Source organism: Aptenodytes patagonicus, chromosome 14 (assembly GCF_965638725.1).
Source record: "Aptenodytes patagonicus chromosome 14, bAptPat1.pri.cur, whole genome shotgun sequence".
In the NCBI taxonomy this organism is placed as follows: Eukaryota; Metazoa; Chordata; class Aves; order Sphenisciformes; family Spheniscidae; genus Aptenodytes; species Aptenodytes patagonicus.
This window is the reverse complement of record NC_134962.1, coordinates 11,900,557-12,038,487: the sequence shown is the minus strand read 5'-3', so window position 1 is coordinate 12,038,487 and position 137,931 is coordinate 11,900,557. Positions and strand designations below refer to the sequence as shown.

General features: G+C 58.8%; 4 protein-coding genes across 4 annotated transcripts; all 4 read left to right on the top strand.

Moving 5' to 3' along the window:
* The first annotated feature begins 7,365 nt into the window (after window positions 1-7,365).
* On the top strand, window positions 7,366-12,585 carry LOC143166810 (neuritin-like). Its single transcript, XM_076351586.1, has 3 exons — window positions 7,366-7,408; window positions 7,932-8,079; window positions 12,265-12,585. The coding sequence occupies exons 1-3, from the start codon at window positions 7,366-7,368 to the stop codon at window positions 12,488-12,490; spliced, it is 417 nt and encodes a 138-aa protein (XP_076207701.1). The 3' UTR covers window positions 12,491-12,585.
* Window positions 12,586-31,993: 19,408 nt separating this feature from the next.
* On the top strand, window positions 31,994-37,199 carry LOC143166853 (neuritin-like). The gene is made up of 3 exons (XM_076351651.1): window positions 31,994-32,029; window positions 32,535-32,689; window positions 36,873-37,199. Exons 1-3 carry the CDS (start codon window positions 31,994-31,996, stop codon window positions 37,096-37,098), a joined length of 417 nt encoding a protein of 138 aa, XP_076207766.1. The 3' UTR covers window positions 37,099-37,199.
* Window positions 37,200-75,270: 38,071 nt separating this feature from the next.
* Window positions 75,271-80,407, top strand: LOC143166848 (neuritin-like). The gene is made up of 3 exons (XM_076351646.1): window positions 75,271-75,313; window positions 75,838-75,985; window positions 80,180-80,407. Exons 1-3 carry the CDS (start codon window positions 75,271-75,273, stop codon window positions 80,403-80,405), a joined length of 417 nt encoding a protein of 138 aa, XP_076207761.1. The 3' UTR covers window positions 80,406-80,407.
* A 20,114-nt stretch (window positions 80,408-100,521) lies between these two features.
* LOC143166849 (neuritin-like) lies at window positions 100,522-105,647 on the top strand. Its single transcript, XM_076351647.1, has 3 exons — window positions 100,522-100,564; window positions 101,089-101,236; window positions 105,420-105,647. Exons 1-3 carry the CDS (start codon window positions 100,522-100,524, stop codon window positions 105,643-105,645), a joined length of 417 nt encoding a protein of 138 aa, XP_076207762.1. The 3' UTR covers window positions 105,646-105,647.
* The last annotated feature ends 32,284 nt before the right edge of the window (window positions 105,648-137,931 follow it).

Sequence of the window (137,931 nt, the reverse complement as noted above, 5' to 3'; positions counted from 1 at the left end):
GGAGAAGATCACCCCGCGGGGCGGCATGGGAAGCTGCTCGCACACGCGCTGCCGCTCTCCCCGCCGCCTTTCGAAGCAGCCGCAGGAGAGGAGGGGGGGAGCCCGCCCAGGTACGCGCTGCAGCCCCACGCCCTGGGAAACCAAGCCCGTGGTGTGGGAAGAGGGTCTGGGGCCAGAGGTGGCTGGGGGGGACACAGGGACCGGTGGGCTGCACACGGCGCTGCCATGCGGGGATCCGGTGAGACAGAGGGTGGCCCTGGGAAATTGCCCACGGAGCTGGTGCTGCACAAGCACGGGGCATCCCGGCGTGGCCTCAGCCCCGCGGCTGTGCTGGCAGCCCGGGGTGCCGAGACCCCCCTGGGTCCTGATCACCCACAGGGGAGGTGGGAGGAGGAGCAGAGCCAAAACCACCTCCTCCAGCCCCTGACATTTAAGGCACACGCTCTGCCTCTGTTTTGTGGTGAAGCCCTGCTGGGTGAAAACGACTTCCCTGGCTTGGCAAAGTGCTGCTCACAGTCGTCTCGGTACGGCGAGCAGGGGACGGCGGCGGGGAAGCACACCGAGAGAGCGACGTGGGACAGGCTGCTAGAGCGGGGGGAAGCGTGGCTGGCAGCGAGCACCCTGGTGAGGTCCTACAGCCTCAGCTCGAAGGGGCCGAGAGATATGCAGCACAGTGCTGAGGACAAGACAGGGCTGTGAGAGATGCCCAGGGCCAGAATCACAGAATCATTAAGGTTGGAAGAGACCTCTAAGATCATCGAGTCCAACCATCGACCGAACACCACCATGCCAACTAAACCATGTCCCTAAGCGCCTCATCTACATGTCATTTAAATATTCCCAGGGATAGGGACGCAACCACTTCCCTGGGCAGCCTGTTCCAATGTTTAATCACTCTTTCAGTAAAGAAATTTTTCCTCACGTCCAATCTAAACCTCCCCTGGCGCAACTCGAGGCCGTTTCCGCTCGTCCTATCACTTGTTACTTGGGAGAAGAGACCGACCCCCACCTTGCTACAACCTCCTTTCAGGTGGTTGTAGAGAGCGATGAGGTCTCCCCTCAGCCTCCTTTTCTCCAGGCTAAACAACCCCAGTTCCCTCAGCCGCTCCTCATAAGGCTTGTGCTCTAGACCCTTCACCAGCCTCGTTGCCCTTCTCTGGACACGCTCCAGCACCTCGACGTCCTTCTTGTAGTGAGGGGCCCAAAACTGAACACAGTATTCGAGGTGCGGCCTCACCAGGGCCGAGTACAGGGGCACGATCACTTCCCTACTCCTGCTGGCCACACTGTTTCTGATACAGGCCAGGATGCCCTTGGCCTTCTTGGCCGCCTGGGCACACTGCCGGCTCATGTTCAGCCGGCTGTCGACCAGCACCCCCAGGTCCTTTTCCGCCAGGCAGCTTTCCAGCCACTCTTCCCCAAGCCTGTAGTGCTGCATGGGGTTGTTGTGGCCGAAGTGTAGGACCCAGCACTTGGCCTTGTTGAATCTCTTACAGTTGGCTTTGGCCCATCGATCCAGCCTGTCCAGGTCCCTCTGCAGAGCCTTCCTACCCTCAAGCAGATCAACACTCCCGCCCAACTTGGTGTCGTCTGCAAACTTACTGAGGGTGCACTCGATCCCCTCATCCAGATCTTCGATAAAGATATTAAACAAGACCGGCCCCAAAACTGAGCCCTGGGGAACACCGCTCGTGACCAGCTGCCAACTGGATTGAACTCCATTCACCACAACTCTCTGGGCCCGGCCGTCCAGCCAGTTTTTTACCCAGCGCAGAGTAGACCTGTCTAAGCCGTGAGCCGCCAGCTTCTCTAGGAGAATGCTGTGGGAGACGGTGTCAAAGGCCTTGCTGAAGTCCAGGTAGACCACATCCACAGCCTTTCCCTCATCCACTACGCGGGTCACCCGGTCATAGAAGGAGATCAGGTTGGTCAAGCAGGACCTGCCTCTCATGAACCTGTGCTGGCTAGGCCGGATCCCCTGGTTGTCCCGCTCATGCCTTGTGAGCGCCCTCAAGATGAACCGCTCCATCATCTTCCCTGGCACCGAGGTCAGGCTGACAGGCCTGTAGTTCCCCGGATCCTCCTTCCGGCCCTTCTTGTAGATGGGCGTCACATTGGCGTAAACAGCAGGTCGAGCGAGGCACCTCCCCTGGTAGGCTCACTTACCAGCTGTGTCAGGAAGGTGTCTTCCACACACTCCAGGAACCTCCTAGACTGCTTCCTCTCTGCCGTGTTGTGTTTCCAGCAGACGTCCGGGAAGTTGAAGTCCCCCACGAGAACAAGGGCTAGCGATTGAGAGACTTCTGCCAGCCGCTTGTAGAACGCTTCATCCGCCCCTTCATCCTGGTTGGGTGGTCTATAACAGACTCCCAGCAGGATATCTGCCTCGTTGGCCTTCCCCCTCACCCTTACTCATAAACACTCAACCGTATCATCATCACAATCGTTGAGCTCTAGACAATCGAAACACTCCCTAACATACAGGGCCACCCCACCGCCTCTCCTTCCTCACCTGTCCCTTCTGAAGAGTCTAGAGCCATCCATTGCAGCACTCCAATCCTGAGAATCACCCCACCGTGTTTCTGTGATGGCAACTAAGTCCTATCTCTCCCGCTGCACAATGGCTTCCAGCTCCCTGCGTGCATTGGTGTAGATGCACTTGAGCTGGGCTATCGATTTCGCCCCCAGCATCGGCATGCCACCCCTAGGCTCAACTCTAGTGAGCCTGGTTTTATCCCCTTCCCCCTTCGGACCTAGTTTAAAGCCCTCTCAATGAGCCCTGCCACTTCATGAGCAACGATCCTTTTCCCCCTGTGAGACAGCTGGACTCCATCTGTCGCGAGCAGGCCCGGTGCCGTGTAAACCTCTCCATGATCAAAAAAGCCAACATTCCTCCGATGGCACCAGCCCCTGAGCCATGGCAACCGGGAAGGTGAGGGAGGCCGGGCGGGGGTTCGCCTGGCACCCCAAGCAGGGACCTGTTTCCATTCACCCCCATCACTTAGGTCCCCTCTTTCTACCTGGTGGCAAGAAGGCAGGGGATCCTCTGCTTCTCGTGGAGCCTCCATCTGCTGCCTTTGCCTCAGGGATGGTAGGGTGTGGCTCCACCAATCTATCCACCTCAAAGCACCACGGAGGAGGAGAGGAGGTGCTGACCCACCACGCAATGTAGGGACAACCGCTCACTTCTGCCACGCTGCTTCTTGCCAGCCTGTTAGCCCTGCAGCAGGGCCAGCTTGGTTTTCCTCCTCTCCGAGAGAAGCAGGAAGGTGCTGCCATTGGGAACATCCTCCACCCCCATTCCCCGGGGATCCCGCTGGTGGGAGCGGGGTGGCTGGCTCCCAGGGACGGTTCCCCAGGGACGCAGCTGGCAGCGCTCCCCCCACCCCCGCCTCTGCGGCAAATGCACTCGCTGGCCTTTCCTCCCACCGCCCCGAGAGCCATCGGCCGCTGGCGTGAGTCACCGGGGCCACATCCCAGTGCGAGAGGTGGCAGGGGGAGCCGGGGCAGGTGGAGAGGGAGAGGGACCTTTCAGTAGGCAAACGCCGGCAGGGACAGAGGCACGCATGCACACACACACACAGGGGGGTGCCTGGTTTCAAGCATCCTGAGCTTTTTTAGCTCATGCTTAGCCCGGGGAGTCCTCAGCACATGCTGACGGCAGCACATCTTGTCCTTTCCTCGGCAGCCTTCAGTGCGCATTGGGTGCAGGTCCTCGCACGGGATCACCCCATGACGTGCCCAGCTGGAGCAGGTGGCAGCGCAGCCGTGTCCTACCGCCACCTGCATCCAGAGGTGGGACAGGGATGAATTCCACCCCTCGTGGCCGTATCCGAACTGGAGGACGTGAGCAGTGCTCGGGTCGACTCGCTGGCTGTTCCTGGGACAAGGAAAGAGCAAAGGAGATGGTCCTCGCCCCACGGAGCTGGCCCTACGCCCTGGCCCTTCTGCAGCTTGGGCCTCCTCCGTGCACCTGCGCTGCCGCCGAGACGAGGTGGTGGGGAGTGGCTGGCGGGCTGGCAGGTCCCCTCTGCCCACGCCAGTGTCCTCGGCTGCCCCCTTCCCTGGGCCCGGCCAGGCGCAGGGGGGTGCCGGGAGCTCAGGAGAAGGGGAAGCCCGGAGCTGCCCCCTCAGGGCTGCAGGGCAGGGTGCTGGGCTCAGGAGGGGGAACCCCACTCACAGTGAGCCTCCAGCTGTGTCACCCTCCCGGGCTGATCCCGGAAGGGGAAATTCAGATTGTAACTGTTCAGCAGTGGGAATTTGTGACCGGGGAATGAGCTGGCATGGAGGGCAAGACGGCCCAGCTGCAGAAGGGGTTGAGCTGTCTGGCAGCAGGGATGCCAGAGCCAGCAGGGCTCCCTGCAAGGGAGCGGAGTTTGCCTTGAGGACGAGAGCAGAAACAGCCACAGCATTGCACTGCAGCCATCCTGGGCTGGGAGCTCTCAGGGGGCACCTTTGGGCAGCAGAGCTGGGCTGGGGGCTGGACCCGCGGCTGGGCTGAGGTGCCCCATGCAACCGCTCAGGGATCGGTGCTGGGCTGAGTGGATATAAGGGATCTGCTCGTGATGCATCTCTGCAGACTCCTTGAAGAACCGCTGATGGCGGCAGGACGCTGCCCAACGCAGCGTTCGTTCATTTTACTTTCTATTGAAGCAAAAAAGTGTGTTTAATTCACCTCGAGGGAGAACACAGAAATTCCCCAGCGTTCCCCATGAAGCTGCCCCCCCACTCCAGGGTCGTCCCCATCCCCCACAGAGGTGTGAACACGGGTCCTGGCCCGTGTTCCAGCTGCAACTGCCAGTGCCCGGCAACGAGCACAACACAGCCCTTCTCCCCTGCTCCCGACGCAGCCCTTCTCCCCTGCTCCCGGTGCCTCGGACGCCTGACCCAGCCCTTCTCGCTTGCTCCCAGCACCTTGGTCCCCGTCTCAGTGCTGCCACCTCTGGCGTCATGAAGGCCCAGAGGAAGAGGACGCTTGTGCGGCCAGAGGTACGGCCCTGCTCCACGGAGGTGGGCACCCTCCCACTGCCCGGGCAGGCTGGAGCAGGCACCACCAGGAGGGCTCGGGGTGGGGACCCCGCTCTGGGGAGCTGGGGGGGCCGGGAGCTTGGCTCGCGCTCTCCACCCACCCACCCACCCTGCAAGGCCACGGGCTGGGAGAAGCCCTTCTGGGCTGCTCATCCCCTGCTGAAATGGAGCATCCCTGCCCGGGGGGAACACGTCCCCGGGGGAGCCCGGAGCGCCCTGTGCTCGTGCCGGAGGGATGCTTGCCGGGAGCAGCTGGGTCCTGCCCGGAGCCTGAGCCGGTGCCTCCTCTGCCCCTTTCCAGGCTGGAGCCATGGGAGCTCAGCCCTGCCTGGGGAGCCGCCTGGAGCCGCAAAGCCGCCTGCGCAGAGTAAGAAGCTTCTGGGTGCCGAGGCAGGCAGGGGGCCGGTGTCTCCGCACGGCGGTGCCGGGCTCTGTCCCCGGGGCCCCGCGGGGCAGGGAGCAGGGCCGCTCACCCCTGCCCTCTCTGCTCCTTCAGGTCCACAAGACCTTGCCGTCGCCCAAGCTGCTGAAGCACGCGAAGCGCAGGATCCTCCGGCTGCAGGCGCTGGCCCGTCAGTGGTGGTGGGTGCTGGTGGCGAAGGAGCCCCCCGGCCTCCAGCCAACTCCTGCTGGGGATGTGCCCAGGGGCCCCATCGCCCCACGGCTCTCCCCAGGCAGCGAGAGGGGGCAGGGGTGCCGAGACCCCCGGCCCACAGGTGCGCTCGGCTGGCCAGGGAAGGACCAATGCCCTTTTCTGCTTGGCTTTCGGCTTAGGATATGCCTGCTCATGCTGGGGGCTGGGGAGGCTGCTGCCAGCTGCGTGGATGTGGAGATGAAGGTGGATGGTGAGGTGGCGATGGAGGTGGAGCTGGAAGTGGAGTTGGAGGTGGCGATGGAGGTAGAGATGGAGGTAGAGATGGAGATGGAGATGGAGATAGACCCACCAGCAGCAGGACAGGTACGTGCTCCCCATCCACTGCCTGCAGTCCCGGTGGGTTGCCTGCTGTCGGGCTGGGGCTGGGGCTGGGGCTGGTGGGCCCCGCTGCAGGGCTACGGCGCCCGGTCGGTCCCCTCATCCTGGCGGCACAACCACCACCACCGCACTGCCCTGAGCACCCGTCCGCTCTGGGAAGGGAGCGATTTCCTAGGGCCGGGCAAGCCAAGCCTAACCCTAAGCCCAGCCGGGGCTTAGCGCTGGTGGCAGAGTCCTGCTCTCCGCAGCGTGTCCCAGGGCTGTGGCAAATGTAATGCCCATCAGGACGAACCCCAACCCGAAGCAGCTGCTGCCGCTGAGCCGGCTCGGGAACCCCCAGCTCTGCTCGGCGAGGCACTGCTCGTTAGCCAAAGGGCCATGCCGCTTGCTTTTTTTCTTCCAGGGCTGACGGAGGTGCGGGGCTTGGCGGCTTGGCAGCGGGGTTTCCAAGGAGAGGATTTGTAGGACGTTCTATTGAGTTGTTTTTCTGTATATAAAGATATTTATTTATGTTTGTTCAGACCCAAGCTCTCTTTGCATTTGCTTTGGGCACACGCAGCGTTTGCAGCGTTGCGGTTTCCACTTGCTCTGGGTTCCCGGGGCTGGAGGCGGCTGGGGGTGCTGGCACGGCCGCCCCGGGGGCAGGGGGTACCTGTGCACAGAGGGGGTCCTGTGTTTTGTAGCTGTAGTTGCTGATGTCCAAGGCTCTGAACCTGCCCAGGCTGAGGGCTTTGCTTCACGTCCTGCGTTGCTCTACCCTGTGACATGGCAAGAGACTAATCCCGAAGCGAAGCAATCCTTGCCCTGCCCGGATTCCTGCTGCTGGCAGCGGCCCCGGCCCCTGTTCCCCACGCGGGGTGACACGCCGAGTGGGCAGCGCAGGCTGCGGGGCTGAGGGTGCGGGGGGCTTTTGGGAGAGGGTGCTGGTGAAGATGTGCCACGGGGCCCGTGGGTGCAGGGTCCCTGGATGTGGTGTGCGGGGAGCCGTGGGTGCTGGCCGAGCGTCCCGAGGGGATGCGATGCTGCGAGGTCCAGGGGTGCAGGATCCAGGGAGGCGCGGGGCGCGCTGGGGCCGGGGCTGCGGGGGGCAGGGGCCGGGGCTGCGGGCTACGGGCACGGGGCTGCCCTCGGGCGCTCGTTAGCCGCGGCCCAGCCCCCTCCTTAATTAGCCGCGGCCAAAGCCGCTCATTAGCGGCGGCCGGGGCCGGGCGCCCTCCCCGCGGAGGCGGGCGGGAGCGGGCGGGGAGCGCTGCCGGCCATGGGGGTGCGGGCAGCGGTGCGGGCACCGGCAGCCGCCGCAGCCGTCGCCGGGCTGGAGCCGGAGCCCGAGCCCGAGGCCGAGCCCGGGCGGAGCCGGCGGCGGGATGGGGCAGCGGCGGGGCACGGCCGCGCTGCTCCTCGCCCTGGGTAAGGCTGCCCGGGCGGGGGTCGGGGTGGGGGTGCCCGGGCGGGGTTTGGGGTGCCCGGGCTGGGGAGCGGCCGCTTTCCAGGTGGCGCCTGGGGTGTGGAGGCGGGGGGCGACGTGGGGTCCCTTCCCTGCTCCGTGGGTCGGTGCCGTGCGTCTCTCCCCGGTGGGTCCTGGCTGCCGGTGCTGAGCTGGCCGTGCACCCCCGCCTGTGGCTGCCCTCCCCCCCGGGCCGGGGCTGCTGGTGCTGCTGGTGCTGGGCGCGGGTGAGCAGCCAGGGCAGGCTGGGAGCGGGGCGCCCCGACTGCCCCCGCATCGGCTCCCTGCCCTGGCAGAGCGGCTCTTTCAGGCTCTCTGCAAATGCAGGCAGGGCTGGGCATGGGCGAGGGACAGCGCGTGGTTCGTGTGCGTCCTGCGTGGAAGGGGAGCTCACCCTGCCTGGGTGGCACCGGCACTGTGGCGGCCCAGGGCTGGTCACCACGCAAAGGTCTGGGTGCTCACGCCGACCCCCTCGGCGGCTGGCAGGGCACCTGGCCGGGCTGCTGGCATCGGGCACCGCCTGTGCCAACGTTTACCAAGGCTTCTTGGACTGCGTCCTCAAGCTGGGGGAAAACATGGCCACGGACGAGGAGGTGGCCGGCATTGAGCTGCAGGGGTTGCACCGAGTCTGTGGGTGAGTACGGCCTCGCGCCAGGACCCCCTGCATGTCCCACCCTGTGGGGCCGGTCCCCAGATGAGGGGGGTGGGGTGGTGGTGGGGTATCTGTGGTGCACAGCCAGTGTGGCTTTTTGGCATTGCCCCTGTGCTGCTGTCTGAACTCTTCTCCTGCCCTCCTGGATCCCGCCGGTATGTGCCAACGCACACGTGCTCCCCACCTTGCTCCAATTTCAGACAGACCCAGTGAACTCCCTGCATCCATCCATCCGTCCGTCCATCTGCCACGCGGCTCCAGCCAGAGTTTGCATCCCCGGCCCTTAGCAATAGCTCCAGCCCCAGGACTCTTCCTGCGACCCCCTGCATGCCCGCTGGCAGGACCCGACCCCCTTTGTCCCCTGGGAAAGGCTCCCCTGGACACCTGGGTTTCAGACGGGGACTTCTATGTGTCCGGGCTGTCCCAAGGTCCAGCGCTGCAGGGGGCAACCTGCAACCGGCCTCGAGTTAGATCCTGCTGCCCAAACCGAGCCTTCTCCCTCCCTCCGTCCCTCCGTCCGTCCCTGCTGAGACTCTTCGTCCTTCTGGCTTGACTTTGCCCCACCCCTGGTTTTCGTGAGTGTGTAGCAAGTGGGCCGAGATCAGGGTTTTGGGAGGAGGTTAACTTTAGCAGGACTGAAATAATAGTAAAAGAGTTGGGGAGCGAGGGGTGGTGCTGGGAGGGTTTGGGGAAAGGTCTGCTTAAGAAGCAAACCAGCAGAAGCAGCGAGGGGGAGCAAGGGAAAGGTGGAAATAAAATGTTTGTGGAGATAAATGGAGGCAGCTCTGTGTCCCCAGCAGCGAGTTGTGGGGAGTGAAAAGGAGTTATGAGGAAGCGCAGGCAGCAATTAAGGGAAAACTCGCGTGCCTTGGGGGGGTGGAAACCTGCTAGGGCAAGGCGGAGGGCTGCGTGCCCTGCGGGTCAGGCTTTCCAAGCTGCTGAAAACCACCCCGCGGGCTGGGAGGGGAAGGCATCGCCCTCAGTGGTGGGGTGGAGGCTCTGGGACCTGCTCGGTGGTGCCAGCACAGCTGGCTGGCATCTGTGGGGGCTGCGGCAGGGCAGGGGGCAGTGCGGGACGGGGCAGTCGCCATTGGTGCAGGCAGGTTGGGCTCTGAGCAAGCTGGGACGAGATGCTGGTGCTGATGCCGAGGCAAGCGGAGGGTCCCTAGTCCTCCCGCCTGCCCCAGCCGAAATATCGAACTTTGGTTGTTGCCAGAAGTTGAAAACACTTCAACAAAACTCTCCTGCTCAGGGAGAACAGAAAACTGACTAGCCCCCATTTAAAAAAAAACAATTATCTCTTCGTTTTGTCCGTGCATTCCCCTGCCAGCAAACCTGGCGATGGGAGGTTGGCTGTGACTTGCCCTTTTTTCTGCCTTTTCCAGGGGACAGCCTAGCTCAGGATGAAAATCCTCCCTGGGATGTGGCTGAAGGCTGAGTTGAGACGGGAACGGCTCTGCCTTGGGCTGTAATATATACTTTTTTGAACATGGGGCTTCTTGGTATTAGAGAAAAAACCCGAGCACGCAGCCCAGCGCGTGCTGTGGTTGACTGCTGGAGGAGTGATTCCTCTGCTGAAACTCACATGAAATGTGTGAGATGAGGTTTCTTCACAGGCTCTGGGGCTCGGCACGTTCAGGGATATGCCAGCTTCTCCTGCCGGTCCCGGTGCACGGCTAGCCGGGCTTGCCATGGCTGGAGGAAGAAGGTGATGATGTCCCAGCTTCCTGCCAGGAAATATTTCTGAATTATTGGTCTTCAACCCTCAGCCTTCTCCGCTGCCATCTGCTTTCCTGGTGCCGCGGTCCCCTCTCCAGGAGCGCAGGTGAGGGATGGATGCGGAGCTGGGAGCCGGCATGGGGCTGGTGGCGTCTTGGCCCTGCGTGCGCAGTGCTGCCCCAGAGCCGGCCGGCCTGGCTGAGCAGATGGAGGCTGTGCAGGGTGAAGGATTGGGAATTTCCATCCCGGCTGAAAGCAGAACCAGGCAGGAGCTGTCATCCCCCTCAGCCTTCCCCCAGCTGTCCTTTGCCCGAAGACACAGGCCAGGTTTAACCCTCACCTGGCAGAGCTGCCTTCTGCTGCTGCAGCTCGGGAGTGAGCGCAGGAGGTTCCCTGGTTGGCACCAGCTTTTCTCGTTATCTGGGGACACTTATTCTGCCACAGTGACTCGGTTTAATGAACTCCCTCACAGCTGGCATTCTGACGTAAGCCTTGGTAGGGAAATCAAGTAAGTAGAGTGCTCAGGTCCACGTGTCTGTACAAGGTGTCGTCTCGAGCACAGGGCGCTTGGAGAAAGCCAAGCCCCCCCCTCCCCATGCGCAGGGTCCCTGCTTGGCCGGCTGGGCTGCTTCTCCTTCCCCAGGGGTGGCCCGTGTGCCTGGTGTCGCGGCGGGCACGGGGAAGGTGGCAAAGCAATTGCTCCTGTCCTCTAGGCAGTCCCCAGCTTGCAGCTCAATTACTGCCTGGAGGTGGTGCCCAGCCCCAGCTACCGTGGGACAGCAAACCTGAGGTGGAGGGGAGGGCAGGAGGGTGCCTTGGGGTGCGAGTCATTAGGTGCTGTGGGCTGGCAGAGGCCGGGGAGCCGGCTGGGACCCAGGGGGGTGCTGCCCCTGGGGGGCTGGTCCCTGCCTTGCCCCAGCGTCAGGTGCCAGGACACGCGTTGCTCCAAAGCAGCTGCCAGATGAAATGCTTTTGCAAAGCTCTTTTCAGGTAAAAGAAACTCTCTTTGAAAGAAGTCATGGGGGCGGGGGGGAAGGTTAGTGGCAAGCGTGGCATAGAGCCTTACCTGTCCCTTGGGGAAGTTTGTGTTTTGGAGAGGAACCGCTTCCAGAGGAGAGGATGGCCCGTGGCATTTGCTGAGCCTTTTGGGCTCCTGCTGTTTTATTTTGTGGGTTTGTACCTACAAAGCAGAGCCCTCGCCCGTGACTTCAGCTGTGTTGGGACTTACGGACACGCTAGTGTGCATGCAGCAACCTGCCAGGCCGTGGGTGCCCTCCCCGTCACAGAGCAGCACTTACAGCAGCCGTTGGGGAGTCCGGTAGGGAGTCCAATCCTCCTACACTCGGCAGCCAAAAAGCAAAAATCGGGCGGGGTGCCCGTTCTGGTCCTCCCCACACCATGCGGGGGGACATGGCCCAGCTTGGTACCTGCTGTCCTCACCCCTGGACAGCTGGAGCCCACCCCTCCCTGCTCAGCCTGACACCTGTGGGCAGGGGGCTGGTTGGAAACAGCTCAAAAGCAGCTTCTTCAGAGCCACCGTGCTGCTTCACCAGAGGTAAGGAAGGAGCTCAGGGAGGGGATAAAGCCTTGGCAGGCTGGATACCGCTCTGGATGAATGCAGCGCGGGGTCATCCCACGTGGCGCTGGCCCCAGCGTGCCGGACCGGTGGGCTGGTGCCCACTGTGCCCCTCTCCTGGGAGAGTCTTCTCGGGAGCTGTGGTTTTCAGCCCCGTTTCTGCCAGGGTTTTTCCCTGCCTGGTTCTAGCTCTGGATCTGAAGAAAAAAAAAACCCCAAACCCCAAGTTGCCGTGCTCAGGGGAGGCAGCCAAGGGGGTCTTCAGCGAGCAGCTCCCGGTTTAGTCCTGCAGGACCGCGGGTTACCTTTGCCTGTCTTGTTGTTTGTCCCTGGTGCTCCCCAAGAGCCTCTTTGCACTGACCGGCTTCTACTCGCGCAGGGTAATACCCAGCAGATAAATGGAGATGTGTCTAATGAGAACACAGTGAAGAACTCCTCCCGCCCCTGCCCGCACCTTGGCTCTAAAGCTGCGATGGTCTGTGGGAGACGTTGTCCTTCTCCTTGCTTTGTGCTCGCGTTTTGCCCTTGAGTCAGCTTGGAGGAAGCTGTGAATGAAACGCGCTGGGCCTTTGTTCGCAGCCCGGTTTAGATACTCGGGGTGCTCGGTGCCCAAGGGAAACATTTGTTGATGGAAAACAATGGATCTGATTGACTTGCAGAGGGTGTGTGGGGGGAACGTATTAAATAATTCCAGTGTGTTTTGAGGTTTGGAGTTTTAGCCAAGATGCTCTGGGAGGCGATGGAGGGAATGGCAAAATACCAAGGTTGTCGCTGCCCGGAGGGCGGGCTCGGGGCAGCAAGGCTCTGCCCGGCTCCTCGGGTGCTGTGCTACTGCAAAGGGACCGATGGTGCGGTGTCTCCCCTGGCTGCAGGTACTGGGATGAATTTCACAGGTGTGCCCTGGCAGTGCTCTGGGAGTGCCAGAAGGAAGCAGTGGCTGTCTGGGAGCTGCTGAGACGGGAGTCTCGAACAATCAAATTTCCAGGCAGCTTGTTGGACCTCTGCAGCCCCAGCACGGCCCAAAGCTTTGCCTGGATCCACGTTCCCAACGTTTCCGTCCTCGGCATCCCCCTCGTCGTCACTTGGCTGAGCTTATAAACTGCAGCTCTGTAAGTATTGCAACAAAGGTGGTGGCAGCGTGTGTCGTGGCATCCTTCTGATCATTTTTCCAAACCTTTGAGGAATACACTGTGCGGTGCTCAGCAAACACTTGGCTCCATCCTGCGCCTGTGAGACGTGGAAGAGCTCAGCACGGGGCTGAGCCAGGGAGTCCTCACCTCAGCTCACGCCGGGGAAACCCCGACGGCTCTTTTTGCTGCCACAGGGGCTACAAACGCAGCGAGGGTGAGTGCTGGAGCCCTGCCACGCGGGATGCTTTTTTCTGCCATAGTCATGCTTTTTTCCCTCCATCCGCTTTAAAACTCAGGTGGCTTTAAGGGAAAGGCAGGGTGAGCCAGCCCTGAGCAGGGCTGTGCCATGGCCCCGCTCTGCAGCTCCCTCCTGGCTGTGCAGAATCAGCCCTCGAATGGGGTCTGCTACCTCCCTGCTTGTCTCCAGGGGTCTCTGAAGAGAGAGATCCCTTCCCCGCGGAACGGGAGCTTTGCATCCCTGGCCCTGGCGAAGCCTGGAGCCGGGACAGCCACCCTGGGCACTCAAATTGGTGCAAAGCCACACGCCCAAGCCCGCTGCAGATGCGGTGGCATCGCCTCTCCCCCCAGCTCGCCCGTGGCACGGGCCTGCTGAGCTCCGGGTGTTCCCCAAACACAGGTTATTCCCTCCCGCAGGACAGACACGCCATCGCCTCCCAACTCGGTGAGCAAGGAGCTGAGCCGTGTGCTCCCTGCACCCTGCCCCACCCCTGGGGCCCCTCACCAGCATGGCCAGACCCTTCCCACCTGGGCAAGGGGACGGTGCAGCCCTTGCCTCCTCGCTGGGCTGAGCCGGAGGGTGCGGGAGCTCGCCCCGTCTCCTGCGCTGCGCTACGCCGCGCCGCAGGCACTGAGCACCAGTGGAGAAGGTCACCCCGCGGGGCGGCATGGGAAGCTGCTCGCACACGCGCTGCCGCTCTCCCCGCCGCCTTTCGAAGCAGCCGCAGGAGAGGAGGGGGGGAGCCCGCCCAGGTACGCGCTGCAGCCCCGCGCCCTGGGAAACCGAGCCCGTGGTGTGGGAAGAGGGTCTGGGGCCAGAGGTGGCTGGGGGGGACACAGGGACCGGTGGGCTGCAGCCCTCCCCAAGGTGACCCCACCGGCGCTGCCATGCGGGGATCCGGTGAGACAGAGGGTGGCCCTGGGAAATTGCCCACGGAGCTGGTGCTGCACAAGCACGGGGCATCCCGGCGTGGCCTCAGCCCCGCGGCTGTGCTGGCAGCCCGGGGTGCCGAGACCCCCCTGGGTCCTGCTCACCCACAGGGGAGGTGGGAGGAGGAGCAGAGCCAAAACCGCCTCCTCCAGCCCCTGACATTTAAGGCACACGCTCTGCCTCTGTTTTGTGGTGAAGCCCTGCTGGGTGAAAACGACTTCCCTGGCTTGGCAAAGTGCTGCTCACAGTCGTCTCGGTACGGCGAGCAGGGGACGGCGGCGGGGAAGCACACCGAGAGAGTGACGTGGGACAGGCTGCTGGAGCGGGGGGAAGCGTGGCTGGCAGCGAGCACCCTGGTGAGGTCCTACAGCCTCAGCTCGAAGGGGCCGAGAGATATGCAGCACAGTGCTGAGGACAAGACAGGGCTGTGAGAGATGCCCAGGGCCAGAAGCACCACGGAGGAGGAGAGGAGGTGCTGACCCACCACGCAATGTAGGGACAACCGCTCACTTCTGCCACGCTGCTTCTTGCCAGCCTGTTAGCCCTGCAGCAGGGCCAGCTTGGTTTTCCTCCTCTCCGAGAGCAGCAGGAAGGTGCTGCCATTGGGAACATCCTCCACCCCCCTTCCCCGGGGATCCCGCTGGTGGGAGCGGGGTGGCTGGCTCCCAGGGACGGTTCCCCAGGGACGCAGCTGGCAGCGCTCCCCCCACCCCTGCCTCTGCGGCAGATGCACTCGCTGGCCTTTCCTCCCACCGCCCCGAGAGCCATCGGCCGCTGGCGTGAGTCACCGGGGCCACATCCCAGTGCGAGAGGTGGCAGGGGGAGCCGGGGCAGGTGGAGAGGGAGAGGGACCTTTCAGTAGGCAAATGCCGGCAGGGACAGAGGGGGGGTGCTGCTGCGTGCAGCAAGTGCGTGCGCGCACACACTCACACGCGCACACACACACACAGAGGGGTGCCTGGGTTCAAGCATCGTGAGCTTTTTTAGCTCACACTTAACCCGGGGAGTCCTCAGCACATGCTGACGGCAGCACATCTTGTCCTTTCCTCGGCAGCCTTCAGTGCGCATTGGGTGCAGGTCCTCGCACGGGATCACCCCATGACATGCCCAGCTGGAGCAGGTGGCAGCGCAGCCGTGTCCTACCGCCACCTGCATCCAGAGGTGGGACAGGGATGAATTCCACCCCTCGTGGCCGTATCCGAACTGGAGGACGTGAGCAGTGCTCGGGTCGACTCGCTGGCTGTTCCTGGAACAAGGAAAGAGCAAAGGAGATGGTCCTCGCCCCACGGAGCTGGCCCTACGCCCTGGCCCTTCTGCAGCTTGGGCCTCCTCCGTGCACCTGCGCTGCCGCCGAGACGAGGTGGTGGGGAGTGGCTGGCGGGCTGGCAGGTCCCCTCTGCCCACGCCAGTGTCCTCGGCTGCCCCCTTCCCTGGGCCCGGCCAGGCGCAGGGGGGTGCCGGGAGCTCAGGAGAAGGGGAAGCCCGGAGCTGCCCCCTCAGGGCTGCAGGGCAGGGTGCTGGGCTCAGGAGGGGGAACCCCACTCACAGTGAGCCTCCAGCTGTGTCACCCTCCCAGGCTGATCCCGGAAGGGGAAATTCAGATTGTAACCGTTCGGCAGTGGGAATTTGTGACCGGGGAATGAGCTGGCATGGAGGGCAAGACGGCCCAGCTGCAGAAGGGGTTGAGCTGTCTGGCAGCAGGGATGCCAGAGCCAGCAGGGCTCCCTGCAAGGGAGCGGAGTTTGCCTTGAGGACGAGCGCAGAAGCAGCCACAGCATTGCACTGCAGCCGTCGTGGGCTGGGAGCTCTCAGGGGGCACCTTTGGGCAGCAGAGCTGGGCTGGGGGCTGGACCCGCGGCTGGGCTGAGGTGCCCCATGCAACCGCTCAGGGATCGGTGCTGGGCTGAGTGGATATAAGGGATCTGCTTGTGATGCATCTCTGCAGACTCCTTGAAGAACCGCTGATGGCGGCAGGACACTGCCCAACGCAGCGTTCGTTCATTTTACTTTCTATTGAAGCAAAAAAGTGTGTTTAATTCACCTCGAGGGAGAACACAGAAATTCCCCAGCGTTCCCCATGAAGCTGCCCCCCCACTCCAGGGTCGTCCCCATCCCCCACAGAGGTGTGAACACGGGTCCTGGCCCGTGTTCCAGCTGCAGCTGCCAGTGCCCGGCAACGAGCACAACACAGCCCTTCTCCCCTGCTCCCGACGCAGCCCTTCTCCCCTGCTCCCGGTGCCTCGGACGCCTGACCCAGCCCTTCTCGCTTGCTCCCAGCACCTTGGTCCCCGTCTCAGTGCTGCCACCTCTGGCGTCATGAAGGCCCAGAGGAAGAGGACGCTTGTGCTGCCAGAGGTACGGCCCTGCTCCACGGAGGTGGGCACCCTCCCACTGCCCGGGCAGGCTGGAGCAGGCACCACCAGGAGGGCTCGGGGTGGGGACCCCGCTCTGGGGAGCTGGGGGGGCCGGGAGCTTGGCTCGCGCTCTCCACCCACCCACCCACCCTGCAAGGCCACGGGCTGGGAGAAGCCCTTCTGGGCTGCTCATCCCCTGCTGAAATGGAGCATCCCTGCCCGGGGGGAACACGTCCCCGGGGGAGCCCGGAGCGCCCTGTGCTCGTGCCGGAGGGATGCTTGCCGGGAGCAGCTGGGTCCTGCCCGGAGCCTGAGCCGGTGCCTCCTCTGCCCCTTTCCAGGCTGGAGCCATGGGAGCTCAGCCCTGCCTGGGGAGCCGCCTGGAGCCGCAAAGCCGCCTGCGCAGAGTAAGAAGCTTCTGGGTGCCGAGGCAGGCAGGGGGCCGGTGTCTCCGCACGGCGGTGCCGGGCTCTGTCCCCGGGGCCCCGCGGGGCAGGGAGCAGGGCCGCTCACCCCTGCCCTCTCTGCTCCTTCAGGTCCACAAGACCTTGCCGTTGCCCAAGCTGCTGAAGCACGCGAAGCGCAGGATCCTCCGGCTGCAGGCGCTGGCCCGTCAGTGGTGGTGGGTGCTGGTGGCGAAGGAGCCCCCTGGCCTCCAGCCAACTCCTGCTGGGGATGTGCCCAGGGGCCCCATCGCCCCACGGCTCTCCCCAGGCAGCGAGAGGGGGCAGGGGTGCCGAGACCCCCGGCCCACAGGTGCGCTCGGCTGGCCAGGGAAGGACCAATGCCCTTTTCTGCTTGGCTTTCGGCTTAGGATATGCCTGCTCATGCTGGGGGCTGGGGAGGCTGCTGCCAGCTGCGTGGATGTGGAGATGAAGGTAGATCTGGATGGTGAGATGGAGATGGAGGTGGAGGTGGTGATGGAGGTGGCGATGGAGGTGGAAGTGGAGGTGGAGGTGGCGATGGAGGTGGAAGTGGAGGTGGAGGTTGAGATGGAGATGGAGATAGACCCACCAGCAGCAGGACAGGTACGTGCTCCCCATCCACTGCCTGCAGTCCCGGTGGGTTGCCTGCTGCCGGGCTGGGGCTGGGGCTGGTGGGCCCCGCTGCAGGGCTATGGCGCCCGGTCGGTCCCCTCATCCTGGCGGCACAACCACCACCACCGCACTGCCCTGAGCACCCGTCCGCTCTGGGAAGGGAGCGATTTCCTAGGGCCGGGCAAGCCAAGCCTAACCCTAAGCCCAGCCGGGGCTTAGCGCTGGTGGCAGAGTCCTGCTCTCCGCAGCGTGTCCCAGGGCTGTGGCAAATGTAATGCCCATCAGGACGAACCCCAACCCGAAGCAGCTGCTGCCGCTGAGCCGGCTCGGGAACCCCCAGCTCTGCTCGGCGAGGCACTGCTCGTTAGCCAAAGGGCCATGCCGCTTGCTTTTTTTCTTCCAGGGCTGACGGAGGTGCGGGGCTTGGCGGCTCGGCAGCGGGGTTTCCTCAGGAAGAAGATTTGTAGGATGTTCTGTGGAGTTTTTTTTATGTATATAAAGCGATTTATTTATGTTTGTTCAGACCCAAGCTCTCTTTGCATTTGCTTTGGGCACACGCAGCGTTTGCAGCGTTGCGGTTTCCACTTGCTCTGGGTTCCCAGGGCTGGAGGCGGCTGGGGGTGCTGGCACGGCCGCCCCGGGGGCAGGGGGTACCTGTGCACAGAGGGGGTCCCACTTATGGAGGTCACGGCACGGGGCACCAGCGGGGTTCATGGGCTGCTGGAGAGTGGTGTCCCCAACAGCAAAGCTGTCACCAGCAAAGAGTGAGCTCTGATGCGCCTGACCCCTGCAGTGATGCCATCAAAGCAGCCAGGAAACCTTCTGGGTTCCCTGCCTGCTGGAGGACAAGAAAAGGGACTCGTGGGGCAAGAGCCAGGATCAGGCCGTAAAGGTGCAATATGCCAACTAATCCCCTGAAGGCCATGACAGCCTGGGGAACGGCTGGTGCCGGGATCAGGGGACGGAGTTTTGTAGCTGTAGTTGCTGATGTCCAAGGCTCTGAACGTGCCCAGGCTGAGGGCTTTGCTTCACGTCCTGCGTTGCTCTACCCTGTGCCATGGCAAGAGACTAATCCCGAAGCGAAGCAACCCTTGCCCTGCCCGGATTCCTGCTGCTGGCAGCGGCCCCGGCCCCTGTTCCCCACGCGGGGTGACACGCCGAGTGGGCAGCGCAGGCTGCGGGGCTGAGGGTGCGGGGGGCTTTTGGGAGAGGGTGCTGGTGAAGATGTGCCACGGGGCCCGTGGGTGCAGGGTCCCTGTGTTGTAAATAGTTATAAGATAAAATGCTGGACTCATCAAGCGTGCGTCAAACATACACGGCCACAGCTAACGAGCACATCGTGAGAGACAGAGAAGTACTAGCAGAAACTGGACGAGGACAACCAAAACTGTGGGAAGTGGCAGTGCTGAGCCAATTTGTGACCACATAAGGAGAAGGGCCCAAAGGTTCAAGAAAAGCTCACCTCCTGCAAAGACCACAAGAGACCACAAGAGACCTCCAGAGACCACCTAAGACACCTGAAGATGCTCCTGAGGACTCATAACGCATGCGTGAAGGACTATGCAGACATTATAATTAGTTCCGAGAAATATAATGAATATGCATGACTTTTCCAAGAAATTATTATGAATATGTATATCGCAGAACCCTATAAGGGACAGTTGATGCAACAGACAGCGTGCATGCTAGGAGGAGAGATCCCCCGTGCACCCGGCCGAATAAAGTAATGCCTGCTCTTTAATACACCCAGTGCTAAGGAGTTTTATTCCCGATTTTCCGTGACAATGTGGCAACCCAGATGGGACACCACATCTGACGCTCAGCGGATTCTCGGGATCGAGAGGACTCCGGCGCCACCGAAGTTTTTTTTTGGGGGGAGATCCTCCGATCCCCTGATCCGGTGAGTTCAATGCAAAATCCCCTGGGATTATAAGGCATTACTTCTAAGGGAACCAGTCTGTGAGGGACTAAAAGGGAAACCTGTTAAAGGGAAGGCTTGTTTGCACGTAAGTGCCAGCCGTGGGAAAGTGTGAGTGTTGTGAGTATATCCGCGGATGTGTGTTGTTGTGAGTGTGTGAACGTGTCTGATATTGTTAATTGTTGTCTGTAATGGTTGTATCGTGGGTTCTGGGCAACGCTTAGAAGGGAGAATTTTGAAAAAGTCACCTCTGGGATGTTTATTAAAACACTGGAAGGATGTTGAGAGTGACACCCTCACAAGAAAGCAATGGATTGAATATTGTAATCATTGGTGGCCACTGTATATTTTGGAAGATCAAGAAAAATGGCCAAAGGATGGGACTTTGGAGTAGAATACGATATTACAGTTAATGTTATTTCCCTTCGTCGTGAAGGGAAGTGGAAGGAAGTGCCCTGCGTAGAGTTGTTCTTTCCATTGCGAAATGGACCGGAATGGCAGAAAGATTGTTGCTCAGAGCCAAAGGACCCTCTGGTTCTGACTTTAGAGAAGGATCAAGGAAAGAAAGCAAAGAGACGTTGTCCTGCCTGTAGTATTGGAAAGCGTTGTGTTCAGTATGGAAAATCGGAGGAGGAGGAGGATGTAGATTTGCTGGTGGCCCCAGGGCAAAGGAGGCGGGAGTCGCAAAGGCAGGAGAGATCAGGGATGAGGCGGGGAGCTGAGTCGAGGAGAGATGAAGGAGGGGATTTCAGCCCCGTAGCCGGGAGAACTAGGAGGGGACTGGAACATCGTGATGCGGAAAGGGGGGAGGCACTTCAAGCACCTCTCCGGCAAGCGGTTGGAACTAACGAACGGGCCGGTTACTGTTAAAGTTCCGTTTTCAGTAGTTGATTGAAGGTCGTTGAGAGGAATCGGGAAAGGAAGCCGATTGCTGCACTAGCAGAACAAGGATTGCGAGAAGTAAGGTATCGGGGAGGCGATGGAGGAAACAGACTTCAGAGCCGTCCTCTGGGTAGGGATCAATGTGCTATTTGCAGGGAAAAGGGACACTGGAAACGAAATTGTCCGCGAAGGAGGAGAGTTAATGGGATTACCCCTGATCAGGCTGTAAAGCTGTTGACTCTAGATGAGGCATGAGGAGGACCAGGGGAGTCATCCCCAGCTGAGCCCCTGGTCACCCTGACGCTGGGGAATGAGAGGACGGATTTTTTAGTAGACACTGGAGCAGCATACTCTGTTTTAAATACTTGTAAAGGGAGTTTTGGTCAAGCTACCGTAAATGTAGTTGGTGCCACAGGGAAAGGGGGAAACAGGCCGTTTTCCCAGCCATTAAAATTTAAAATAGGCAAGCGATGGTTGACGCATCAATTCTTATACATGCCTGAATGCCCAATGCCGTTATGAGGAAGGGCTGTCCTGAGTAAACTGAACGCACAAATAACTTTTGAAAATGGGCGAGTACAAGTCCATATTCCAGAAAGTAAAGCCCTGGAAGCCCAGGTTTTTATGTTACAGCAACCCGAGGCGGAAGGAGGGATTCCGGAAGCGGTAGAGAATGCCGTTACTCCGCTGGTTTGGGCCACTGAAATCCCAGGGAAATCACGAGCAGCGGAACCAGTAAGAATACCGCTAAAACCTAACGCCAGACCGGTAAGGCAAAACCAATATCCTTTAAAATTGGAAAGATTAGAAGTGAGAAGGGGATTGGAAAAATTGATTAATAACTTTAGACAATATGGATTGCTAGTAGAATGTCCATCAGCCTCTAATAGCCCTATTTTGCCAGTAAAGAAACCTCATTCAGACGAATACAGGCTGGTACAAGATCTTAGGGCTACGAATCAAATAGTGCAGGATATACACCCCGTTGTAGCCAACCCATGTACGTCATTGAATACGATCAAGGAGAATGGTGAGTGGTTCACAGCCTTAGATTTAAAGGCTGCTTTCTTCTGCGTGCCTCTAGAGGCAGGAAGTCAGGCGTTGTTCGCATTTGAATGGGAAAGTCCGAGTACGGGCCGAAAAACACAACTTCCAGGTAAGGGATGGCCGGCCTGTCTCAGAGCAGTAGCAGCAGCCACGGTATTACTAATCCAAGAAGCCCGAAAACTAACTCTGGGACAAAGAATGACTGTTTACGTACCCCACATGGTTATAGCTGTTCTAGAACAAAAAGGCAGTCACTGGCTGTCTCCAAGTAGGATGCTGAAATACCAGGTGGTGCTTTTGGAGCAAGAAGACGTTGAATTGAAAACGACGACTGCTCTCAACCCTGCTATGTTTCTTGAGCCATCAGCAGGAGGAGAAATATCACACGACTGTCTACAAACCATTGAGCAAGTTTATCCAAGCCGGGAAGATTTGAAAGACACCCCAATAGAGAATCCCGACTGGGAACTGCTCACAGGTGGAAGCAGTTTTATGTGCAAAGGGAAAAGAGTGGCTGGTGACGCAGTCGTAACTCGGGCTGAAGTTGTGGAAGCTCGTCCGCTACCTGGGAACACATCTGCTCAAAAGGCAGAGTTAGTGGCACTCCAAAGAGCCTTAGAACTATCTAAGGATAAAAGAGTCAACATACGGACTGATTCCAAAGATGCGTTTGGGGTAGTACACGCTCATGGAGCTATATGGAAAGAGAGAGGACTGCTGTCTGCACAGGGATCTCCTGTCACGTATGGGGATATAATTAAACAACCGTTAGGCAGTGTTCAGCTACCAATAGAAGTAGCCATAATGCATTGCAAAGCTCATCAGTCTGGACAAACATCAACCAATACAGGGAATCGATTAGCGGATTAAGTAGCAAAAGAGACAGCAGAGGAAAGCATCCTGATTGTTGCTCCGTCGAGGTATGTGAACCTTCCAAATGTAACCCCGGAATATCAGAACCAAGATAACCAATTGGCCGAACTATTAGAAGCCCACCTAAACCCTGAAGGGTGGTGGATAACACCAGATAGACAAGTAATAGTACCCCAGGCAGTAATGAGGCAGCTGGCAGAAGACAAACATAAAGCAACACACTGGGGTGCAGAAGCCCTTGTAAATGCCATGAAAGATCAGGTACTTAGTGTAAGGATGACAGGAATTGTTAAGAGCGTAGTGGGTAAGTGTGAAATCCGCTTACAAAATAATCCACATTCCTATAAAAGACCCCCTCCTAGGAGTTCTCAAAAAGGGAAACAGTCCTGGAGACTGCTGGCAGGTAGATTTTGCTGAGCTACCTCGACAAGAAGGATACCGGTATTTGCTGCTCCTAATTGATACGTTTTCTGGGTGGCCTGAAGCATTTCCCTGTCGCACTGACAAAGCTAGTTGGAAGTTGCTAAGGTATTGTTAAAAGAAAGAATACCCCGATTTGGGGTTCCCTTTGGGATGTCATCAGATAGAGGACCACGTTTTATAGCAGAAGTCGTACAGAACTTGTCTAAAATACTGGGAATCAGATGGGATTTCCATACTCCATGGAGGCCACAATCCAGTGGGAAAGTTGAGAGAATGAATCAGAGTCTAAAAAGACAAATGAGTAAAGTTTGTCAGGAAACATCACTTAAATGGCCGCAGGCTCTTCCCCTAGCCTTATTGAGAGTCAGAATTCAGCCAAATTCCAAGGAAAAGGTGAGCCCGTACCAGATCCGCTATGGGAGACCTTATCAAGTTACTATCATTCCAGGGGAAAGCCAAATCAAAGGAAATTGTGATTTAAAGGAGTATGTAATATCTCTGGGGAGAATACTTTCATCTTTACATCGATTTATTGTTTTTGCTTCTCCAATAACTTTGGACGTCCAGGCACATCCCTGTCATCCAGGAGATTGGGCATACGTCCGAACCTGGGGAGATGAACCACTCCAAGAGAAATGGAAAGGACCTTTGCAAGTTCTTCTGACTACCCACACAGCGGTAAAGGTGGACCAAATAAATTCATGGGTGCATTTCACTCGGATAAAACCGGCTCCAGAACCTAGTGAACCTCAGTGGAAAACAAAATCGACAGAAGGTTTGCGGGTAAAACTGGCAAAGAGACAATGATCCTTTTTCTGTTGTACGTTCTAGAGTTTGGTGTATTAAAAGGGGCCGCTATTATCGATGGGGTGGGACATGAAAATACCTACGAGAATTTAAAGCTAAGCTTTGCAAAAGCGGTGAATAGGACGGATTTGTTGGATTTGTTCACAAATCATGACAGGAGGGACAGGCTTTCCTTGGAAAGTTATCCCCTTTAGTTGGCCTGAGGTGTGTTCTTTTGGTTAACAAAACAGAACACGTATTACTGTGAACAGCAGTTGTGAGACTCCCAGGAAAAGAATCTTGGAAGTCTCAAAGGGGGGAATTGTTGTACAAGGCCACAGCTAACGAGCACATTGTGAGAGACAGAGAAGTACTAGCAGAAACTGGACGAGGACAACCAAAACTGTGGGAAGTGGCAGTGTTGAGCCAATTTGTGACCACATAAGGAGAAGGGCCCAGAGGTTCAAGAAAAGCTCACCTCCTGCAAGGACCACAAGAGACCACAAGAGACCTCCAGAGACCACCTAAGACACCTGAAGATGCTCCTGAGGACTCATAACGTATGCGTGAAGGACTATGCAGACATTATAATTAGTTCCGAGAAATATAATGAATATGCATGACTTTTCCAAGCAATTATTATGAATATGTATATCGCAGAACCCTATAAGGGACAGTTGATGCAACAGACAGCGTGCATGCTAGGAGGAGAGATCCCCCGTGCACCCGGCCGAATAAAGTAATGCCTGCTCTTTAATACACCCAGTCCTAAGGAGATTTATTCCCGATTTTTGGTGACACCTGGATGTGGTGTGCGGGGTGTGGGGAGCCGTGGGTGCTGGCAGAGAGTCCCGAGGGGATGCGATGCTGTGAGGTCCAGGGGTGCAGGATCCAGGGAGCCTGGAGATCCCTTCCCCGCGGAACGGGAGCTTTGCATCCCTGGCCCTGGCGAAGCCTGGAGCCGGGACAGCCACCCTGGGCACTCAAATCGGTGCAAAGCCACACGCCCAAGCCCGCTGCAGATGCGGTGGCATCGCCTCTCCCCCCAGCTCGCCCCTGGCACGGGCCTGCTGAGCTCCGGGCGTGCCCCAAACACACGTTATTCCCTCCCGCAGGACAGACACGCCATCGCCTCCCAACTCGGTGAGCAAGGAGCTGAGCCGTGTGCTCCCTGCACCCTGCCCCACCCCTGGGGCCCCTCACCAGCATGGCCAGACCCTTCCCACCTGGGCAAGGGGACGGTGCAGCCCTTGCCTCCTCGCTGGGCTGAGCCGGAGGGTGCGGGAGCTCGCCCCATCTCCTGCGCTGCGCCGCGCCGCAGGCACTGAGCACCCGTGGAGAAGATCACCCCGCGGGGCGGCATGGGAAGCTGCTCGCACACGCGCTGCCGCTCTCCCCGCCGCCTTTCGAAGCAGCCGCAGGAGAGGAGGGGGGGAGCCCGCCCAGGTACGCGCTGCAGCCCCACGCCCTGGGAAACCAAGCCCGTGGTGTGGGAAGAGGGTCTGGGGCCAGAGGTGGCTGGGGGGGACACAGGGACCGGTGGGCTGCACACGGCGCTGCCATGCGGGGATCCGGTGAGACAGAGGGTGGCCCTGGGAAATTGCCCATGGAGCTGGTGCTGCACAAGCACGGGGCATCCCGGCGTGGCCTCAGCCCCACGGCTGTGCCGGCAGCCCGGGGTGCCGAGACCCCCCTGGGTCCTGATCACCCACAGGGGAGGTGGGAGGAGGAGCAGAGCCAAAACCACCTCCTCCAGCCCCTGACATTTAAGGCACACGCTCTGCCTCTGTTTTGTGGTGAAGCCCTGCTGGGTGAAAACGACTTCCCTGGCTTGGCAAAGTGCTGCTCACAGTCGTCTCGGTACGGCGAGCAGGGGACGGCGGCGGGGAAGCACACCGAGAGAGCGACGTGGGACAGGCTGCTAGAGCGGGGGGAAGCGTGGCTGGCAGCGAGCACCCTGGTGAGGTCCTACAGCCTCAGCTCGAAGGGGCCGAGAGATATGCAGCACAGTGCTGAGGACAAGACAGGGCTGTGAGAGATGCCCAGGGCCAGAATCACAGAATCATTAAGGTTGGAAGAGACCTCTAAGATCATCGAGTCCAACCATCGACCGAACACCACCATGCCAACTAAACCATGTCCCTAAGCGCCTCATCTACATGTCATTTAAATATTCCCAGGGATAGGGACGCAACCACTTCCCTGGGCAGCCTGTTCCAATGTTTAATCACTCTTTCAGTAAAGAAATTTTTCCTCACGTCCAATCTAAACCTCCCCTGGCGCAACTCGAGGCCGTTTCCGCTCGTCCTATCACTTGTTACTTGGGAGAAGAGACCGACCCCCACCTTGCTACAACCTCCTTTCAGGTGGTTGTAGAGAGCGATGAGGTCTCCCCTCAGCCTCCTTTTCTCCAGGCTAAACAACCCCAGTTCCCTCAGCCGCTCCTCATAAGGCTTGTGCTCTAGACCCTTCACCAGCCTCGTTGCCCTTCTCTGGACACGCTCCAGCACCTCGACGTCCTTCTTGTAGTGAGGGGCCCAAAACTGAACACAGTATTCGAGGTGCGGCCTCACCAGGGCCGAGTACAGGGGCACGATCACTTCCCTACTCCTGCTGGCCACACTGTTTCTGATACAGGCCAGGATGCCCTTGGCCTTCTTGGCCGCCTGGGCACACTGCCGGCTCATGTTCAGCCGGCTGTCGACCAGCACCCCCAGGTCCTTTTCCGCCAGGCAGCTTTTCAGCCACTCTTCCCCAAGCCTGTAGTGCTGCATGGGGTTGTTGTGGCCGAAGTGTAGGACCCAGCACTTGGCCTTGTTGAATCTCTTACAGTTGGCTTTGGCCCATCGATCCAGCCTGTCCAGGTCCCTCTGCAGAGCCTTCCTACCCTCAAGCAGATCAACACTCCCGCCCAACTTGGTGTCGTCTGCAAACTTACTGAGGGTGCACTCGATCCCCTCATCCAGATCTTCGATAAAGATATTAAACAAGACCGGCCCCAAAACTGAGCCCTGGGGAACACCGCTCGTGACCAGCTGCCAACTGGATTGAACTCCATTCACCACAACTCTCTGGGCCCGGCCGTCCAGCCAGTTTTTTACCCAGCGCAGAGTAGACCTGTCTAAGCCGTGAGCCGCCAGCTTCTCTAGGAGAATGCTGTGGGAGACGGTGTCAAAGGCCTTGCTGAAGTCCAGGTAGACCACATCCACAGCCTTTCCCTCATCCACTACGCGGGTCACCCGGTCATAGAAGGAGATCAGGTTGGTCAAGCAGGACCTGCCTCTCATGAACCTGTGCTGGCTAGGCCGGATCCCCTGGTTGTCCCGCTCATGCCTTGTGAGCGCCCTCAAGATGAACCGCTCCATCATCTTCCCCGGCACCGAGGTCAGGCTGACAGGCCTGTAGTTCCCCGGATCCTCCTTCCGGCCCTTCTTGTAGATGGGCGTCACATTGGCGTAAACAGCAGGTCGAGCGAGGCACCTCCCCTGGTAGGCTCACTTACCAGCTGTGTCAGGAAGGTGTCTTCCACACACTCCAGGAACCTCCTAGACTGCTTCCTCTCTGCCGTGTTGTGTTTCCAGCAGACGTCCGGGAAGTTGAAGTCCCCCACGAGAACAAGGGCTAGCGATTGAGAGACTTCTGCCAGCCGCTTGTAGAACGCTTCATCCGCCCCTTCATCCTGGTTGGGTGGTCTATAACAGACTCCCAGCAGGATATCTGCCTCGTTGGCCTTCCCCCTCACCCTTACTCATAAACACTCAACCGTATCATCATCACAATCGTTGAGCTCTAGACAATCGAAACACTCCCTAACATACAGGGCCACCCCACCGCCTCTCCTTCCTCACCTGTCCCTTCTGAAGAGTCTAGAGCCATCCATTGCAGCACTCCAATCCTGAGAATCACCCCACCGTGTTTCTGTGATGGCAACTAAGTCCTATCTCTCCCGCTGCACAATGGCTTCCAGCTCCCTGCGTGCATTGGTGTAGATGCACTTGAGCTGGGCTATCGATTTCGCCCCCAGCATCGGCATGCCACCCCTAGGCTCAACTCTAGTGAGCCTGGTTTTATCCCCTTCCCCCTTCGGACCTAGTTTAAAGCCCTCTCAATGAGCCCTGCCACTTCATGAGCAACGATCCTTTTCCCCCTGTGAGACAGCTGGACTCCATCTGTCGCGAGCAGGCCCGGTGCCGTGTAAACCTCTCCATGATCAAAAAAGCCAACATTCCTCCGATGGCACCAGCCCCTGAGCCACGGCAACCGGGAAGGTGAGGGAGGCCGGGCGGGGGTTCGCCTGGCACCCCAAGCAGGGACCTGTTTCCATTCACCCCCATCACTTAGGTCCCCTCTTTCTACCTGGTGGCAAGAAGGCAGGGGATCCTCTGCTTCTCGTGGAGCCTCCATCTGCTGCCTTTGCCTCAGGGATGGTAGGGTGTGGCTCCACCAATCTATCCACCTCAAAGCACCACGGAGGAGGAGAGGAGGTGCTGACCCACCACGCAATGTAGGGACAACCGCTCACTTCTGCCACGCTGCTTCTTGCCAGCCTGTTAGCCCTGCAGCAGGGCCAGCTTGGTTTTCCTCCTCTCCGAGAGAAGCAGGAAGGTGCTGCCATTGGGAACATCCTCCACCCCCCTTCCCCGGGGGTCCCGCTGGTGGGAGCGGGGTGGCTGGCTCCCAGGGACGGTTCCCCAGGGACGCAGCTGGCAGCGCTCCCCCCACCCCCGCCTCTGCGGCAAATGCACTCGCTGGCCTTTCCTCCCACCGCCCCGAGAGCCATCGGCCGCTGGCGTGAGTCACCGGGGCCACATCCCAGTGCGAGAGGTGGCAGGGGGAGCCGGGGCAGGTGGAGAGGGAGAGGGACCTTTCAGTAGGCAAACGCCGGCAGGGACAGAGGCACGCATGCACACACACACACAGGGGGGTGCCTGGTTTCAAGCATCCTGAGCTTTTTTAGCTCATGCTTAGCCCGGGGAGTCCTCAGCACATGCTGACGGCAGCACATCTTGTCCTTTCCTCGGCAGCCTTCAGTGCGCATTGGGTGCAGGTCCTCGCACGGGATCACCCCATGACGTGCCCAGCTGGAGCAGGTGGCAGCGCAGCCGTGTCCTACCGCCACCTGCATCCAGAGGTGGGACAGGGATGAATTCCACCCCTCGTGGCCGTATCCGAACTGGAGGACGTGAGCAGTGCTCGGGTCGACTCGCTGGCTGTTCCTGGGACAAGGAAAGAGCAAAGGAGATGGTCCTCGCCCCACGGAGCTGGCCCTACGCCCTGGCCCTTCTGCAGCTTGGGCCTCCTCCGTGCACCTGCGCTGCCGCCGAGACGAGGTGGTGGGGAGTGGCTGGCGGGCTGGCAGGTCCCCTCTGCCCACGCCAGTGTCCTCGGCTGCCCCCTTCCCTGGGCCCGGCCAGGCGCAGGGGGGTGCCGGGAGCTCAGGAGAAGGGGAAGCCCGGAGCTGCCCCCTCAGGGCTGCAGGGCAGGGTGCTGGGCTCAGGAGGGGGAACCCCACTCACAGTGAGCCTCCAGCTGTGTCACCCTCCCGGGCTGATCCCGGAAGGGGAAATTCAGATTGTAACTGTTCAGCAGTGGGAATTTGTGACCGGGGAATGAGCTGGCATGGAGGGCAAGACGGCCCAGCTGCAGAAGGGGTTGAGCTGTCTGGCAGCAGGGATGCCAGAGCCAGCAGGGCTCCCTGCAAGGGAGCGGAGTTTGCCTTGAGGACGAGAGCAGAAACAGCCACAGCATTGCACTGCAGCCATCCTGGGCTGGGAGCTCTCAGGGGGCACCTTTGGGCAGCAGAGCTGGGCTGGGGGCTGGACCCGCGGCTGGGCTGAGGTGCCCCATGCAACCGCTCAGGGATCGGTGCTGGGCTGAGTGGATATAAGGGATCTGCTCGTGATGCATCTCTGCAGACTCCTTGAAGAACCGCTGATGGCGGCAGGACGCTGCCCAACACAGCGTTCGTTCATTTTACTTTCTATTGAAGCAAAAAAGTGTGTTTAATTCACCTCGAGGGAGAACACAGAAATTCCCCAGCGTTCCCCATGAAGCTGCCCCCCCACTCCAGGGTCGTCCCCATCCCCCACAGAGGTGTGAACACGGGTCCTGGCCCGTGTTCCAGCTGCAGCTGCCAGTGCCCGGCAACGAGCACAACACAGCCCTTCTCCCCTGCTCCCGACGCAGCCCTTCTCCCCTGCTCCCGGTGCCTCGGACGCCTGACCCAGCCCTTCTCGCTTGCTCCCAGCACCTTGGTCCCCGTCTCAGTGCTGCCACCTCTGGCGTCATGAAGGCCCAGAGGAAGAGGACGCTTGTGCGGCCAGAGGTACGGCCCTGCTCCACGGAGGTGGGCACCCTCCCACTGCCCGGGCAGGCTGGAGCAGGCACCACCAGGAGGGCTCGGGGTGGGGACCCCGCTCTGGGGAGCTGGGGGGGCCGGGAGCTTGGCTCGCGCTCTCCACCCACCCACCCACCCTGCAAGGCCACGGGCTGGGAGAAGCCCTTCTGGGCTGCTCATCCCCTGCTGAAATGGAGCATCCCTGCCCGGGGGGAACACGTCCCCGGGGGAGCCCGGAGCGCCCTGTGCTCGTGCCGGAGGGATGCTTGCCGGGAGCAGCTGGGTCCTGCCCGGAGCCTGAGCCGGTGCCTCCTCTGCCCCTTTCCAGGCTGGAGCCATGGGAGCTCAGCCCTGCCTGGGGAGCCGCCTGGAGCCGCAAAGCCGCCTGCACAGAGTAAGAAGCTTCTGGGTGCCGAGGCAGGCAGGGGGCCGGTGTCTCCGCACGGCGGTGCCGGGCTCTGTCCCCGGGGCCCCGCGGGGCAGGGAGCAGGGCTGCTCACCCCTGCCCTCTCTGCTCCTTCAGGTCCACAAGAGCTTGCCGTCGCCCAAGCTGCTGAAGCACGCGAAGCGCAGGATCCTCCGGCTGCAGGCGCTGGCCCGTCAGTGGTGGTGGGTGCTGGTGGCAAAGGAGCCCCCCGGCCTCCAGCCAACTCCTGCTGGGGATGTGCCCAGGGGCCCCATCGCCCCACGGCTCTCCCCAGGCAGCGAGAGGGGGCAGGGGTGCCGAGACCCCCGGCCCACAGGTGCGCTCGGCTGGCCAGGGAAGGACCAATGCCCTTTTCTGCTTGGCTTTCGGCTTAGGATATGCCTGCTCATGCTGGGGGCTGGGGAGGCTGCTGCCAGCTGTGTGGATGTGGAGATGAAGGTGGATGTGGATGGTGAGATGGAGATGGAGATGGAGGTGGAAGTGGAGGTTGAGGTGGAGGTGAAGATGGAGGTAGACATGGAGTTTGAGATGGAGATGGAGATAGACCCACCAGCAGCAGGACAGGTACGTGCTCCCCATCCACTGCCTGCAGTCCCGGTGGGTTGCCTGCTGCCGGCCTGGGGCTGGGGCTGGGGCTGGTGGGCCCCGCTGCAGGGCTACGGCGCCCGGTCGGTCCCCTCATCCTGGCGGCACAACCACCACCACCGCACTGCCCTGAGCACCCGTCCGCTCTGGGAAGGGAGCGATTTCCTAGGGCCGGGCAAGCCAAGCCTAACCCTAAGCCCAGCCGGGGCTTAGCGCTGGTGGCAGAGTCCTGCTCTCCGCAGTGTGTCCCAGGGCTGTGGCAAATGTAATGCCCATCAGGACGAACCCCAACCCGAAGCAGCTGCTGCCGCTGAGCCGGCTCGGGAACCCCCAGCTCTGCTCGGCGAGGCACTGCTCGTTAGCCAAAGGGCCATGCCGCTTGCTTTTTTTCTTCCAGGGCTGACGGAGGTGCGGGGCTTGGCGGGTCGGCAGCGGGGTTTCCTCAGGAAGAAGATTTGTAGGATGTTCTATGGAGTTGTTTTTATGTACATAAAGATATTTATTTATGTTTGTTCAGACCCAAGCTCTCTTTGCATTTGCTTTGGGCACATGCAGCGTTTGCAGCGTTGCGGTTTCCACTTGCTCTGGGTTCCCGGGGCTGGAGGCGGCTGGGGGTGCTGGCAGGGCCGCCCCGGGGGCAGGGGGTACCTGTGCACAGAGGGGGTCCCACTTATGGAGGTCACGGCACAGGGCACCAGCGGGGTTCATGGGCTGCTGGAGAGTGATGTCCCCAACAGCAAAGAGTGAGCTCTGACGCGACTGACCCCTGCAGTGATGCCATCAAAGCAGCCAGGAAACCTTCTGCTTCCCTGCCTGCTGGAGGACAAGAAAAGGGACTCGTGAGGCAAGAGCCAGGATCAGGCCGTAAAGGTGCAATATGCCAACTAATCCCCTGAAGGCCATGACAGCCTGGGGAACGGCTGGTGCCGGGATCAGGGGACGGAGTTTTGTAGCTGTAGTTGCTGATGTCCAAGGCTCTGAACCTGCCCAGGCTGAGGGCTTTGCTTCACGTCCTGCATTGCTCTACCCTGTGCCATGGCAAGAGACTAATCCCGAAGCGAAGCAACCCTTGCCCTGCCCAGATTCCTGCTGCTGGCAGCGGCCCCGGCCCCTGTTCCCCACGCGGGGTGACACGCCGAGTGGGCAGCGCAGGCTGCGGGGCTGAGGGTGCGGGGGGCTTTTGGGAGAGGGTGCTGGTGAAGATGTGCCACGGGGCCCGTGGGTGCAGGGTCCCTGGATGTGGTGTGCGGGGAGCCGTGGGTGCTGGCCGAGCGTCCCGAGGGGATGCGATGCTGCGAGGTCCAGGGGTGCAGGATCCAGGGAGGCGCGGGGCGCGCTGGGGCCGGGGCTGCGGGGGGCAGGGGCCGGGGCTGCGGGCTACAGGCACGGGGCTGCCCTCGGGCGCTCGTTAGCCGCGGCCCAGCCCCCTCCTTAATTAGCCGCGGCCAAAGCCGCTCATTAGCGGCGGCCGGGGCCGGGCGCCCTCCCCGCGGAGGCGGGCGGGAGCGGGCGGGGAGCGCTGCCGGCCATGGGGGTGCGGGCAGCGGTGCGGGCACCGGCAGCCGCCGCAGCCGTCGCCGGGCTGGAGCCGGAGCCCGAGCCCGAGGCCGAGCCCGGGCGGAGCCGGCGGCGGGATGGGGCAGCGGCGGGGCCCGGCCGCGCTGCTCCTCGCTCCTGGGTAAGGCTGCCCGGGCGGGGGTCGGGGTGGGGGTGCCCGGGCTGGGGAGCGGCCGGTTTCCAGGTGGCGCCTGGGGTGTGGAGGCGGGGGGCGACGCGGGGTCCCTTCCCTGCTCCGTGGGTCGGTGCCGTGCGTCTCTCCCCGGTGGGTCCTGGCTGCCGGTGCTGAGCTGGCCGTGCACCCCCGCCTGTCGCTGCCCTCCCCCCCGGGCCGGGGCTGCTGGTGCTGCTGGTGCTGGGCGCGGGTGAGCAGCCAGGGCAGGCTGGGAGCGGGGCGCCCCGACTGCCCCCGCATCGGCTCCCTGCCCTGGCAGAGCGGCTCTTTCAGGCTCTCTGCAAATGCAGGCAGGGCTGGGCATGGGCGAGGGACAGCGCGTGGTTCGTGTGCGTCCTGCGTGGAAGGGGGAGCTCGCCCTGCCTGGGTGGCACCGGCACTGTGGCGGCCCAGGGCTGGTCACCACGCAAAGGTCTGGGTGCTCACGCCGACCCCCTCGGCAGCTGGCAGGGCACCTGGCCGGGCTGCTGGCATCGGGCACCGCCTGTGCCAACGTTTACCAAGGCTTCTCGGACTGCGTCCTCAAGCTGGGGGAAAACATGGCCACAGACGAGGAGGTGGCCGGCATCGAGCTGCAGGGGTTGCACCGAGTCTGTGGGTGAGTACGGCCTTGCGCCAGGACCCCCTGCATGTCCCACCCTGTGGGGCCGGTCCCCAGATGAGGGGGGTGGGGTGGTGGTGGGGTATCTGTGGTGCACGGCCAGTGTGGCTTTTTGGCATTGCCCCTGTGCTGCTGTCTGAACTCTTCTCCTGCCCTCCTGGATCCCGCCGGTATGTGCCAATGCACACGTGCTCGCCACCTTGCTCCAATTTCAGACAGACCCAGTGAACTCCCTGCATCCATCCATCCGTCCGTCCATCTGCCACGCGGCTCCAGCCAGAGTTTGCATCCCTGGCCCTTAGCAATAGCTCCAGCCCCAGGACTCTTCCTGCGACCCCCTGCACGCCCGCTGGCAGGACCCGACCCCCTTTGTCCCCTGGGAAAGGCTCCCCTGGACACCTGGGTTTCAGACAGGGACTTCTATGTGTCCGGGCTGTCCCAAGGTCCAGCGCTGCAGGGGGCAACCTGCAACCGGCCTCGAGTTAGATCCTGCTGCCCAAACCGAGCCTTCTCCCTCCCTCCGTCCCTCCGTCCGTCCCTGCTGAGACTCTTCGTCCTTCTGGCTTGACTTTGCCCCGCCCCTGGTTTTCGTGAGTGTGTAGCAAGTGGGCCGAGATCAGGGTTTTGGGAGGAGGTTAACTTTAGCAGGACTGAAATAATAGTAAAAGAGTTGGGGAACGAGGGGTGGTGCTGGGCGGGTTTGGGGAAAGGTCTGCTTAAGAAGCAAACCAGCAGAAGCAGCGAGGGGGAGCAAGGGAAAGGTGGAAATAAAATGTTTGTGGAGATAAATGGAGGCAGCTCTGTGTCCCCAGCAGCGAGTTGTGGGGAGTGAAAAGGAGTTATGAGGAAGCGCAGGCAGCAATTAAGGGAAAACTCGCGTGCCTTGGGGGGGTGGAAACCTGCTAGGGCAAGGCGGAGGGCTGCGTGCCCTGCGGGTCAGGCTTTCCAAGCTGCTGAAAACCACCCCGCGGGCTGGGAGGGGAAGGCATCGCCCTCAGTGGTGGGGTGGAGGCTCTGGGACCTGCTCGGTGGTGCCAGCACAGCTGGCTGGCATCTGTGGGGGCTGCGGCAGGGCAGGGGGCAGCGCGGGACGGGGCAGTCGCCATTGGTGCAGGCAGGTTGGGCTCTGAGCAAGCTGGGACGAGATGCTGGTGCTGATGCCGAGGCAAGCGGAGGGTCCCTAGTCCTCGCGCCTGCCCCAGCCGAAATATCGAACTTTGGTTGTTGCCAGAAGTTGAAAACACTTCAACAAAACTCTCCTGCTCAGGGAGAACAGAAAACTGACTAGCCCCCATTTAAAAAAACCCAATTATCTCTTCGTTTTGTCTGTGCCATTCCCCTGCCAGCAAACCTGGCGATGGGAGGTTGGCTGTGACTTGCCCTTTTTTCTGCCTTTTCCAGGGGACAGCCTAGCTCAGGATGAAAATCCTCCCTGGGATGTGGCTGAAGGCTGAGTTGAGACGGGAACGGCTCTGCCTTGGGCTGTAATATATACTTTTTTGAACATGGGGCTTCTTGGTATTAGAGGAAAAAAACCGAGCACGCAGCCCAGCGCGTGCTGTGGTTGACTGCTGGAGGAGTGATTCCTCTGCTGAAACTCACATGAAATGTGTGAGATGAGGTTTCTTCACAGGCTCTGGGGCTCGGCACGTTCAGGGATATGCCAGCTTCTCCTGCCGGTCCCGGTGCACGGCTAGCCGGGCTTGCCATGGCTGGAGGAAGAAGGTGATGATGTCCCAGCTTCCTGCCAGGAAATATTTCTGAATTATTGGTCTTTAACCCTCAGCCTTCTCCGCTGCCATGTGCTTTCCTGGTGCCGCGGTCCCCTCTCCAGGAGCGCAGGTGAGGGATGGATGCGGAGCTGGGAGCCGGCATGGGGCTGGTGGCGTCTTGGCCCTGCGTGCGCAGTGCTGCCCCAGAGCCGGCCTGCCTGGCTGAGCAGATGGAGGCTGTGCAGGGTGAAGGATTGGGAATTTCCATCCCGGCTGAAAGCAGAACCAGGCAGGAGCTGTCATCCCCCTCAGCCTTCCCCCAGCTGTCCTTTGCCCGAAGACACGGGCCAGGTTTAACCCTCACCTGGCAGAGCTGCCTTCTGCTGCTGCAGCTCGGGAGTGAGCGCAGGAGGTTCCCTGGTTGGCACCAGCTTTTCTCGTTATCTGGGGACACTTATTCTGCCACAGTGACTCGGTTTAATGAACTCCCTCACAGCTGGCATTCTGACGTAAGCCTTGGTAGGGAAATCAAGTAAGTAGAGTGCTCAGGTCCACGTGTCTGTACAAGGTGTCGTCTCGAGCACAGGGCGCTTGGAGAAAGCCAAGCCCCCCCCTCCCCATGCGCAGGGTCCCTGCTTGGCCGGCTGGGCTGCTTCTCCTTCCCCAGGGGTGGCCCGTGTGCCTGGTGTCGCGGCGGGCACGGGGAAGGTGGCAAAGCAATTGCTCCTGTCCTCTAGGCAGTCCCCAGCTTGCAGCTCAATTACTGCCTGGAGGTGGTGCCCAGCCCCAGCTACCGTGGGACAGCAAACCTGAGGTGGAGGGGAGGGCAGGAGGGTGCCTTGGGGTGCGAGTCATTAGGTGCTGTGGGCTGGCAGAGGCCGGGGAGCCGGCTGGGACCCAGGGGGGTGCTGCCCCTGGGGGGCTGGTCCCTGCCTTGCCCCAGCGTCAGGTGCCAGGACACGCGTTGCTCCAAAGCAGCTGCCAGATGAAATGCTTTTGCAAAGCTCTTTTCAGGTAAAAGAAACTCTCTTTGAAAGAAGTCATGGGGGCGGGGGGGAAGGTTAGTGGCAAGCGTGGCATAGAGCCTTACCTGTCCCTTGGGGAAGTTTGTGTTTTGGAGAGGAACCGCTTCCAGAGGAGAGGATGGCCCGTGGCATTTGCTGAGCCTTTTAAGCTCCTGCTGTTTTATTTTGTGGGTTTGTACCTACAAAGCAGAGCCCTCGCCCGTGACTTCAGCTGTGTTGGGACTTACGGACACGCTAGTGTGCATGCAGCAACCTGCCAGGCCGTGGGTGCCCTCCCCGTCACAGAGCAGCACTTACAGCAGCCGTTGGGGAGTCCGGTAGGGAGTCCAATCCTCCTACACTCGGCAGCCAAAAAGCAAAAATCGGGCGGGGTGCCTGTTCTGGTCCTCCCCACACCATGCGGGGGGACATGGCCCAGCTTGGTACCTGCTGTCCTCACCCCTGGACAGCTGGAGCCCACCCCTCCCTGCTCAGCCTGACACCTGTGGGCAGGGGGCTGGTTGGAAACAGCTCAAAAGCAGCTTCTTCAGAGCCACCGTGCTGCTTCACCAGAGGTAAGGAAGGAGCTCAGGGAGGGGATAAAGCCTTGGCAGGCTGGATACCGCTCTGGATGAATGCAGCGCGGGGTCATCCCACGTGGCGCTGGCCCCAGCGTGCCGGACCGGTGGGCTGGTGCCCACTGTGCCCCTCTCCTGGGAGAGTCTTCTCGGGAGCTGTGGTTTTCAGCCCCGTTTCTGCCAGGGTTTTTCCCTGCCTGGTTCTAGCTCTGGATCTGAAAAAAAACCCCCAAACCCCAAGTTGCCGTGCTCAGGGGAGGCAGCCAAGGGGGTCTTCAGCGAGCAGCTCCCGGTTTAGTCCTGCAGGACCGCGGGTTACCTTTGCCTGTCTTGTTGTTTGTCCCTGGTGCTCCCCAAGAGCCTCTTTGCACTGACCGGCTTCTACTCGCGCAGGGTAATACCCAGCAGATAAATGGAGATGTGTCTAATGAGAACACAGTGAAGAACTCCTCCCGCCCCTGCCCGCACCTTGGCTATAAAGCTGCGATGGTCTGTGGGAGACGTTGTCCTTCTCCTTGCTTTGTGCTCGTGTTTTGCCCTTGAGTCAGCTTGGAGGAAGCTGTGAATGAAACGCGCTGGGCCTTTGTTCACAGCCCGGTTTAGATACTCGGGGTGCTCGGTGCCCAAGGGAAACATTTGTTGATGGAAAACAATGGATCTGATTGACTTGCAGAGGGTGTGGGGGGGGAACGTATTAAATAATTTCCGTGTGTTTTGAGGTTTGGAGTTTTAGCCAAGATGCTCTGGGAGGCGATGGAGGGAATGGCAAAATACCAAGGTTGTCGCTGCCCGGAGGGCGGGCTCGGGGCAGCAAGGCTCTGCCCGGCTCCTCGGGCGCTGTGCTACTGCAAAGGGACCGATGGTGCGGTGTCTCCCCTGGCTGCAGGTACTGGGATGAATTTCACAGGTGTGCCCTGGCAGCGCTCTGGGAGTGCCAGAAGGAAGCAGTGGCTGTCTGGGAGCTGCTGAGACGGGAGTCTCGAACAATTAAATTTCCAGGCAGCTTGTTGGACCTCTGCAGCCCCAGCATGGCCCAAAGCTTTGCCTGGATCCACGTTCCCAACGTTTCCGTCCTCGGCATCCCCCTCGTCGTCACTTGGCTGAGCTTATAAACTGCAGCTCTGTAAGTATTGCAACAAAGGTGGTGGCAGCGTGTGTCGTGGCATCCTTCTGATCATTTTTCCAAACCTTTGAGGAATACACTGTGCGGTGCTCAGCAAACACTTGGCTCCATCCTGCGCCTGTGAGACGTGGAAGAGCTCAGCACGGGGCTGAGCCAGGGAGTCCTCACCTCAGCTCACGCCGGGGAAACCCCGACGGCTCTTTTTACTGCCACAGGGGCTACAAACGCAGCGAGGGTGAGTGCTGGAGCCCTGCCACGCGGGATGCTTTTTTCTGCCATAGTCATGCTTTTTTCCCTCCATCCGCTTTAAAACTCAGGTGGCTTTAAGGGAAAGGCAGGGTGAGCCAGCCCTGAGCAGGGCTGTGCCATGGCCCCACTCTGCAGCACCCTCCTGGCTGTGCAGAATCAGCCCTCGAATGGGGTCTGCTACCTCCCTGCTTGTCTCCAGGGGTCTCTGAAGAGAGAGATCCCTTCCCCGCGGAACGGGAGCTTTGCATCCCTGGCCCTGGCGAAGCCTGGAGCCGGGACAGCCACCCTGGGCACTCAAATCGGTGCAAAGCCACACGCCCAAGCCCGCTGCAGATGCGGTGGCATCGCCTCTCCCCCCAGCTCGCCCCTGGCACGGGCCTGCTGAGCTCCGGGTGTTCCCCAAACACACATTATTCCCTCCCGCAGGACAGACACGCCATCGCCTCCCAACTCGGTGAGCAAGGAGCTGAGCCGTGTGCTCCCTGCACCCTGCCCCACCCCTGGGGCCCCTCACCAGCATGGCCAGACCCTTCCCACCTGGGCAAGGGGACGGTGCAGCCCTTGCCTCCTCGCTGGGCTGAGCCGGAGGGTGCGGGAGCTCACCCCGTCTCCTGTGCTGCGTCGCGCCGCAGGCACTGAGCACCAGTGGAGAAGGTCACCCCGCGGGGCGGCATGGGAAGCTGCTCGCACACGCGCTGCCGCTCTCCCCGTCGCTTTTCGAAGCAGCCGCAGGAGAGGAGGGGGGCAGCCCGCCCAGGTACGCGCTGCAGCCCCACGCCCTGGGAAACGGAGCCCGTGGTGTGGGAAGAGGGTCTGGGGCCAGAGGTGGCTGGGGGGGACACAGGGACCGGTGGGCTGCAGCCCTCCCCAAGGTGACCCCACCGGCGCTGCCATGCGGGGATCCGGTGAGACAGAGGGTGGCCCTGGGAAATTGCCCATGGAGCTGGTGCCGCACAAGCACGGGGCATCCCGGCGTGGCCTCAGCCCCGCGGCTGTGCCGGCAGGCCGGGGTGCCGAGACCCCGCCCTGGGTCCTGCTCACCCACAGGGGAGGTGGGAGAAGGAGCAGAGCCAAAACTGCCTCCTCCAACCCCTGACATTTAAGGCACACGCTCTGCCTCTGTTTTGTGGTGAAGCCCTGCTGGGTGAAAACGACTTCCCTGGCTTGGCAAAGTGCTGCTCACAGTCGTCTCGGTACGGCGAGCAGGGGACGGCGGCGGGGAAGCACACTGAGAGAGTGATGTGGGACAGGCTGCTAGAGCGGGGGGAAGCGTGGCTGGCAGCGAGCACCCTGGTGAGGTCCTACAGCCTCAGCTCGAAGGCGCCGAGAGATATGCAGCACGGTGCTGAGGACAAGACAGGGCTGTGAGAGATGCCCAGGGCCAGAAGCACCACGGAGGAGGAGAGGAGGTGCTGACCCACCACGCAATGTAGGGACAACCGCTCACTTCTGCCACGCTGCTTCTTGCCAGCCTGTTAGCCCTGCAGCAGGGCCAGCTTGGTTTTCCTCCTCTCCGAGAGCAGCAGGAAGGTGCTGCCATTGGGAACATCCTCCACCCCCCTTCCCTGGGGATCCCGCTGGTGGGAGCGGGGTGGCTGGCTCCCAGGGACGGTTCCCCAGGGACGCAGCTGGCAGCGCTCCCCTGCCTCTGCGGCAGATGCACTCGCTGGCCTTTCCTCCCATCGGCCGCTGGCGTGAGTCACCGGGGCCACATCCCAGTGCGAGAGGTGGCAGGGGGAGCCGGGGCAGGTGGAGAGGGAGAGGGACCTTTCAGTAGGCAAATGCCGGCAGGGACAGAGGGGGGGTGCTGCTGCGTGCAGCAAGTGTGTGCGCGCACACACTCACACGTGCACACACACACAGAGAGGGGTGCCTGGGTTCAAGCATCGTGAGCTTTTTTAGCTCACGCTTAACCCGGGGAGTCCTCAGCCCATGCTGACGGCAGCACATCTTGTCCTTTCCTCGGCAGCCTTCAGTGCGCATTGGGTGCAGGTCCTCGCACGGGATCACCCCATGACGTGCCCAGCTGGAGCAGGTGGCAGTGCAGCCGTGTCCTACCGCCACCTGCATCCAGAGGTGGGACAGGGATGAATTCCACCCCTCGTGGCCGTATCCGAACTGGAGGACGTGAGCAGTGAGCATTGCACTGCAGCCGTCGTGGGCTGGGAGCTCTCAGGGGGCACCTTTGGGCAGCAGAGCTGGGCTGGGGGCTGGACCCGCGGCTGGGCTGAGGTGCCCCATGCAACCGCTCAGGGATCGGTGCTGGGCTGAGTGGATATAAGGGATCTGCTCGTGATGCATCTCTGCAGACTCCTTGAAGAACCGCTGATGGCGGCAGGACGCTGCCCAACGCAGCGTTCGTTCGTTTTACTTTCTATTGAAGCAAAAAAGTGTGTTTAATTCACCTCGAGGGAGAACACAGAAATTCCCCAGCGTTCCCCATGAAGCTGCCCCCCCACTCCAGGGTCGTCCCCATCCCCCACAGAGGTGTGAACACGGGTCCTGGCCCGTGTTCCAGCTGCAGCTGCCAGTGCCCGGCAACGAGCACAACACAGCCCTTCTCCCCTGCTCCCGACGCAGCCCTTCTCCCCTGCTCCCGGTGCCTCGGACGCCTGACCCAGCCCTTCTCGCTTGCTCCCAGCACCTTGGTCCCCGTCTCAGTGCTGCCACCTCTGGCGTCATGAAGGCCCAGAGGAAGAGGACGCTTGTGCGGCCAGAGGTACGGCCCTGCTCCACGGAGGTGGGCACCCTCCCACTGCCCGGGCAGGCTGGAGCAGGCACCACCAGGAGGGCTCGGGGTGGGGACCCCGCTCTGGGGAGCTGGGGGGGCCGGGAGCTTGGCTCGCGCTCTCCACCCACCCACCCACCCTGCAAGGCCACGGGCTGGGAGAAGCCCTTCTGGGCTGCTCATCCCCTGCTGAAATGGAGCATCCCTGCCCGGGGGGAACACGTCCCCGGGGGAGCCCTGAGCGCCCTGTGCTCGTGCCGGAGGGATGCTTGCCGGGAGCAGCTGGGTCCTGCCCGGAGCCTGAGCCGGTGCCTCCTCTGCCCCTTTCCAGGCTGGAGCCATGGGAGCTGAGCCCTGCCTGGGGAGCCGCCTGGAGCCGCAAAGCCGCCTGCGCAGAGTAAGAAGCTTCTGGGTGCCGAGGCAGGCAGGGGGCCGGTGTCTCCGCACGGCGGTGCCGGGCTCTGTCCCCGGGGCCCCGCGGGGCAGGGAGCAGGGCCGCTCACCCCTGCCCTCTCTGCTCCTTCAGGTCCACAAGACCTTGCCGTTGCCCAAGCTGCTGAAGCACGCGAAGCGCAGGATCCTCCGGCTGCAGGCGCTGGCCCGTCAGTGGTGGTGGGTGCTGGTGGCGAAGGAGCCCCCCGGCCTCCAGCCAACTCCTGCTGGGGATGTGCCCAGGGGCCCCATCGCCCCACGGCTCTCCCCAGGCAGCGAGAGGGGGCAGGGGTGCCGAGACCCCCGGCCCACAGGTGCGCTCGGCTGGCCAGGGAAGGACCAATGCCCTTTTCTGCTTGGCTTTCGGCTTAGGATATGCCTGCTCATGCTGGGGGCTGGGGAGGCTGCTGCCAGCTGTGTGGATGTGGAGATGAAGGTAGATCTGGATGGTGAGATGGAGATGGAGGTGGAGGTGGTGATGGAGGTGGCGATGGAGGTGGAAGTGGAGGTGGAGGTGGCGATGGAGGTGGAAGTGGAGGTGGAGGTTGAGATGGAGATGGAGATAGACCCACCAGCAGCAGGACAGGTACGTGCTCCCCATCCACTGCCTGCAGTCCCGGTGGGTTGCCTGCTGCCGGGCTGGGGCTGGGGCTGGTGGGCCCCGCTGCAGGGCTATGGCGCCCGGTCGGTCCCCTCATCCTGGCGGCACAACCACCACCACCGCACTGCCCTGAGCACCCGTCCGCTCTGGGAAGGGAGCGATTTCCTAGGGCCGGGCAAGCCAAGCCTAACCCTAAGCCCAGCCGGGGCTTAGCGCTGGTGGCAGAGTCCTGCTCTCCGCAGCGTGTCCCAGGGCTGTGGCAAATGTAATGCCCATCAGGACGAACCCCAACCCGAAGCAGCTGCTGCCGCTGAGCCGGCTCGGGAACCCCCAGCTCTGCTCGGCGAGGCACTGCTCGTTAGCCAAAGGGCCATGCCGCTTGCTTTTTTTCTTCCAGGGCTGACGGAGGTGCGGGGCTTGGCGGCTCGGCAGCGGGGTTTCCTCAGGAAGAAGATTTGTAGGATGTTCTGTGGAGTTTTTTTTATGTATATAAAGCGATTTATTTATGTTTGTTCAGACCCAAGCTCTCTTTGCATTTGCTTTGGGCACACGCAGCGTTTGCAGCGTTGCGGTTTCCACTTGCTCTGGGTTCCCAGGGCTGGAGGCGGCTGGGGGTGCTGGCACGGCCGCCCCGGGGGCAGGGGGTACCTGTGCACAGAGGGGGTCCCACTTATGGAGGTCACGGCACGGGGCACCAGCGGGGTTCATGGGCTGCTGGAGAGTGGTGTCCCCAACAGCAAAGCTGTCACCAGCAAAGAGTGAGCTCTGATGCGCCTGACCCCTGCAGTGATGCCATCAAAGCAGCCAGGAAACCTTCTGGGTTCCCTGCCTGCTGGAGGACAAGAAAAGGGACTCGTGGGGCAAGAGCCAGGATCAGGCCGTAAAGGTGCAATATGCCAACTAATCCCCTGAAGGCCATGACAGCCTGGGGAACGGCTGGTGCCGGGATCAGGGGACGGAGTTTTGTAGCTGTAGTTGCTGATGTCCAAGGCTCTGAACGTGCCCAGGCTGAAGGCTTTGCTTCACGTCCTGCGTTGCTCTACCCTGTGCCATGGCAAGAGACTAATCCCGAAGCGAAGCAACCCTTGCCCTGCCCGGATTCCTGCTGCTGGCAGCGGCCCCGGCCCCTGTTCCCCACGCGGGGTGACACGCCGAGTGGGCAGCGCAGGCTGCGGGGCTGAGGGTGCGGGGGGCTTTTGGGAGAGGGTGCTGGTGAAGATGTGCCACGGGGCCCGTGGGTGCAGGGTCCCTGTGTTGTAAATAGTTATAAGATAAAATGCTGGACTCATCAAGCGTGCGTCAAACATACACGGCCACAGCTAACGAGCACATCGTGAGAGACAGAGAAGTACTAGCAGAAACTGGACGAGGACAACCAAAACTGTGGGAAGTGGCAGTGCTGAGCCAATTTGTGACCACATAAGGAGAAGGGCCCAAAGGTTCAAGAAAAGCTCACCTCCTGCAAAGACCACAAGAGACCACAAGAGACCTCCAGAGACCACCTAAGACACCTGAAGATGCTCCTGAGGACTCATAACGCATGCGTGAAGGACTATGCAGACATTATAATTAGTTCCGAGAAATATAATGAATATGCATGACTTTTCCAAGAAATTATTATGAATATGTATATCGCAGAACCCTATAAGGGACAGTTGATGCAACAGACAGCGTGCATGCTAGGAGGAGAGATCCCCCGTGCACCCGGCCGAATAAAGTAATGCCTGCTCTTTAATACACCCAGTGCTAAGGAGTTTTATTCCCGATTTTCCGTGACAATGTGGCAACCCAGATGGGACACCACATCTGACGCTCAGCGGATTCTCGGGATCGAGAGGACTCCGGCGCCACCGAAGTTTTTTTTTGGGGGGAGATCCTCCGATCCCCTGATCCGGTGAGTTCAATGCAAAATCCCCTGGGATTATAAGGCATTACTTCTAAGGGAACCAGTCTGTGAGGGACTAAAAGGGAAACCTGTTAAAGGGAAGGCTTGTTTGCACGTAAGTGCCAGCCGTGGGAAAGTGTGAGTGTTGTGAGTATATCCGCGGATGTGTGTTGTTGTGAGTGTGTGAACGTGTCTGATATTGTTAATTGTTGTCTGTAATGGTTGTATCGTGGGTTCTGGGCAATGCTTAGAAGGGAGAATTTTGAAAAAGTCACCTCTGGGATGTTTATTAAAACACTGGAAGGATGTTGAGAGTGACACCCTCACAAGAAAGCAATGGATTGAATATTGTAATCATTGGTGGCCACTGTATATTTTGGAAGATCAAGAAAAATGGCCAAAGGATGGGACTTTGGAGTAGAATACGATATTACAGTTAATGTTATTTCCCTTCGTCGTGAAGGGAAGTGGAAGGAAGTGCCCTGCGTAGAGTTGTTCTTTCCATTGCGAAATGGACCGGAATGGCAGAAAGATTGTTGCTCAGAGCCAAAGGACCCTCTGGTTCTGACTTTAGAGAAGGATCAAGGAAAGAAACCAAAGAGACGTTGTCCTGCCTGTAGTATTGGAAAGCGTTGTGTTCAGTATGGAAAATCGGAGGAGGAGGAGGATGTAGATTTGCTGGTGGCCCCAGGGCAAAGGAGGCGGGAGTCGCAAAGGCAGGAGAGATCAGGGATGAGGCGGGGAGCTGAGTCGAGGAGAGATGAAGGAGGGGATTTCAGCCCCGTAGCCGGGAGAACTAGGAGGGGACTGGAACATCGTGATGCGGAAAGGGGGGAGGCACTTCAAGCACCTCTCCGGCAAGCGGTTGGAACTAACGAACGGGCCGGTTACTGTTAAAGTTCCGTTTTCAGTAGTTGATTGAAGGTCGTTGAGAGGAATCGGGAAAGGAAGCCGATTGCTGCACTAGCAGAACAAGGATTGCGAGAAGTAAGGTATCGGGGAGGCGATGGAGGAAACAGACTTCAGAGCCGTCCTCTGGGTAGGGATCAATGTGCTATTTGCAGGGAAAAGGGACACTGGAAACGAAATTGTCCGCGAAGGAGGAGAGTTAATGGGATTACCCCTGATCAGGCTGTAGAGCTGTTGACTCTAGATGAGGCATGAGGAGGACCGGGGGAGTCATCCCCAGCTGAGCCCCTGGTCACCCTGACGCTGGGGAATGAGAGGACGGATTTTTTAGTAGACACTGGAGCAGCATACTCTGTTTTAAATACTTGTAAAGGGAGTTTTGGTCAAGCTACCGTAAATGTAGTTGGTGCCACAGGGAAAGGGGGAAACAGGCCGTTTTCCCAGCCATTAAAATTTAAAATAGGCAAGCGATGGTTGACGCATCAATTCTTATACATGCCTGAATGCCCAATGCCGTTATGAGGAAGGGCTGTCCTGAGTAAACTGAACGCACAAATAACTTTTGAAAATGGGCGAGTACAAGTCCATATTCCAGAAAGTAAAGCCCTGGAAGCCCAGGTTTTTATGTTACAGCAACCCGAGGCGGAAGGAGGGATTCCGGAAGCGGTAGAGAATGCCGTTACTCCGCTGGTTTGGGCCACTGAAATCCCAGGGAAATCACGAGCAGCGGAACCAGTAAGAATACCGCTAAAACCTAACGCCAGACCGGTAAGGCAAAACCAATATCCTTTAAAATTGGAAGTGAGAAGGGGATTGGAAAAATTGATTAATAACTTTAGACAATATGGATTGCTAGTAGAATGTCCATCAGCCTCTAATAGCCCTATTTTGCCAGTAAAGAAACCTCATTCAGACGAATACAGGCTGGTACAAGATCTTAGGGCTACGAATCAAATAGTGCAGGATATACACCCCGTTGTAGCCAACCCATGTACGTCATTGAATACGATCAAGGAGAATGGTGAGTGGTTCACAGCCTTAGATTTAAAGGCTGCTTTCTTCTGCGTGCCTCTAGAGGCAGGAAGTCAGGCGTTGTTCGCATTTGAATGGGAAAGTCCGAGTACGGGCCGAAAAACACAACTTCCAGGTAAGGGATGGCCGGCCTGTCTCAGAGCAGTAGCAGCAGCCACGGTATTACTAATCCAAGAAGCCCGAAAACTAACTCTGGGACAAAGAATGACTGTTTACGTACCCCACATGGTTATAGCTGTTCTAGAACAAAAAGGCAGTCACTGGCTGTCTCCAAGTAGGATGCTGAAATACCAGGTGGTGCTTTTGGAGCAAGAAGACGTTGAATTGAAAACGACGACTGCTCTCAACCCTGCTATGTTTCTTGAGCCATCAGCAGGAGGAGAAATATCACACGACTGTCTACAAACCATTGAGCAAGTTTATCCAAGCCGGGAAGATTTGAAAGACACCCCAATAGAGAATCCCGACTGGGAACTGCTCACAGGTGGAAGCAGTTTTATGTGCAAAGGGAAAAGAGTGGCTGGTGACGCAGTCGTAACTCGGGCTGGTGACGCAGTCGTAACTCAGGCTGAAGTTGTGGAAGCTCGTCCGCTACCTGGGAACACATCTGCTCAAAAGGCAGAGTTAGTGGCACTCCAAAGAGCCTTAGAACTATCTAAGGATAAAAGAGTCAACATATGGACTGATTCCAAAGATGCATTTGGGGTAGTACACGCTCATGGAGCTATATGGAAAGAGAGAGGACTGCTGTCTGCACAGGGATCTCCTGTCACGTATGGGGATATAATTAAACAACCGTTAGGCAGTGTTCAGCTACCAATAGAAGTAGCCATAACGCATTGCAAAGCTCATCAGTCTGGACAAACATCAACCAATACAGGGAATCGATTAGCGGATTAAGTAGCAAAAGAGACAGCAGAGGAAAGCATCCTGATTGTTGCTCCGTCGAGGTATGTGAACCTTCCAAATGTAACCCCGGAATATCAGAACCAAGATAACCAATTGGCCGAACTATTAGAAGCCCACCTAAACCCTGAAGGGTGGTGGATAACACCAGATAGACAAGTAATAGTACCCCAGGCAGTAATGAGGCAGCTGGCAGAAGACAAACATAAAGCAACACACTGGGGTGCAGAAGCCCTCGTAAATGCCTTGAAAGATCAGGTACTTAGTGTAAGGATGACAGGAATTGTTAAGAGCGTAGTGGGTAAGTGTGAAATCCGCTTACAAAATAATCCACATTCCTATAAAAGACCCCCCCCAGGAGTTCTCAAAAAGGGAAACAGTCCTGGAGACTGCTGGCAGGTAGATTTTGCTGAGCTACCTCGACAAGAAGGATACCGGTATTTGCTGCTCCTAATTGATACGTTTTCTGGGTGGCCTGAAGCATTTCCCTGTCACACCGACAAAGCTAGTTGGAAGTTGCTAAGGTATTGTTAAAAGAAAGAATACCCCGATTTGGGGTTCCCTTTGGGATGTCATCAGATAGAGGACCACGTTTTATAGCAGAAGTCGTACAGAACTTGTCTAAAATACTGGGAATCAGATGGGATTTCCATACTCCATGGGGGCCACAATCCAGTGGGAAAGTTGAGAGAATGAATCAGAGTCTAAAAAGACAAATGAGTAAACTTTGTCAGGAAACATCACTTAAATGGCCGCAGGCTCTTCCCCTAGCCTTATTGAGAGTCAGAATTCAGCCAAATTCCAAGGAAAAGGTGAGCCCGTACGAGATCCTCTATGGGAGACCTTATCAAGTTACTATCATTCCAGGGGAAAGCCAAATCAAAGGAAATCATGATTTAAAGGAGTATGTAATATCTCTGGGGAGAATACTTTCATCTTTACATCAATTTATTGTTTTCGCTTCTCCAATAACTTTGGACGTCCAGGCACATCCCTGTCATCCAGGAGATTGGGCATACGTCCGAACCTGGGGAGATGAACCACTCCAAGAGAAATGGAAAGGACCTTTGCAAGTTCTTCTGACTACCCACACAGCGGTAAAGGTGGACCAAATAAATTCATGGGTGCATTTCACTCGGATAAAACCGGCTCCAGAACCTAGTGAACCTCAGTGGAAAACAAAATCGACAGAAGGTTTGCGGGTAAAACTGGCAAAGAGACAATGATCCTTTTTCTGTTGTACGTTCTAGAGTTTGGTGTATTAAAAGGGGCCGCTATTATCGATGGGGTGGGACATGAAAATACCTACGAGAATTTAAAGCTAAGCTTTGCAAAAGCGGTGAATAGGACGGATTTGTTGGATTTGTTCACAAATCATGACAGGAGGGACAGGCTTTCCTTGGAAAGTTATCCCCTTCAGTTGGCCTGAGGTGTGTTCTTTTGGTTAACAAAACAGAACACGTATTACTGTGAACATGAGTTGTGAGACTCCCAGGAAAAGAATCTTGGAAGTCTCAAAGGGGGGAATTGTTGTACAAGGCCACAGCTAACGAGCACATTGTGAGAGACAGATAAGTACTAGCAGAAACTGGACAAGGACAACCAAAACTGTGGGAAGTGGCAGTGTTGAGCCAATTTGTGACCATATAAGGAGAAGGGCCCAGAGGTTCAAGAAAAGCTCACCTCCTGCAAGGACCACAAGAGACCACGAGAGACCTCCAGAGACCACCTAAGACACCTGAAGATGCTCCTGAGGACTCATAACGCATGCGTGAAGGACTATGCAGACATTATAATTAGTTCCGAGAAATATAATGAATATGCATGACTTTTCCAAGAAATTATTATGAATATGTGTATCGCAGAACCCTATAAGGGACAGTTGATGCAACAGACAGCGTACATGCTAGGAGGAGAGATCCCCTGTGCACCCGGCCGAATAAAGTAATGCCTGCTCTTTAATACACCCAGTGCTAAGGAGTTTTATTCCCGATTTTCGGTGACACCTGGATGTGGTGTGTGGGGTATGGGGAGCCGTGGGTGCTGGCAGAGAGTCCCGAGGGGATGCGATGCTGTGAGGTCCAGGGGTGCAGGATCCAGGGAGCCTGGAGATCCCTTCCCCGCGGAACGGGAGCTTTGCATCCCTGGCCCTGGCGAAGCCTGGAGCCGGGAGAGCCACCCTGGGCACTCAAATCGGTGCAAAGCCACACGCCCAAGCCCGCTGCAGATGCGGTGGCATCGCCTCTCCCCCCAGCTCGCCCCTGGCACGGGCCTGCTGAGCTCCGGGCGTTCCCCAAACACACGTTATTCCCTCCCGCAGGACAGACACGCCATCGCCTCCCAACTCGGTGAGCAAGGAGCTGAGCCGTGTGCTCCCTGCACCCTGCCCCACCCCTGGGGCCCCTCACCAGCATGGCCAGACCCTTCCCACCTAGGCAAGGGGACGGTGCAGCCCTTGCCTCCTCGCTGGGCTGAGCCGGAGGGTGCGGGAGCTCGCCCCGTCTCCTGCGCTGCGCCGCGCCGCAGGCACTGAGCACCGGTGGAGAAGGTCACCCCGCGGGGCGGCATGGGAAGCTGCTCGCACACGCGCTGCCGCTCTCCCCATCGCTTTTCGAAGCAGCCGCAGGAGAGGAGGGGGGGAGCCCGCCCAGGTACGCGCTGCAGCCCCACGCCCTGGGAAACCAAGCCCATGGTGTGGGAAGAGGGTCTGGGGCCAGAGGTGGCTGGGGGGGACACAGGGACCGGTGGGCTGCAGCCCTCCCCAAGGTGACCCCACCGGCGCTGCCATGCGGGGATCCGGTGAGACAGAGGGTGGCCCTGGGAAATTGCCCATGGAGCTGGTGCTGCACAAGCACGGGGCATCCCGGCGTGGCCTCAGCCCCGCGGCTGTGCCGGCAGCCCGGGGTGCCGAGACCCCCCTGGGTCCTGCTCACCCACAGGGGAGGTGGGAGAAGGAGCAGAGCCAAAACCGCCTCCTCCAACCCCTGACATTTAAGGCACACGCTCTGCCTCTGTTTTGTGGTGAAGCCCTGCTGGGTGAAAACGACTTCCCTGGCTTGGCAAAGTGCTGCTCACAGTCGTCTCAGTACGGCGAGCAGGGGACGGCGGCGGGGAAGCACACCGAGAGAGTGACGTGGGACAGGCTGCTAGAGCGGGGGGAAGCGTGGCTGGCAGCGAGCACCCTGGTGAGGTCCTACAGCCTCAGCTCGAAGGGGCCGAGAGATATGCAGCACGGTGCTGAGGACAAGACAGGGCTGTGAGAGATGCCCAGGGCCAGAAGCACCACGGAGGAGGAGAGGAGGTGCTGACCCACCACGCAATGTAGGGACAACCGCTCACTTCTGCCACGCTGCTTCTTGCCAGCCTGTTAGCCCTGCAGCAGGGCCAGCTTGGTTTTCCTCCTCTCCGAGAGCAGCAGGAAGGTGCTGCCATTGGGAACATCCTCCACCCCCCTTCCCCGGGGATCCCGCTGGTGGGAGCGGGGTGGCTGGCTCCCAGGGACGGTTCCCCAGGGACGCAGCTGGCAGCGCTCACCCCACCCCCGCCTCTGCGGCAAATGCACTCGCTGGCCTTTCCTCCCACCGCCCCGAGAGCCGTTGGCCGCTGGCGTGAGTCACCGGGGCCACATCCCAGTGCGAGAGGTGGCAGGGGGAGCCGGGGCAGGTGGAGAGGGAGAGGGACCTTTCAGTAGGCAAATGCCGGCAGGGACAGAGGGGGGGTGCTGCTGCGTGCAGCAAGTGTGTGCGCACACACACACGCACACACACACACACACGCACACACACACAGAGCTTTTTTAGCTCACGCTTAACCCGGGGAGTCCTCAGCACATGCTGACGGCAGCACATCTTGTCCTTTCCTCGGCAGCCTTCAGTGCGCATTGGGTGCAGGTCCTCGCACGGGATCACCCCATGACGTGCCCAGCTGGAGCAGGTGGCAGCGCAGCCGTGTCCTACCGCCACCTGCATCCAGAGGTGGGACAGGGATGAATTCCACCCCTCGTGGCCGTATCCGAACTGGAGGACGTGAGCAGTGCTCGGGTCGACTCACTGGCTGTTCCCGGGACAAGGAAAGAGCAAAGGAGATGGTCCTCGCCCCACGGAGCTGGCCCTACGCCCTGGCCCTTCTGCAGCTTGGGCCTCCTCCGTGCACCTGCTCTGCCGCCGAGACGAGGTGGTGGGGAGTGGCTGGCGGGCTGGCAGGTCCCCTCTGCCCACCCCAGTGTCCTCGGCTGCCCCCTTCCCCGGGCCCGGCCAGGCGCAGGGGGGTGCCGGGAGCTCCGGAGAAGGGGAAGCCCGGAGCTGCCCCCTCAGGGCTGCAGGGCAGGGTGCTGGGCTCAGGAGGGGGAACCCCACTCACAGTGAGCCTCCAGCTGTGTCACCCTCCCGGGCTGATCCCGGAAGGGGAAATTCAGATTGTAACTGTTCAGCAGTGGGAATTTGTGACCGGGGAATGAGCTGGCATGGAGGGCAAGACGGCCCAGCTGCAGAAGGGGTTGAGCTGTCTGGCAGCAGGGATGCCAGAGCCAGCAGGGTTCCCTGCAAGGGAGCGGAGTTTGCCTTGAGGACGAGCGCAGAAGCAGCCCCAGCATTGCACTGCAGCCGTCCTGGGCTGGGAGCTCTCAGGGGGCACCTTTGGGCAGCAGAGCTGGGCTGGGGGCTGGACCCGCGGCTGGGCTGAGGTGCCCCATGCAACCGCTCAGGGATCGGTGCTGGGCTGAGTGGATATAAGGGATCTGCTCGTGATGCATCTCTGCAGACTCCTTGAAGAACCGCTGATGGCGGCAGGACGCTGCCCAACGCAGCGTTCGTTCGTTTTACTTTCTATTGAAGCAAAAAAGTGTGTTTAATTCACCTCGAGGGAGAACACAGAAATTCCCCAGCGTTCCCCATGAAGCTGCCCCCCTACTCCAGGGTCGTCCCCATCCCCCACAGAGGTGTGAACACGGGTCCTGGCCCGTGTTCCAGCTGCAGCTGCCAGTGCCCGGCAACGAGCACAACACAGCCCTTCTCCCCTGCTCCCGACGCAGCCCTTCTCCCCTGCTCCCGGTGCCTCGGACGCCTGACCCAGCCCTTCTCGCTTGCTCCCAGCACCTTGGTCCCCGTCTCAGTGCTGCCACCTCTGGCGTCATGAAGGCCCAGAGGAAGAGGACGCTTGTGCTGCCAGAGGTACGGCCCTGCTCCACGGAGGTGGGCACCCTCCCACTGCCCGGGCAGGCTGGAGCAGGCACCACCAGGAGGGCTCGGGGTGGGGACCCCGCTCTGGGGAGCTGGGGGGGCCGGGAGCTTGGCTCGCGCTCTCCACCCACCCACCCACCCACCCTGCAAGGCCACGGGCTGGGAGAAGCCCTTCTGGGCTGCTCATCCCCTGCTGAAATGGAGCATCCCTGCCCGGGGGGAACACGTCCCCGGGGGAGCCCTGAGCGCCCTGTGCTCGTGCCGGAGGGATGCTTGCCGGGAGCAGCTGGGTCCTGCCCGGAGCCTGAGCCGGTGCCTCCTCTGCCCCTTTCCAGGCTGGAGCCATGGGAGCTGAGCCCTGCCTGGGGAGCCGCCTGGAGCCGCAAAGCCGCCTGCGCAGAGTAAGAAGCTTCTGGGTGCCGAGGCAGGCAGGGGGCCGGTGTCTCCGCACGGCGGTGCCGGGCTCTGTCCCCGGGGCCCCGCGGGGCAGGGAGCAGGGCCGCTCACCCCTGCCCTCTCTGCTCCTTCAGGTCCACAAGAGCTTGCCGTCACCCAAGCTGCTGAAGCACGCGAAGCGCAGGATCCTCCGGCTGCAGGCGCTGGCCCGTCAGTGGTGGTGGGTGCTGGTGGCGAAGGAGCCCCCCGGCCTCCAGCCAACTCCTGCTGGGGATGTGCCCAGGGGCCCCATCGCCCCACGGCTCTCCCCAGGCAGCGAGAGGGGGCAGGGGTGCCGAGACCCCCGGCCCACAGGTGCGCTCGGCTGGCCAGGGAAGGACCAATGCCCTTTTCTGCTTGGCTTTTGGCTTAGGATATGCCTGCTCATGCTGGGGGCTGGGGAGGCTGCTGCCAGCTGCATGGATGTGGAGATGAAGGTGGATGTGGATGGTGAGATGGAGATGGAGGTGGAGGTGGTCATGGAGGTGGAGGTGGCGATGGAGGTAGAGATGGAGGTTGAGATGGAGATGGAGATAGACCCACCAGCAGCAGGACAGGTACGTGCTCCCCATCCACTGCCTGCAGTCCCGGTGGGTTGCCTGCTGCCGGGCTGGGGCTGGGGCTGGTGGGCCCCGCTGCAGGGCTACAGCGCCCGGTCGGTCCCCTCATCCTGGCGGCACAACCACCACCACCGCACTGCCCTGAGCACCCGTCCGCTCTGGGAAGGGAGCGATTTCCTAGGGCCGGGCAAGCCAAGCCTAACCCTAAGCCCAGCCGGGGCTTAGCGCTGGTGGCAGAGTCCTGCTCTCCGCAGCGTGTCCCAGGGCTGTGGCAAATGTAATGCCCATCAGGACGAACCCCAACCCGAAGCAGCTGCTGCCGCTGAGCTGGCTCGGGAACCCCCAGCTCTGCTCGGCGAGGCACTGCTCGTTAGCCAAAGGGCCATGCCGCTTGCTTTTTTTCTTCCAGGGCTGACGGAGGTGCGGGGCTTGGCGGCTCGGCAGCGGGGTTTCCAAGGAGAGGATTTGTAGGACGTTCTATTGAGTTGTTTTTCTGTATATAAAGAGATTTATTTATGTTTGTTCAGACCCAAGCTCTCTTTGCATTTGCTTTGGGCACACGCAGCGTTTGCAGCGTTGCGGTTTCCACTTGCTCTGGGTTCCCGGGGCTGGAGGCGGCTGGGGGTGCTGGCACGGCCGCCCCGGGGGCAGGGGGTACCTGTGCACAGAGGGGGTCCCACTTATGGAGGTCACGGCACGGGGCACCAGCGGGGTTCATGGGCTGCTGGAGAGTGGTGTCCCCAACAGCAAAGCTGTCACCAGCAAAGAGTGAGCTCTGACGCGCCTGACCCCTGCAGTGATGCCATCAAAGCAGCCAGGAAACCTTCTGTTTCCCTGCCTGCTGGAGGACAAGAAAAGGGACTCGTGGGGCAAGAGCCAGGATCAGGCCGTAAAGGTGCAATATGCCAACTAATCCCCTGAAGGCCATGACAGCCTGGGGAACGGCTGGTGCCGGGATCAGGGGACGGAGTTTTGTAGCTGTAGTTGCTGATGTCCAAGGCTCTGAACCTGCCCAGGCTGAGGGCTTTGCTTCACGTCCTGCATTGCTCTACCCTGTGCCATGGCAAGAGACTAATCCCGAAGCGAAGCAACCCTTGCCCTGCCCGGATTCCTGCTGCTGGCAGCGGCCCCGGCCCCTGTTCCCCACGCGGGGTGACACGCCGAGTGGGCAGCACAGGCTGCGGGGCTGAGGGTGCGGGGGGCTTTTGGGAGAGGGTGCTGGTGAAGATGTGCCACGGGGCCCGTGGGTGCAGGGTCCCTGTGTTGTAAATAGTTGTAAGATAAAATGCTGGACTCATCAAGCGTGCGTCAAACATACACGGCCACAGCTAACGAGCACATCGTGAGAGACAGAGAAGTACTAGCAGAAACTGGACGAGGACAACCAAAACTGTGGGAAGTGGCAGTGCTGAGCCAATTTGTGACCACATAAGGAGAAGGGCCCAGAGGTTCCAGAAAAGCTCACCTCCTGCAAGGACCACAAGAGACCACAAGAGACCTCCAGAGACCACCTAAGACACCTGAAGATGCTCCTGAGGACTCATAACGCATGTGTGAAGGACTATGCAGACATTATAATTAGTTCCGAGAAATATAATGAATATGCATGACTTTTCCAAGAAATTATTATGAATATGTATATCACAGAACCCTATAAGGGACAGTTGATGCAACAGACAGCGTGCATGCTAGGAGGAGAGATCCCCCGTGCACCCGGCCGAATAAAGTAATGCCTGCTCTTTAATACACCCAGTCCTAAGGAGTTTTATTCCCGATTTTCCGTGACAATTTGGCAACCCAGATAGGACACCGCATCTGATGCTCAGCGGATTCTCGGGATCGAGAGGACTCCGGCGCCACCGAAGTTTTTTTTTGGGGGGAGATCCTCCGATCCCCTGATCCGGTGAGTTCAATGCAAAATCCCCTGGGATTATAAGGCATTACTTCTAAGGGAACCAGTCTGTGAGGGACTAAAAGGGAAACCGGTTAAAGGGAAGGCTTGTTTGCACGTTATTACGGGGATGCCCGGAGTGCCAGCCGTGTAAGGGAAGGCTTGTTTGTACGTAAGTGCCAGCCGTGGGAAAGTGTGAGTGTTGTGAGTATATCCGCGGATGTGTGTTGTTGTGAGTGTGTGAACGTGTCTGATATTGTTAATTGTTGTCTGTAATGGTTGTATCGTGGGTTCTGGACAACGCTTAGAAGGGAGAATTTTGAAAAAGTCACCTCTGGGATGTTTATTAAAACACTGGAAGGATGTTGAGAGTGACACCCTCACAAGAAAGCAATGGATTGAATATTGTAATCATTGGTGGCCACTGTATATTTTGGAAGATCAAGAAAAATGGCCAAAGGATGGGACTTTGGAGTAGAATACGATATTACAGTTAATGTTATTTCCCTTCGTCGTGAAGGGAAGTGGAAGGAAGTGCCCTGCGTAGAGTTGTTCTTTCCATTGCGAAATGGACCGGAATGGCAGAAAGATTGTTGCTCAGAGCCAAAGGACCCTCTGGTTCTGACTTTAGAGAAGGATCAAGGAAAGAAAGCAAAGAGACGTTGTCCTGCCTGTAGTATTGGAAAGCGTTGTGTTCAGTATGGAAAATCGGAGGAGGAGGAGGATGTAGATTTGCTGGTGGCCCCAGGGCAAAGGAGGCGGGAGTCGCAAAGGCAGGAGAGATCAGGGATGAGGCGGGGAGCTGAGTCGAGGAGAGATGAAGGAGGGGATTTCAGCCCCGTAGCCGGGAGAACTAGGAGGGGACTGGAACATCGTGATGCGGAAAGGGGGGAGGCACTTCAAGCACCTCTCCGGCAAGCGGTTGGAACTAACGAACGGGCCGGTTACTGTTAAAGTTCCGTTTTCAGTAGTTGATTGAAGGTCGTTGAGAGGAATCGGGAAAGGAAGCCGATTGCTGCACTAGCAGAACAAGGATTGCGAGAAGTAAGGTATCGGGGAGGCGATGGAGGAAACAGACTTCAGAGCCGTCCTCTGGGTAGGGATCAATGTGCTATTTGCAGGGAAAAGGGACACTGGAAACGAAATTGTCCGCGAAGGAGGAGAGTTAATGGGATTACCCCTGATCAGGCTGTAGAGCTGTTGACTCTAGATGAGGCATGAGGAGGACCGGGGGAGTCATCCCCAGCTGAGCCCCTGGTCACCCTGACGCTGGGGAATGAGAGGACGGATTTTTTAGTAGACACTGGAGCAGCATACTCTGTTTTAAATACTTGTAAAGGGAGTTTTGGTCAAGCTACCGTAAATGTAGTTGGTGCCACAGGGAAAGGGGGAAACAGGCCGTTTTCCCAGCCATTAAAATTTAAAATAGGCAAGCGATGGTTGACGCATCAATTCTTATACATGCCTGAATGCCCAATGCCGTTATGAGGAAGGGCTGTCCTGAGTAAACTGAACGCACAAATAACTTTTGAAAATGGGCGAGTACAAGTCCATATTCCAGAAAGTAAAGCCCTGGAAGCCCAGGTTTTTATGTTACAGCAACCCGAGGCGGAAGGAGGGATTCCGGAAGCGGTAGAGAATGCCGTTACTCCGCTGGTTTGGGCCACTGAAATCCCAGGGAAATCACGAGCAGCGGAACCAGTAAGAATACCGCTAAAACCTAACGCCAGACCGGTAAGGCAAAACCAATATCCTTTAAAATTGGAAGTGAGAAGGGGATTGGAAAAATTGATTAATAACTTTAGACAATATGGATTGCTAGTAGAATGTCCATCAGCCTCTAATAGCCCTATTTTGCCAGTAAAGAAACCTCATTCAGACGAATACAGGCTGGTACAAGATCTTAGGGCTACGAATCAAATAGTGCAGGATATACACCCCGTTGTAGCCAACCCATGTACGTCATTGAATACGATCAAGGAGAATGGTGAGTGGTTCACAGCCTTAGATTTAAAGGCTGCTTTCTTCTGCGTGCCTCTAGAGGCAGGAAGTCAGGCGTTGTTCGCATTTGAATGGGAAAGTCCGAGTACGGGCCGAAAAACACAACTTCCAGGTAAGGGATGGCCGGCCTGTCTCAGAGCAGTAGCAGCAGCCACGGTATTACCAATCCAAGAAGCCCGAAAACTAACTCTGGGACAAAGAATGACTGTTTACGTACCCCACATGGTTATAGCTGTTCTAGAACAAAAAGGCAGTCACTGGCTGTCTCCAAGTAGGATGCTGAAATACCAGGTGGTGCTTTTGGAGCAAGAAGACGTTGAATTGAAAACGACGACTGCTCTCAACCCTGCTATGTTTCTTGAGCCATCAGCAGGAGGAGAAATATCACACGACTGTCTACAAACCATTGAGCAAGTTTATCCAAGCCGGGAAGATTTGAAAGACACCCCAATAGAGAATCCCGACTGGGAACTGCTCACATGTGGAAGCAGTTTTATGTGCAAAGGGAAAAGAGTGGCTGGTGACGCAGTCGTAACTCAGGCTGAAGTTGTGGAAGCTCGTCCGCTACCTGGGAACACATCTGCTCAAAAGGCAGAGTTAGTGGCACTCCAAAGAGCCTTAGAACTATCTAAGGATAAAAGAGTCAACATATGGACTGATTCCAAAGATGCATTTGGGGTAGTACACGCTCATGGAGCTATATGGAAAGAGAGAGGACTGCTGTCTGCACAGGGATCTCCTGTCACGTATGGGGATATAATTAAACAACCGTTAGGCAGTGTTCAGCTACCAATAGAAGTAGCCATAATGCATTGCAAAGCTCATCAGTCTGGACAAACATCAACCAATACAGGGAATCGATTAGCGGATTAAGTAGCAAAAGAGACAGCAGAGGAAAGCATCCTGATTGTTGCTCCGTCGAGGTATGTGAACCTTCCAAATGTAACCCCGGAATATCAGAACCAAGATAACCAATTGGCCGAACTATTAGAAGCCCACCTAAACCCTGAAGGGTGGTGGATAACACCAGATAGACAAGTAATAGTACCCCAGGCAGTAATGAGGCAGCTGGCAGAAGACAAACATAAAGCAACACACTGGGGTGCAGAAGCCCTCGTAAATGCCTTGAAAGATCAGGTACTTAGTGTAAGGATGACAGGAATTGTTAAGAGCGTAGTGGGTAAGTGTGAAATCCGCTTACAAAATAATCCACATTCCTATAAAAGACCCCCCCCAGGAGTTCTCAAAAAGGGAAACAGTCCTGGAGACTGCTGGCAGGTAGATTTTGCTGAGCTACCTCGACAAGAAGGATACCGGTATTTGCTGCTCCTAATTGATACGTTTTCTGGGTGGCCTGAAGCATTTCCCTGTCGCACCGACAAAGCTAGTTGGAAGCTGCTAAGGTATTGTTAAAAGAAAGAATACCCCGATTTGGGGTTCCCTTTGGGATGTCATCAGATAGAGGACCACGTTTTATAGCAGAAGTCGTACAGAACTTGTCTAAAATACTGGGAATCAGATGGGATTTCCATACTCCATGGGGGCCACAATCCAGTGGGAAAGTTGAGAGAATGAATCAGAGTCTAAAAAGACAAATGAGTAAACTTTGTCAGGAAACATCACTTAAATGGCCGCAGGCTCTTCCCCTAGCCTTATTGAGAGTCAGAATTCAGCCAAATTCCAAGGAAAAGGTGAGCCCGTACGAGATCCTCTATGGGAGACCTTATCAAGTTACTATCATTCCAGGGGAAAGCCAAATCAAAGGAAATCATGATTTAAAGGAGTATGTAATATCTCTGGGGAGAATACTTTCATCTTTACATCAATTTATTGTTTTCGCTTCTCCAATAACTTTGGACGTCCAGGCACATCCCTGTCATCCAGGAGATTGGGCATACGTCCGAACCTGGGGAGATGAACCGCTCCAAGAGAAATGGAAAGGACCTTTGCAAGTTCTTCTGACTACCCACACAGCGGTAAAGGTGGACCAAATAAATTCATGGGTGCATTTCACTCGGATAAAACCGGCTCCAGAACCTAGTGAACCTCAGTGGAAAACAAAATCGACAGAAGGTTTGCGGGTAAAACTGGCAAAGAGACAATGATCCTTTTTCTGTTGTACGTTCTAGAGTTTGGTGTATTAAAAGGGGCCGCTATTATCGATGGGGTGGGACATGAAAATACCTACGAGAATTTAAAGCTAAGCTTTGCAAAAGCGGTGAATAGGACGGATTTGTTGGATTTGTTCACAAATCATGACAGGAGGGACAGGCTTTCCTTGGAAAGTTATCCCCTTCAGTTGGCCTGAGGTGTGTTCTTTTGGTTAACAAAACAGAACACGTATTACTGTGAACATGAGTTGTGAGACTCCCAGGAAAAGAATCTTGGAAGTCTCAAAGGGGGGAATTGTTGTACAAGGCCACAGCTAACGAGCACATTGTGAGAGACAGATAAGTACTAGCAGAAACTGGACAAGGACAACCAAAACTGTGGGAAGTGGCAGTGCTGAGCCAATTTGTGACCATATAAGGAGAAGGGCCCAGAGGTTCAAGAAAAGCTCACCTCCTGCAAGGACCACAAGAGACCACGAGAGACCTCCAGAGACCACCTAAGACACCTGAAGATGCTCCTGAGGACTCATAACGCATGTGTGAAGGACTATGCAGACATTATAATTAGTTCTGAGAAATATAATGAATATGCATGACTTTTCCAAGAAATTATTATGAATATGTGTATCGCAGAACCCTATAAGGGACAGTTGATGCAACAGACAGCGTACATGCTAGGAGGAGAGATCCCCTGTGCACCCGGCCGAATAAAGTAATGCCTGCTCTTTAATACACCCAGTGCTAAGGAGTTTTATTCCCGATTTTCGGTGACACCTGGATGTGGTGTGTGGGGTATGGGGAGCCGTGGGTGCTGGCAGAGAGTCCCGAGGGGATGCGATGCTGTGAGGTCCAGGGGTGCAGGATCCAGGGAGCCTGGAGATCCCTTCCCCGCGGAACGGGAGCTTTGCATCCCTGGCCCTGGCGAAGCCTGGAGCCGGGAGAGCCACCCTGGGCACTCAAATCGGTGCAAAGCCACACGCCCAAGCCCGCTGCAGATGCGGTGGCATCGCCTCTCCCCCCAGCTCGCCCCTGGCACGGGCCTGCTGAGCTCCGGGCGTTCCCCAAACACACGTTATTCCCTCCCGCAGGACAGACACGCCATCGCCTCCCAACTCGGTGAGCAAGGAGCTGAGCCGTGTGCTCCCTGCACCCTGCCCCACCCCTGGGGCCCCTCACCAGCATGGCCAGACCCTTCCCACCTAGGCAAGGGGACGGTGCAGCCCTTGCCTCCTCGCTGGGCTGAGCCGGAGGGTGCGGGAGCTCGCCCCGTCTCCTGCGCTGCGCCGCGCCGCAGGCACTGAGCACCGGTGGAGAAGGTCACCCCGCGGGGCGGCATGGGAAGCTGCTCGCACACGCGCTGCCGCTCTCCCCATCGCTTTTCGAAGCAGCCGCAGGAGAGGAGGGGGGGAGCCCGCCCAGGTACGCGCTGCAGCCCCACGCCCTGGGAAACCAAGCCCGTGGTGTGGGAAGAGGGTCTGGGGCCAGAGGTGGCTGGGGGGGACACAGGGACCGGTGGGCTGCAGCCCTCCCCAATGTGACCCCACCGGCGCTGCCATGCGGGGATCCGGTGAGACAGAGGGTGGCCCTAGGAAATTGCCAATGGAGCTGGTGCTGCACAAGCACGGGGCATCCCGGCGTGGCCTCAGCCCCGCGGCTGTGCCGGCAGCCCGGGGTGCCGAGACCCCCCTGGGTCCTGCTCACCCACAGGGGAGGTGGGAGAAGGAGCAGAGCCAAAACCGCCTCCTCCAACCCCTGACATTTAAGGCACACGCTCTGCCTCTGTTTTGTGGTGAAGCCCTGCTGGGTGAAAACGACTTCCCTGGCTTGGCAAAGTGCTGCTCACAGTCGTCTCAGTACGGCGAGCAGGGGACGGCGGCGGGGAAGCACACCGAGAGAGTGACGTGGGACAGGCTGCTAGAGCGGGGGGAAGCGTGGCTGGCAGCGAGCACCCTGGTGAGGTCCTACAGCCTCAGCTCGAAGGGGCCGAGAGATATGCAGCACGGTGCTGAGGACAAGACAGGGCTGTGAGAGATGCCCAGGGCCAGAAGCACCACGGAGGAGGAGAGGAGGTGCTGACCCACCACGCAATGTAGGGACAACCGCTCACTTCTGCCACGCTGCTTCTTGCCAGCCTGTTAGCCCTGCAGCAGGGCCAGCTTGGTTTTCCTCCTCTCCGAGAGCAGCAGGAAGGTGCTGCCATTGGGAACATCCTCCACCCCCCTTCCCCGGGGATCCCGCTGGTGGGAGCGGGGTGGCTGGCTCCCAGGGACGGTTCCCCAGGGACGCAGCTGGCAGCGCTCACCCCACCCCCGCCTCTGCGGCAAATGCACTCGCTGGCCTTTCCTCCCACCGCCCCGAGAGCCGTTGGCCGCTGGCGTGAGTCACCGGGGCCACATCCCAGTGCGAGAGGTGGCAGGGGGAGCCGGGGCAGGTGGAGAGGGAGAGGGACCTTTCAGTAGGCAAATGCCGGCAGGGACAGAGGGGGGGTGCTGCTGCGTGCAGCAAGTGTGTGCGCACACACACACACGCACACACACACACACACGCACACACACACAGAGCTTTTTTAGCTCACGCTTAACCCGGGGAGTCCTCAGCACATGCTGACGGCAGCACATCTTGTCCTTTCCTCGGCAGCCTTCAGTGCGCATTGGGTGCAGGTCCTCGCACGGGATCACCCCATGACGTGCCCAGCTGGAGCAGGTGGCAGCGCAGCCGTGTCCTACCGCCACCTGCATCCAGAGGTGGGACAGGGATGAATTCCACCCCTCGTGGCCGTATCCGAACTGGAGGACGTGAGCAGTGCTCGGGTCGACTCGCTGGCTGTTCCTGGGACAAGGAAAGAGCAAAGGAGATGGTCCTCGCCCCACGGAGCTGGCCCTACGCCCTGGCCCTTCTGCAGCTTGGGCCTCCTCCGTGCACCTGCTCTGCCGCCGAGACGAGGTGGTGGGGAGTGGCTGGCGGGCTGGCAGGTCCCCTCTGCCCACGCCAGTGTCCTCGGCTGCCCCCTTCCCCGGGCCCGGCCAGGCGCAGGGGGGTGCCGGGAGCTCCGGAGAAGGGGAAGCCCGGAGCTGCCCCCTCAGGGCTGCAGGGCAGGGTGCTGGGCTCAGGAGGGGGAACCCCACTCACAGTGAGCCTCCAGCTGTGTCACCCTCCCGGGCTGATCCCGGAAGGGGAAATTCAGATTGTAACCGTTCGGCAGTGGGAATTTGTGACCGGGGAATGAGCTGGCACGGAGGGCAAGACGGCCCAGCTGCAGAAGGGGTTGAGCTGTCTGGCAGCAGGGATGCCAGAGCCAGCAGGGCTCCCTGCAAGGGAGCGGAGTTTGCCTTGAGGACAAGAGCAGAAGCAGCCACAGCATTGCACTGCAGCCGTCCTGGGCTGGGAGCTCTCAGGGGGCACCTTTGGGCAGCAGAGCTGGGCTGGGGGCTGGACCCGCGGCTGGGCTGAGGTGCCCCATGCAACCGCTCAGGGATCGGTGCTGGGCTGAGTGGATATAAGGGATCTGCTCGTGATGCATCTCTGCAGACTCCTTGAAGAACCGCTGATGGCGGCAGGACGCTGCCCAACGCAGCGTTCGTTCGTTTTACTTTCTATTGAAGCAAAAAAGTGTGTTTAATTCACCTCCAGGGAGGACACAAAAATTCCCCAGCGTTCCCCATGAAGCTGCCCCCCTACTCCAGGGTCGTCCCCATCCCCCACAGAGGTGTGAACACGGGTCCTAGCCCGTGTTCCAGCTGCAGCTGCCAGTGCCCGGCAACGAGCACAACACAGCCCTTCTCCCCTGCTCCCGACGCAGCCCTTCTCCCCTGCTCCCGGTGCCTCGGACGCCTGACCCAGCCCTTCTCGCTTGCTCCCAGCACCTTGGTCCCCGTCTCAGTGCTGCCACCTCTGGCGTCATGAAGGCCCAGAGGAAGAGGACGCTTGTGCTGCCAGAGGTACGGCCCTGCTCCACGGAGGTGGGCACCCTCCCACTGCCCGGGCAGGCTGGAGCAGGCACCACCAGGAGGGCTCGGGGTGGGGACCCCGCTCTGGGGAGCTGGGGGGGCCGGGAGCTTGGCTCGCGCTCTCCACCCACCCACCCACCCACCCTGCAAGGCCACGGGCTGGGAGAAGCCCTTCTGGGCTGCTCATCCCCTGCTGAAATGGAGCATCCCTGCCCGGGGGGAACACGTCCCCGGGGGAGCCCTGAGCGCCCTGTGCTCGTGCCGGAGGGATGCTTGCCGGGAGCAGCTGGGTCCTGCCCGGAGCCTGAGCCGGTGCCTCCTCTGCCCCTTTCCAGGCTGGAGCCATGGGAGCTGAGCCCTGCCTGGGGAGCCGCCTGGAGCCGCAAAGCCGCCTGCGCAGAGTAAGAAGCTTCTGGGTGCCGAGGCAGGCAGGGGGCCGGTGTCTCCGCACGGCGGTGCCGGGCTCTGTCCCCGGGGCCCCGCGGGGCAGGGAGCAGGGCCGCTCACCCCTGCCCTCTCTGCTCCTTCAGGTCCACAAGAGCTTGCCGTCACCCAAGCTGCTGAAGCACGCGAAGCGCAGGATCCTCCGGCTGCAGGCGCTGGCCCGTCAGTGGTGGTGGGTGCTGGTGGCGAAGGAGCCCCCCGGCCTCCAGCCAACTCCTGCTGGGGATGTGCCCAGGGGCCCCATCGCCCCACGGCTCTCCCCAGGCAGCGAGAGGGGGCAGGGGTGCCGAGACCCCCGGCCCACAGGTGCGCTCGGCTGGCCAGGGAAGGACCAATGCCCTTTTCTGCTTGGCTTTTGGCTTAGGATATGCCTGCTCATGCTGGGGGCTGGGGAGGCTGCTGCCAGCTGCATGGATGTGGAGATGAAGGTGGATGTGGATGGTGAGATGGAGATGGAGGTGGAGGTGGTCATGGAGGTGGAGGTGGCGATGGAGGTAGAGATGGAGGTTGAGATGGAGATGGAGATAGACCCACCAGCAGCAGGACAGGTACGTGCTCCCCATCCACTGCCTGCAGTCCCGGTGGGTTGCCTGCTGCCGGGCTGGGGCTGGGGCTGGTGGGCCCCGCTGCAGGGCTACAGCGCCCGGTCGGTCCCCTCATCCTGGCGGCACAACCACCACCACCGCACTGCCCTGAGCACCCGTCCGCTCTGGGAAGGGAGCGATTTCCTAGGGCCGGGCAAGCCAAGCCTAACCCTAAGCCCAGCCGGGGCTTAGCGCTGGTGGCAGAGTCCTGCTCTCCGCAGCGTGTCCCAGGGCTGTGGCAAATGTAATGCCCATCAGGACGAACCCCAACCCGAAGCAGCTGCTGCCGCTGAGCTGGCTCGGGAACCCCCAGCTCTGCTCGGCGAGGCACTGCTCGTTAGCCAAAGGGCCATGCCGCTTGCTTTTTTTCTTCCAGGGCTGACGGAGGTGCGGGGCTTGGCGGCTCGGCAGCGGGGTTTCCAAGGAGAGGATTTGTAGGACGTTCTATTGAGTTGTTTTTCTGTATATAAAGAGATTTATTTATGTTTGTTCAGACCCAAGCTCTCTTTGCATTTGCTTTGGGCACACGCAGCGTTTGCAGCGTTGCGGTTTCCACTTGCTCTGGGTTCCCGGGGCTGGAGGCGGCTGGGGGTGCTGGCACGGCCGCCCCGGGGGCAGGGGGTACCTGTGCACAGAGGGGGTCCCACTTATGGAGGTCACGGCACGGGGCACCAGCGGGGTTCATGGGCTGCTGGAGAGTGGTGTCCCCAACAGCAAAGCTGTCACCAGCAAAGAGTGAGCTCTGACGCGCCTGACCCCTGCAGTGATGCCATCAAAGCAGCCAGGAAACCTTCTGGGTTCCCTGCCTGCTGGAGGACAAGAAAAGGGACTCGTGGGGCAAGAGCCAGGATCAGGCCGTAAAGGTGCAATATGCCAACTAATCCCCTGAAGGCCATGACAGCCTGGGGAACGGCTGGTGCCGGGATCAGGGGACGGAGTTTTGTAGCTGTAGTTGCTGATGTCCAAGGCTCTGAACCTGCCCAGGCTGAGGGCTTTGCTTCACGTCCTGCATTGCTCTACCCTGTGCCATGGCAAGAGACTAATCCCGAAGCGAAGCAATCCTTGCCCTGCCCGGATTCCTGCTGCTGGCAGCGGCCCCGGCCCCTGTTCCCCACGCGGGGTGACACGCCGAGTGGGCAGCACAGGCTGCGGGGCTGAGGGTGCGGGGGGCTTTTGGGAGAGGGTGCTGGTGAAGATGTGCCACGGGGCCCGTGGGTGCAGGGTCCCTGTGTTGTAAATAGTTGTAAGATAAAATGCTGGACTCATCAAGCGTGCGTCAAACATACACGGCCACAGCTAACGAGCACATCGTGAGAGACAGAGAAGTACTAGCAGAAACTGGACGAGGACAACCAAAACTGTGGGAAGTGGCAGTGCTGAGCCAATTTGTGACCACATAAGGAGAAGGGCCCAGAGGTTCCAGAAAAGCTCACCTCCTGCAAGGACCACAAGAGACCACAAGAGACCTCCAGAGACCACCTAAGACACCTGAAGATGCTCCTGAGGACTCATAACGCATGCGTGAAGGACTATGCAGACATTATAATTAGTTCCGAGAAATATAATGAATATGCATGACTTTTCCAAGAAATTATTATGAATATGTATATCACAGAACCCTATAAGGGACAGTTGATGCAACAGACAGCGTGCATGCTAGGAGGAGAGATCCCCCGTGCACCCGGCCGAATAAAGTAATGCCTGCTCTTTAATACACCCAGTCCTAAGGAGTTTTATTCCCGATTTTCCGTGACAATTTGGCAACCCAGATGGGACACCGCATCTGATGCTCAGCGGATTCTCGGGATCGAGAGGACTCCGGCGCCACCGAAGTTTTTTTTTGGGGGGAGATCCTCCGATCCCCTGATCCGGTGAGTTCAATGCAAAATCCCCTGGGATTATAAGGCATTACTTCTAAGGGAACCAGTCTGTGAGGGACTAAAAGGGAAACCGGTTAAAGGGAAGGCTTGTTTGCACGTTATTACGGGGATGCCCGGAGTGCCAGCCGTGTAAGGGAAGGCTTGTTTGTACGTAAGTGCCAGCCGTGGGAAAGTGTGAGTGTTGTGAGTATATCCGCGGATGTGTGTTGTTGTGAGTGTGTGAACGTGTCTGATATTGTTAATTGTTGTCTGTAATGGTTGTATCGTGGGTTCTGGACAACGCTTAGAAGGGAGAATTTTGAAAAAGTCACCTCTGGGATGTTTATTAAAACACTGGAAGGATGTTGAGAGTGACACCCTCACAAGAAAGCAATGGATTGAATATTGTAATCATTGGTGGCCACTGTATATTTTGGAAGATCAAGAAAAATGGCCAAAGGATGGGACTTTGGAGTAGAATACGATATTACAGTTAATGTTATTTCCCTTCGTCGTGAAGGGAAGTGGAAGGAAGTGCCCTGCGTAGAGTTGTTCTTTCCATTGCGAAATGGACCGGAATGGCAGAAAGATTGTTGCTCAGAGCCAAAGGACCCTCTGGTTCTGACTTTAGAGAAGGATCAAGGAAAGAAACCAAAGAGACGTTGTCCTGCCTGTAGTATTGGAAAGCGTTGTGTTCAGTATGGAAAATCGGAGGAGGAGGAGGATGTAGATTTGCTGGTGGCCCCAGGGCAAAGGAGGCGGGAGTCGCAAAGGCAGGAGAGATCAGGGATGAGGCGGGGAGCTGAGTCGAGGAGAGATGAAGGAGGGGATTTCAGCCCCGTAGCCGGGAGAACTAGGAGGGGACTGGAACATCGTGATGCGGAAAGGGGGGAGGCACTTCAAGCACCTCTCCGGCAAGCGGTTGGAACTAACGAACGGGCCGGTTACTGTTAAAGTTCCGTTTTCAGTAGTTGATTGAAGGTCGTTGAGAGGAATCGGGAAAGGAAGCCGATTGCTGCACTAGCAGAACAAGGATTGCGAGAAGTAAGGTATCGGGGAGGCGATGGAGGAAACAGACTTCAGAGCCGTCCTCTGGGTAGGGATCAATGTGCTATTTGCAGGGAAAAGGGACACTGGAAACGAAATTGTCCGCGAAGGAGGAGAGTTAATGGGATTACCCCTGATCAGGCTGTAGAGCTGTTGACTCTAGATGAGGCATGAGGAGGACCGGGGGAGTCATCCCCAGCTGAGCCCCTGGTCACCCTGACGCTGGGGAATGAGAGGACGGATTTTTTAGTAGACACTGGAGCAGCATACTCTGTTTTAAATACTTGTAAAGGGAGTTTTGGTCAAGCTACCGTAAATGTAGTTGGTGCCACAGGGAAAGGGGGAAACAGGCCGTTTTCCCAGCCATTAAAATTTAAAATAGGCAAGCGATGGTTGACGCATCAATTCTTATACATGCCTGAATGCCCAATGCCGTTATGAGGAAGGGCTGTCCTGAGTAAACTGAACGCACAAATAACTTTTGAAAATGGGCGAGTACAAGTCCATATTCCAGAAAGTAAAGCCCTGGAAGCCCAGGTTTTTATGTTACAGCAACCCGAGGCGGAAGGAGGGATTCCGGAAGCGGTAGAGAATGCCGTTACTCCGCTGGTTTGGGCCACTGAAATCCCAGGGAAATCACGAGCAGCGGAACCAGTAAGAATACCGCTAAAACCTAACGCCAGACCGGTAAGGCAAAACCAATATCCTTTAAAATTGGAAGTGAGAAGGGGATTGGAAAAATTGATTAATAACTTTAGACAATATGGATTGCTAGTAGAATGTCCATCAGCCTCTAATAGCCCTATTTTGCCAGTAAAGAAACCTCATTCAGACGAATACAGGCTGGTACAAGATCTTAGGGCTACGAATCAAATAGTGCAGGATATACACCCCGTTGTAGCCAACCCATGTACGTCATTGAATACGATCAAGGAGAATGGTGAGTGGTTCACAGCCTTAGATTTAAAGGCTGCTTTCTTCTGCGTGCCTCTAGAGGCAGGAAGTCAGGCGTTGTTCGCATTTGAATGGGAAAGTCCGAGTACGGGCCGAAAAACACAACTTCCAGGTAAGGGATGGCCGGCCTGTCTCAGAGCAGTAGCAGCAGCCACGGTATTACCAATCCAAGAAGCCCGAAAACTAACTCTGGGACAAAGAATGACTGTTTACGTACCCCACATGGTTATAGCTGTTCTAGAACAAAAAGGCAGTCACTGGCTGTCTCCAAGTAGGATGCTGAAATACCAGGTGGTGCTTTTGGAGCAAGAAGACGTTGAATTGAAAACGACGACTGCTCTCAACCCTGCTATGTTTCTTGAGCCATCAGCAGGAGGAGAAATATCACACGACTGTCTACAAACCATTGAGCAAGTTTATCCAAGCCGGGAAGATTTGAAAGACACCCCAATAGAGAATCCCGACTGGGAACTGCTCACAGGTGGAAGCAGTTTTATGTGCAAAGGGAAAAGAGTGGCTGGTGACGCAGTCGTAACTCAGGCTGAAGTTGTGGAAGCTCGTCCGCTACCTGGGAACACATCTGCTCAAAAGGCAGAGTTAGTGGCACTCCAAAGAGCCTTAGAACTATCTAAGGATAAAAGAGTCAACATATGGACTGATTCCAAAGATGCATTTGGGGTAGTACACGCTCATGGAGCTATATGGAAAGAGAGAGGACTGCTGTCTGCACAGGGATCTCCTGTCACGTATGGGGATATAATTAAACAACCGTTAGGCAGTGTTCAGCTACCAATAGAAGTAGCCATAATGCATTGCAAAGCTCATCAGTCTGGACAAACATCAACCAATACAGGGAATCGATTAGCGGATTAAGTAGCAAAAGAGACAGCAGAGGAAAGCATCCTGATTGTTGCTCCGTCGAGGTATGTGAACCTTCCAAATGTAACCCCGGAATATCAGAACCAAGATAACCAATTGGCCGAACTATTAGAAGCCCACCTAAACCCTGAAGGGTGGTGGATAACACCAGATAGACAAGTAATAGTACCCCAGGCAGTAATGAGGCAGCTGGCAGAAGACAAACATAAAGCAACACACTGGGGTGCAGAAGCCCTCGTAAATGCCTTGAAAGATCAGGTACTTAGTGTAAGGATGACAGGAATTGTTAAGAGCGTAGTGGGTAAGTGTGAAATCCGCTTACAAAATAATCCACATTCCTATAAAAGACCCCCCCCAGGAGTTCTCAAAAAGGGAAACAGTCCTGGAGACTGCTGGCAGGTAGATTTTGCTGAGCTACCTCGACAAGAAGGATACCGGTATTTGCTGCTCCTAATTGATACGTTTTCTGGGTGGCCTGAAGCATTTCCCTGTCGCACCGACAAAGCTAGTTGGAAGCTGCTAAGGTATTGTTAAAAGAAAGAATACCCCGATTTGGGGTTCCCTTTGGGATGTCATCAGATAGAGGACCACGTTTTATAGCAGAAGTCGTACAGAACTTGTCTAAAATACTGGGAATCAGATGGGATTTCCATACTCCATGGGGGCCACAATCCAGTGGGAAAGTTGAGAGAATGAATCAGAGTCTAAAAAGACAAATGAGTAAACTTTGTCAGGAAACATCACTTAAATGGCCGCAGGCTCTTCCCCTAGCCTTATTGAGAGTCAGAATTCAGCCAAATTCCAAGGAAAAGGTGAGCCCGTACGAGATCCTCTATGGGAGACCTTATCAAGTTACTATCATTCCAGGGGAAAGCCAAATCAAAGGAAATCATGATTTAAAGGAGTATGTAATATCTCTGGGGAGAATACTTTCATCTTTACATCAATTTATTGTTTTCGCTTCTCCAATAACTTTGGACGTCCAGGCACATCCCTGTCATCCAGGAGATTGGGCATACGTCCGAACCTGGGGAGATGAACCGCTCCAAGAGAAATGGAAAGGACCTTTGCAAGTTCTTCTGACTACCCACACAGCGGTAAAGGTGGACCAAATAAATTCATGGGTGCATTTCACTCGGATAAAACCGGCTCCAGAACCTAGTGAACCTCAGTGGAAAACAAAATCGACAGAAGGTTTGCGGGTAAAACTGGCAAAGAGACAATGATCCTTTTTCTGTTGTACGTTCTAGAGTTTGGTGTATTAAAAGGGGCCGCTATTATCGATGGGGTGGGACATGAAAATACCTACGAGAATTTAAAGCTAAGCTTTGCAAAAGCGGTGAATAGGACGGATTTGTTGGATTTGTTCACAAATCATGACAGGAGGGACAGGCTTTCCTTGGAAAGTTATCCCCTTCAGTTGGCCTGAGGTGTGTTCTTTTGGTTAACAAAACAGAACACGTATTACTGTGAACATGAGTTGTGAGACTCCCAGGAAAAGAATCTTGGAAGTCTCAAAGGGGGGAATTGTTGTACAAGGCCACAGCTAACGAGCACATTGTGAGAGACAGATAAGTACTAGCAGAAACTGGACAAGGACAACCAAAACTGTGGGAAGTGGCAGTGCTGAGCCAATTTGTGACCATATAAGGAGAAGGGCCCAGAGGTTCAAGAAAAGCTCACCTCCTGCAAGGACCACAAGAGACCACGAGAGACCTCCAGAGACCACCTAAGACACCTGAAGATGCTCCTGAGGACTCATAACGCATGTGTGAAGGACTATGCAGACATTATAATTAGTTCTGAGAAATATAATGAATATGCATGACTTTTCCAAGAAATTATTATGAATATGTGTATCGCAGAACCCTATAAGGGACAGTTGATGCAACAGACAGCGTACATGCTAGGAGGAGAGATCCCCTGTGCACCCGGCCGAATAAAGTAATGCCTGCTCTTTAATACACCCAGTGCTAAGGAGTTTTATTCCCGATTTTCGGTGACACCTGGATGTGGTGTGTGGGGTATGGGGAGCCGTGGGTGCTGGCAGAGAGTCCCGAGGGGATGCGATGCTGTGAGGTCCAGGGGTGCAGGATCCAGGGAGCCTGGAGATCCCTTCCCCGCGGAACGGGAGCTTTGCATCCCTGGCCCTGGCGAAGCCTGGAGCCGGGAGAGCCACCCTGGGCACTCAAATCGGTGCAAAGCCACACGCCCAAGCCCGCTGCAGATGCGGTGGCATCGCCTCTCCCCCCAGCTCGCCCCTGGCACGGGCCTGCTGAGCTCCGGGCGTTCCCCAAACACACGTTATTCCCTCCCGCAGGACAGACACGCCATCGCCTCCCAACTCGGTGAGCAAGGAGCTGAGCCGTGTGCTCCCTGCACCCTGCCCCACCCCTGGGGCCCCTCACCAGCATGGCCAGACCCTTCCCACCTAGGCAAGGGGACGGTGCAGCCCTTGCCTCCTCGCTGGGCTGAGCCGGAGGGTTTGGGAGCTCGCCCCGTCTCCTGCGCTGCGCCGCGCCGCAGGCACTGAGCACCGGTGGAGAAGGTCACCCCGCGGGGCGGCATGGGAAGCTGCTCGCACACGCGCTGCCGCTCTCCCCATCGCTTTTCGAAGCAGCCGCAGGAGAGGAGGGGGGGAGCCCGCCCAGGTACGCGCTGCAGCCCCACGCCCTGGGAAACCAAGCCCGTGGTGTGGGAAGAGGGTCTGGGGCCAGAGGTGGCTGGGGGGGACACAGGGACCGGTGGGCTGCAGCCCTCCCCAAGGTGACCCCACCGGCGCTGCCATGCGGGGATCCGGTGAGACAGAGGGTGGCCCTAGGAAATTGCCAATGGAGCTGGTGCTGCACAAGCACGGGGCATCCCGGCGTGGCCTCAGCCCCGCGGCTGTGCCGGCAGCCCGGGGTGCCGAGACCCCCCTGGGTCCTGCTCACCCACAGGGGAGGTGGGAGAAGGAGCAGAGCCAAAACCGCCTCCTCCAACCCCTGACATTTAAGGCACACGCTCTGCCTCTGTTTTGTGGTGAAGCCCTGCTGGGTGAAAACGACTTCCCTGGCTTGGCAAAGTGCTGCTCACAGTCGTCTCAGTACGGCGAGCAGGGGACGGCGGCGGGGAAGCACACCGAGAGAGTGACGTGGGACAGGCTGCTAGAGCGGGGGGAAGCGTGGCTGGCAGCGAGCACCCTGGTGAGGTCCTACAGCCTCAGCTCGAAGGGGCCGAGAGATATGCAGCACGGTGCTGAGGACAAGACAGGGCTGTGAGAGATGCCCAGGGCCAGAAGCACCACGGAGGAGGAGAGGAGGTGCTGACCCACCACGCAATGTAGGGACAACCGCTCACTTCTGCCACGCTGCTTCTTGCCAGCCTGTTAGCCCTGCAGCAGGGCCAGCTTGGTTTTCCTCCTCTCCGAGAGCAGCAGGAAGGTGCTGCCATTGGGAACATCCTCCACCCCCCTTCCCCGGGGATCCCGCTGGTGGGAGCGGGGTGGCTGGCTCCCAGGGACGGTTCCCCAGGGACGCAGCTGGCAGCGCTCACCCCACCCCCGCCTCTGCGGCAAATGCACTCGCTGGCCTTTCCTCCCACCGCCCCGAGAGCCGTTGGCCGCTGGCGTGAGTCACCGGGGCCACATCCCAGTGCGAGAGGTGGCAGGGGGAGCCGGGGCAGGTGGAGAGGGAGAGGGACCTTTCAGTAGGCAAATGCCGGCAGGGACAGAGGGGGGGTGCTGCTGCGTGCAGCAAGTGTGTGCGCACACACACACACGCACACACACACACACACGCACACACACACAGAGCTTTTTTAGCTCACGCTTAACCCGGGGAGTCCTCAGCACATGCTGACGGCAGCACATCTTGTCCTTTCCTCGGCAGCCTTCAGTGCGCATTGGGTGCAGGTCCTCGCACGGGATCACCCCATGACGTGCCCAGCTGGAGCAGGTGGCAGCGCAGCCGTGTCCTACCGCCACCTGCATCCAGAGGTGGGACAGGGATGAATTCCACCCCTCGTGGCCGTATCCAAACTGGAGGACGTGAGCAGTGCTCGGGTCGACTCGCTGGCTGTTCCTGGGACAAGGAAAGAGCAAAGGAGATGGTCCTCGCCCCACGGAGCTGGCCCTACGCCCTGGCCCTTCTGCAGCTTGGGCCTCCTCCGTGCACCTGCGCTGCCGCCGAGACGAGGTGGTGGGGAGTGGCTGGCGGGCTGGCAGGTCCCCTCTGCCCACGCCAGTGTCCTCGGCTGCCCCCTTCCCCGGGCCCGGCCAGGCGCAGGGGGGTGCCGGGAGCTCAGGAGAAGGGGAAGCCCGGAGCTGCCCCCTCAGGGCTGCAGGGCAGGGTGCTGGGCTCAGGAGGGGGAACCCCACTCACAGTGAGCCTCCAGCTGTGTCACCCTCCCGGGCTGATCCCGGAAGGGGAAATTCAGATTGTAACTGTTCAGCAGTGGGAATTTGTGACCGGGGAATGAGCTGGCATGGAGGGCAAGACGGCCCAGCTGCAGAAGGGGTTGAGCTGTCTGGCAGCAGGGATGCCAGAGCCAGCAGGGCTCCCTGCAAGGGAGCGGAGTTTGCCTTGGGGACGAGAGCAGAAAGAGCCACAGCATTGCACTGCAGCCGTCCTGGGCTGGGAGCTCTCAGGGGGCACCTTTGGGCAGCAGAGCTGGGCTGGGGGCTGGACCCGCGGCTGGGCTGAGGTGCCCCATGCAACCGCTCAGGGATCGGTGCCGGGCTGAGTGGATATAAGGGATCTGCTCGTGATGCATCTCTGCAGACTCCTTGAAGAACCGCTGATGGCGGCAGGACGCTGCCCAACGCAGCGTTCGTTCATTTTACTTTCTATTGAAGCAAAAAAGTGTGTTTAATTCACGTCGAGGGAGAACACAGAAATTCCCCAGCGTTCCCCATGAAGCTGCCCCCCCACTCCAGGGTCGTCCCCATCCCCCACAGAGGTGTGAACACGGGTCCTGGCCCGTGTTCCAGCTGCAGCTGCCAGTGCCCGGCAACGAGCACAACACAGCCCTTCTCCCCTGCTCCCGACGCAGCCCTTCTCCCCTGCTCCCGGTGCCTCGGACGCCTGACCCAGCCCTTCTCGCTTGCTCCCAGCACCTTGGTCCCCGTCTCAGTGCTGCCACCTCTGGCGTCATGAAGGCCCAGAGGAAGAGGACGCTTGTGCTGCCAGAGGTACGGCCCTGCTCCACGGAGGTGGGCACCCTCCCACTGCCCGGGCAGGCTGGAGCAGGCACCACCAGGAGGGCTCGGGGTGGGGACCCCGCTCTGGGGAGCTGGGGGGGCCGGGAGCTTGGCTCGCGCTCTCCACCCACCCACCCACCCTGCAAGGCCACGGGCTGGGAGAAGCCCTTCTGGGCTGCTCATCCCCTGCTGAAATGGAGCATCCCTGCCCGGGGGGAACACGTCCCCGGGGGAGCCCGGAGCGCCCTGTGCTCGTGCCGGAGGGATGCTTGCCGGGAGCAGCTGGGTCCTGCCCGGAGCCTGAGCCGGTGCCTCCTCTGCCCCTTTCCAGGCTGGAGCCATGGGAGCTCAGCCCTGCCTGGGGAGCCGCCTGGAGCCGCAAAGCCGCCTGCGCAGAGTAAGAAGCTTCTGGGTGCCGAGGCAGGCAGGGGGCCGGTGTCTCCGCACGGCGGTGCCGGGCTCTGTCCCCGGGGCCCCGCGGGGCAGGGAGCAGGGCCGCTCACCCCTGCCCTCTCTGCTCCTTCAGGTCCACAAGAGCTTGCCGTCGCCCAAGCTGCTGAAGCACGCGAAGCGCAGGATCCTCCGGCTGCAGGCGCTGGCCCGTCAGTGGTGGTGGGTGCTGGTGGCGAAGGAGCCCCCCGGCCTCCAGCCAACTCCTGCTGGGGATGTGCCCAGGGGCCCCATCGCCCCACGGCTCTCCCCAGGCAGCGAGAGGGGGCAGGGGTGCCGAGACCCCCGGCCCACAGGTGCGCTCGGCTGGCCAGGGAAGGACCAATGCCCTTTTCTGCTTGGCTTTCGGCTTAGGATATGCCTGCTCATGCTGGGGGCTGGGGAGGCTGCTGCCAGCTGCATGGATGTGGAGATGAAGGTGGATGGTGAGGTGGCGATGGAGGTGGAGCTGAAAGTGGAGTTGGAGGTGGCGATGGAGGTAGAGATGGAGGTTGAGATGGAGATGGAGATAGACCCACCAGCAGCAGGACAGGTACGTGCTCCCCATCCACTGCCTGCAGTCCCGGTGGGTTGCCTGCTGCCGGGCTGGGGCTGGGGCTGGTGGGCCCCGCTGCAGGGCTACGGCGCCCGGTCGGTCCCCTCATCCTGGCGGCACAACCACCACCACCGCACTGCCCTGAGCACCCGTCCGCTCTGGGAAGGGAGCGATTTCCTAGGGCCGGGCAAGCCAAGCCTAACCCTAAGCCCAGCCGGGGCTTAGCGCTGGTGGCAGAGTCCTGCTCTCCGCAGCGTGTCCCAGGGCTGTGGCAAATGTAATGCCCATCAGGACGAACCCCAACCCGAAGCAGCTGCTGCCGCTGAGCCGGCTCGGGAACCCCCAGCTCTGCTCGGCGAGGCACTGCTCGTTAGCCAAAGGGCCATGCCGCTTGCTTTTTTTCTTCCAGGGCTGACGGAGATGCGGGGCTTGGCGGCTCGGCAGCGGGGTTTCCTCAAGAAGAAGATTTGTAGGATGTTCTATGGATTTGTTTTTCTGTACAGAAAGATATTTATTTATGTTTGTTCAGACCCAAGCTCTCTTTGCATTTGCTTTGGGCACACGCAGCGTTTGCAGCGTTGCGGTTTCCACTTGCTCTGGGTTCCCGGGGCTGGAGGCGGCTGGGGGTGCTGGCACGGCCGCCCCGGGGGCAGGGGGTACCTGTGCACAGAGGGGGTCCTGTGTTTTGTAGCTGTAGTTGCTGATGTCCAGGGCTCTGAACCTGCCCAGGCTGAGGGCTTTGCTTCACGTCCTGCGTTGCTCTACCCTGTGCCATGGCAAGAGACTAATCCCGAAGCGAAGCAATCCTTGCCCTGCCCGGATTCCTGCTGCTGGCAGCGGCCCCGGCCCCTGTTCCCCACGCGGGGTGACACGCCGAGTGGGCAGCGCAGGCTGCGGGGCTGAGGGTGCGGGGGGCTTTTGGGAGAGGGTGCTGGTGAAGATGTGCCACGGGGCCCGTGGGTGCAGGGTCCCTGGATGTGGTGTGCGGGGAGCCGTGGGTGCTGGCCGAGCGTCCCGAGGGGATGCGATGCTGCGAGGTCCAGGGGTGCAGGATCCAGGGAGGCGCGGGGCGCGCTGGGGCCGGGGCTGCGGGGGGCAGGGGCCGGGGCTGCGGGCTACGGGCACGGGGCTGCCCTCGGGCGCTCGTTAGCCGCGGCCCAGCCCCCTCCTTAATTAGCCGCGGCCAAAGCCGCTCATTAGCGGCGGCCGGGGCCGGGCGCCCTCCCCGCGGAGGCGGGCGGGAGCGGGCGGGGAGCGCTGCCGGCCATGGGGGTGCGGGCAGCGGTGCGGGCACCGGCAGCCGCCGCAGCCGTCGCCGGGCTGGAGCCGGAGCCCGAGGCCGAGCCCGGGCGGAGCCGGCGGCGGGATGGGGCAGCGGCGGGGCACGGCCGCGCTGCTCCTCGCCCTGGGTAAGGCTGCCCGTGCGGGGGTCGGGGTGGGGGTGCCCGGGCGGGGATTGGGGTGCCCGGGCTGGGGAGCGGCCGGTTTCCAGGTGGCGCCTGGGGTGTGGAGGCGGGGGGCGACGCGGCGTCCCTTCCCTGCTCCGTGGGTCGGTGCCGTGCGTCTCTCCCCGGTGGGTCCTGGCTGCCGGTGCTGAGCTGGCCGTGCACCCCCGCCTGTGGCTGCCCTCCCCCCCGGGCCGGGGCTGCTGGTGCTGCTGGTGCTGGGCGCGGGTGAGCAGCCAGGGCAGGCTGGGAGCGGGGCGCCCCGACTGCCCCCGCATCGGCTCCCTGCCCTGGCAGAGCGGCTCTTTCAGGCTCTCTGCAAATGCAGGCAGGGCTGGGCATAGGCGAGGGACAGCGCGTGGTTCGTGTGCGTCCTGCGTGGAAGGGGGAGCTCGCCCTGCCTGGGTGGCACCGGCACTGTGGCGGCCCAGGGCTGGTCACCACGCAAAGGTCTGGGTGCTCACGCCGACCCCCTCGGCGGCTGGCAGGGCACCTGGCCGGGCTGCTGGCATCGGGCACCGCCTGTGCCAACGTTTACCAAGGCTTCTCGGACTGCGTCCTCAAGCTGGGGGAAAACATGGCCACGGACGAGGAGGTGGCCGGCATCGAGCTGCAGGGGTTGCACCGAGTCTGTGGGTGAGTACGGCCTCGCACCAGGACCCCCTGCATGTCCCACCCTGTGGGGCCGGTCCCCAGATGAGGGGGGTGGGGTGGTGGTGGGGTATCTGTGGTGCACGGCCAGTGTGGCTTTTTGGCATTGCCCCTGTGCTGCTGTCTGAACTCTTCTCCTGCCCTCCTGGATCCCGCCGGTATGTGCCAACGCACACGTGCTCCCCACCTTGCTCCAATTTCAGACAGACCCAGTGAACTCCCTGCATCCATCCATCCGTCCGTCCATCTGCCACGCGGCTCCAGCCAGAGTTTGCATCCCCGGCCCTTAGCAATAGCTCCAGCCCCAGGACTCTTCCTGCGACCCCCTGCACGCCCGCTGGCAGGACCCGACCCCCTTTGTCCCCTGGGAAAGGCTCCCCTGGACACCTGGGTTTCAGACGGGGACTTCTATGTGCCCGGGCTGTCCCAAGGTCCAGCGCTGCAGGGGGCAACCTGCAACCGGCCTCGAGTTAGATCCTGCTGCCCAAACCGAGCCTTCTCCCTCCCTCCCTCCCTCACTCCGTCCCTCCGTCCGTCCCTGCTGAGACTCTTCATCCTTCTGGCTTGACTTTGCCCCACCCCTGGTTTTCGTGAGTGTGTAGCAAGTGGGCCGAGATCAGGGTTTTGGGAGGAGGTTAACTTTAGCAGGACTGAAATAATAGTAAAAGAGTTGGGGAGCGAGGGGTGGTGCTGGGCGGGTTTGGGGAAAGGTCTGCTTAAGAAGCAAACCAGCAGAAGCAGCGAGGGGGAGCAAGGGAAAGGTGGAAATAAAATGTTTGTGGAGATAAATGGAGGCAGCTCTGTGTCCCCAGCAGCGAGTTGTGGGGAGTGAAAAGGAGTTATGAGGAAGCGCAGGCAGCAATTAAGGGACAACTCGCGTGCCTTGGGGGGGTGGAAACCTGCTAGGGCAAGGCGGAGGGCTGCGTGCCCTGCGGGTCAGGCTTTCCAAGCTGCTGAAAACCACCCCGCGGGCTGGGAGGGGAAGGCATCGCCCTCAGTGGTGGGGTGGAGGCTCTGGGACCTGCTCGGTGGTGCCAGCACAGCTGGCTGGCATCTGTGGGGGCTGCGGCAGGGCAGGGGGCAGCGCGGGACGGGGCAGTCGCCATTGGTGCAGGCAGGTTGGGCTCTGAGCAAGCTGGGACGAGATGCTGGTGCTGATGCCGAGGCAAGCGGAGGGTCCCTAGTCCTCCCGCCTGCCCCAGCCGAAATATCGAACTTTGGTTGTTGCCAGAAGTTGAAAACACTTCAACAAAACTCTCCTGCTCAGGGAGAACAGAAAACTGACTAGCCCCCATTTAAAAAAAAACCAATTATCTCTTTGTTTTGTCCGTGCATTCCCCTGCCAGCAAACCTGGCGATGGGAGGTTGGCTGTGACTTGCCCTTTTTTCTGCCTTTTCCAGGGGACAGCCTAGCTCAGGATGAAAATCCTCCCTGGGATGTGGCTGAAGGCTGAGTTGAGACGGGAACGGCTCTGCCTTGGGCTGTAATATATACTTTTTTGAACATGGGGCTTCTTGGTATTAGAGAAAAAAACCGAGCACGCAGCCCAGCGCGTGCTGTGGTTGACTGCTGGAGGAGTGATTCCTCTGCTGAAACTCACATGAAATGTGTGAGATGAGGTTTCTTCACAGGCTCTGGGGCTCGGCACGTTCAGGGATATGCCATCTTCTCCTGCCGGTCCCGGTGCACGGCTAGCCGGGCTTGCCATGGCTGGAGGAAGAAGGTGATGATGTCCCAGCTTCCTGCCAGGAAATATTTCTGAATTATTGGTCTTTAACCCTCAGCCTTCTCCGCTGCCATGTGCTTTCCTGGTGCCGCGGTCCCCTCTCCAGGAGCGCAGGTGAGGGATGGATGCGGAGCTGGGAGCCGGCATGGGGCTGGTGGCGTCTTGGCCCTGCGTGCGCAGTGCTGCCCCAGAGCCGGCCTGCCTGGCTGAGCAGATGGAGGCTGTGCAGGGTGAAGGATTGGGAATTTCCATCCCGGCTGAAAGCAGAACCAGGCAGGAGCTGTCATCCCCCTCAGCCTTCCCCCAGCTGTCCTTTGCCCGAAGACACGGGCCAGGTTTAACCCTCACCTGGCAGAGCTGCCTTCTGCTGCTGCAGCTCGGGAGTGAGCGCAGGAGGTTCCCTGGTTGGCACCAGCTTTTCTCGTTATCTGGGGACACTTATTCTGCCACAGTGACTCGGTTTAATGAACTCCCTCACAGCTGGCATTCTGACGTAAGCCTTGGTAGGGAAATCAAGTAAGTAGAGTGCTCAGGTCCACGTGTCTGTACAAGGTGTCGTCTCGAGCACAGGGCGCTTGGAGAAAGCCAAGCCCCCCCCTCCCCATGCGCAGGGTCCCTGCTTGGCCGGCTGGGCTGCTTCTCCTTCCCCAGGGGTGGCCCGTGTGCCTGGTGTCGCGGCGGGCACGGGGAAGGTGGCAAAGCAATTGCTCCTGTCCTCTAGGCAGTCCCCAGCTTGCAGCTCAATTACTGCCTGGAGGTGGTGCCCAGCCCCAGCTACCGTGGGACAGCAAACCTGAGGTGGAGGGGAGGGCAGGAGGGTGCCTTGGGGTGCGAGTCATTAGGTGCTGTGGGCTGGCAGAGGCCGGGGAGCCGGCTGGGACCCAGGGGGGTGCTGCCCCTGGGGGGCTGGTCCCTGCCTTGCCCCAGCGTCAGGTGCCAGGACACGCGTTGCTCCAAAGCAGCTGCCAGATGAAATGCTTTTGCAAAGCTCTTTTCAGGTAAAAGAAACTCTCTTTGAAAGAAGTCATGGGGGCGGGGGGGAAGGTTAGTGGCAAGCGTGGCATAGAGCCTTACCTGTCCCTTGGGGAAGTTTGTGTTTTGGAGAGGAACCGCTTCCAGAGGAGAGGATGGCCCGTGGCATTTGCTGAGCCTTTTGGGCTCCTGCTGTTTTATTTTGTGGGTTTGTACCTACAAAGCAGAGCCCTCGCCCGTGACTTCAGCTGTGTTGGGACTTACGGACACGCTAGTGTGCATGCAGCAACCTGCCAGGCCGTGGGTGCCCTCCCCGTCACAGAGCAGCACTTACAGCAGCCGTTGGGGAGTCCGGTAGGGAGTCCAATCCTCCTACACTCGGCAGCCAAAAAGCAAAAATCGGGCGGGGTGCCCGTTCTGGTCCTCCCCACACCATGCGGGGGGACATGGCCCAGCTTGGTACCTGCTGTCCTCACCCCTGGACAGCTGGAGCCCACCCCTCCCTGCTCAGCCTGACACCTGTGGGCAGGGGGCTGGTTGGAAACAGCTCAAAAGCAGCTTCTTCAGAGCCACCGTGCTGCTTCACCAGAGGTAAGGAAGGAGCTCAGGGAGGGGATAAAGCCTTGGCAGGCTGGATACCGCTCTGGATGAATGCAGCGCGGGGTCATCCCACGTGGCGCTGGCCCCAGCGTGCCGGACCGGTGGGCTGGTGCCCACTGTGCCCCTCTCCTGGGAGAGTCTTCTCGGGAGCTGTGGTTTTCAGCCCCGTTTCTGCCAGGGTTTTTCCCTGCCTGGTTCTAGCTCTGGATCTGAAAAAAAAAACCCAAACCCCAAGTTGCCGTGCTCAGGGGAGGCAGCCAAGGGGGTCTTCAGCGAGCAGCTCCCGGTTTAGTCCTGCAGGACCGCGGGTTACCTTTGCCTGTCTTGTTGTTTGTCCCTGGTGCTCCCCAAGAGCCTCTTTGCACTGACCGGCTTCTACTCGCGCAGGGTAATACCCAGCAGATAAATGGAGATGTGTCTAATGAGAACACAGTGAAGAACTCCTCCCGCCCCTGCCCGCACCTTGGCTCTAAAGCTGCGATGGTCTGTGGGAGACGTTGTCCTTCTCCTTGCTTTGTGCTCGCGTTTTGCCCTTGAGTCAGCTTGGAGGAAGCTGTGAATGAAACGCGCTGGGCCTTTGTTCGCAGCCCGGTTTAGATACTCGGGGTGCTCGGTGCCCAAGGGAAACATTTGTTGATGGAAAACAATGGATCTGATTGACTTGCAGAGGGTGTGTGGGGGGAACGTATTAAATAATTCCAGTGTGTTTTGAGGTTTGGAGTTTTAGCCAAGATGCTCTGGGAGGCGATGGAGGGAATGGCAAAATACCAAGGTTGTCGCTGCCCGGAGGGCGGGCTCGGGGCAGCAAGGCTCTGCCCGGCTCCTCGGGCGCTGTGCTACTGCAAAGGGACCGATGGTGCTGTGTCTCCCCTGGCTGCAGGTACTGGGATGAATTTCACAGGTGTGCCCTGGCAGCGCTCTGGGAGTGCCAGAAGGAAGCAGTGGCTGTCTGGGAGCTGCTGAGACGGGAGTCTCGAACAATCAAATTTCCAGGCAGCTTGTTGGACCTCTGCAGCCCCAGCACGGCCCAAAGCTTTGCCTGGATCCACGTTCCCAACGTTTCCGTCCTCGGCATCCCCCTCGTCGTCACTTGGCTGAGCTTATAAACTGCAGCTCTGTAAGTATTGCAACAAAGGTGGTGGCAGCGTGTGTCGTGGCATCTTTCTGATCATTTTTCCAAACCTTTGAGGAATACACTGTGCGGTGCTCAGCAAACACTTGGCTCCATCCTGCGCCTGTGAGACGTGGAAGAGCTCAGCACGGGGCTGAGCCAGGGAGTCCTCACCTCAGCTCACGCCGGGGAAACCCCGATGGCTCTTTTCACTGCCACAGGGGCTACAAACGCAGCGAGGGTGAGTGCTGGAGCCCTGCCACGCGGGATGCTTTTTTCTGCCATAGTCATGCTTTTTTCCCTCCATCCGCTTTAAAACTCAGGTGGCTTTAAGGGAAAGGCAGGGTGAGCCAGCCCTGAGCAGGGCTGTGCCATGGCCCCGCTCTGCAGCACCCACCTGGCTGTGCAGAATCAGCCCTCGAATGGGGTCTGCTACCTCCCTGCTTGTCTCCAGGGGTCTCTGAAGAGAGAGATCCCTTCCCCGCGGAACGGGAGCTTTGCATCCCTGGCCCTGGCGAAGCCTGGAGCCGGGACAGCCACCCTGGGCACTCAAATCGGTGCAAAGCCACACGCCCAAGCCCGCTGCAGATGCGGTGGCATCGCCTCTCCCCCCAGCTCGCCCCTGGCACGGGCCTGCTGAGCTCCGGGCGTTCCCCAAACACACATTATTCCCTCCCGCAGGACAGACACGCCATCGCCTCCCAACTCGGTGAGCAAGGAGCTGAGCCGTGTGCTCCCTGCACCCTGCCCCACCCCTGGGGCCCCTCACCAGCATGGCCAGACCCTTCCCACCTGGGCAAGGGGACGGTGCAGCCCTTGCCTCCTCGCTGGGCTGAGCCGGAGGGTGCGGGAGCTCACACCGTCTCCTGCGCTGCGCCGCGCCGCAGGCACTGAGCACCGGTGGAGAAGGTCACCCCGCGGGGCGGCATGGGAAGCTGCTCGCACACGCGCTGCCGCTCTCCCCACCGCCTTTCGAAGGAGCCGCAGGAGAGGAGGGGGGGAGCCCGCCCAGGTACGCGCTGCAGCCCCGCGCCCTGGGAAACGGAGCCCGTGGTGTGGGAAGAGGGTCTGGGGCCAGAGGTGGCTGGGGGGGACACAGGGACCGGTGGGCTGCACCCCTCCCCAAGGTGACCCCACCGGCGCTGCCATGCGGGGATCCGGTGAGACAGAGGGTGGCCCTGGGAAATTGCCCACGGAGCTGGTGCTGCACAAGCACGGGGCATCCCGGCGTGGCCTCAGCCCCGCGGCTGTGCCGGCAGGCTGGGGTGCCAAGACCCCCCTGGGTCCTGATCACCCACAGGGGAGGTGGGAGAAGGAGCAGAGCCAAAACTGCCTCCTCCAGCCCCTGACATTTAAGGCACACGCTCTGCCTCTGTTTTGTGGTGAAGCCCTGCTGGGTGAAAACGACTTCCCTGGCTTGGCAAAGTGCTGCTCACAGTCGTCTCGGTACGGTGAGCAGGGGACGGCGGCGGGGAAGCACACCAAGAGAGTGACGTGGGACAGGCTGCTAGAGCGGGGAGAAGCGTGGCTGGCAGCGAGCACCCTGGTGAGGTCCTACAGCCTCAGCTCGAAGGGGCCAAGAGATATGCAGCACGGTGCTGAGGACAAGACAGGGCTGTGAGAGATGCCCAGGGCCAGAAGCACCACGGAGGAGGAGAGGAGGTGCTGACCCACCACGCAATGTAGGGACAACCGCTCACTTCTGCCACGCTGCTTCTTGCCAGCCTGTTAGCCCTGCAGCAGGGCCAGCTTGGTTTTCCTCCTCTCCGAGAGCAGCAGGAAGGTGCTGCCATTGGGAACATCCTCCACCCCCATTCCCCAGGGATCCCGCTGGTGGGAGCGGGGTGGCTGGCTCCCAGGGACGGTTCCCCAGGGACGCAGCTGGCAGCGCTCCCCCCACCCCCGCCTCTGCGGCAAATGCACTCGCTGGCCTTTCCTCCCACCGCCCCGAGAGCCATCGGCCGCTGGCGTGAGTCACCGGGGCCACATCCCAGTGCGAGAGGTGGCAGGGGGAGCCGGGGCAGGTGGAGAGGGAGAGGGACCTTTCAGTAGGCAAACGCCGGCAGGGACAGAGGCACGCATGCACACACACACACAGGGGGGTGCCTGGTTTCAAGCATCCTGAGCTTTTTTAGCTCACGCTTAGCCCGGGGAGTCCTCAGCACATGCTGACGGCAGCACATCTTGTCCTTTCCTCGGCAGCCTTCAGTGCGCATTGGGTGCAGGTCCTCGCACGGGATCACCCCATGACGTGCCCAGCTGGAGCAGGTGGCAGCGCAGCCGTGTCCTACCGCCACCTGCATCCAGAGGTGGGACAGGGATGAATTCCACCCCTCGTGGCCGTATCCAAACTGGAGGACGTGAGCAGTGCTCGGGTCGACTCGCTGGCTGTTCCTGGGACAAGGAAAGAGCAAAGGAGATGGTCCTCGCCCCACGGAGCTGGCCCTACGCCCTGGCCCTTCTGCAGCTTGGGCCTGCTCCGTGCACCTGCGCTGCCGCCGAGACGAGGTGGTGGGGAGTGGCTGGCGGGCTGGCAGGTCCCCTCTGCCCACGCCAGTGTCCTCGGCTGCCCCCTTCCCCGGGCCCGGCCAGGCGCAGGGGGGTGCCGGGAGCTCAGGAGAAGGGGAAGCCCGGAGCTGCCCCCTCAGGGCTGCAGGGCAGGGTGCTGGGCTCAGGAGGGGGAACCCCACTCACAGTGAGCCTCCAGCTGTGTCACCCTCCTGGGCTGATCCCGGAAGGGGAAATTCAGATTGTAACCGTTCGGCAGTGGGAATTTGTGACCGGGGAATGAGCTGGCATGGAGGGCAAGACGGCCCAGCTGCAGAAGGGGTTGAGCTGTCTGGCAGCAGGGATGCCAGAGCCAGCAGGGCTCCCTGCAAGGGAGCGGAGTTTGCCTTGGGGACGAGAGCAGAAGCAGCCCCAGCATTGCACTGCAGCCGTCCTGGGCTGGGAGCTCTCAGGGGGCACCTTTGGGCAGCAGAGCTGGGCTGGGGGCTGGACCCGCGGCTGGGCTGAGGTGCCCCATGCAACCGCTCAGGGATCGGTGCTGGGCTGAGTGGATATAAGGGATCTGCTCGTGATGCATCTCTGCAGACTCCTTGAAGAACCGCTGATGGCGGCAGGACGCTGCCCAACGCAGCGTTCGTTCGTTTTACTTTCTATTGAAGCAAAAAAGTGTGTTTAATTCACCTCGAGGGAGAACACAGAAATTCCCCAGCGTTCCCCATGAAGCTGCCCCCCCACTCCAGGGTCGTCCCCATCCCCCACAGAGGTGTGAACACGGGTCCTGGCCCGTGTTCCAGCTGCAGCTGCCAGTGCCCGGCAACGAGCACAACACAGCCCTTCTCCCCTGCTCCCGACGCAGCCCTTCTCCCCTGCTCCCGGTGCCTCGGACGCCTGACCCAGCCCTTCTCGCTTGCTCCCAGCACCTTGGTCCCCGTCTCAGTGCTGCCACCTCTGGCGTCATGAAGGCCCAGAGGAAGAGGACGCTTGTGCTGCCAGAGGTACGGCCCTGCTCCACGGAGGTGGGCACCCTCCCACTGCCCGGGCAGGCTGGAGCAGGCACCACCAGGAGGGCTCGGGGTGGGGACCCCGCTCTGGGGAGCTGGGGGGGCCGGGAGCTTGGCTCGCGCTCTCCACCCACCCACCCACCCTGCAAGGCCACGGGCTGGGAGAAGCCCTTCTGGGCTGCTCATCCCCTGCTGAAATGGAGCATCCCTGCCCGGGGGGAACACGTCCCCGGGGGAGCCCGGAGCGCCCTGTGCTCGTGCCGGAGGGATGCTTGCCGGGAGCAGCTGGGTCCTGCCCGGAGCCTGAGCCGGTGCCTCCTCTGCCCCTTTCCAGGCTGGAGCCATGGGAGCTCAGCCCTGCCTGGGGAGCCGCCTGGAGCCGCAAAGCCGCCTGCGCAGAGTAAGAAGCTTCTGGGTGCCGAGGCAGGCAGGGGGCCGGTGTCTCCGCACGGCGGTGCCGGGCTCTGTCCCCGGGGCCCCGCGGGGCAGGGAGCAGGGCCGCTCACCCCTGCCCTCTCTGCTCCTTCAGGTCCACAAGAGCTTGCCGTCACCCAAGCTGCTGAAGCACGCGAAGCGCAGGATCCTCCGGCTGCAGGCGCTGGCCCGTCAGTGGTGGTGGGTGCTGGTGGCGAAGGAGCCCCCCGGCCTCCAGCCAACTCCTGCTGGGGATGTGCCCGGGGGCCCCATCGCCCCACGGCTCTCCCCAGGCAGCGAGAGGGGGCAGGGGTGCCGAGACCCCCGGCCCACAGGTGCGCTGGGCTGGCCAGGGAAGGACCATGCCCTTTTCTGCTTGGCTTTCGGCTTAGGATATGCCTGCTCATGCTGGGGGCTGGGGAGGCTGCTGCCAGCTGTGTGGATGTGGAGATGAAGGTGGATGGTGAGGTGGCGATGGAGGTGGAGCTGGAAGTGGAGTTGGAGGTGGCGATGGAGGTAGAGATGGAGGTAGAGATGGAGATGGAGATGGAGATAGACCCACCAGCAGCAGGACAGGTACGTGCTCCCCATCCACTGCCTGCAGTCCCGGTGGGTTGCCTGCTGCCGGGCTGGGGCTGGGGCTGGTGGGCCCCGCTGCAGGGCTACGGCGCCTGGTCGGTCCCCTCATCCTGGCGGCACAACCACCACCACCGCACTGCCCTGAGCACCCGTCCGCTCTGGGAAGGGAGCGATTTCCTAGGGCCGGGCAAGCCAAGCCTAACCCTAAGCCCAGCCGGGGCTTAGCGCTGGTGGCAGAGTCCTGCTCTCCGCAGCGTGTCCCAGGGCTGTGGCAAATGTAATGCCCATCAGGACGAACCCCAACCCGAAGCAGCTGCTGCCGCTGAGCCGGCTCGGGAACCCCCAGCTCTGCTCGGCGAGGCACTGCTCGTTAGCCAAAGGGCCATGCCGCTTGCTTTTTTTCTTCCAGGGCTGACGGAGGTGCGGGGCTTGGCGGCTCGGCAGCGGGGTTTCCTCAGGAAGAAGATTTGTAGGATGTTCTGTGGAGTTTTTTTTATGTATATAAAGATATTTATTTATGTTTGTTCAGACCCAAGCTCTCTTTGCATTTGCTTTGGGCACACGCAGCGTTTGCAGCGGTGCGGTTTCCACTTGCTCTGGGTTCCCGGGGCTGGAGGCGGCTGGGGGTGCTGGCACGGCCGCCCCGGGGGCAGGGGGTACCTGTGCACAGAGGGGGTCCCACTTATGGAGGTCACGGCACGGGGCACCAGCGGGGTTCATGGGCTGCTGGAGAGTGGTGTCCCCAACAGCAAAGCTGTCACCAGCAAAGAGTGAGCTCTGACGCGCCTGACCCCTGCAGTGATGCCATCAAAGCAGCCAGGAAACCTTCTGGGTTCCCTGCCTGCTGGAGGACAGGAAAAGGGACTCGTGGGGCAAGAGCCAGGATCAGGCCGTAAAGGTGCAATATGCCAACTAATCCCCTGAAGGCCATGACAGCCTGGGGAACGGCTGGTGCCAGGATCAGGGGACGGAGTTTTGTAGCTGTAGTTGCTGATGTCCAAGGCTCTGAACGTGCCCAGGCTGAGGGCTTTGCTTCACGTCCTGCATTGCTCTACCCTGTGCCATGGCAAGAGACTAATCCCGAAGCGAAGCAACCCTTGCCCTGCCCGGATTCCTGCTGCTGGCAGCGGCCCCGGCCCCTGTTCCCCACGCGGGGTGACACGCCGAGTGGGCAGCGCAGGCTGCGGGGCTGAGGGTGCGGGGGGCTTTTGGGAGAGGGTGCTGGTGAAGATGTGCCACGGGGCCCGTGGGTGCAGGGTCCCTGTGTTGTAAATAGTTGTAAGATAAAATGCTGGACTCATCAAGCGTGCGTCAAACATACACGGCCACAGCTAACGAGCACATCGTGAGAGACAGAGAAGTACTAGCAGAAACTGGACGAGGACAACCAAAACTGTGGGAAATGGCAGTGCTGAGCCAATTTGTGACCACATAAGGAGAAGGGCCCAGAGGTTCAAGAAAAGCTCACCTCCTGCAAGGACCACAAGAGACCACAAGAGACCTCCAGAGACCACCTAAGACACCTGAAGATGCTCCTGAGGACTCATAACGCATGTGTGAAGGACTATGCAGACATTATAATTAGTTCTGAGAAATATAATGAAAATGCATGACTTTTCCAAGCAATTATTATGAATATGTATATCGCAGAACCCTATAAGGGACAGTTGATGCAACAGACAGCGTGCATGCTAGGAGGAGAGATCCCCCGTGCACCCGGCCGAATAAAGTAATGCCTGCTCTTTAATACACCCAGTCCTAAGGAGTTTTATTCCCGATTTTCCGTGACAATTTGGCAACCCAGATGGGACACCGCATCTGACACTCGGCGGATTCTCGGGATCGAGAGGACTCCGGCGCCACCGAAGTTTTTTTTTGGGGGGAGATCCTCCGATCCCCTGATCCGGTGAGTTCAATGCAAAATCCCCTGGGATTATAAGGCATTACTTCTAAGGGAACCAGTCTGTGAGGGACTAAAAGGGAAACCTGTTAAAGGGAAGGCTTGTTTGCACGTAAGTGCCAGCCGTGGGAAAGTGTGAGTGTTGTGAGTATATCCGCGGATGTGTGTTGTTGTGAGTGTGTGAACGTGTCTGATATTGTTAATTGTTGTCTGTAATGGTTGTATCGTGGGTTCTGGGCAATGCTTAGAAGGGAGAATTTTGAAAAAGTCACCTCTGGGCTGTTTATTAAAACACTGGAAGGATGTTGAGAGTGACACCCTCACAAGAAAGCAATGGATTGAATATTGTAATCATTGGTGGCCACTGTATATTTTGGAAGATCAAGAAAAATGGCCAAAGGATGGGACTTTGGAGTAGAATACGATATTACAGTTAATGTTATTTCCCTTCGTCGTGAAGGGAAGTGGAAGGAAGTGCCCTGCGTAGAGTTGTTCTTTCCATTGCGAAATGGACCGGAATGGCAGAAAGATTGTTGCTCAGAGCCAAAGGACCCTCTGGTTCTGACTTTAGAGAAGGATCAAGGAAAGAAAGCAAAGAGACGTTGTCCTGCCTGTAGTATTGGAAAGCGTTGTGTTCAGTATGGAAAATCGGAGGAGGAGGAGGATGTAGATTTGCTGGTGGCCCCAGGGCAAAGGAGGCGGGAGTCGCAAAGGCAGGAGAGATCAGGGATGAGGCGGGGAGCTGAGTCGAGGAGAGATGAAGGAGGGGATTTCAGCCCCGTAGCCGGGAGAACTAGGAGGGGACTGGAACATCGTGATGCGGAAAGGGGGGAGGCACTTCAAGCACCTCTCCGGCAAGCGGTTGGAACTAACGAACGGGCCGGTTACTGTTAAAGTTCCGTTTTCAGTAGTTGATTGAAGGTCGTTGAGAGGAATCGGGAAAGGAAGCCGATTGCTGCACTAGCAGAACAAGGATTGCGAGAAGTAAGGTTATCGGGGAGGCGATGGAGGAAACAGACTTCAGAGCCGTCCTCTGGGTAGGGATCAATGTGCTATTTGCAGGGAAAAGGGACACTGGAAACGAAATTGTCCGCGAAGGAGGAGAGTTAATGGGATTACCCCTGATCAGGCTGTAGAGCTGTTGACTCTAGATGAGGCATGAGGAGGACCGGGGGAGTCATCCCCAGCTGAGCCCCTGGTCACCCTGACGCTGGGGAATGAGAGGACGGATTTTTTAGTAGACACTGGAGCAGCATACTCTGTTTTAAATACTTGTAAAGGGAGTTTTGGTCAAGCTACCGTAAATGTAGTTGGTGCCACAGGGAAAGGGGGAAACAGGCCGTTTTCCCAGCCATTAAAATTTAAAATAGGCAAGCGATGGTTGACGCATCAATTCTTATACGTGCCTGAATGCCCAATGCCGTTATGAGGAAGGGCTGTCCTGAGTAAACTGAACGCACAAATAACTTTTGAAAATGGGCGAGTACAAGTCCATATTCCAGAAAGTAAAGCCCTGGAAGCCCAGGTTTTTATGTTACAGCAACCCGAGGCGGAAGGAGGGATTCCGGAAGCGGTAGAGAATGCCGTTACTCCGCTGGTTTGGGCCACTGAAATCCCAGGGAAATCACGAGCAGCGGAACCAGTAAGAATACCGCTAAAACCTAACGCCAGACCGGTAAGGCAAAACCAATATCCTTTAAAATTGGAAGTGAGAAGGGGATTGGAAAAATTGATTAATAACTTTAGACAATATGGATTGCTAGTAGAATGTCCATCAGCCTCTAATAGCCCTATTTTGCCAGTAAAGAAACCTCATTCAGACGAATACAGGCTGGTACAAGATCTTAGGGCTATGAATCAAATAGTGCAGGATATACACCCCGTTGTAGCCAACCCATGTACGTCATTGAATACGATCAAGGAGAATGGTGAGTGGTTCACAGCCTTAGATTGAAAGGCTGCTTTCTTCTGCGTGCCTCTAGAGGCAGGAAGTCAGGCGTTGTTCGCATTTGAATGGGAAAGTCCGAGTACGGGCCGAAAAACACAACTTCCAGGTAAGGGATGGCCGGCCTGTCTCAGAGCAGTAGCAGCAGCCACGGTATTACCAATCCAAGAAGCCCGAAAACTAACTCTGGGACAAAGAATGACTGTTTACGTACCCCACATGGTTATAGCTGTTCTAGAACAAAAAGGCAGTCACTGGCTGTCTCCAAGTAGGATGCTGAAATACCAGGTGGTGCTTTTGGAGCAAGAAGACGTTGAATTGAAAACGACGACTGCTCTCAACCCTGCTATGTTTCTTGAGCCATCAGCAGGAGGAGAAATATCACACGACTGTCTACAAACCATTGAGCAAGTTTATCCAAGCCGGGAAGATTTGAAAGACACCCCAATAGAGAATCCCGACTGGGAACTGCTCACAGGTGGAAGCAGTTTTATGTGCAAAGGGAAAAGAGTGGCTGGTGACGCAGTCGTAACTCGGGCTGGTGACGCAGTCGTAACTCGGGCTGAAGTTGTGGAAGCTCGTCCGCTACCTGGGAACACATCTGCTCAAAAGGCAGAGTTAGTGGCACTCCAAAGAGCCTTAGAACTATCTAAGGATAAAAGAGTCAACGTATGGACTGATTCCAAAGATGCATTTGGGGTAGTACACGCTCATGGAGCTATATGGAAAGAGAGAGGACTGCTGTCTGCACAGGGATCTCCTGTCACGTATGGGGATATAATTAAACAACCGTTAGGCAGTGTTCAGCTACCAATAGAAGTAGCCATAACGCATTGCAAAGCTCATCAGTCTGGACAAACATCAACCAATACAGGGAATCGATTAGCGGATTAAGTAGCAAAAGAGACAGCAGAGGAAAGCATCCTGATTGTTGCTCCGTCGAGGTATGTGAACCTTCCAAATGTAACCCCGGAATATCAGAACCAAGATAACCAATTGGCCGAACTATTAGAAGCCCACCTAAACCCTGAAGGGTGGTGGATAACACCAGATAGACAAGTAATAGTACCCCAGGCAGTAATGAGGCAGCTGGCAGAAGACAAACATAAAGCAACACACTGGGGTGCAGAAGCCCTCGTAAATGCCTTGAAAGATCAGGTACTTAGTGTAAGGATGACAGGAATTGTTAAGAGCGTAGTGGGTAAGTGTGAAATCCGCTTACAAAATAATCCACATTCCTATAAAAGACCCCCCCCAGGAGTTCTCAAAAAGGGAAACAGTCCTGGAGACTGCTGGCAGGTAGATTTTGCTGAGCTACCTCGACAAGAAGGATACCGGTATTTGCTGCTCCTAATTGATACGTTTTCTGGGTGGCCTGAAGCATTTCCCTGTCACACCGACAAAGCTAGTTGGAAGTTGCTAAGGTATTGTTAAAAGAAAGAATACCCCGATTTGGGGTTCCCTTTGGGATGTCATCAGATAGAGGACCACGTTTTATAGCAGAAGTCGTACAGAACTTGTCTAAAATACTGGGAATCAGATGGGATTTCCATACTCCATGGGGGCCACAATCCAGTGGGAAAGTTGAGAGAATGAATCAGAGTCTAAAAAGACAAATGAGTAAACTTTGTCAGGAAACATCACTTAAATGGTCGCAGGCTCTTCCCCTAGCCTTATTGAGAGTCAGAATTCAGCCAAATTCCAAGGAAAAGGTGAGCCCGTACGAGATCCTCTATGGGAGACCTTATCAAGTTACTATCATTCCAGGGGAAAGCCAAATCAAAGGAAATCGTGATTTAAAGGAGTATGTAATATCTCTGGGGAGAATACTTTCATCTTTACATCGATTTATTGTTTTTGCTTCTCCAATAACTTTGGACGTCCAGGCACATCCCTGTCATCCAGGAGATTGGGCATACGTCCGAACCTGGGGAGATGAACCACTCCAAGAGAAATGGAAAGGACCTTTGCAAGTTCTTCTGACTACCCACACAGCGGTAAAGGTGGACCAAATAAATTCATGGGTGCATTTCACTCGGATAAAACCGGCTCCAGAACCTAGTGAACCTCAGTGGAAAACAAAATCGACAGAAGGTTTGCGGGTAAAACTGGCAAAGAGACAATGATCCTTTTTCTGTTGTATGTTCTAGAGTTTGGTGTATTAAAAGGGGCCGCTATTATCGATGGGGTGGGACATGAAAATACCTACGGGAATTTAAAGCTAAGCTTTGCAAAAGCGGTGAATAGGACGGATTTGTTGGATTTGTTCACAAATCATGACAGGAGGGACAGGCTTTCCTTGGAAAGTTATCCCCTTTAGTTGGCCTGAGGTGTGTTCTTTTGGTTAACAAAACAGAACACGTATTACTGTGAACATGAGTTGTGGGACTCCCAGGAAAAGAATCTTGGAAGTCTCAAAGGGGGGAATAGTTGTACAAGGCCACAGCTAACGAGCACATCGTGAGAGACAGAGAAGTACTAGCAGAAACTGGACGAGGACAACCAAAACTGTGGGAAGTGGCAGTGCTGAGCCAATTTGTGACCTCATAAGGAGAAGGGCCCAAAGGTTCAAGAAAAGTTCACCTCCTGCAAAGACCACAAGAGACCACAAGAGACCTCCAGAGACCACCTAAGACACCTGAAGATGCTCCTGAGGACTCATAACGCATGTGTGAAGGACTATGCAGACATTATAATTAGTTCCGAGAAGTATAATGAATATGCATGACTTTTCCAAGAAATTAGTATGAATATGTATATCGCAGAACCCTATAAGGGACAGTTGATGCAACAGACAGCGTGCATGCTAGGAGGAGAGATCCCCCGTGCACCCGGCCGAATAAAGTAATGCCTGCTCTTTAATACACCCAGTGCTAAGGAGTTTTATTCCTGATTTTCGGTGACACCTGGATGTGGTGTGCGGGGTGTGGGGAGCCGTGGGTGCTGGCAGAGAGTCCCGAGGGGATGCGATGCTGTGAGGTCCAGGGGTGCAGGATCCAGGGAGCCTGGAGATCCCTTCCCCGTGGAACGGGAGCTTTGCATCCCTGGCCCTGGCGAAGCCTGGAGCCGGGACAGCCACCCTGGGCACTCAAATCGGTGTAAAGCCACACGCCCAAGCCCGCTGCAGATGCGGTGGCATTGCCTCTCCCCCCAGCTCGCCCCTGGCACGGGCCTGCTGAGCTCCGGGCATTCCCCAAACACACGTTATTCCCTCCCGCAGGACAGACACGCCATCGCCTCCCAACTCGGTGAGCAAGGAGCTGAGCCGTGTGCTCCCTGCACCCTGCCCCACCCCTGGGGCCCCTCACCAGCATGGCCAGACCCTTCCCACCTGGGCAAGGGGACGGTGCAGCCCCTGCCTCCTCGCTGGGCTGAGCCGGAGGGTGCAGGAGCTCGCCCCGTCTCCTGCGCTGCGCTACGCCGCGCCGCAGGCACTGAGCACCAGTGGAGAAGGTCACCCCGCGGGGCGGCATGGGAAGCTGCTCGCACACGCGCTGCCACTCTCCCCGTCGCTTTTCGAAGCAGCCACAGGAGAGGAGGCGGGGAGCCCACCCAGGTACGCGCTGCAGCCCCGCGCCCTGGGAAACCGAGCCCGTGGTGTGGGAAGAGGGTCTGGGGCCAGAGGTGGCTGGGGGAGACACAGGGACCGGTGGGCTGCACCCCTCCCCAAGGTGACCCCACCGGCGCTGCCATGCGGGGATCCGGTGAGACAGAGGGTGGTCCTGGGAAATTGCCCATGGAGCTGGTGCTGCACAAGCACGGGGCATCCCGGCGTGGCCTCAGCCCCGCGGCTGTGCCGGCAGCCCGGGGTGCCGAGACCCCCCTGGGTCCTGCTCACCCACAGGGGAGGTGGGAGAAGGAGCAGAGCCAAAACCGCCTCCTCCAGCCCCTGACATTTAAGGCACGCGCTCTGCCTCTGTTTTGTGGTGAAGCCCTGCTGGGTGAAAACGACTTCCCTGGCTTGGCAAAGTGCTGCTCACAGTCATCTCGGTACGGCGAGCAGGGGACGGCGGCGGGGAAGCACACCGAGAGAGTGACGTGGGACAGGCTGCTAGAGCGGGGGGAAGCGTGGCTGGCAGCGAGCACCCTGGTGAGGTCCTACAGCCTCAGCTCGAAGGCACCGAGAGATATGCAGCACAGTGCTGAGGACAAGACAGGGCTGTGAGAGATGCCCAGGGCCAGTATCACAGAATCATTAAGGTTGGAAGAGACCTCTAAGATCGAGTCCAGCCATCGACCCAACACCACCATGCCCACTAAACCATTTCCCTAAGCGCCTCATCGTCTTTTAAATATTTCCAGGGGTGGTGACTCAACCACTTCCCTGGGCAGCCTGTTCCAATGTTTAACCACTCTTTCAGTAAAGAAATTTTTCCTCACGTCCAATCTAAACCTCCCCTGGCGCAACTCGAGGCCGTTTCCTCTCGTCCTCTTGCTTGTTTACCTGGGAGAAGAGACCGACTCCCACCTCGCTACAACCTCCTTTCAGGTAGTTGTCGAGAGCGATGAGGTCTCCCCTCAGCCTCCTTTTCTCCAGGCTAAACAACCCCAGTTCCCTCAGCCGCTCCTCATAAGGCTTGTGCTCTAGACCCTTCACCAGCCTCGTTGCCCTTCTCTGGACACGCTCCAGCACCTCGACATCCTTCTTGTAGTGAGGGGCCCAAAACCTAACACAGTATTCGAGGTGCGGCCTCACCAGGGCCGAGTACAGGGGCATGATCACTTCCCTACTCCTGCTGGCCACACTGTTTCTGATACAGGCCAGGATGCCATTGGCCTTCTTGGCCGCCTGGGCACACTGCCGGCTCATGTTCAGCTGGCTGTCGACCAGCACCCCCAGGTCCTTTTCCGACAGGCAGCTTTCCAGCCACTCTTCCCCAAGCCTGTAGCGCTGCATGGGGTTGTTGTGGCCGAAGTGCAGGACCCGGCACTTGGCCTTGTTGAACCTCTTACAGTTGGCCTTGGCCCATCGATCCAGCCTGTCCAGGTCCCTCTGCAGAGCCTTCCTACCCTCGAGCAGATCAACACTCCCGCCCAACTTGGTGTCGTCTGCAAACTCACTGAGGGTGCACTCGATCCCCTCATCAGATCATTGATAAAGATATTGAACAAGACTGGCCCCAAAACTGAGCCCTGGGGAACACCGCTCGTGACCGGCCGCCAACTGGATTTGACTCCATTCACCACAACTCTCTGGGCCCGGCCGTCCAGCCAGTTTTTGACCCAGCGCAGAGTAGACCTGTCTAAGCCGTGAGCCGCCAGCTTCTCTAGGAGAATGCTGTGGGAGACGGTGTCAAAGGCCTTGCTGAAGTCCAGGTAGACCACATCCACAGCCTTTCCCTCATCCACTAGGCGGGTCACCTGGTCATAGAAGGAGATCAGGTTGGTCAAGCAGGACCTGCCTCTCATGAACCCGTGCTGGCTGGGCCTGATCCCCTGGTTGTCCCGCTCATGCCTTGTGAGCACCCTCAAGATGAACCGCTCCATCATCTTCCCCGGCACCGAGGTCAGGCTGACAGGCCTGTAGTTCCCCGGATCCTCCTTCCGGCCCTTCTTGTAGATGGGCGTCACATTGGCAAGCCTCCAGTCGTCCGGGACCTCCCCCGTTAACCAGGACTGCCGATAAATGATGGAGAGCGGCTTGGCGAGCTCCTCCGCCAGCTCCCTCAGCACTCTCGGGTGGATCCCATCCGGCCCCATAGACTTGTGAGCATCCAGGTGGCGTAGCAGGTTGTTGACTGCTTCCTCTTGGATTATGGGGGGTTCATCCTGCTCGCCGTCCCTGTCTTCCAGCTCAGGGGGCCGAGTACCCTGAGGATAACTGGTCTGCCTGTTAAAGACTGAGGCAAAGAAGGCATTGAGTACCTCAGCCTTTTCCTCATCCTCGGTGACAATGTTCCCCCCAGCATCCAATAAAGGATGGAGATTCTCCTTGGCTCTCTTCTTGGCATTAATATATTTGTAAAAACTTTTTTTGTTGTCTTTAACGACAGTGGCCAGATTGCGTTCTAGCGGGGCTTTTGCCTTTCTCATTTCCTCTCTGCATGACCTAATGAGATCCCTGTACTCTTCTTGAGTCGCCTGCCCCTTCTTCCACAAGCGGTAAACTCTCCTTTTTTCCCTGAGTCCCAGCAAGAGCTCCCCGTTCAGCCAGGCCGGTCATCTTCCCCGCCCGTTCTTCTTACGGCGTATGGGGACAGCCTGCTCCTGCGCCTTTAAGACTTCCTTCTTGAAGATCGTCCAGCCTTCCTGGACCCCTTTGCCCTTCAGGACTGTCTCCCAAGGGACTCTCTCCACCAGCGTCCTGAACAGGCCAAAGTCCGCCCTCCGGAAGTCCACGGTTGCGGTTTTGCTGGCCCCCCTCCTTACTTCCCCAAGAATCGAGAATTCTACCAGTTCATGGTCGCTAAGCCCAAGACGGCCTCCGACCACCACATCTCCCACCAGTCCTTCTCTGTTAGTAAACAGCAGGTCGAGCGAGGCACCTCCCCTGGTAGGCTCACTTACCAGCTGTGTCAGGAAGGTGTCTTCCACACACTCCAGGAACCTCCTAGACTGCTTCCTCTCTGCCGTGTTGTGTTTCCAGCAGACGTCCGGGAAGTTGAAGTCCCCCACGAGAACAAGGGCTAGCGATTGAGAGACTTCTGCCAGCCGCTTGTAGAACGCTTCATCCGCCCCTTCATCCTGGTTGGGTGGTCTATAACAGACTCCCAGCAGGATATCTGCCTCGTTGGCCTTCCCCCTCACCCTTACTCATAAACACTCAACCGTACCATCATCACAATCGTTGAGCTCTAGACAATCGAAACACTCCCTAACATACAGGGCCACCCCACCGCCTCTCCTTCCTCACCCTTCTGAAGAGTCTATAGCCATCCATTGCAGCACTCCAATCCTGAGAATCACCCCACCATGTTTCTGTGATGGCTACTAAGTCCTATCTCTCCCGCTGCACAATGGCTTCCAGCTCCCTGCGTGCATTGGTGTAGATGCACTTGAGCTGGGCTATCGATTTCGCCCCCAGCATCGGCATGCCACCCCTAGGCTCATCTCTAGTGAGCATGGTTTTATCCCCTTCCCCCTTCGGACCTAGTTTAAAGCCCTCTCAATGAGCCCTGCCACTTCATGAGCAACGATCCTTTTCCCCCTGTGAGACAGCTGGACTCATCTGTCGCCAGCAGGCCCGGTGCCGTGTAAACCTCTCCATGATCAAAAAAGCCAACATTCCTCCGATGGCACCAGCCCCTGAGCCACGGCAACCGGGAAGGTGAGGGAGGCCGGGCGGGGGTTCGCCTGGCACCCCAAGCAGGGACCTGTTTCCATTCACCCCCATCGCTTAGGTCCCCTCTTTCTACCTGGTGGCAAGAAGGAAAGGGATCCTCTGCTTCTCGTGGAGCCTCCATCTGCTGCCTTTGCCTCAGGGATGGTAGGGTGTGGCTCCACCAATCTATCTCCCTCAAAGCACCACGGAGGAGGAGAGGAGGTGCTGACCCACCACGCAATGTAGGGACAACCGCTCACTTCTGCCACGCTGCTTCTTGCCAGCCTGTTAGCCCTGCAGCAGGGCCAGCTTGGTTTTCCTCCTCTCCGAGAGCAGCAGGAAGGTGCTGCCATTGGAAACATCCTCCACCCCCCTTCCCCGGGGGTCCCGCTGGTGGGAGCGGGGTGGCTGGCTCCCAGGGACGGTTCCCCAGGGACGCAGCCGGCAGCGCTCCCCCCACCCCCGCCTCTGCGGCAAATGCACTCGCTGGCCTTTCCTCCCACCGCCCCGAGAGCCATCGGCCACTGGCGTGAGTCACCGGGGCCACATCCCAGTGCGAGAGGTGGCAGGGGGAGCCGGGGCAGGTGGAGAGGGAGAGGGACCTTTCAGTAGGCAAATGCCGGCAGGGACAGAGGGGGGGTGCTGCTGCGTGCAGCAAGTGCGTGCACGCACACACGCACGCGCACACACGCACACACACACACAGAGGGGTGCCTGGGTTCAAGCATCCTGAGCTTTTTTAGCTCACGCTTAACCCGGGGAGTCCTCAGCACATGCTGACGGCAGCACATCTTGTCCTTTCCTCGGCAGCCTTCAGTGCGCATTGGGTGCAGGTCCTCGCACGGGATCACCCCATGACGTGCCCAGCTGGAGCAGGTGGCAGCGCAGCCGTGTCCTACCGCCACCTGCATCCAGAGGTGGGACAGGGATGAATTCCACCCCTCGTGGCCGTATCCGAACTGGAGGACGTGAGCAGTGCTCGGGTCGACTCGCTGGCTGTTCCTGGGACAAGGAAAGAGCAAAGGAGATGGTCCTCGCCCCACGGAGCTGGCCCTACGCCCTGGCCCTTCTGCAGCTTGGGCCTGCTCCGTGCACCCGCGCTGCCGCCGAGACGAGGTGGTGGGGAGTGGCTGGCGGGCTGGCAGGTCCCCTCTGCCCACCCCAGTGTCCTCGGCTGCCCCCTTCCCCGGGCCCGGCCAGGCGCAGGGGGGTGCCGGGAGCTCAGGAGAAGGGGAAGCCCGGAGCTGCCCCCTCAGGGCTGCAGGGCAGGGTGCTGGGCTCAGGAGGGGGAACCCCACTCACAGTGAGCCTCCAGCTGTGTCACCCTCCCAGGCTGATCCCGGAAGGGGAAATTCAGATTGTAACCGTTCGGCAGTGGGAATTTGTGACCGGGGAATGAGCTGGCATGGAGGGCAAGACGGCCCAGCTGCAGAAGGGGTTGAGCTGTCTGGCAGCAGGGATGCCAGAGCCAGCAGGGCTCCCTGCAAGGGAGCGGAGTTTGCCTTGAGGACGAGCGCAGAAGCAGCCCCAGCATTGCACTGCAGCCGTCCTGGGCTGGGAGCTCTCAGGGGGCACCTTTGGGCAGCAGAGCTGGGCTGGGGGCTGGACCCGCGGCTGGGCTGAGGTGCCCCATGCAACCGCTCAGGGATCGGTGCCGGGCTGAGTGGATATAAGGGATCTGCTTGTGATGCATCTCTGCAGACTCCTTGAAGAACCGCTGATGGCGGCAGGACACTGCCCAACGCAGCGTTCGTTCATTTTACTTTCTATTGAAGCAAAAAAGTGTGTTTAATTCACCTCGAGGGAGAACACAGAAATTCCCCAGCGTTCCCCATGAAGCTGCCCCCCCACTCCAGGGTCGTCCCCATCCCCCACAGAGGTGTGAACACGGGTCCTGGCCCGTGTTCCAGCTGCAGCTGCCAGTGCCCGGCAACGAGCACAACACAGCCCTTCTCCCCTGCTCCCGACGCAGCCCTTCTCCCCTGCTCCCGGTGCCTCGGACGCCTGACCCAGCCCTTCTCGCTTGCTCCCAGCACCTTGGTCCCCGTCTCAGTGCTGCCACCTCTGGCGTCATGAAGGCCCAGAGGAAGAGGACGCTTGTGCTGCCAGAGGTACGGCCCTGCTCCACGGAGGTGGGCACCCTCCCACTGCCCGGGCAGGCTGGAGCAGGCACCACCAGGAGGGCTCGGGGTGGGGACCCCGCTCTGGGGAGCTGGGGGGGCCGGGAGCTTGGCTCGCGCTCTCCACCCACCCACCCACCCTGCAAGGCCACGGGCTGGGAGAAGCCCTTCTGGGCTGCTCATCCCCTGCTGAAATGGAGCATCCCTGCCCGGGGGGAACACGTCCCCGGGGGAGCCCGGAGCGCCCTGTGCTCGTGCCGGAGGGATGCTTGCCGGGAGCAGCTGGGTCCTGCCCGGAGCCTGAGCCGGTGCCTCCTCTGCCCCTTTCCAGGCTGGAGCCATGGGAGCTGAGCCCTGCCTGGGGAGCCGCCTGGAGCCGCAAAGCCGCCTGCGCAGAGTAAGAAGCTTCTGGGTGCCGAGGCAGGCAGGGGGCCGGTGTCTCCGCACGGCGGTGCCGGGCTCTGTCCCCGGGGCCCCGCGGGGCAGGGAGCAGGGCCGCTCACCCCTGCCCTCTCTGCTCCTTCAGGTCCACAAGAGCTTGCCATCGCCCAAGCTGCTGAAGCACGCGAAGCGCAGGATCCTCCGGCTGCAGGCGCTGGCCCGTCAGTGGTGGTGGGTGCTGGTGGCGAAGGAGCCCCCCGGCCTCCAGCCAACTCCTGCTGGGGATGTGCCCAGGGGCCCCATCGCCCCACGGCTCTCCCCAGGCAGCGAGAGGGGGCAGGGGTGCCGAGACCCCCCGGCCCACAGGTGCGCTCGGCTGGCCAGGGAAGGACCAATGCCCTTTTCTGCTTGGCTTTCGGCTTAGGATATGCCTGCTCATGCTGGGGGCTGGGGAGGCTGCTGCCAGCTGCATGGATGTGGAGATGAAGGTGGATGTGGATGGTGAGATGGAGATGGAGGTGGAGGTGGAGGTGGAGGTGGAGGTGGAGGTGGCGATGGAGGTGGAAGTGGAGGTGGAGGTGGCGATGGAGGTAGAGATGGAGGTTGAGATGGACATGGAGATAGACCCACCAGCAGCAGGACAGGTACGTGCTCCCCATCCACTGCCTGCAGTCCCGGTGGGTTGCCTGCTGCCGGCCTGGGGCTGGGGCTGGTGGGCCCCGCTGCAGGGCTACGGTGCCCGGTCGGTCCCCTCATCCTGATGGCACAACCACCACCACCGCACTGCCCTGAGCACCCGTCCGCTCTGGGAAGGGAGCGATTTCCTAGGGCCGGGCAAGCCAAGCCTAACCCTAAGCCCAGCCGGGGCTTAGCGCTGGTGGCAGAGTCCTGCTCTCCGCAGCGTGTCCCAGGGCTGTGGCAAATGTAATGCCCATCAGGACGAACCCCAACCCGAAGCAGCTGCTGCCGCTGAGCCGGCTCGGGAACCCCCAGCTCTGCTCGGCGAGGCACTGCTCGTTAGCCAAAGGGCCATGCCGCTTGCTTTTTTTCTTCCAGGGCTGACGGAGGTGCGGGGCTTGGCGGCTCGGCAGCGGGGTTTCCAAGGAGAGGATTTGTAGGACGTTCTATTGAGTTGTTTTTCTGTATATAAAGATATTTATTTATGTTTGTTCAGACCCAGGCTCTCTTTGCATTTGCTTTGGGCACACGCAGCGTTTGCAGCGTTGTGGTTTCCACTTGCTCTGGGTTCCCGGGGCTGGAGGCGGCTGGGGGTGCTGGCACGGCTGCCCCGGGGGCAGGGGGTACCTGTGCACAGAGGGGGTCCTGTGTTTTGTAGCTGTAGTTGCTGATGTCCAAGGCTCTGAACGTGCCCAGGCTGAGGGCTTTGCTTCACGTCCTGCATTGCTCTACCCTGTGCCATGGCAAGAGACTAATCCCGAAGCGAAGCAACCCTTGCCCTGCCCGGATTCCTGCTGCTGGCAGCGGCCCCGGCCCCTGTTCCCCACGCGGGGTGACACGCCGAGTGGGCAGCGCAGGCTGCGGGGCTGAGGGTGCGGGGGGCTTTTGGGAGAGGGTGCTGGTGAAGATGTGCCACGGGGCCCGTGGGTGCAGGGTCCCTGGATGTGGTGTGCGGGGAGCCGTGGGTGCTGGCCGAGCGTCCCGAGGGGATGCGATGCTGCGAGGTCCAGGGGTGCAGGATCCAGGGAGGCGCGGGGCGCGCTGGGGCCGGGGCTGCGGGGGGCAGGGGCCGGGGCTGCGGGCTACGGGCACGGGGCTGCCCTCGGGCGCTCGTTAGCCGCGGCCCAGCCCCCTCCTTAATTAGCCGCGGCCAAAGCCGCTCATTAGCGGCGGCCGGGGCCGGGCGCCCTCCCCGCGGAGGCGGGCGGGAGCGTGCGGGGAGCGCTGCCGGCCATGGGGGTGCGGGCAGGGGTGCGGGCACCGGCAGCGGCATCGGCAGCCGCCGCCGAGCTGGAGCCCGGGCCCGGGCGGAGCCGCCGGCGGGATGGGGCAGCGGCGGGGCCCGGCCGCGCTGCTCCTCGCCCTGGGTAAGGCTGCCCGGGCGGGGGTCGGGGTGGGGGTGCCCGGGCGGGGATTGGGGTGCCCGGGCTGGGGAGCAGCCGCTTTCCAGGTGGCGCCTGGGGTGTGGAGGCGGGGGGCGACGCGGGGTCCCTTCCCTGCTCCGTGGGTCGGTGCCGTGCGTCTCTCCCTGGTGGGTCCTGGCTGCCGGTGCTGAGCTGGCCGTGCATCCCCGCCTGTCGCTGCCCTCCCCCCCGGGCCGGGGCTGCTGGTGCTGCTGGTGCTGGGCGCGAGTGAGCAGCCAGGGCAGGCTGGGAGCGGGGCACCCCGACTGCCCCCGCATCGGCTCCCTGCCCTGGCAGAGCGGCTCTTTCAGGCTCTCTGCAAATGCAGGCAGGGCTGGGCATGGGCGAGGGACAGCGCGTGGTTCGTGTGCGTCCTGCGTGGAAGGGGGAGCTCGCCCTGCCTGGGTGGCACCGGCACTGTGGCGGCCCAGGGCTGGTCACCACGCAAAGGTCCGGGTGCTCACGTCGACCCCCTCGGCGGCTGGCAGGGCACCTGGCCGGGCTGCTGGCATCGGGCACCGCCTGTGCCAACGTTTACCAAGGCTTCTCGGACTGCGTCCTCAAGCTGGGGGAAAACATGGCCACGGACGAGGAGGTGGCCGGCATCGAGCTGCAGGGGTTGCACCGAGTCTGTGGGTGAGTACGGCCTCGCACCAGGACCCCCTGCATGTCCCACCCTGTGGGGCCGGTCCCCAGATGAGGGGGGGGTGGTGGTGGGGTATCTGTGGTGCACGGCCAGTGTGGCTTTTTGGCATTGCCCCTGTGCTGCTGTCTGAACTCTTCTCCTGCCCTCCTGGATCCCGCCGGTATGTGCCAACGCACACGTGCTCCCCACCTTGCTCCAATTTCAGACAGACCCAGTGAACTCCCTGCATCCATCCATCCGTCCGTCCATCTGCCACGCGGCTCCAGACAGAGTTTGCATCCCCGGCCCTTAGCAATAGCTCCAGCCCCAGGACTCTTCCTGCGACCCCCTGCATGCCCGCTGGCAGGACCCGACCCCCTTTGTCCCCTGGGAAAGGCTCCCCTGGACACCTGGGTTTCAGACAGGGACTTCTATGTGCCCGGGCTGTCCCAAGGTCCAGCGCTGCAGGGGGCAACCTGCAACCGGCCTCGAGTTAGATCCTGCTGCCCAAACCGAGCCTTCTCCCTCCCTCCGTCCCTCCGTCCGTCCCTGCTGAGACTCTTCGTCCTTCTGGCTTGACTTTGCCCCACGCCTGGTTTTCGTGAGTGTGTAGCAAGTGGGCCGAGATCAGGGTTTTGGGAGGAGGTTAACTTTAGCAGGGCTGAAACAATAGTAAAAGAGTTGGGGAGCGAGGGGTGGTGCTGGGCGGGTTTGGGGAAAGGTCTGCTTAAGAAGCAAACCAGCAGAAGCAGCGAGGGGGAGCAAGGGAAAGGTGGAAATAAAATGTTTGTGGGGATAAATGGAGGCAGCTCTGTGTCCCCAGCAGCGAGTTGTGGGGAGTGAAAAGGAGTTATGAGGAAGCGCAGGCAGCAATTAAGGGAAAACTCGCGTGCCTTGGGGGGGTGGAAACCTGCTAGGGCAAGGCGGAGGGCTGCGTGCCCTGCGGGTCAGGCTTTCCAAGCTGCTGAAAACCACCCTGCGGGCTGGGAGGGGAAGGCATCGCCCTCAGTGGTGGGGTGGAGGCTCTGGGACCTGCTCGGTGGTGCCAGCACAGCTGGCTGGCATCTGTGGGGGCTGCGGCAGGGCAGGGGGCAGCGCGGGACGGGGCAGTCGCCATTGGTGCAGGCAGGTTGGGCTCTGAGCAAGCTGGGACGAGATGCTGGTGCTGATGCCGAGGCAAGCGGAGGGTCCCTAGTCCTCCCGCCTGCCCCAGCCGAAATATCGAACTTTGGTTGTTGCCAGAAGTTGTAAACACTTCAACAAAACTCTCCTGCTCAGGGAGAACAGAAAACTGACTAGCCCCCATTTAAAAAAAAACAATTATCTCTTCATTTTGTCCGTGCACTCCCCTGCCAGCAAACCTGGCGATGGGAGGTTGGCTGTGACTTGCCCTTTTTTCTGCCTTTTCCAGGGGACAGCCTAGCTCAGGATGAAAATCCTCCCGGGGATGTGGCTGAAGGCTGAGTTGAGACGGGAACGGCTCTGCCTTGGGCTGTAATATATACTTTTTTGAACATGGGGCTTCTTGGTATTAGAGGAAAAAAACCGAGCACGCAGCCCAGCGCGTGCTGTGGTTGACTGCTGGAGGAGTGATTCCTCTGCTGAAACTCACATGAAATGTGTGAGATGAGGTTTCTTCACAGGCTCTGGGGCTCGGCACGTTCAGGGATATGCCATCTTCTCCTGCCGGTCCCTTTGCACGGCTAGCCGGGCTTGCCATGGCTGGAGGAAGAAGGTGATGATGTCCCAGCTTCCTGCCAGGAAATATTTCTGAATTATTGGTCTTCAACCCTCAGCCTTCTCCGCTGCCATCTGCTTTCCTGGTGCCGCGGTCCCCTCTCCAGGAGCGCAGGTGAGGGATGGATGCGGAGCTGGGAGCCGGCATGGGGCTGGTGGCGTCTTGGCCCTGCGTGCGCAGTGCTGCCCCAGAGCCGGCCGGCCTGGCTGAGCAGATGGAGGCTGTGCAGGGTGAAGGATTGGGAATTTCCATCCCGGCTGAAAGCAGAACCAGGCAGGAGCTGTCATCCCCCTCAGCCTTCCCCCAGCTGTCCTTTGCCCGAAGACACGGGCCAGGTTTAACCCTCACCTGGCAGAGCTGCCTTCTGCTGCTGCAGCTCGGGAGTGAGCGCAGGAGGTTCCCTGGTTGGCACCAGCTTTTCTCGTTATCTGGGGACACTTATTCTGCCACAGTGACTCGGTTTAATGAACTCCCTCACAGCTGGCATTCTGACGTAAGCCTTGGTAGGGAAATCAAGTAAGTAGAGTGCTCAGGTCCACGTGTCTGTACAAGGTGTCGTCTCGAGCACAGGGCGCTTGGAGAAAGCCAAGCCCCCCCCTCCCCATGCGCAGGGTCCCTGCTTGGCCGGCTGGGCTGCTTCTCCTTCCCCAGGGGTGGCCCGTGTGCCTGGTGTCGCGGCGGGCACGGGGAAGGTGGCAAAGCAATTGCTCCTGTCCTCTAGGCAGTCCCCAGCTTGCAGCTCAATTACTGCCTGGAGGTGGTGCCCAGCCCCAGCTACCGTGGGACAGCAAACCTGAGGTGGAGGGGAGGGCAGGAGGGTGCCTTGGGGTGCGAGTCATTAGGTGCTGTGGGCTGGCAGAGGCCGGGGAGCCGGCTGGGACCCAGGGGGGTGCTGCCCCTGGGGGGCTGGTCCCTGCCTTGCCCCAGCGTCAGGTGCCAGGACACGCGTTGCTCCAAAGCAGCTGCCAGATGAAATGCTTTTGCAAAGCTCTTTTCAGGTAAAAGAAACTCTCTTTGAAAGAAGTCATGGGGGCGGGGGGGAAGGTTAGTGGCAAGCGTGGCATAGAGCCTTACCTGTCCCTTGGGGAAGTTTGTGTTTTGGAGAGGAACCGCTTCCAGAGGAGAGGATGGCCCGTGGCATTTGCTGAGCCTTTTGGGCTCCTGCTGTTTTATTTTGTGGGTTTGTACCTACAAAGCAGAGCCCTCGCCCGTGACTTCAGCTGTGTTGGGACTTACGGACACGCTAGTGTGCATGCAGCAACCTGCCAGGCCGTGGGTGCCCTCCCCGTCACAGAGCAGCACTTACAGCAGCCGTTGGGGAGTCCGGTAGGGAGTCCAATCCTCCTACACTCGGCAGCCAAAAAGCAAAAATCGGGCGGGGTGCCCGTTCTGGTCCTCCCCACACCATGCGGGGGGACATGGCCCAGCTTGGTACCTGCTGTCCTCACCCCTGGACAGCTGGAGCCCACCCCTCCCTGCTCAGCCTGACACCTGTGGGCAGGGGGCTGGTTGGAAACAGCTCAAAAGCAGCTTCTTCAGAGCCACCGTGCTGCTTCACCAGAGGTAAGGAAGGAGCTCAGGGAGGGGATAAAGCCTTGGCAGGCTGGATACCGCTCTGGATGAATGCAGCGCGGGGTCATCCCACGTGGCGCTGGCCCCAGCGTGCCGGACCGGTGGGCTGGTGCCCACTGTGCCCCTCTCCTGGGAGAGTCTTCTCGGGAGCTGTGGTTTTCAGCCCCGTTTCTGCCAGGGTTTTTCCCTGCCTGGTTCTAGCTCTGGATCTGAAGAAAAAAAAAACCCCAAACCCCAAGTTGCCGTGCTCAGGGGAGGCAGCCAAGGGGGTCTTCAGCGAGCAGCTCCCGGTTTAGTCCTGCAGGACTGCGGGTTACCTTTGCCTGTCTTGTTGTTTGTCCCTGGTGCTCCCCAAGAGCCTCTTTGCACTGACCGGCTTCTACTCGCGCAGGGTAATACCCAGCAGATAAATGGAGATGTGTCTAATGAGAACACAGTGAAGAACTCCTCCCGCCCCTGCCCGCGCCTTGGCTATAAAGCTGCGATGGTCTGTGGGAGACGTTGTCCTTCTCCTTGCTTTGTGCTCGCGTTTTGCCCTTGAGTCAGCTTGGAGGAAGCTGTGAATGAAACGCGCTGGGCCTTTGTTCGCAGCCTGGTTTAGATACTCGGGGTGCTCGGTGCCCAAGGGAAACATTTGTTGATGGAAAACAATGGATCTGATTGACTTGCAGAGGGTGTGTGGGGGGAACGTATTAAATAATTCCAGTGTGTTTTGAGGTTTGGAGTTTTAGCCAAGATGCTCTGGGAGGCGATGGAGGGAATGGCAAAATACCAAGGTTGTCGCTGCCCGGAGGGCGGGCTCGGGGCAGCAAGGCTCTGCCCGGCTCCTCGGGCGCTGTGCTACTGCAAAGGGACCGATGGTGCGGTGTCTCCCCTGGCTGCAGGTACTGGGATGAATTTCACAGGTGTGCCCTGGCAGTGCTCTGGGAGTGCCAGAAGGAAGCAGTGGCTGTCTGGGAGCTGCTGAGACGGGAGTCTCGAACAATCAAATTTCCAGGCAGCTTGTTGGACCTCTGCAGCCCCAGCACGGCCCAAAGCTTTGCCTGGATCCACGTTCCCAACGTTTCCGTCCTCGGCATCCCCCTCGTCGTCACTTGGCTGAGCTTATAAACTGCAGCTCTGTAAGTATTGCAACAAAGGTGGTGGCAGCGTGTGTCGTGGCATCTTTCTGATCATTTTTCCAAACCTTTGAGGAATACACTGTGCGGTGCTCAGCAAACACTTGGCTCCATCCTGCGCCTGTGAGACGTGGAAGAGCTCAGCACGGGGCTGAGCCAGGGAGTCCTCACCTCAGCTCACGCCGGGGAAACCCCGACGGCTCTTTTTGCTGCCACAGGGGCTACAAACGCAGCGAGGGTGAGTGCTGGAGCCCTGCCACGCGGGATGCTTTTTTCTGCCATAGTCATGCTTTTTTCCCTCCATCCGCTTTAAAACTCAGGTGGCTTTAAGGGAAAGGCAGGGTGAGCCAGCCCTGAGCAGGGCTGTGCCATGGCCCCGCTCTGCAGCTCCCTCCTGGGTGTGCAGAATCAGCCCTCGAATGGGGTCTGCTACCTCCCTGCTTGTCTCCAGGGGTCTCTGAAGAGAGAGATCCCTTCCCCGCGGAACGGGAGCTTTGCATCCCTGGCCCTGGCAAAGCCTGGAGCCGGGACAGCCACCCTGGGCACTCAAATCGGTGCAAAGCCACACGCCCAAGCCCGCTGCAGATGCGGTGGCATCGCCTCTCCCCCCAGCTCGCCCCTGGCACGGGCCTGCTGAGCTCCGGGCGTGCCCCAAACACACGTTATTCCCTCCCGCAGGACAGACACGCCATCGCCTCCCAACTCGGTGAGCAAGGAGCTGAGCCGTGTGCTCCCTGCACCCTGCCCCACCCCTGGGGCCCCTCACCAGCATGGCCAGACCCTTCCCACCTGGGCAAGGGGACGGTGCAGCCCTTGCCTCCTCGCTGGGCTGAGCCGGAGGGTGCGGGAGCTCACCCCGTCTCCTGCGCTGCGCTGCGCCGCAGGCACTGAGCACCGGTGGAGAAGGTCACCCCGCGGGGCGGCATGGGAAGCTGCTAGCACACGCGCTGCCGCTCTCCCCACCGCCTTTCGAAGCAGCCGCAGGAGAGGAGGGGGGGAGCCCGCCCAGGTACGCGCTGCAGCCCCGCGCCCTGGGAAACGGAGCCCGTGGTGTGGGAAGAGGGTCTGGGGCCAGAGGTGGCTGGGGGGGACACAGGGACCGGTGGGCTGCAGCCCTCCCCAAGGTGACCCCACCGGCGCTGCCATGCGGGGATCTGGTGAGACAGAGGGTGGCCCTGGGAAATTGCCCATGGAGCTGGTGCTGCACAAGCATGGGGCATCCCGGCGTGGCCTCAGCCCCGCGGCTGTGCCGGCAGCCCGGGGTGCCGAGACCCCCCTGGGTCCTGATCACCCACAGGGGATGTGGGAGAAGGAGCAGAGCCAAAACCGCCTCCTCCAGCCCCTGACATTTAAGGCACACGCTCTGCCTCTGTTTTGTGGTGAAGCCCTGCTGGGTGAAAACGACTTCCCTGGCTTGGCAAAGTGCTGCTCACAGTCGTCTCGGTACGGTGAGCAGGGGACGGCGGCGGGGAAGCACACCGAGAGAGTGACGTGGGACAGGCTGCTGGAGCGGGGGGAAGCGTGGCTGGCAGCGAGCACCCTGGTGAGGTCCTACAGCCTCAGCTCGAAGGCGCCGAGAGATATGCAGCACAGTGCTGAGGACAAGACAGGGCTGTGAGAGATGCCCAGGGCCAGTATCACAGAATCATTAAGGTTGGAAGAGACCTCTAAGATCATCGAGTCCAGCCATCGACTCAACACCACCATACCCACTAAACCATGTCCCTAAGCGCCTCATCTACACGTCGTTTAAATATTTCCAGGGATGGTGACTCAACCACTTCCCTGGGCAGCCTGTTCCAATGTTTAATCACTCTTTCAGTAAAGAAATTTTTCCTCACGTCCAATCTAAACCTCCCCTGGCGCAACTCGAGGCCGTTTCCTCTCGTCCTCTTGCTTGTTTACCTGGGAGAAGAGACCGACTCCCACCTCGCTACAACCTCCTTTCAGGTAGTTGTCGAGAGCGATGAGGTCTCCCCTCAGCCTCCTTTTCTCCAGGCTAAACAACCCCAGTTCCCTCAGCCGCTCCTCATAAGGCTTGTGCTCTAGACCCTTCACCAGCCTCGTTGCCCTTCTCTGGACACGCTCCAGCACCTCGACGTCCTTCTTGTAGTGAGGGGCCCAAAACTGAACACAGTATTCGAGGTGCGGCCTCACCAGGGCCGAGTACAGGGGCACGATCACTTCCCTACTCCTGCTGGCCACACTGTTTCTGATACAGGCCAGGATGCCATTGGCCTTCTTGGCCGCCTGGGCACACTGCCGGCTCATGTTCAGCTGGCTGTCGACCAGCACCCCCAGGTCCTTTTCCGACAGGCAGCTTTCCAGCCACTCTTCCCCAAGCCTGTAGTGCTGCATGGGGTTGTTGTGGCCGAAGTGCAGGACCCGGCACTTGGCCTTGTTGAACCTCTTACAGATGGCCTTGGCCCATCGATCCAGCCTGTCCAGGTCCCTCTGCAGAGCCTTCCTACCCTCGAGCAGATCAACACTCCCGCCCAACTTGGTGTCGTCTGCAAACTCACTGAGGGTGCACTCGATCCCCTCATCAGATCATTGATAAAGATATTGAACAAGACTGGCCCCAAAACTGAGCCCTGGGGAACACCGCTCGTGACCGGCCGCCAACTGGATTTGACTCCATTCACCACAACTCTCTGGGCCCGGCCGTCCAGCCAGTTTTTGACCCAGCGCAGAGTAGACCTGTCTAAGCCGTGAGCCGCCAGCTTCTCTAGGAGAATGCTGTGGGAGACGGTGTCAAAGGCCTTGCTGAAGTCCAGGTAGACCACATCCACAGCCTTTCCCTCATCCACTAGGCGGGTCACCTGGTCATAGAAGGAGATCAGGTTGGTCAAGCAGGACCTGCCTCTCATGAACCCGTGCTGGCTGGGCCTGATCCCCTGGTTGTCCCGCTCATGCCTTGTGAGCACCCTCAAGATGAACCGCTCCATCATCTTCCCCGGCACCGAGGTCAGGCTGACAGGCCTGTAGTTCCCTGGATCCTCCTTCCGGCCCTTCTTGTAGATGGGCGTCACATTGGCAAGCCTCCAGTCGTCCGGGACCTCCCCCGTTAACCAGGACTGCCGATAAATGATGGAGAGCTGCTTGGCGAGCTCCTCCGCCAGCTCCCTCAGCATTCTCGGGTGGATCCTGTCCGGCCCCATAGACTTGTGAGCATCCAGGTGGTGTAGCAGGTCATTGACTGCTTCCTCTTGGATTATGGGGGTTCATCCTGCTCGCCGTCCCTGTCTTCCAGCTCAGGGGGCCGAGTACCCTGAGGATAACTGGTCTGCCTGTTAAAGACTGAGGCAAAGAAGGCATTGAGTACCTCAGCCTTTTCCTCATCCTCGGTGACAATGTTCCCCCCCGCATCCAATAAAGGATGGAGATTCTCCTTGGCTCTCTTCTTGGCATTAATATATTTGTAAAAACTTTTTTTGTTGTCTTTAACGACAGCGGCCAGATTGCGTTCTAGCGGGGCTTTTGCCTTTCTCATTTCCTTTCTGCACGACCTAACGAGATCCCTGTACTCTTCTTGAGTCGCCTGCCCCTTCTTCCACAAGCGGTAAACTCTCCTTTTTTCCCTAAGTCCCAGCAAGAGCTCCCCGTTGACCGGCTCCCCAGGCCGGTCATCTTCCCCACCCGTTCTTCTTACGGCGTATGGGGACAGCCTGCTCCTGCGCCTTTAAGACTTCCTTCTTGAAGATCGTCCAGCCTTCCTGGACCCCTTTGCCCTTCAGGACTGTCTCCCAAGGGACTCTCTCCACCAGCGTCCTGAACAGGCCAAAGTCCGCCCTCCGGAAGTCCACGGTTGTGGTTTTGCTGGCCCCCCTCCTTACTTCCCCAAGAATCGAGAATTCTACCGTTTCATGGTCGCTAAGCCCAAGACGGCCTCCGACCACCACATCTCCCACCAGTCCTTCTCTGTTAGTAAACAGCAGGTCGAGCGAGGCACCTCCCCTGGTAGGCTCACTTACCAGCTGTGTCAGGAAGGTGTCTTCCACACACTCCAGGAACCTCCTAGACTGCTTCCTCTCTGCCGTGTTGTGTTTCCAGCAGACGTCCGGGAAGTTGAAGTCCCCCACGAGAACAAGGGCTAGCGATTGAGAGACTTCTGCCAGCCGCTTGTAGAACGCTTCATCCGCCCCTTCATCCTGGTTGGGTGGTCTATAACAGACTCCCAGCAGGATATCTGCCTCGTTGGCCTTCACCCTCATCCTTAGCCATAAACACTCGACCGCATCATCATCACAATCGTTGAGCTCTAGACAGTCGAAACACTCCCTAACATACAGGGCCACCCCACCGCCTCTCCTTCCTCACCTGTCCCTTCTGAAGAGTCTATAGCCATCCATTGCAGCACTCCAATCCTGAGAATCACCCCACCATGTTTCTGTGATGGCGACTAAGTCCTATCTCTCCCGCTGCACAATGGCTTCCAGCTCCCTGCGTGCATTGGTGTAGATGCACTTGAGCTGGGCTATCGATTTCGCCCCCAGCATCGGCATGCCACCCCTAGGCTCAACTCTAGTGAGCCTGGTTTTATCCCCTTCCCCCTTCGGACCTAGTTTAAAGCCCTCTCAATGAGCCCTGCCACTTCATGAGCAACGATCCTTTTCCCCCTGTGAGACAGCTGGACTCCATCTGTCGCGAGCAGGCCCGGTGCCGTGTAAACCTCTCCATGATCAAAAAAGCCAACATTCCTCCGATGGCACCAGCCCCTGAGCCACGGCAACCGGGAAGGTGAGGGAGGCCGGGCGGGGGTTCGCCTGGCACCCCAAGCAGGGACCTGTTTCCATTCACCCCCATCGCTTAGGTCCCCTCTTTCTACCTGGTGGCAAGAAGGAAGGGGATCCTCTGCTTCTCGTGGAGCCTCCATCTGCTGCCTTTGCCTCAGGGATGGTAGGGTGTGGCTCCACCAATCTATCTCCCTCAAAGCACCACGGAGGAGGAGAGGAGGTGCTGACCCACCACGCAATGTAGGGACAACCGCTCACTTCTGCCACGCTGCTTCTTGCCAGCCTGTTAGCCCTGCAGCAGGGCCAGCTTGGTTTTCCTCCTCTCCGAGAGCAGCAGGAAGGTGCTGCCATTGGGAACATCCTCCACCCCCCTTCCCCGGGGGTCCCGCTGGTGGGAGCGGGGTGGCTGGCTCCCAAGGACAGTTCCCCAGGGACGCAGCTGGCAGCGCTCCCCCCACCCCCGCCTCTGCGGCAAATGCACTCGCTGGCCTTTCCTCCCACCGCCCCGAGAGCCATCGGCCGCTGGCGTGAGTCACCGGGGCCACATCCCAGTGCGAGAGGTGGCAGGGGGAGCCGGGGCAGGTGGAGAGGGAGAGGGACCTTTCAGTAGGCAAATGCCGGCAGGGACAGAGGGGGGGTGCTGCTGCGTGCAGCAAGTGGGTGCGTGCACACACACGCACACACACACAGAGGGGTGCCTGGGTTCAAGCATCATGAGCTTTTTTAGCTCACGCTTAACCCGGGGAGTCCTCAGCACATGCTGACGGCAGCACATCTTGTCCTTTCCTCGGCAGCCTTCAGTGCGCATTGGGTGCAGGTCCTCGCACGGGATCACCCCATGACATGCCCAGCTGGAGCAGGTGGCAGCGCAGCCGTGTCCTACCGCCACCTGCATCCAGAGGTGGGACAGGAATTAATTCCACCCCTCGTGGCCGTATCCGAACTGGAGGACGTGAGCAGTGCTCGGGTCGACTCGCTGGCTGTTCCTGGGACAAGGAAAGAGCAAAGGAGATGGTCCTCGCCCCACGGAGCTGGCCCTACGCCCTGGCCCTTCTGCAGCTTGGGCCTCCTCCGTGCACCTGCGCTGCCACCGAGACGAGGTGGTGGGGAGTGGCTGGCGGGCTGGCAGGTCCCCTCTGCCCACGCCAGTGTCCTCGGCTGCCCCCTTCCCCGGGCCCGGCCAGGCGCAGGGGGGTGCCGGGAGCTCAGGAGAAGGGGAAGCCCGGAGCTGCCCCCTCAGGGCTGCAGGGCAGGGTGCTGGGCTCAGGAGGGGGAACCCCACTCACAGTGAGCCTCCAGCTGTGTCACCCTCCCGGGCTGATCCCGGAAGGGGAAATTCAGATTGTAACCGTTCGGCAGTGGGAATTTGTGACCGAGGAATGAGCTGGCATGGAGGGCAAGACGGCCCAGCTGCAGAAGGGGTTGAGCTGTCTGGCAGCAGGGATGCCAGAGCCAGCAGGGCTCCCTGCAAGGGAGCGGAGTTTGCCTTGGGGACGAGAGCAGAAACAGCCCCAGCATTGCACTGCAGCCGTCCTGGGCTGGGAGCTCTCAGGGGGCACCTTTGGGCAGCGGAGCTGGGCTGGGGGCTGGACCCGCGGCTGGGCTGAGGTGCCCCATGCAACCGCTCAGGGATCGGTGCTGGGCTGAGTGGATATAAGGGATCTGCTCGTGATGCATCTCTGCAGACTCCTTGAAGAACCGCTGATGGCGGCAGGACGCTGCCCAACGCAGCGTTCGTTCATTTTACTTTCTATTGAAGCAAAAAAGTGTGTTTAATTCACCTCGAGGGAGAACACAGAAATTCCCCAGCGTTCCCCATGAAGCTGCCCCCCCACTCCAGGGTCGTCCCCATCCCCCACAGAGGTGTGAACACGGGTCCTGGCCCGTGTTCCAGCTGCAGCTGCCAGTGCCCGGCAACGAGCACAACACAGCCCTTCTCCCCTGCTCCCGACGCAGCCCTTCTCCCCTGCTCCCGGTGCCTCGGACGCCTGACCCAGCCCTTCTCGCTTGCTCCCAGCACCTTGGTCCCCGTCTCAGTGCTGCCACCTCTGGCGTCATGAAGGCCCAGAGGAAGAGGACGCTTGTGCTGCCAGAGGTACGGCCCTGCTCCACGGAGGTGGGCACCCTCCCACTGCCCGGGCAGGCTGGAGCAGGCACCACCAGGAGGGCTCGGGGTGGGGACCCCGCTCTGGGGAGCTGGGGGGGCCGGGAGCTTGGCTCGCGCTCTCCACCCACCCACCCACCCTGCAAGGCCACGGGCTGGGAGAAGCCCTTCTGGGCTGCTCATCCCCTGCTGAAATGGAGCATCCCTGCCCGGGGGGAACACGTCCCCGGGGGAGCCCGGAGCGCCCTGTGCTCGTGCCGGAGGGATGCTTGCCGGGACCAGCTGGGTCCTGCCCGGAGCCTGAGCCGGTGCCTCCTCTGCCCCTTTCCAGGCTGGAGCCATGGGAGCTCAGCCCTGCCTGGGGAGCCGCCTGGAGCCGCAAAGCCGCCTGCGCAGAGTAAGAAGCTTCTGGGTGCCGAGGCAGGCAGGGGGCCGGTGTCTCCGCACGGCGGTGCCGGGCTCTGTCCCCGGGGCCCCGCGGGGCAGGGAGCAGGGCCGCTCACCCCTGCCCTCTCTGCTCCTTCAGGTCCACAAGAGCTTGCCGTCGCCCAAGCTGCTGAAGCACGCGAAGCGCAGGATCCTCCGGCTGCAGGCGCTGGCCCGTCAGTGGTGGTGGGTGCTGGTGGCGAAGGAGCCCCCCGGCCTCCAGCCAACTCCTGCTGGGGATGTGCCCAGGGGCCCCATCGCCCCACGGCTCTCCCCAGGCAGCGAGAGGGGGTGCCGAGACCCCCGGCCCACAGGTGCGCTCGGCTGGCCAGGGAAGAATGCCCTTTTCTGCTTGGCTTTTGGCTTAGGATATGCCTGCTCATGCTGGGGGCTGGGGAGGCTGCTGCCAGCTGCATGGATGTGGAGACGAAGGTGGATGTGGATGGTGAGATGGAGATGGAGGTGGAGGTGGAGGTGGAGTTGGAGGTGGCGATGGAGGTGGAAGTGGAGGTGGAGGTTGAGATGGAGATAGACTCACCAGCAGCAGGACAGGTACGTGCTCCCCATCCACTGCCTGCAGTCCCGGTGGGTTGCCTGCTGCCGGGCTGGGGCTGGGGCTGGTGGGCCCCGCTGCAGGGCTACGGCGCCCGGTCGGTCCCCTCATCCTGGCAGCACAACCACCACCACCGCACTGCCCTGAGCACCCGTCCGCTCTGGGAAGGGAGCGATTTCCTAGGGCCGGGCAAGCCAAGCCTAACCCTAAGCCCAGCCGGGGCTTAGCGCTGGTGGCAGAGTCCTGCTCTCCGCAGCGTGTCCCAGGGCTGTGGCAAATGCAATGCCCATCAGGACGAACCCCAACCCGAAGCAGCTGCTGCCACTGAGCCGGCTCGGGAACCCCCAGCTCTGCTCGGCGAGGCACTGCTCGTTAGCCAAAGGGCCATGCCGCTTGCTTTTTTTCTTCCAGGGCTGACGGAGGTGCGGGGCTTGGCGGCTCGGCAGCGGGGTTTCCAAGGAGAGGATTTGTAGGACGTTCTATTGAGTTGTTTTTCTGTATATAAAGATATTTATTTATGTTTGTTCAGACCCAAGCTCTCTTTGCATTTGCTTTGGGCACACGCAGCATTTGCAGCGTTGCGGTTTCCACTTGCTCTGGGTTCCCGGGGCTGGAGGCGGCTGGGGGTGCTGGCACGGCCGCCCCGGGGGCAGGGGGTACCTGTGCACAGAGGGGGTCCCACTTATGGAGGTCACGGCACGGGGCACCAGCGGGGTTCATGGGCTGCTGGAGAGTGGTGTCCCCAACAGCAAAGCTGTCACCAGCAAAGAGTGAGCTCTGACACGACTGACCCCTGCAGTGATGCCATCAAAGCAGCCAGGAAACCTTCTGGGTTCCCTGCCTGCTGGAGGACAAGAAAAGGGACTCGTGGGGCAAGAGCCAGGATCAGGCCGTAAAGGTGCAATATGCCAACTAATCCCCTGAAGGCCATGACAGCCTGGGGAACGGCTGGTGCCGGGATCAGGGGACGGAGTTTTGTAGCTGTAGTTGCTGATGTCCAAGGCTCTGAACGTGCCCAGGCTGAGGGCTTTGCTTCACGTCCTGCGTTGCTCTACCCTGTGCCATGGCAAGAGACTAATCCCAAAGCGAAGCAACCCTTGCCCTGCCCGGATTCCTGCTGCTGGCAGCGGCCCCGGCCCCTGTTCCCCACGCGGGGTGACACGCCGAGTGGGCAGCGCAGGCTGCGGGGCTGAGGGTGCGGGGGGCTTTTGGGAGAGGGTGCTGGTGAAGATGTGCCACGGGGCCCGTGGGTGCAGGGTCCCTGTGTTCTAAACAGTTATAAGATAAAATGCTGGACTCATCAAGCATGCGTCAAACATACAAGGCCACAGCTAACGAGCACATTGTGAGAGACAGAGAAGTACTAGCAGAAACTGGACGAGGACAACCAAAACTGTGGGAAATGGCAGTGCTGAGCCAATTTGTGACCACATAAGGAGAAGGGCCCAGAGGTTCAAGAAAAGCTCACCTCCTGCAAGGACCACAAGAGACCACAAGAGACCACCTAAGACACCTGAAGATGCTCCTGAGGACTCATAACGCATGCGTGAAGGACTATGCAGACATTATAATTAGTTCTGAGAAATATAATGAATATGCATGTTTTTTCCAAGAAATTATTATGAATATGTATATCGCAGAACCCTATAAGGGACAGTTGATGCAACAGACAGCGTGCATGCTAGGAGGAGAGATCCCCCGTGCACCCGGCCGAATAAAGTAATGCCTGCTCTTTAATACACCCAGTGCTAAGGAGATTTATTCCCGATTTTCGGTGACAATTTGGCAACCCAGATGGGACACCGCATCTGACACTCGGCGGATTCTCGGGATCGAGAGGACTCCGGCGCCACCGAAGTTTTTTTTTGGGGGGAGATCCTCCGATCCCCTGATCCGGTGAGTTCAATGCAAAATCCCCTGGGATTATAAGGCATTACTTCTAAGGGAACCAGTCTGTGAGGGACTAAAAGGGAAACCTGTTAAAGGGAAGGCTTGTTTGCACGTAAGTGCCAGCCGTGGGAAAGTGTGAGTGTTGTGAGTATATCCGCGGATGTGTGTTGTTGTGCGTGTGTGAACGTGTCTGATATTGTTAATTGTTGTCTGTAATGGTTGTATCGTGGGTTCTGGGCAATGCTTAGAAGGGAGAATTTTGAAAAAGTCACCTCTGGGCTGTTTATTAAAACACTGGAAGGATGTTGAGAGTGACACCCTCACAAGAAAGCAATGGATTGAATATTGTAATCATTGGTGGCCACTGTATATTTTGGAAGATCAAGAAAAATGGCCAAAGGATGGGACTTTGGAGTAGAATACGATATTACAGTTAATGTTATTTCCCTTCGTCGTGAAGGGAAGTGGAAGGAAGTGCCCTGCGTAGAGTTGTTCTTTCCATTGCGAAATGGACCGGAATGGCAGAAAGATTGTTGCTCAGAGCCAAAGGACCCTCTGGTTCTGACTTTAGAGAAGGATCAAGGAAAGAAAGCAAAGAGACGTTGTCCTGCCTGTAGTATTGGAAAGCGTTGTGTTCAGTATGGAAAATCGGAGGAGGAGGAGGATGTAGATTTGCTGGTGGCCCCAGGGCAAAGGAGGCGGGAGTCGCAAAGGCAGGAGAGATCAGGGATGAGGCGGGGAGCTGAGTCGAGGAGAGATGAAGGAGGGGATTTCAGCCCCGTAGCCGGGAGAACTAGGAGGGGACTGGAACATCGTGATGCGGAAAGGGGGGAGGCACTTCAAGCACCTCTCCGGCAAGCGGTTGGAACTAACGAACGGGCCGGTTACTGTTAAAGTTCCGTTTTCAGTAGTTGATTGAAGGTCGTTGAGAGGAATCGGGAAAGGAAGCCGATTGCTGCACTAGCAGAACAAGGATTGCGAGAAGTAAGGTATCGGGGAGGCGATGGAGGAAACAGACTTCAGAGCCGTCCTCTGGGTAGGGATCAATGTGCTATTTGCAGGGAAAAGGGACACTGGAAACGAAATTGTCCGCGAAGGAGGAGAGTTAATGGGATTACCCCTGATCAGGCTGTAAAGCTGTTGACTCTAGATGAGGCATGAGGAGGACCGGGGGAGTCATCCCCAGCTGAGCCCCTGGTCACCCTGACGCTGGGGAATGAGAGGACGGATTTTTTAGTAGACACTGGAGCAGCATACTCTGTTTTAAATACTTGTAAAGGGAGTTTTGGTCAAGCTACCGTAAATGTAGTTGGTGCCACAGGGAAAGGGGGAAACAGGCCGTTTTCCCAGCCATTAAAATTTAAAATAGGCAAGCGATGGTTGACGCATCAATTCTTATACGTGCCTGAATGCCCAATGCCGTTATGAGGAAGGGCTGTCCTGAGTAAACTGAACGCACAAATAACTTTTGAAAATGGGCGAGTACAAGTCCATATCCCAGAAAGTAAAGCCCTGGAAGCCCAGGTTTTTATGTTACAGCAACCCGAGGCGGAAGGAGGGATTCCGGAAGCGGTAGAGAATGCCGTTACTCCGCTGGTTTGGGCCACTGAAATCCCAGGGAAATCACGAGCAGCGGAACCAGTAAGAATACCGCTAAAACCTAACGCCAGACCGGTAAGGCAAAACCAATATCCTTTAAAATTGGAAGTGAGAAGGGGATTGGAAAAATTGATTAATAACTTTAGACAATATGGATTGCTAGTAGAATGTCCATCAGCCTCTAATAGCCCTATTTTGCCAGTAAAGAAACCTCATTCAGACGAATACAGGCTGGTACAAGATCTTAGGGCTACGAATCAAATAGTGCAGGATATACACCCCGTTGTAGCCAACCCATGTACGTCATTGAATACGATCAAGGAGAATGGTGAGTGGTTCACAGCCTTAGATTTAAAGGCTGCTTTCTTCTGCGTGCCTCTAGAGGCAGGAAGTCAGGCGTTGTTCGCATTTGAATGGGAAAGTCCAAGTACGGGCCGAAAAACACAACTTCCAGGTAAGGGATGGCCGGCCTGTCTCAGAGCAGTAGCAGCAGCCACGGTATTACTAATCCAAGAAGCCCGAAAACTAACTCTGGGACAAAGAATGACTGTTTACGTACCCCACATGGTTATAGCTGTTCTAGAACAAAAAGGCAGTCACTGGCTGTCTCCAAGTAGGATGCTGAAATACCAGGTGGTGCTTTTGGAGCAAGAAGACGTTGAATTGAAAACGACGACTGCTCTCAACCCTGCTATGTTTCTTGAGCCATCAGCAGGAGGAGAAATATCACACGACTGTCTACAAACCATTGAGCAAGTTTATCCAAGCCGGGAAGATTTGAAAGACACCCCAATAGAGAATCCCGACTGGGAACTGCTCACAGGTGGAAGCAGTTTTATGTGCAAAGGGAAAAGAGTGGCTGGTGACGCAGTCGTAACTCGGGCTGAAGTTGTGGAAGCTCGTCCGCTACCTGGGAACACATCTGCTCAAAAGGCAGAGTTAGTGGCACTCCAAAGAGCCTTAGAACTATCTAAGGATAAAAGAGTCAACGTATGGACTGATTCCAAAGATGCATTTGGGGTAGTACACGCTCATGGAGCTATATGGAAAGAGAGAGGACTGCTGTCTGCACAGGGATCTCCTGTCACGTATGGGGATATAATTAAACAACCGTTAGGCAGTGTTCAGCTACCAATAGAAGTAGCCATAACGCATTGCAAAGCTCATCAGTCTGGACAAACATCAACCAATACAGGGAATCGATTAGCGGATTAAGTAGCAAAAGAGACAGCAGAGGAAAGCATCCTGATTGTTGCTCCGTCGAGGTATGTGAACCTTCCAAATGTAACCCCGGAATATCAGAACCAAGATAACCAATTGGCCGAACTATTAGAAGCCCACCTAAACCCTGAAGGGTGGTGGATAACACCAGATAGACAAGTAATAGTACCCCAGGCAGTAATGAGGCAGCTGGCAGAAGACAAACATAAAGCAACACACTGGGGTGCAGAAGCCCTCGTAAATGCCTTGAAAGATCAGGTACTTAGTGTAAGGATGACAGGAATTGTTAAGAGCGTAGTGGGTAAGTGTGAAATCCGCTTACAAAATAATCCACATTCCTATAAAAGACCCCCCCCAGGAGTTCTCAAAAAGGGAAACAGTCCTGGAGACTGCTGGCAGGTAGATTTTGCTGAGCTACCTCGACAAGAAGGATACCGGTATTTGCTGCTCCTAATTGATACGTTTTCTGGGTGGCCTGAAGCATTTCCCTGTCACACCGACAAAGCTAGTTGGAAGTTGCTAAGGTATTGTTAAAAGAAAGAATACCCCGATTTGGGGTTCCCTTTGGGATGTCATCAGATAGAGGACCACGTTTTATAGCAGAAGTCGTACAGAACTTGTCTAAAATACTGGGAATCAGATGGGATTTCCATACTCCATGGGGGCCACAATCCAGCGGGAAAGTTGAGAGAATGAATCAGAGTCTAAAAAGACAAATGAGTAAACTTTGTCAGGAAACATCACTTAAATGGCCGCAGGCTCTTCCCCTAGCCTTATTGAGAGTCAGAATTCAGCCAAATTCCAAGGAAAAGGTGAGCCCGTACGAGATCCTCTATGGGAGACCTTATCAAGTTACTATCATTCCAGGGGAAAGCCAAATCAAAGGAAATCATGATTTAAAGGAGTATGTAATATCTCTGGGGAGAATACTTTCATCTTTACATCAATTTATTGTTTTCGCTTCTCCAATAACTTTGGACGTCCAGGCACATCCCTGTCATCCAGGAGATTGGGCATACGTCCGAACCTGGGGAGATGAACCACTCCAAGAGAAATGGAAAGGACCTTTGCAAGTTCTTCTGACTACCCACACAGCGGTAAAGGTGGACCAAATAAATTCATGGGTGCATTTCACTCGGATAAAACCGGCTCCAGAACCTAGTGAACCTCAGTGGAAAACAAAATCGACAGAAGGTTTGCGGGTAAAACTGGCAAAGAGACAATGATCCTTTTTCTGTTGTACGTTCTAGAGTTTGGTGTATTAAAAGGGGCCGCTATTATCGATGGGGTGGGACATGAAAATACCTACGAGAATTTAAAGCTAAGCTTTGCAAAAGCGGTGAATAGGACGGATTTGTTGGATTTGTTCACAAATCATGACAGGAGGGACAGGCTTTCCTTGGAAAGTTATCCCCTTTAGTTGGCCTGAGGTGTGTTCTTTTGGTTAACAAAACAGAACACGTATTACTGTGAACATGAGTTGTGAGACTCCCAGGAAAAGACTCTTGGAAGTCTCAAAGGGGGGAATTGTTGTACAAGGCCACAGCTAACGAGCACATTGTGAGAGACAGATAAGTACTAGCAGAAACTGGACAAGGACAACCAAAACTGTGGGAAGTGGCAGTGCTGAGCCAATTTGTGACCATATAAGGAGAAGGGCCCAGAGGTTCAAGAAAAGCTCACCTCCTGCAAGGACCACAAGAGACCACGAGAGACCTCCAGAGACCACCTAAGACACCTGAAGATGCTCCTGAGGACTCATAACGCATGTGTGAAGGACTATGCAGACATTATAATTAGTTCTGAGAAATATAATGAATATGCATGACTTTTCCAAGAAATTATTATGAATATGTGTATCGCAGAACCCTATAAGGGACAGTTGATGCAACAGACAGCGTGCATGCTAGGAGGAGAGATCCCCTGTGCACCCGGCCGAATAAAGTAATGCCTGCTCTTTAATACACCCAGTGCTAAGGAGTTTTATTCCCGATTTTCGGTGACACCTGGATGTGGTGTGCGGGGTGTGGGGAGCCGTGGGTGCTGGCAGAGAGTCCCGAGGGGATGCGATGCTGTGAGGTCCAGGGGTGCAGGATCCAGGGAGCCTGGAGATCCCTTCCCCGCGGAATGGGAGCTTTGCATCCCTGGCCCTGGCGAAGCCTGGAGCCGGGAGAGCCACCCTGGGCACTCAAATCGGTGCAAAGCCACACGCCCAAGCCCGCTGCAGATGCGGTGGCATCGCCTCTCCCCCCAGCTCGCCCCTGGCACGGGCCTGCTGAGCTCCGGGCGTTCCCCAAACACACGTTATTCCCTCCCGCAGGACAGACACGCCATCGCCTCCCAACTCGGTGAGCAAGGAGCTGAGCCGTGTGCTCCCTGCACCCTGCCCCACCCCTGGGGCCCCTCACCAGCATGGCCAGACCCTTCCCACCTAGGCAAGGGGACGGTGCAGCCCTTGCCTCCTCGCTGGGCTGAGCCGGAGGGTGCGGGAGCTCGCCCCGTCTCCTGCGCTGCGCCGCGCCGCAGGCACTGAGCACCGGTGGAGAAGGTCACCCCGCGGGGCGGCATGGGAAGCTGCTCGCACACGCGCTGCCGCTCTCCCCATCGCTTTTCGAAGCAGCCGCAGGAGAGGAGGGGGGGAGCCCGCCCAGGTACGCGCTGCAGCCCCACGCCCTGGGAAACCAAGCCCGTGGTGTGGGAAGAGGGTCTGGGGCCAGAGGTGGCTGGGGGGGACACAGGGACCGGTGGGCTGCAGCCCTCCCCAATGTGACCCCACCGGCGCTGCCATGCGGGCATCCGGTGAGACAGAGGGTGGCCCTAGGAAATTGCCAATGGAGCTGGTGCTGCACAAGCACGGGGCATCCCGGCGTGGCCTCAGCCCCGCGGCTGTGCCGGCAGCCCGGGGTGCCGAGACCCCCCTGGGTCCTGATCACCCACAGGGGAGGTGGGAGAAGGAGCAGAGCCAAAACCGCCTCCTCCAACCCCTGACATTTAAGGCACACGCTCTGCCTCTGTTTTGTGGTGAAGCCCTGCTGGGTGAAAACGACTTCCCTGGCTTGGCAAAGTGCTGCTCACAGTCGTCTCAGTACGGCGAGCAGGGGACGGCGGCGGGGAAGCACACCGAGAGAGTGACGTGGGACAGGCTGCTAGAGCGGGGGGAAGCGTGGCTGGCAGCGAGCACCCTGGTGAGGTCCTACAGCCTCAGCTCGAAGGGGCCGAGAGATATGCAGCACGGTGCTGAGGACAAGACAGGGCTGTGAGAGATGCCCAGGGCCAGAAGCACCACGGAGGAGGAGAGGAGGTGCTGACCCACCACGCAATGTAGGGACAACCGCTCACTTCTGCCACGCTGCTTCTTGCCAGCCTGTTAGCCCTGCAGCAGGGCCAGCTTGGTTTTCCTCCTCTCCGAGAGCAGCAGGAAGGTGCTGCCATTGGGAACATCCTCCACCCCCCTTCCCCGGGGATCCCACTGGTGGGAGCGGGGTGGCTGGCTCCCAGGGACGGTTCCCCAGGGACGCAGCTGGCAGCGCTCACCCCACCCCCGCCTCTGCGGCAAATGCACTCGCTGGCCTTTCCTCCCACCGCCCCGAGAGCCGTTGGCCGCTGGCGTGAGTCACCGGGGCCACATCCCAGTGCGAGAGGTGGCAGGGGGAGCCGGGGCAGGTGGAGAGGGAGAGGGACCTTTCAGTAGGCAAATGCCGGCAGGGACAGAGGGGGGGTGCTGCTGCGTGCAGCAAGTGTGTGCGCACACACACACACGCACACACACACACACACGCACACACACACAGAGCTTTTTTAGCTCACGCTTAACCCGGGGAGTCCTCAGCACATGCTGACGGCAGCACATCTTGTCCTTTCCTCGGCAGCCTTCAGTGCGCATTGGGTGCAGGTCCTCGCACGGGATCACCCCATGACGTGCCCAGCTGGAGCAGGTGGCAGCGCAGCCGTGTCCTACCGCCACCTGCATCCAGAGGTGGGACAGGGATGAATTCCACCCCTCGTGGCCGTATCCGAACTGGAGGACGTGAGCAGTGCTCGGGTCGACTCGCTGGCTGTTCCTGGGACAAGGAAAGAGCAAAGGAGATGGTCCTCGCCCCACGGAGCTGGCCCTACGCCCTGGCCCTTCTGCAGCTTGGGCCTCCTCCGTGCACCTGCTCTGCCGCCGAGACGAGGTGGTGGGGAGTGGCTGGCGGGCTGGCAGGTCCCCTCTGCCCACGCCAGTGTCCTCGGCTGCCCCCTTCCCCGGGCCCGGCCAGGCGCAGGGGGGTGCCGGGAGCTCCGGAGAAGGGGAAGCCCGGAGCTGCCCCCTCAGGGCTGCAGGGCAGGGTGCTGGGCTCAGGAGGGGGAACCCCACTCACAGTGAGCCTCCAGCTGTGTCACCCTCCCGGGCTGATCCCGGAAGGGGAAATTCAGATTGTAACCGTTCGGCAGTGGGAATTTGTGACCGGGGAATGAGCTGGCACGGAGGGCAAGACGGCCCAGCTGCAGAAGGGGTTGAGCTGTCTGGCAGCAGGGATGCCAGAGCCAGCAGGGCTCCCTGCAAGGGAGCGGAGTTTGCCTTGGGGACGAGAGCAGAAGCAGCCACAGCATTGCACTGCAGCCGTCCTGGGCTGGGAGCTCTCAGGGGGCACCTTTGGGCAGCAGAGCTGGGCTGGGGGCTGGACCCGCGGCTGGGCTGAGGTGCCCCATGCAACCGCTCAGGGATCGGTGCCGGGCTGAGTGGATATAAGGGATCTGCTCGTGATGCATCTCTGCAGACTCCTTGAAGAACCGCTGATGGCGGCAGGACGCTGCCCAACGCAGCGTTCGTTCATTTTACTTTCTATTGAAGCAAAAAAGTGTGTTTAATTCACCTCGAGGGAGAACACAGAAATTCCCCAGCGTTCCCCATGAAGCTGCCCCCCCACTCCAGGGTCGTCCCCATCCCCCACAGAGGTGTGAACACGGGTCCTGGCCCGTGTTCCAGCTGCAACTGCCAGTGCCCGGCAACGAGCACAACACAGCCCTTCTCCCCTGCTCCCGACGCAGCCCTTCTCCCCTGCTCCCGGTGCCTCGGACGCCTGACCCAGCCCTTCTCGCTTGCTCCCAGCACCTTGGTCCCCGTCTCAGTGCTGCCACCTCTGGCGTCATGAAGGCCCAGAGGAAGAGGACGCTTGTGCTGCCAGAGGTACGGCCCTGCTCCACGGAGGTGGGCACCCTCCCACTGCCCGGGCAGGCTGGAGCAGGCACCACCAGGAGGGCTCGGGGTGGGGACCCCGCTCTGGGGAGCTGGGGGGGCCGGGAGCTTGGCTCGCGCTCTCCACCCACCCACCCACCCTGCAAGGCCACGGGCTGGGAGAAGCCCTTCTGGGCTGCTCATCCCCTGCTGAAATGGAGCATCCCTGCCCGGGGGGAACACGTCCCCGGGGGAGCCCGGAGCGCCCTGTGCTCGTGCCGGAGGGATGCTTGCCGGGAGCAGCTGGGTCCTGCCCGGAGCCTGAGCCGGTGCCTCCTCTGCCCCTTTCCAGGCTGGAGCCATGGGAGCTCAGCCCTGCCTGGGGAGCCGCCTGGAGCCGCAAAGCTGCCTGCGCAGAGTAAGAAGCTTCTGGGTGCCGAGGCAGGCAGGGGGCCGGTGTCTCCGCACGGCGATGCCGGGCTCTGTCCCCGGGGCCCCGCGGGGCAGGGAGCAGGGCCGCTCACCCCTGCCCTCTCTGCTCCTTCAGGTCCACAAGAGCTTGCCGTCACCCAAGCTGCTGAAGCACGCGAAGCGCAGGATCCTCCGGCTGCAGGCGCTGGCCCGTCAGTGGTGGTGGGTGCTGGTGGCGAAGGAGCCCCCCGGCCTCCAGCCAACTCCTGCTGGGGATGTGCCCAGGGGCCCCATCGCCCCACGGCTCTCCCCAGGCAGCGAGAGGGGGCAGGGGTGCCGAGACCCCCGGCCCACAGGTGCGCTCGGCTGGCCAGGGAAGGACCAATGCCCTTTTCTGCTTGGCTTTCGGCTTAGGATATGCCTGCTCATGCTGGGGGCTGGGGAGGCTGCTGCCAGCTGCATGGATGTGGAGATGAAGGTGGATGGTGAGGTGGCGATGGAGGTGGAGCTGAAAGTGGAGTTGGAGGTGGCGATGGAGGTAGAGATGGAGGTTGAGATGGAGATGGAGATAGACCCACCAGCAGCAGGACAGGTACGTGCTCCCCATCCACTGCCTGCAGTCCCGGTGGGTTGCCTGCTGCCGGGCTGGGGCTGGGGCTGGTGGGCCCCGCTGCAGGGCTACGGCGCCCGGTCGGTCCCCTCATCCTGGCGGCACAACCACCACCACCGCACTGCCCTGAGCACCCGTCCGCTCTGGGAAGGGAGCGATTTCCTAGGGCCGGGCAAGCCAAGCCTAACCCTAAGCCCAGCCGGGGCTTAGCGCTGGTGGCAGAGTCCTGCTCTCCGCAGCGTGTCCCAGGGCTGTGGCAAATGTAATGCCCATCAGGACGAACCCCAACCCGAAGCAGCTGCTGCCGCTGAGCCGGCTCGGGAACCCCCAGCTCTGCTCGGCGAGGCACTGCTCGTTAGCCAAAGGGCCATGCCGCTTGCTTTTTTTCTTCCAGGGCTGACGGAGATGCGGGGCTTGGCGGCTCGGCAGCGGGGTTTCCAAGGAGAGGATCTGTAGGACGTTTTGTTGTTTTTCTGTACATAAAGATATTTATTTATGTTTGTTCAGACCCAAGCTCTCTTTGCATTTGCTTTGGGCACACGCAGCGTTTGCCGCGTTGCGGTTTCCACTTGCTCTGGGTTCCCGGGGCTGGAGGCGGCTGGGGGTGCTGGCAGGGCCGCCCCGGGGGCAGGGGGTACCTGTGCACAGAGGGGGTCCCACTTATGGAGGTCACGGCACGGGGCACCAGCGGGGTTCATGGGCTGCTGGAGAGTGGTGTCCCCAACAGCAAAGCTGTCACCAGCAAAGAGTGAGCTCTGACACGACTGACCCCTGCAGTGATGCCATCAAAGCAGCCAGGAAACCTTCTGCTTCCCTGCCTGCTGGAGGACAAGAAAAGGGACTCGTGGGGCAAGAGCCAGGATCAGGCCGTAAAGGTGCAATATGCCAACTAATCCCCTGAAGGCCATGACAGCCTGGGGAACGGCTGGTGCCGGGATCAGGGGACGGAGTTTTGTAGCTGTAGTTGCTGATGTCCAAGGCTCTGAACCTGCCCAGGCTGAGGGCTTTGCTTCACGTCCTGCATTGTTCTGCCCTGTGCCATGGCAAGAGACTAATCCCGAAGCGAAGCAACCCTTGCCCTGCCCGGATTCCTGCTGCTGGCAGCGGCCCCGGCCCCTGTTCCCCACGCGGGGTGACACGCCGAGTGGGCAGGGCAGGCTGCGGGGCTGAGGGTGCGGGGGGCTTTTGGGAGAGGGTGCTGGTGAAGATGTGCCACGGGGCCCGTGGGTGCAGGGTCCCTGTGTTGTAAATAGTTGTAAGATAAAATGCTGGACTCATCAAGCGTGCGTCAAACATACACGGCCACAGCTAACGAGCACATCGTGAGAGACAGAGAAGTACTAGCAGAAACTGGACGAGGACAACCAAAACTGTGGGAAGTGGCAGTGCTGAGCCAATTTGTGACCACATAAGGAGAAGGGCCCAGAGGTTCAAGAAAAGCTCACCTCCTGCAAGGACCACAAGAGACCTCCAGAGACCACCTAAGACACCTGAAGATGCTCCTGAGGACTCATAACGCATGCGTGAAGGACTATGCAGACATTATAATTAGTTCCGAGAAATATAATGAATATGCATGACTTTTCCAAGAAATTATTATGAATATGTATATCGCAGAACCCTATAAGGGACAGTTGATGCAACAGACAGCGTGCATGCTAGGAGGAGAGATCCCCCGTGCACCCGGCCGAATAAAGTAATGCCTGCTCTTTAATACACCCAGTGCTAAGGAGTTTTATTCCCGATTTTCCGTGACAATTTGGCAACCCAGATGGGACACCGCATCTGACACTCGACAGATTCTCGGGATCGAGAGGACTCCGGCACCACCGAAGTTTTTTTTTGGGGGGAGATCCTCCGATCCCCTGATCCGGTGAGTTCAATGCAAAATCCCCTGGGATTATAAGGCATTACTTCTAAGGGAACCAGTCTGTGAGGGACTAAAAGGGAAACCGGTTAAAGGGAAGGCTTGTTTGCATGTTATTACGGGGACGCCCGGAGTGCCAGCCGTGTAAGGGAAGGCTTGTTTGCACGTAAGTGCCAGCCGTGGGAAAGTGTGAGTGTTGTGAGTATATCCGCGGATGTGTGTTGTTGTGAGTGTGTGAACGTGTCTGATATTGTTAATTGTTGTCTGTAATGGTTGTATCGTGGGTTCTGGACAACGCTTAGAAGGGAGAATTTTGAAAAAGTCACCTCTGGGATGTTTATTAAAACACTGGAAGGATGTTGAGAGTGACACCCTCACAAGAAAGCAATGGATTGAATATTGTAATCATTGGTGGCCACTGTATATTTTGGAAGATCAAGAAAAATGGCCAAAGGATGGGACTTTGGAGTAGAATACGATATTACAGTTAATGTTATTTCCCTTCGTCGTGAAGGGAAGTGGAAGGAAGTGCCCTGCGTAGAGTTGTTCTTTCCATTGCGAAATGGACCGGAATGGCAGAAAGATTGTTGCTCAGAGCCAAAGGACCCTCTGGTTCTGACTTTAGAGAAGGATCAAGGAAAGAAACCAAAGAGACGTTGTCCTGCCTGTAGTATTGGAAAGCGTTGTGTTCAGTATGGAAAATCGGAGGAGGAGGAGGATGTAGATTTGCTGGTGGCCCCAGGGCAAAGGAGGCGGGAGTCGCAAAGGCAGGAGAGATCAGGGATGAGGCGGGGAGCTGAGTCGAGGAGAGATGAAGGAGGGGATTTCAGCCCCGTAGCCGGGAGAACTAGGAGGGGACTGGAACATCGTGATGCGGAAAGGGGGGAGGCACTTCAAGCACCTCTCCGGCAAGCGGTTGGAACTAACGAACGGGCCGGTTACTGTTAAAGTTCCGTTTTCAGTAGTTGATTGAAGGTCGTTGAGAGGAATCGGGAAAGGAAGCCGATTGCTGCACTAGCAGAACAAGGATTGCGAGAAGTAAGGTATCGGGGAGGTGATGGAGGAAACAGACTTCAGAGCCGTCCTCTGGGTAGGGATCAATGTGCTATTTGCAGGGAAAAGGGACACTGGAAACGAAATTGTCCGCGAAGGAGGAGAGTTAATGGGATTACCCCTGATCAGGCTGTAGAGCTGTTGACTCTAGATGAGGCATGAGGAGGACCGGGGGAGTCATCCCCAGCTGAGCCCCTGGTCACCCTGACGCTGGGGAATGAGAGGACGGATTTTTTAGTAGACACTGGAGCAGCATACTCTGTTTTAAATACTTGTAAAGGGAGTTTTGGTCAAGCTACCGTAAATGTAGTTGGTGCCACAGGGAAAGGGGGAAACAGGCCGTTTTCCCAGCCATTAAAATTTAAAATAGGCAAGCGATGGTTGACGCATCAATTCTTATACATGCCTGAATGCCCAATGCCGTTATGAGGAAGGGCTGTCCTGAGTAAACTGAACGCACAAATAACTTTTGAAAATGGGCGAGTACAAGTCCATATTCCAGAAAGTAAAGCCCTGGAAGCCCAGGTTTTTATGTTACAGCAACCCGAGGCGGAAGGAGGGATTCCGGAAGCGGTAGAGAATGCCGTTACTCCGCTGGTTTGGGCCACTGAAATCCCAGGGAAATCACGAGCAGCGGAACCAGTAAGAATACCGCTAAAACCTAACGCCAGACCGGTAAGGCAAAACCAATATCCTTTAAAATTGGAAGTGAGAAGGGGATTGGAAAAATTGATTAATAACTTTAGACAATATGGATTGCTAGTAGAATGTCCATCAGCCTCTAATAGCCCTATTTTGCCAGTAAAGAAACCTCATTCAGACGAATACAGGCTGGTACAAGATCTTAGGGCTACGAATCAAATAGTGCAGGATATACACCCCGTTGTAGCCAACCCATGTACGTCATTGAATACGATCAAGGAGAATGGTGAGTGGTTCACAGCCTTAGATTTAAAGGCTGCTTTCTTCTGCGTGCCTCTAGAGGCAGGAAGTCAGGCGTTGTTCGCATTTGAATGGGAAAGTCCAAGTACGGGCCGAAAAACACAACTTCCAGGTAAGGGATGGCCGGCCTGTCTCAGAGCAGTAGCAGCAGCCACGGTATTACCAATCCAAGAAGCCCGAAAACTAACTCTGGGACAAAGAATGACTGTTTACGTACCCCACATGGTTATAGCTGTTCTAGAACAAAAAGGCAGTCACTGGCTGTCTCCAAGTAGGATGCTGAAATACCAGGTGGTGCTTTTGGAGCAAGAAGACGTTGAATTGAAAACGACGACTGCTCTCAACCCTGCTATGTTTCTTGAGCCATCAGCAGGAGGAGAAATATCACACGACTGTCTGCAAACCATTGAGCAAGTTTATCCAAGCCGGGAAGATTTGAAAGACACCCCAATAGAGAATCCCGACTGGGAACTGCTCACAGGTGGAAGCAGTTTTATGTGCAAAGGGAAAAGAGTGGCTGGTGACGCAGTCGTAACTCGGGCTGGTGACGCAGTCGTAACTCGGGCTGAAGTTGTGGAAGCTCGTCCGCTACCTGGGAACACATCTGCTCAAAAGGCAGAGTTAGTGGCACTCCAAAGAGCCTTAGAACTATCTAAGGATAAAAGAGTCAACGTATGGACTGATTCCAAAGATGCATTTGGGGTAGTACACGCTCATGGAGCTATATGGAAAGAGAGAGGACTGCTGTCTGCACAGGGATCTCCTGTCACGTATGGGGATATAATTAAACAACCGTTAGGCAGTGTTCAGCTACCAATAGAAGTAGCCATAACGCATTGCAAAGCTCATCAGTCTGGACAAACATCAACCAATACAGGGAATCGATTAGCGGATTAAGTAGCAAAAGAGACAGCAGAGGAAAGCATCCTGATTGTTGCTCCGTCGAGGTATGTGAACCTTCCAAATGTAACCCCGGAATATCAGAACCAAGATAACCAATTGGCCGAACTATTAGAAGCCCACCTAAACCCTGAAGGGTGGTGGATAACACCAGATAGACAAGTAATAGTACCCCAGGCAGTAATGAGGCAGCTGGCAGAAGACAAACATAAAGCAACACACTGGGGTGCAGAAGCCCTCGTAAATGCCTTGAAAGATCAGGTACTTAGTGTAAGGATGACAGGAATTGTTAAGAGCGTAGTGGGTAAGTGTGAAATCCGCTTACAAAATAATCCACATTCCTATAAAAGACCCCCCCCAGGAGTTCTCAAAAAGGGAAACAGTCCTGGAGACTGCTGGCAGGTAGATTTTGCTGAGCTACCTCGACAAGAAGGATACCGGTATTTGCTGCTCCTAATTGATACGTTTTCTGGGTGGCCTGAAGCATTTCCCTGTCGCACCGACAAAGCTAGTTGGAAGTTGCTAAGGTATTGTTAAAAGAAAGAATACCCCGATTTGGGGTTCCCTTTGGGATGTCATCAGATAGAGGACCACGTTTTATAGCAGAAGTCGTACAGAACTTGTCTAAAATACTGGGAATCAGATGGGATTTCCATACTCCATGGAGGCCACAATCCAGTGGGAAAGTTGAGAGAATGAATCAGAGTCTAAAAAGACAAATGAGTAAAGTTTGTCAGCAAACATCACTTAAATGGTCGCAGGCTCTTCCCCTAGCCTTATTGAGAGTCAGAATTCAGCCAAATTCCAAGGAAAAGGTGAGCCCGTACCAGATCCGCTATGGGAGACCTTATCAAGTTACTATCATTCCAGGGGAAAGCCAAATCAAAGGAAATCGTGATTTAAAGGAGTATGTAATATCTCTGGGGAGAATACTTTCATCTTTACATCGATTTATTGTTTTCGCTTCTCCAATAACTTTGGACGTCCAGGCACATCCCTGTCATCCAGGAGATTGGGCATACGTCCGAACCTGGGGAGATGAACCACTCCAAGAGAAATGGAAAGGACCTTTGCAAGTTCTTCTGACTACCCACACAGCGGTAAAGGTGGACCAAATAAATTCATGGGTGCATTTCACTCGGATAAAACCGGCTCCAGAACCTAGTGAACCTCAGTGGAAAACAAAATCGACAGAAGGTTTGCGGGTAAAACTGGCAAAGAGACAATGATCCTTTTTCTGTTGTACGTTCTAGAGTTTGGTGTATTAAAAGGGGCCGCTGTTATCGATGGGGTGGGACATGAAAATACCTACGAGAATTTAAAGCTAAGCTTTGCAAAAGCGGTGAATAGGACGGATTTGTTGGATTTGTTCACAAATCATGACAGGAGGGACAGGCTTTCCTTGGAAAGTTATCCCCTTTAGTTGGCCTGAGGTGTGTTCTTTTGGTTAACAAAACAGAACACGTATTACTGTGAACAGGAGTTGTGAGACTCCCAGGAAAAGACTCTTGGAAGTCTCAAAGGGGGGAATTGTTGCAAATAGTTGTAAGATAAAATGCTGGACTCATCAAGCGTGCGTCAAACATACACGGCCACAGCTAACGAGCACATCGTGAGAGACAGAGAAGTACTAGCAGAAACTGGACGAGGACAACCAAAACTGTGGGAAGTGGCAGTGCTGAGCCAATTTGTGACCATATAAGGAGAAGGGCCCAGAGGTTCAAGAAAAGCTCACCTCCTGCAAAGACCACAAGAGACCACGAGAGACCTCCAGAGACCACCTAAGACACCTGAAGATGCTCCTGAGGACTCATAACGCATGCGTGAAGGACTATGCAGACATTATAATTAGTTCTGAGAAGTATAATGAATATGCATGACTTCTCCAAGAAATTATTATGAATATGTATATCGCAGAACCCTATAAGGGACAGTTGATGCAACAGACAGCGTGCATGCTAGGAGGAGAGATCCCCCGTGCACCCGGCCGAATAAAGTAATGCCTGCTCTTTAATACACCCAGTCCTAAGGAGTTTTATTCCCGATTTTCGGTGACACCTGGATGTGGTGTGCGGGCTGTGGGGAGCCGTGGGTGCTGGCAGAGAGTCCCGAGGGGATGCGATGCTGTGAGGTCCAGGGGTGCAGGATCCAGGGAGCCTGGAGATCCCTTCCCCGCGGAACGGGAGCTTTGCATCCCTGGCCCTGGCGAAGCCTGGAGCCAGGACAGCCACCCTGGGCACTCAAATTGGTGCAAAGCCACACGCCCAAGCCTGCTGCAGATGCGGTGGCATTGCCTCTCCCCCCAGCTCGCCCCTGGCATGGGCCTGCTGAGCTCTGGGCGTTCCCCAAACACACGTTATTCCCTCCCGCAGGACAGACACGCCATCGCCTCCCAACTCGGTGAGCAAGGAGCTGAGCCGTGTGCTCCCTGCACCCTGCCCCACCCCTGGGGCCCCTCACCAGCATGGCCAGACCCTTCCCACCTGGGCAAGGGGACAGTGCAGCCCCTGCCTCGTCGCTGGGCTGAGCCGGAGGGTGCGGGAGCTCGCCCCGTCTCCTGCGCTGCGCCGCACCGCAGGCACTGAGCACCGGTGGAGAAGGTCACGCCGCGGGGCGGCATGGGAAGCTGCTCGCACACGTGCTGCCGCTCTCCCCACCGCCTTTCGAAGCAGCCGCAGGAGAGGAGGGGGGGAGCCCGCCCAGGTACGCGCTGCAGCCCCGTGCCCTGGGAAACGGAGCCCGTGGTGTGGGAAGAGGGTCTGGGGCCAGAGGTGGCTGGGGGGGACACAGGGACCGGTGGGCTGCACCCCTCCCCAAGGTGACCCCACCGGCGCTGCCATGCGGGGATCCGGTGAGACAGAGGGTGGCCCTGGGAAATTGCCCATGGAGCTGGTGCTGCACAAGCACGGGGCATCCCGGCGTGGCCTCAGCCCCGCGGCTGTGCCGGCAGCCCCGGGGTGCCGAGACCCCCCTGGGTCCTGCTCACCCACAGGGGAGGTGGGAGAAGGAGCAGAGCCAAAACCACCTCCTCCAGCCCCTGACATTTAAGGCACACGCTCTGCCTCTGTTTTGTGGTGAAGCCCTGCTGGGTGAAAACGACTTCCCTGGCTTGGCAAAGTGCTGCTCACAGTCATCTCGGTACGGTGAGCAGGGGACGGCGGCGGGGAAGCACACCGAGAGAGTGACGTGGGACAGGCTGCTAGAGCGGGGGGAAGCGTGGCTGGCAGCGAGCACCCTGGTGAGGTCCTACAGCCTCAGCTCGAAGGGGCCGAGAGATATGCAGCACAGTGCTGAGGACAAGACAGGGCTGTGAGAGATGCCCAGGGCCAGAAGCACCACGGAGGAGGAGAGGAGGTGCTGACCCACCACGCAATGTAGGGACAACCGCTCACTTCTGCCACGCTGCTTCTTGCCAGCCTGTTAGCCCTGCAGCAGGGCCAGCTTGGTTTTCCTCCTCTCCGAGAGCAGCAGGAAGGTGCTGCCATTGGGAACATCCTCCACCCCCCTTCCCCGGGGATCCCGCTGGTGGGAGCGGGGTGGCTGGCTCCCAGGGCCGGTTCCCCAGGGACGCAACTGGCAGCGCTCCCCCCACCCCCGCCTCTGCGGCAGATTCACTCGCTGGCCTTTCCTCCCACCGCCCCGAGAGCCATCGGCCGCTGGCGTGAGTCACCGGGGCCACATCCCAGTGCGAGAGGTGGCAGGGGGAGCCGGGGCAGGTGGAGAGGGAGAGGGACCTTTCAGTAGGCAAATGCCGGCAGGGACAGAGGGGGGGTGCTGCTGCGTGCAGCAAGTGCGTGCGCGCACACACACGCACACACACACAGGGGGGTGCCTGGGTTCAAGCATCGTGAGCTTTTTTAGCTCGCACTTAACCCAGGGAGTCCTCAGCACATGCTGACGGCAGCACATCTTGTCCTTTCCTCGGCAGCCTTCAGTGCGCATTGGGTGCAGGTCCTCGCACGGGATCACCCCATGACGTGCCCAGCTGGAGCAGGTGGCAGCGCAGCCGTGTCCTACCGCCACCTGCATCCAGAGGTGGGACAGGGATGAATTCCACCCCTCGTGGCCGTATCCGAACTGGAGGACGTGAGCAGTGCTCGGGTCGACTCGCTGGCTGTTCCTGGGACAAGGAAAGAGCAAAGGAGATGGTCCTCGCCCCACGGAGCTGGCCCTACGCCCTGGCCCTTCTGCAGCTTGGGCCTGCTCCGTGCACCTGCGCTGCCGCCGAGACAAGGTGGTGGGGAGTGGCTGGCGGGCTGGCAGGTCCCCTCTGCCCACGCCAGTGTCCTCGGCTGCCCCCTTCCCCGGGCCCGGCCAGGCGCAGGGGGGTGCCGGGAGCTCAGGAGAAGGGGAAGCCCGGAGCTGCCCCCTCAGGGCTGCAGGGCAGGGTGCTGGGCTCAGGAGGGGGAACCCCACTCACAGTGAGCCTCCAGCTGTGTCACCCTCCCGGGCTGATCCCGGAAGGGGAAATTCAGATTGTAACTGTTCGGCAGTGGGAATTTGTGACCGGGGAATGAGCTGGCATGGAGGGCAAGACGGCCCAGCTGCAGAAGGGGTTGAGCTGTCTGGCAGCAGGGATGCCAGAGCCAGCAGGGCTCCCTGCAAGGGAGCGGAGTTTGCCTTGAGGACGAGAGCAGAAGCAGCCCCAGCATTGCACTGCAGCCGTCCTGGGCTGGGAGCTCTCAGGGGGCACCTTTGGGCAGCAGAGCTGGGCTGGGGGCTGGACCCGCGGCTGGGCTGAGGTGCCCCATGCAACCGCTCAGGGATCGGTGCTGGGCTGAGTGGATATAAGGGATCTGCTCGTGATGCATCTCTGCAGACTCCTTGAAGAACCGCTGATGGCGGCAGGACGCTGCCCAATGCAGCGGCAGGACGCTGCCCAACGCAGCGTTCGTTCGTTTTACTTTCTATTGAAGCAAAAAAGTGTGTTTAATTCACCTCGAGGGAGAACACAGAAATTCCCCAGCGTTCCCCATGAAGCTGCCCCCCCACTCCAGGGTCGTCCCCATCCCCCACAGAGGTGTGAACACGGGTCCTGGCCCGTGTTCCAGCTGCAGCTGCCAGTGCCCGGCAACGAGCACAACACAGCCCTTCTCCCCTGCTCCCGACGCAGCCCTTCTCCCCTGCTCCCGGTGCCTCGGACGCCTGACCCAGCCCTTCTCGCTTGCTCCCAGCACCTTGGTCCCCGTCTCAGTGCTGCCACCTCTGGCGTCATGAAGGCCCAGAGGAAGAGGACGCTTGTGCTGCCAGAGGTACGGCCCTGCTCCACGGAGGTGGGCACCCTCCCACTGCCCGGGCAGGCTGGAGCAGGCACCACCAGGAGGGCTCGGGGTGGGGACCCCGCTCTGGGGAGCTGGGGGGGCCGGGAGCTTGGCTCGCGCTCTCCACCCACCCACCCACCCTGCAAGGCCACGGGCTGGGAGAAGCCCTTCTGGGCTGCTCATCCCCTGCTGAAATGGAGCATCCCTGCCCGGGGGGAACACGTCCCCGGGGGAGCCCGGAGCGCCCTGTGCTCGTGCCGGAGGGATGCTTGCCGGGAGCAGCTGGGTCCTGCCCGGAGCCTGAGCCGGTGCCTCCTCTGCCCCTTTCCAGGCTGGAGCCATGGGAGCTCAGCCCTGCCTGGGGAGCCGCCTGGAGCCGCAAAGCCGCCTGCGCAGAGTAAGAAGCTTCTGGGTGCCGAGGCAGGCAGGGGGCCGGTGTCTCCGCACGGCGGTGCCGGGCTCTGTCCCCGGGGCCCCGCGGGGCAGGGAGCAGGGCCGCTCACCCCTGCCCTCTCTGCTCCTTCAGGTCCACAAGAGCTTGCCGTCACCCAAGCTGCTGAAGCACGCGAAGCGCAGGATCCTCCGGCTGCAGGCGCTGGCCCGTCAGTGGTGGTGGGTGCTGGTGGCGAAGGAGCCCCCCGGCCTCCAGCCAACTCCTGCTGGGGATGTGCCCAGGGGCCCCATCGCCCCACGGCTCTCCCCAGGCAGCGAGAGGGGGCAGGGGTGCCGAGACCCCCGGCCCACAGGTGCGCTCGGCTGGCCAGGGAAGGACCAATGCCCTTTTCTGCTTGGCTTTTGGCTTAGGATATGCCTGCTCATGCTGGGGGCTGGGGAGGCTGCTGCCAGCTGCATGGATGTGGAGATGAAGGTGGATGTGGATGGTGAGATGGAGATGGAGGTGGAGGTGGTGATGGAGGTGGAGGTAGCGATGGAGGTGGAAGTGGAGGTGGAGGTTGAGATGGAGATGGAGATAGACCCACCAGCAGCAGGACAGGTACGTGCTCCCCATCCACTGCCTGCAGTCCCGGTGGGTTGCCTGCTGCCGGGCTGGGGCTGGGGCTGGTGGGCCCCGCTGCAGGGCTACGGCACCCGGTCGGTCCCCTCATCCTGGCGGCACAACCACTACCACCGCACTGCCCTGAGCACCCGTCCGCTCTGGGAAGGGAGCGATTTCCTAGGGCCGGGCAAGCCAAGCCTAACCCTAAGCCCAGCCGGGGCTTAGCGCTGGTGGCAGAGTCCTGCTCTCCGCAGCGTGTCCCAGGGCTGTGGCAAATGCAATGCCCATCAGGACGAACCCCAACCCGAAGCAGCTGCTGCCGCTGAGCCGGCTCGGGAACCCCCAGCTCTGCTCGGCGAGGCACTGCTCGTTAGCCAAAGGGCCATGCCGCTTGCTTTTTTTCTTCCAGGGCTGACGGAGATGCGGGGCTTGGCGGGTCGGCAGCGGGGTTTCCAAGGAGAAGATTTGTAGGATGTTCTGTGGAGTTGTTTTTCTGTATATAAAGATATTTATTTATGTTTGTTCAGACCCAAGCTCTCTTTGCATTTGCTTTGGGCACACGCAGCGTTTGCAGCTGCTTGCTGCAACTTGTGCAACCCACTTGCTCTGGGTTCCCGGGGCTGGAGGCGGCTGGGGTTGCTGGCACGGCTGCCCCGGGGGCAGGGGGTACCTGTGCACAGAGGGGGTCCCACTTATGGAGGTCACGGCACGGGGCACCAGCGGGGTTCATGGGCTGCTGGAGAGTGGTGTCCCCAACAGCAAAGCTGTCACCAGCAAAGAGTGAGCTCTGACACGACTGACCCCTGCAGTGATGCCATCAAAGCAGCCAGGAAACCTTCTGCTTCCCTGCCTGCTGGAGGACAAGAAAAGGGACTCGTGGGGCAAGAGCCAGGATCAGGCCGTAAAGGTGCAATATGCCAACTAATCCCCTGAAGGCCATGACAGCCTGGGGAATGGCTGGTGCCGGGATCAGGGGACGGAGTTTTGTAGCTGTAGTTGCTGATGTCCAAGGCTCTGAACCTGCCCAGGCTGAGGGCTTTGCTTCACGTCCTGCATTGCTCTACCCTGTGCCATGGCAAGAGACTAATCCCGAAGCGAAGCAACCCTTGCCCTGCCCGGATTCCTGCTGCTGGCAGCGGCCCCGGCCCCTGTTCCCCACGCGGGGTGACACGCCGAGTGGGCAGCGCAGGCTGCGGGGCTGAGGGTGCGGGGGGCTTTTGGGAGAGGGTGCTGGTGAAGATGTGCCACGGGGCCCGTGGGTGCAGGGTCCCTGTGTTGTAAATAGTTGTAAGATAAAATGCTGGACTCATCAAGCGTGCGTCAAACATACACGGCCACAGCTAACGAGCACATCGTGAGAGACAGAGAAGTACTAGCAGAAACTGGACGAGGACAACCAAAACTGTGGGAAATGGCAGTGCTGAGCCAATTTGTGACCACATAAGGAGAAGGGCCCAGAGGTTCAAGAAAAGCTCACCTCCTGCAAGGACCACAAGAGACCTCCAGAGACCACCTAAGACACCTGAAGATGCTCCTGAGGACTCATAACGCATGCGTGAAGGACTATGCAGACATTATAATTAGTTCCGAGAAATATAATGAATATGCATGACTTTTCCAAGAAATTATTATGAATATGTATATCACAGAACCCTATAAGGGACAGTTGATGCAACAGACAGCGTGCATGCTAGGAGGAGAGATCCCCCGTGCACCCGGCCGAATAAAGTAATGCCTGCTCTTTAATACACCCAGTGCTAAGGAGTTTTATTCCCGATTTTCCGTGACAATTTGGCGACCCAGATGGGACACCACATCTGATGCTCAGCGGATTCTCGGGATCGAGAGGACTCCGGCGCCACCGAAGTTTTTTTTTGGGGGGAGATCCTCCGATCCCCTGATCTGGTGAGTTCAATGCAAAATCCCCTGGGATTATAAGGCATTACTTCTAAGGGAACCAGTCTGTGAGGGACTAAAAGGGAAACCGGTTAAAGGGAAGGCTTGTTTGCATGTTATTACGGGGACGCCCGGAGTGCCAGCCGTGTAAGGGAAGGCTTGTTTGCACGTAAGTGCCAGCCGTGGGAAAGTGTGAGTGTTGTGAGTATATCCGCGGATGTGTGTTGTTGTGAGTGTGTGAACGTGTCTGATATTGTTAATTGTTGTCTGTAATGGTTGTATCGTGGGTTCTGGACAACGCTTAGAAGGGAGAATTTTGAAAAAGTCACCTCTGGGATGTTTATTAAAACACTGGAAGGATGTTGAGAGTGACACCCTCACAAGAAAGCAATGGATTGAATATTGTAATCATTGGTGGCCACTGTATATTTTGGAAGATCAAGAAAAATGGCCAAAGGATGGGACTTTGGAGTAGAATATGATATTACAGTTAATGTTATTTCCCTTCGTCGTGAAGGGAAGTGGAAGGAAGTGCCCTGCGTAGAGTTGTTCTTTCCATTGCGAAATGGACCGGAATGGCAGAAAGATTGTTGCTCAGAGCCAAAGGACCCTCTGGTTCTGACTTTAGAGAAGGATCAAGGAAAGAAAGCAAAG

What these genes read in the sequence shown, in the direction of transcription:
- LOC143166853 (XM_076351651.1), top strand. Translation starts at nt 31,994, where the DNA reads ATGGGGCAGCGGCGGGGCCCGGCCGCGCTGCTCCTC. An exon ending in GCCCGGCCGCGCTGCTCCTC is followed by an intron (nt 32,030 to 32,534) that starts GCTCCTGGGTAA and finishes CCCCCTCGGCAG; the next exon opens with CTGGCAGGGCACCTGGCCGG. An exon ending in GGGTTGCACCGAGTCTGTGG is followed by an intron (nt 32,690 to 36,872) that starts GTGAGTACGGCC and finishes CCCTGGCTGCAG; the next exon opens with GTACTGGGATGAATTTCACA.
- LOC143166849 (XM_076351647.1), top strand. Translation starts at nt 100,522, where the DNA reads ATGGGGCAGCGGCGGGGCCCGGCCGCGCTGCTCCTCGCCCTGG. An exon ending in CGCGCTGCTCCTCGCCCTGG is followed by an intron (nt 100,565 to 101,088) that starts GTAAGGCTGCCC and finishes GGCGGCTGGCAG; the next exon opens with GGCACCTGGCCGGGCTGCTG. An exon ending in GGGTTGCACCGAGTCTGTGG is followed by an intron (nt 101,237 to 105,419) that starts GTGAGTACGGCC and finishes CCCTGGCTGCAG; the next exon opens with GTACTGGGATGAATTTCACA.
- LOC143166848 (XM_076351646.1), top strand. Translation starts at nt 75,271, where the DNA reads ATGGGGCAGCGGCGGGGCACGGCCGCGCTGCTCCTCGCCCTGG. An exon ending in CGCGCTGCTCCTCGCCCTGG is followed by an intron (nt 75,314 to 75,837) that starts GTAAGGCTGCCC and finishes GGCGGCTGGCAG; the next exon opens with GGCACCTGGCCGGGCTGCTG. An exon ending in GGGTTGCACCGAGTCTGTGG is followed by an intron (nt 75,986 to 80,179) that starts GTGAGTACGGCC and finishes CCCTGGCTGCAG; the next exon opens with GTACTGGGATGAATTTCACA.
- LOC143166810 (XM_076351586.1), top strand. Translation starts at nt 7,366, where the DNA reads ATGGGGCAGCGGCGGGGCACGGCCGCGCTGCTCCTCGCCCTGG. An exon ending in CGCGCTGCTCCTCGCCCTGG is followed by an intron (nt 7,409 to 7,931) that starts GTAAGGCTGCCC and finishes GGCGGCTGGCAG; the next exon opens with GGCACCTGGCCGGGCTGCTG. An exon ending in GGGTTGCACCGAGTCTGTGG is followed by an intron (nt 8,080 to 12,264) that starts GTGAGTACGGCC and finishes CCCTGGCTGCAG; the next exon opens with GTACTGGGATGAATTTCACA.